This window comes from Capsicum annuum, chromosome 4 (genome assembly GCF_002878395.1).
Source record: "Capsicum annuum cultivar UCD-10X-F1 chromosome 4, UCD10Xv1.1, whole genome shotgun sequence".
Classification (NCBI taxonomy): Eukaryota; Viridiplantae; Streptophyta; class Magnoliopsida; order Solanales; family Solanaceae; genus Capsicum; species Capsicum annuum.
In genome coordinates, this window is record NC_061114.1 from 57481433 (window position 1) to 57613579 (window position 132147).

The 132147-nt window shown below is 35.6% G+C and overlaps 1 pseudogene; it reads right to left on the reverse strand.

Annotated features, from left to right (window-relative positions):
- Window positions 1-40564: 40564 nt before the first annotated feature.
- LOC107869061 lies at window positions 40565-121302 on the reverse strand (annotated as a pseudogene).
- Window positions 121303-132147: the final 10845 nt, after the last annotated feature.

The following is a 132147-nucleotide window of genomic DNA, read 5'->3' on the forward strand; positions in this document are numbered from 1 at the left end:
AGCAATCACAATTACAAGAAACTGGAGAATCTATAATGGTATAAAATATAGATAAAATGTAAAATTAACCAAGAAGAATCATTAGAATATATGGTAGTATTTTTATAGTACATAGATCATTAGATATTTGTTAATTCTTAGTCAAGTTAGTGGTCTCCTCAAGTGGATCTTCAATTGAATACTTAACTCGGTTGACCTTGAGACAATATAGTGCAATCTCAAGACTATGCAGTCCATAAAATAATGTTTTAACAAATATCCTCGATCGAATTCAGAGTAAGTCCATCAAATTTCATCCAAGTAAATAAAACACTAAGCAGCATTACGACGTCAAAGTAAAAGAGGTAAAAGACTAAATAGGGGCCCACTTGAACCAAGACTGTAACAGTCTGTAAAGTAGCACAACAACAGAAAAAATGATTAGAATTCGTTGGTCATGTTTCAATATTAGTGAGGCATACTTCAGGATACCAACTCACAAAACTAGTGTAGTATTATAGTTCTTCAAGGTATTATATTTTCTAACCACCATCGATGGTATGTAACTTAATTACAAAATACATTACGGAGATGATTGGCCTATTGGAGCACTGAGTACGTGATAGAAGCAACAACCTGGCAGTTACTTTCACCAAAAGTCTTACAAGATCGAGAAAAATAACCAGAAGACTTGAAATAAAAGCTGACCAAAAGAGGAAGTAGAGGGAAGAACAAAACTCACCCCATAGAGAGCAACCAAAATAAAGAGTCGAGGAAGAGGAGCAAATGAACAGTCTAACAAAGTCTGAAAAGAAAGCAAAGTAGATAAATTATGTATGTGGATCTACTTATTGTGGACACGTACATTATAAGCTGGAAAGATCAAATTTACTCGATTTCATGAACTAAGCTTATTCATAGTGTGCCTACATTGTATTGGTGCAAAGGTTAATAGGGTAGTATTTTTGTTGCTCGAATTTTTCAAAAATTCATTCGATGTGTGTCGAATTCTGTAAAAGTAGTGCTTTTAGATAATATTTCGAACGTTTTTCCTTTTATGTAAACGTAGTATTGGAAATACTTATAGGAACATGAGAATTTTTGACAGTTCTCTTAGGATCAGTGGTAGAAAAAGACAGTGCACAGAAGGACAAAAGTGCCAACAATCTCAGCACTTAATCCAATGGCAGCATTGTAGCCATCAGCAAGTTCATTAGCACTACAGCCATACTTAACGTAATAAAGAGGTGTTTGGATTGCCTTTTAATAAGTAACTTATATATCAAAAGTTAAAAATAATAAGTTGGTACTATTCTACTTTTGACTTTTGGTTTATTTTAACACTTTTTAACTTAAAAATAAGTACTTAAAAACACTTTATAACTTTTCCAAACACCACCAAAATTGAAAAAGTACTTAAAAACCAAAAACAACTAAAAGTAAGTTAATTCAAACACCTAAGTCCTTTGAATGACCTAACTAAGCCACAACCATAAATTGCTCCTAAGCATTGTGCTACTATGTACATAACTGCTCTGACTAATGACTCTTTTTTAGCTAATAATTAATATAACATAGTAGAGGCATCATGGAAAAATAATATTCCTTTATTAACCAATTCAAAGCTCACAGACAAAAAGAATTCCATTTCATAGCTTCTCTGAAACACCCTTCAAAGAATTTATTCTGGATTTTGCAATTATTAAAATTTTCTAATTAATATCAATTTTTATTTTCTACTTTACTTTTCATATAATGAGTCAGCTAGTCAACTGAATGAAGAAATTTCAACTAGGTTCCACACTGCCATTCCTTGATTCATCCACTTAAAATTCAAAAGGTTACAAAGCGATGCACATAATAACTCAAATGATCAAATGAATTGAATTATAAGTCTCTTTAGAAACTTAATTTCATGGATCATTAGTCTTGTTATCTCATACTTGTGACTGATTAGAATTACATGTTGTGGACTATTTTGCATTTTCATCACGTTATGTTATTTTGGTGTATCTTTCCACATCAATTTAGTAATCTATATATAATAATAAAAGAAGAATCAAGAGAAGATGATGTGACACCTTTCTTTGGCCAAGAATCCTATTTATCTATTTTCTCTCTTTTTGGAGTTTTTGTTTTATTTTTTCAATTATTTTATTTTTAAAATCGTTTTCATAACTCACATCTCTTTATGTTCATAAAAAATTACATTTTTAATTAATATTAATAAAATTCATAACTCTAAAACCTTTTATATTCATAACCTCCAATTATTTAATTTTGCATTAAAATGTCCAATGACAATTCTTCTTGTTATAAATAAATGGGGAAAGGGTTAATTTCAATACTATTCGATATGAGACAACTTTGTCCTCCTTTTTGTTTTTGGCCTAAAGTGCCCTCGCCATTAGTCACAGAGCTAAAGAATGCCTTTCTCCTATCGGTTGCTTTATCTCGGATGTAAAAGGATCTTTTTTGCCTCTAGCTAGAATGCAAAATTTTAGTATATTCCTTTTGAATAAAAAAGAGAAGATGAGGTTAATGTTTACTTTTATGCTGCCACCTTCTGTTACTATGAAATAATAACTTTAATTGTTAATATGAACACTGTGCAATTTTAATTTCTTGTATTGCTATGCCTTTGAAGAATTTGGTTTAATTTGGTAAATACTTTTCTCTATATTTTTCACTCCTGAAGTGGTATTTTTAAGTGTATTTTGGACATTTCGTCATTATATCATGTAAGATCTTTTTTCAAGGATGCTTGACTTGATAGTCTCTACCCTCTTTTCGCTTTGTAGGTATTATAAACTAGGACCCGATGATCCTCCTTATTCTATCAAGTTTTATAATTGTTGTGGAGCAGAGAAGATCCTATAATATGTGTATTTCGAAAGTCACTCTTCTAAGTTGGGGCTTTGAGCTGTAGGTGACAAAAAATTTGAAAATAAGGTGTAAGTGACACAAGTCTTAAAAATTGAGTGTAGGTGACAATTACTTGATTATGGATTAAGAAAGTTGGATAAGTTTGAGAATAACCTACAAGTTTTTAAATTTACACTTTGATCCAAATGTTTACCTAATATAATGAGAAACAGAGGAAAAAAAGACGTTTTTCTCTCTTTTCTCATCCATTGTTGTTTTCTCTCTCTTAGCGATTTTTGTTGTTTATTGTTGCTGCTGCTTTATTCATCATCTTCGGCTTCATTATCATCATCTTCTACTTCATTATCATCTTCATCTTCTTCTTGTTGACCATTGTCGTTGTTGTTTTTACCTATAATACCCCGAAGATTTCTAGCCAATTTCATCCCAAGAATGCCTAGTATTAGCTTCTAAAGTAAATGATATTTATTCCATGAGGAATTTTCAAGATTTTCACCTTTTGTCATGTGGAAATTTAAATAAGCTTTCCATTGATATATGATTCGCTTAAATCCAATAATTGGGTAATAAGTTATGACTATTTCAAGTTCCCATCATAAGATAGCGCCATATTAGTCAGTGGAGCGCCGCGCCACAAGAGGAAATAGAATTTGGCAATTCCCAGTAGGTGTCCACGATTATGGCACATCGCGCCAGCACTCAAATTTGGAATTATCCTTTTTCCAGTGTCTCAATGCGATTTGCTCTACGTTGCACAAAGTTCCAGGTCACGAAGGAAGGGGCAAGCGATGGCTCCGCATGGCTCTATCCCTTATTTTCCCTATTGTCAAATTCCAGTAACACGGTGCGATAGCATCGCGTCGCGCCAGGGGTTCAATTCGGGAATTTTTTACTGAAATTACAAGACACGTCTAGGGTTAAAAGGGTCAATTTTCCACCCCTATTTAAACCTTTTAACATGTGATTCAGCTACTTTTCACCCAAAATACACTCTCTTCTCTCAAGTTTCTCTCAAGAACAAGCTAGGGTTTTCATAGAAGATCCAATTTCAAGAAGGTTTCACCATCAATCTTCACAAAATCATGAACTAATATATGCATAGTGTTCATTCATGGACTCCTTTCATCCATGAAGCCCAAGAATCTTTTTTCTAAATTTAAGTTATGGATTTTTTTATGAATTTCATGATTGGGCTGCTTTTGTTCATGTTGATAATGAGTAATTGAATTGTATTCCATGAATGAGTGTTAAATTCTATATGGGTTGATTTGTATTGGTATAGATTCATGAAACCCTAGGACTAAACCTTTGAATGATTAAATTGGAATTGAATCACGACAGTTAATTGTTGTATGATGTTGTTTACACATTCTATGCCTACTATGTGTTTGGTTGAATGCCTAGATGAAGGAAAAGTATCTAATATGCATGATATCATGAAATCCCCATGTATGTAAAAGCTTATGCCTATCACATGTTTGATAAAATGCTTCAGTAAATGTATTATGATGATTATTATGTATTCAAGTACGCCATACTTTGTCAGTTTCCTTCCATCGAGTCCTGGGGGTACTTGTACCTGAAATATTAGCTGTGTACCTAGAGCCATGTCATGTTTTCACGATACTCTCAGTCAAGCCATGATCCTTAGAGTTTAGATAGTCTTATGACTCAGGAAATCTCCATGATCTCATGAACTCAGTCAGTTGTCAGATACTAGTAATATTCTGTCAGTCAACAGATTTTAGTAACTTAGTCCATGTTCAGTTCAGTAAATCATGTTCAGTGTCCATTCAGATGGGAGTAGAAATTGGCACCAATGAACCCAAGGATGGGGACACATACTATCAGATGAGGGTGTGATCCTTAGCAGTCATCCTTACATTCCAGAACTATATAGCCAGCATAGGTTGAGACATCAACACTGTCGATGAGGGTTGATAAGGTGGATAATAACTGTCAGGTAAGGGCTCCACCGTTCTCATACAAGGGACACTATCAGATGAGGGTCGCCTACAGCTTGTCCTTACCAGTAACGCGGTATTGACACCCTTCCAATTGGGGTTACAAATTGGACCCCATCTCAGCTATAATGGCGTATTAGGGGCATGTCGGTTAAATACTACCTCTCATAGTTTCAGTACCAATCTCAGTAAAGGAACTCAGATATTTCTTCAGATTCAAGACTATCAGATATAGTCAACTCAGATACAGTAAGGAACTCAGATAGTTTCATCAGATTTAGGACTGTCAGATACAGTTACCCATGTTATCAGTTACATTCAGATACAACTATTTATGAAATCAGATATATCAGTTTTTAGTATGTCATGTCATTAGTATTCAGATTCAGTAATCACAATATCACAGTGTCAGTTACAGTTACGTATTTATATATGCATTCTCGCATTCATGTTATACAATCAGCTAGCATTATTCATGCATGTTAACCCTTGTATTTGCCTACCTTACATGTATACTCAGTACATTCTATTGTACTGACGCATTTGCGCTATGGTGCTTTCTTTTTATTTACACCATAGGTTCAGAGACACGAGTTCCAGATTAGCAGTAGATTCCAGTCTCAGCAGTCAGAATAGAAGTGAGTCCTCATCCTTCGAGGATATGATTATTTCTCTACTATTTCATTAATTAGTTATTAGTTAGAGTTAGTTGGGGATATTTTCCATCAACTCCTTATTCAGAGTATTCAGACAGTAGAGATTTTCAGACTAGATGCAGACTATTATGTTTCAGACTTCAGTGTTTACAGTTTTGTTTTGGGTATTGTATTACCCCACAGATGTTATCTCATCAATTTTATGTTTAGTATTAAACCTTATGGCCTTTTAGTGCATGTTTCCATATTATTCAGTGTACAAGTACAGATATCAGTCATGGGTTAGCTTGTGGTCCTTCGGGTCATGAGCATCGTGTAGCATTCCATTTTAGCAAATCGAGGAGTTACAAACTTGGTATTAAAGCCTAAGGTTCAATAGAGTCCTAGGAAGTCTGAAAGCTGCATCTAGTAGAATCTTATGCATGGGTGTATTGTGCGCCACATTTATGTGCAAGAAGCTATGAGATATTTAGGAACAGTTTCCCTTCTTTCAGTATTCATGTCGTTCCAATGAGCATAATGACAAGTCAATCTTTCAGTCTAATCCGCTTCTTCTCTTTATTTAAGAATATGCCTCCTAAGAGAAGAAATCAGTCAGCCCCTCAGCCCGAAGAACCTTTGGGCAACCATGTTTCTCATGCGGAGTTTAGGACCATATTTACCACTCTTGCTCAGTCAGTAGATACCCATAATGAGTGAACAACTATTATTCCGATCAACCCAGTGGCCAACTCAGCCACATCTAGGATTTAGGTTTTCACCCAAATGAATCCTCCATCCTTCCACGGGTCAAAAGTAGATGAGGACCCTCAGGAATTCATCGATCAAGTTTAGAAGGTGACAGACATCATGGGGGTGAATACTATTGAGAGTGCTGAGTTAACCGCATACCAGTGAAATCAGTCAGCCCTTCAGCCCAAAGAACCTTTGGGCAACCATGTTTCTCATGCAGAGTTTAGGACCATATTTACCACTCTTGCTCAGTCAGTAGTTACCCATAATGAGTGAACAACTATCATTCCGATCAACCCAATGGCCAACTCAGCCGCATCTAGGATTCAGGTTTTCACCCGAATGAATCCTCCGTCCTTCCACGGTTCTAAAGTAGATGAGGACCCTCAGGAATTCATTGATCAAGTTTAGAAGGTGACAGACATCATGGGGGTGACTACTATTGAGAGTGCTGAGTTAGCCGTATACCAGTTACAAAATGTGGCTCATACTTGCTTCAAACAGTAGAAATAAAAAAGGTCAGATGATGCAGGTCCTATAGAGTGGGAGGAGTTTGTCACTGCATTCTTAGATAGATTTTTTCTCCAAGATCTTAGAGAGGCTAAGGTACTAGAATTCATCAACCTCAGCAAGGCAATATGACGGCTCAATTAGCCAGATATGGCCCTCATATGGTTGCAGACGGTAGAGCTAAGATAAGTAAGTTCGCTTCAGGGGTAAATGATAGCGTGGTTAATGAGTACAGATCTGCCATGCTAAATAGTGACATGACTTTAGCCATACTTATGACCCATGATTAGCAGATAGAGGAGAAGAAGATTAAATAGAGGGAAAAGCAGAATAAGAAAGCTAGGACAGGTAGCTTCAATTTTAGTCAGCCTAAATCAGAAGGAGGAAACCGTTCTCAGTTTCGTCCTAAGTCATCAGTTCCAGCTCCTTCTTCAGCCAGTGCTCTAGTTCCTAAGTTCAGTGATAAAGTGTCATGCTCTAAGTTTTAGGGCAGTGTCAGCAATGCCCGAACTAATACCCTTGTCAGACTTGTGGTAAGAACCACAAGGGTGCTTGCAGAGATGGCAGTGATGTCTATTTTGATTGTGGTAAGCCAAGCCACAGAGTCAGAGAATGCCCTCAGTCAGGTTATCAGAGTCATCTCCGCTCCTCAGCTCAGTCTGGTCGCCCGAATTAGCAGGGTGCCACCACCAGTGCTACTAGCGAGCAACGCCCAAATAGACTATATAATCTTCAGACCCGACAAGATTAGAAAAATTTTCCTGATGTAGTTACTGGTACGTTACAGATCTTTCATGTGCATATTCACGCTTTGCTAGACCCAGGAGCTTCTTTGTCCCTTTTTACTCCCTATATAGCAGTTGATTTTGAAATCAGTCCTAAAATTCTAGCAGAGCCCTTCTCAGTCTCTACCCCAGTGGGCAAAACCATCATAGCCCAGTGGGTATACAGGAACTGCCTAGTTATGATATTTCAGAAAGTCACTTAAGCAGACTTAGTTGAATTAGAGATGACTAATTTTGATGTCATTCTCGGCATGGATTGACTTTATTCCTTCTATGCCACAGTCGACTGTAGAAATAGAATAGTCCAGTTTTAGTTTTCTAATGAACCCGTCTTTGAGTGAAAGGGTAGTGTATCCGCTTTCAGGGGTCAGCTTGTTTCCTACCTTTGGGCAAGGAAAATGATATCTAAAGGATGTGTTTATTATTTTGTTCGAGTTAAGGACACTAATTCTGAAACTCCCAACCTTGAATTAGTCCTAGTAGTCAATGAATATTTAGATATCTTTCCCAAAGATCTTCTAGGAATTCCTCTTAAAAGGGAAATAGACTTCGGCATTGATCTTCTTCCAGATACTCAACCTATCTTTATTCCGCCATAAAGAATGGCACCAACAGAACTCAGAGAATTAAAAGAATAGTTGAAGGATCTCTTATATAAGGGATTCATCAGACGCAGCGTTTCCCCGTGGGGCACACCAATCTTATTCGTGCATTGATTACCGTCAACTTAATAAGGTCACAGTCAAGAACAAGTATCCTCTTCCCAAAATCGATGACTTGTTTGACCAACTTTAGGGTTCCAGCTATTTCTCTAAGATAGACCTCAGATCCGGCTATCATCAGCTCAGAGTTACAGAAAGTGACATTCTAAAAATAGCTTTCCATACTCAGTATGGTCACTTTGAATTCTTAGTCATGTCATTTGGTCTTACTAATACCCCAGCAGCTTTCATGGACTTGATGAACCGTGTGTTCAAGCAGTACTTGGACATGTTCGTCATAGTTTTCATAGATGATATTCTGGTCTATTCTCGTACTGAGCACGATCATGCAAACCATCTCAAAATAGTACTTCAGACTCTCAGAGATCATCAGCTATTCTCCAAATTCAATAAGTGCAAATTTTAGCTAAGGTCAGTAGCATTTCTTGGTCACATCATTTTCGGTGATAGAATTAGAGTTGATCTTCAAAAGACTGAAGCAGTAAAAAACTGGCCAAGACCTATCTCTCTATCAGATATCAGGAGTTTCTTGGGTTTGACTGGTTATTACAGATGATTTATTGAAGGATTTTCATCTATTGCATCCCCTATGTCCAGATTGACTCAGAAGAAAGTCAAGTTTTAGTGATCAGACCCTTGCGAGAAGAGTTTTCCGAAGTTGAAGACTCGACTTACCTCAGCCCCAGTCTTAGCTTTTCCAGATGGTTCAGATGGGTTCGTCGTGTATTGTGATGCATCCATAGTAGGTTTGGGTTGTGTCCTCATACAACATGATAAGGTCATAGCCTACGCCTCCAGACAACTTAAACCCCATGAGAGGAATTATCCTACTTATGATCTTAAATTAGCAGCCTTAGTCTTTGCATTGAAGATTTAGAGGCATTATGGATTTCATGTAGATATCTTCACAGATCATAAGAGTCTTCAGTATGTCTTTTCTCAAAAAGATCTCAATTTTTGTCAGAGAAGGTGGTTAGAGCTCTTGAAAGACTATGACATGAGTATCCTCTATCATCTGGGCAAGGCGAACGTAGTGACCGACGCTCTCGGTAGGATATCCATGGGTAGTGTTTCTCATGTGAAGGATAGTAAGAAGAAGTTAGCTTAAGAAGTTCATCAGCTTGCCATACTAGGCGTTCGCTTAGTCGATTCTTCAGAGGGTGGTGTATATGTTTAGAGTAGTTCAAAATCATCTCTAGTCTCCGAGGTGAAAGAAAAGCAAGATAGAGATCCCATCCTTGTCAAGTTGAAAGAGTCAGTTCAGGATCAGAAAGTAGAGGTTTTCTCCCAAGGGGGAGATGATGTTTTTCATTGTTAGGGTCGTCTCTGTGATCCAGGTATAGACGACTTAAGGCAGTGAATTCTTGCAGAAGCGTATGGTGCCCGCTGCTCTATTCATCCAAGGGCAATAAAGATGTACCGCGACTTGCGAGAAATCTATTGGTGAAGTGAGATGAAGAGAGATATTATAGAGTTTGTGGCTAAGTTCTCTATATGTTAGTAAGTTAATATAGAGCATCAGAAGCCTAGTGGATCCATGCAGGATTTTAGTATTCCTACTTGGAAGTGGGAGTTGTGAACATGGACTTCGTGATGGGTTTGCCTCGAACTCATCATTAGTATGATTCAGTATGTGTCACTGTAGACAGAATGACCAAATCAGCTCATTTTCTTCCAGCCTATTATTCAGCCGACGATTACGCCAAACTCTATATCAGGGAGTTGGTCAGATTACAGGGTGTTCCATTATCTATCATCTCAGACAGAGGTACCCAGTTCACCTCTTACTTCTAGAAAGTATTCCAAAAGGGTCTTGGTACCCAAGTTCATCTCAGTACATCCTTCCATCCTCAGATAGATGGTCAAGCAGAAAGGACCATTCAGACTTTAGAAGATATGCTAATGGCGTGTGCAATTAATTTCAACGGAAGTTGGGATGACCACTTTCCTTTGATTGAGTTTGCATACAATAACAGCTATTATTACAGTATTTAGATGGCTCCATTCGAAGCTCTCAATGGTAGGAGATATAGATCTCCAATTGGTTGATTCGAAGTTAGTGAGGCCTCAGTCATAGGTCTTGACTTAGTATTCTATGCCTTAGAAAAAGTCCAGTTAATCAGAGAATGACTTCAGGCTACTCAGAGCCGATAGAAGTCTTATGCAGATGTTCATATAAAAGACCTCGAGTTTGAGGTTGGTGATCATATCTATGTAAAGATCTCTCCCATGAAGGGAGTGAAAAGATTCAGCAAGAAGGGAAAACTCAATCCCCGATATGTCGGTCCCTTTAAGATTCTCAGTCGTTTCAGCAAGGTAGCTTATGAGCTCGAATTGCCTTCAAATCTAGCCTCAGTTCATCTTGTCTTCCATGTCTCCTTGCTCAAGAAGTGTATAGGTGATCCACCATTCATAGTCTCTATTCAAATTATTGATGGTCAGAACAGTCTCTCTTATGAAGAGATTCCAGTCGAAATCTTAGACTATCAGACTCATAGATTGAGGAACAAAGAAGTCCCTCTAGTTTAAGTTCTTTGGTGAAATCAGTCCATCGAGGGAGCTACTTGGGAAGTAGAAGAAGACATGCGTACCAAGTATCCTCACCTCTTCTCCGCCAGCTCAGATTAAGCTCAAGGTAACAGTTCTCCTTAAGCTTACTCAGTTTTGTGATCAGTGTTCATCACGAACTTGGTATTCAGTTTTATGTCCATGTTCCCAGTATAAACATGGTATCAAGTACCATTGCATATTCAGTCATGCATTCATGTATCAGCTTAGCTATATAATTATGCATTCTTATTATGAGAAACTTAGTTTCTCGAAACATTCAGTCATGCATTCATGAATCAGTTACACATGCATCATATATGCATGTTCAGTATATTATGTTCAGCTTGTCAGTCATGAGATTATGTTCCAGTTATTCATGTTCAGTTCATGTTCAACTTATTGTTTTCTCTCTTAGTCAGTCTCATTCGAGGATGAATGTTCTCAAGGGGGAGATATTATAATACCCAAAGATTTCTAGCCAATTTCATCCCAAGAGTGCCTAGTATTAGATTCTAAAGTGAATGATAATTATGCCATAAGGAATTTTCAAGATTTTTACTTTTTATCATGTGTAAACTTCAATAATCTTTCCATCGATATATGATTTGCTTAATCCGATAACCGGGTAAGAAATTATGACTATTTTAAGTTCCCATCGTAAAACAACGCCATATTAGTCAGTGGTGCGCCGTGCCACAAGAGGAAGTAGCATTTGGCAATTTTCAGTAGGTGTTCGCGATTATGGAGCATAACGCCAGCACTCAAATTCAGAATTGTCCCTTTTCTAGTGTCTCAGCGTGATTTTCCCTGCATTGTGCCAAAGTTCCAGGTCATGAAGGAAGGGGCAATGCGATGGATCCGCATCGTGCCATCCCTCAGTTTCCTAATTGTCAAATTCCAGTGACACGGTGCGATAGCATCGCGTCGCGCTAAGGGTTTAATTCGAGAAATTTTTACTGAAATTACAAGACCGTCCAGGGTTAAAAGGGTCAATTTCCTGCCCCTATTTAAGCCCTTTAACACGTGATTCAGCCACTTTTCACCCAAAATACACTCTCTTCTCTTAATTTTCTTTTAAGAACAAGCTAGGGTTTTTATAGAAGATCCAATTTCAAGAAGGTTTCACCATCAATCTTCACAAAATCTCGAACTATGGTATGCATAGTGTTCATTCGTGGACTTCTTTCATCCATGAAGCCCAAGAATCCTTTTTCTATATTCAAGTTATGGATTTTCTTATGAATTTCATGATTGAGCTATTTTTGTTCATGTTGATAAAGATTAATTGAATTGTATTCCATGAATGAGTGTTAAATTCCATATGGGTTGATTTGTATTGGTATAGATTCATGAAACCCTAAGACTAAACCCTTGAATGATTAAATTCAAATTGAATCATGATAGTTAATCGTTGTATGATGTTGTTTACACATTGTATGCCTACTATATGTTTGGTTGAATGCCTAGATGAAGGAAAAGTGTCTAATTAGCATGATATCATGAAATCCCCATGTACGTACAAGCTTATGCCTATCACATGTTTGATGAAATGCTTCAGTAACTGTATTATGATGATTATTATGTATTAAAGTAAGTCATGCTTTGTCAGTTTCCTTCTATCGATTCATGGGGGTACTTGTACCCGAAACATTAGCTGTGTACCTAGAGCATGTCATGTTTCCATGATACTCTCAGTCAAGCCATGATCCTTAAACTTTAGACAGTCTTATGACTCAGGAAATCTCCATAATCTCATGAACTCAGTTATTTTTTAGATACCAGTAATATTCTGTCGATTAACGGAATTCAGTAACTCAGTCCATGTTCAGTTTAGTAAATCATGTTCAGTGTCCATTCAGATGGAAGTAAAAATTAGAACTGAGTGAACCCAAGGATGGGGACACATACTATCAGATGAGGGTGTGATCCTTAGAAGTCATTCTTACGTTCCAGAACTATATAGCCTGCATAGGTTGAGACATAAACACTGTCGATGAGGTCCCCACCATTCTCATACAGGGGACACTATTAGATGAGGTTCACCCACAGCCTTACCAGTGGAGCAATATTGATACCCTTCCAATTGGGGTTACAGATTAGACCCCATCTCAGCCATAATGGCGTATTAGGGGCATGTCGGTTAAATACTAACTCCCACAATTTCAGTACCAGTCTCAGTAAAAGAACTCAGATAGTTCTTCAGATTCAAGACTATTAGATACAGTCGACTTAGATACAGTAAGGAACTCAAATAGTTCCATCAGATTTAGGACTGTCAGATACAGTCACCCATGTTATCAGTTACATTCAGATACAACTATTTATATTATCAGATATATCAGTTTTTAGTATGTCATGTCATTAGTATTCAGATTCAGTAATCATGATATCATAGTGTCAGTTATAGTTACGTATTTATATATGCATTCTTACATTCATGTTAGACAGTCAGCTAGTATTATTCATGCATGTTAACCCTTGCATTAGGTTACTTCACAAATATACTTAGTACATTCCATTGTACTGATGCATTTATGCTATGTTGCTTTCTTTTTATGTTACACCATAGGTTCAGAGACATGAGTTCCAGATCAACAGTAGATTCCAGTCTCAGCTGTCAGAATAGAAGTGAGGTATCATCTTTCGAGGACATGCTTATTTCTCCACTATTTCATTGATTAGTTATTAGTTGGAGTTAGTTGGGGACATATACCATCAACTCTTTATTCAGATTATTTAGACAGTAGAGGCTTTCAGACTAGATGCAGACTATTATGTTTTAGACTTTAGTGTTTACAATTTTGTTTTGGGTATTGTATTACCTCACAAATGTTATCTCATCCATGTTATGTTTAGTATTGAACCTTATGTCCTTTCAGTGCATGTTTCCATATTATTCAGTATTTTATTCAGTGTACAAGTACAGATATCAGTCATGGATTAGCTTGTGGTCCTTTGGGGTCATGAGCACCGTGTAGTATTCCATTTCAGCAAATCGGGGCGTTATATTACCGCTACTGTTGCTACTTGACCAATTTCTTAGGTTGTTTCGTACATCACTTTCCACTTTGGAATTACTTCATAGGAGACTTTGGTAAGTCAAATTATGATATTTAGTTGAATTTGTCATCTGGGTAACTGCTATTGTGCTGTTTTATCACCAATTAATAACACACGAACATGAATACAACATAAGAGCCATCTGTTCAAACAGATCAATCATTTATTGCGACAGATGAGACATCTATTTCAATGGAAGACTCATATGTTGGATTCATGTTTATGGTTCTATAGTGTCTTAACATGAATCGAACAGATGGGTCATCTCACTACAACATTTTAGGCTTTTGGTCACACTAATTCTAGACCATACTTATAAAGTGTGGCCTATATCATTAAAGACCACACTTTTAAAGCGCAACCTTAGTTTTTAGATTTTGGCCACATTAATTTTGGCAACACTTTAAAAGCGTGGTCATTAATGGTATAGGCCACACTTTACAAGCGTTGACAAATCATGATTTAATTGGCAACGCTTATTCACAAATATGACTACACTTTTAAATGTGGTATTATTATAATTTAAAAGTCAACACTTTTAAAATATGGCCTAAGATTTTTATTGAAATATTTCACTATCCCTCCAAATATTTCACTCTTTTACCCAAATATTTCACTCTCCCTTCAAATATTTCTAAAGTTGTAAGAAAATACAAATTACAGGAAAAATTATTTTTAGGCAAAAATATGGGTTGCAAGAAAACATAGATTACGGGTAAAATTATTGATTCCTCAACTCAAAGTCTCAATTATTGCATCTAAGAGAGAGGAAGAAGATTAAAGACTGCCGTCGGCGAGGAAGAGACATCCTTACTACCGTAAGGAGAAAGGGTCGGTGCTTACCGTCCACCAGAAGGGTATGTTAATTCCTTTATTCATTTCCAAATTTAGTTCATAATCTTACTGTATTTTGCTATTCTTGTAACCATTTCTTTTGTGGGGTTATTGATTTAGTTCATTGTCTTACTCTATTTTTGCTTCGTGTTTGCTATTTTTGTATCCATTTCTGTTGTAGGGTTCTTGATTTAGCTCATATATTATAATAATTTTGCTTCTTGTTTGTTGTTTTTGTAGTCATTTCTGTTGTGGGGTTCTTGATTTAGTTCATATGTTACACAATTGAAATAGACTTTATAGCTATTGGTACTAGAGGTGATGATTTTGTGACAAATAATTTTTTTTAAAATTATGATTTGGGCATGTGATGAGAAGGGGCACGGATGCTCCAGTTCGTAGCTGTGAGAGGTTGGCCTTGGATGGTTTCAAGCGGGGTAGGGGTAGATCGAAGAAACACTGGAGAGAAGTAATTATACATGACATGGAGAAATTATGGTTCACTGAGGACATGACCCACCATAGGAAGGTTTGGAGAAAGAGTATTAGGGTAGAGGGCTAATGGGTGTGGTCAAGTCATAGGCGGGAGTTAGGTGAGCCTCATGTTGCTTGGTTGGTAGTGCTAGGGTTGGGGGAAGATGGTGCCTTTCGTTAGTTAATGTACTTTTTGTGGTTGTGGTACCATTGTTATTTTATCATGTTGTATACTTGCGATGTTTGACTAAGGTCTTGGTCCTTTTTCTTGAGCTGGGTGTCTATCGAAAATAGCCTCTCTACTTTTTTGGATGTAGTGGTGTGGACTGCGTACATTCTACCTTCCCTAGACCCCACTATGTGGGAATATACTGGGTTTGTTGTTGTTGTTGTTGTAATTTTTTTTAAAATTTTATGCTGAATTTTCCCATCTTGGATATGTTTTATTTTGTGATCTAATCTTTGTTGCATTTGCTGTTGTTTTAGTGCTGATTTTCCCATTTGGGGTTGTTTTATTTTCTGTTGAATTTCAATTCTTGATATCCTAGCTGGTAGTTTGAGTATATTAGATATGTGTTTTATTTGCCAAGGGTAAAATTCTGTATGATGAACAAATAAGAGAGGTTATGGGGTTGTTCTTTATACTGAGTTGTTCTATGCTGCTCAGTTTTATAATTGCTAGCCTATCTAGTAGCCTGTTTTGTCATATCCTAGGGCTAGGTCGTCATCTGATTTGGAGCCTTCAACGATAGCTTGTGTCATCTACAGATCTTCACTCCACTTTATATTCTCAGGCCCCTCTCTTATATCTCCATTATCTATTACTTGGTTGCTCACATTAGGATTGTAGTTGAAAACAACATTTCATATCAAGAGAATACCTCTTCAATTTTTGCATGAGATGATCTAAACTCACTAAAATTTACAAACAATACAACATAGTTTCACAATCTTGTTTCTCTCAGTAAGTAATATGCTCAGAACTTGCTAGGAAGATTCATACTCGGGTGATTAAATAGCAAAAGACAAAGCTTCACTTCACGTCTACTTTCTCACACTCCATCACAACTTGAAAGAAGGGAACTTACCACGTCCAAGTTAGTGGATCTAGTCATGTTTTTACAAAAGCGCCTATTTACTTCTTGAAAAACAACTTCTACTTCAAGCCTTTACCTTTAAATAACCAACACTGTTGTTTATCCTGGAAAAAAATATTTGGACGTCAATGCAAGAAACTACCTGCATCTAGAAATTTAAAATATCTGTTGATGTACGCATTGACTTGGATTATAAGTTGGCATCAAATCCTGTTTTTCATGTGCAGTGTCGTAGCAGCAAAAAATATGAAATGTCATGCCTTGTCCTCTTACTCTATCTCAGTATCAGAATTGAAATTCCCTTCATATATCAGCTGTGATAAAAATATACATAAAACATAAAGAAGTTTTAAATTTTGTAGCCGAGTCTGTTTCAAAATAATTGTTAATATAACAATTATTGTTGCCTTATTGTGTTTCAATTTCATTCTCCGATATTGTTCTTGTGTTTTCTTTGATCGAAACATGGATTGAACTCGCACAACAGATCTTTTGATACACTCTTCAGCTTGTTTCCTACTGGCTTGGAAGAAATCCTCCTCTATATCATCTGGTTTGTGATTAACTACTTGGCTAGACTGGAGTTGAAGCTCACGAAAGCCCTTTTTCTTCAAACACTAACGAAATATTTCTTTTTCAAGCACCCTGACCAAATTATCTCTAGGTAATGCCTTCGGACATGGAAACCACGGAACACAGCCTACATGACCAGAGGCAGGTTCCATTAATAATGGATCATGTTATTCTGTTAGTTTTATGGAAAAGTCACAAAGTAATTAGGAAAACTTGCTAAGTTATCATTCTTGTAAGAACTTCTCAATCATATTAACTCATGTTTGTTGTAGGTGTATATCATCAATTCGTTTAGTTCCATGTCAATTTCATTTACAGAGCAGTTAACTCAAATAATTTCACCGGTGAGATCCCACCAATTCTTGGCAATATGTCAAAACTCTACTGGCGTGATCTTGCAGATAATCAGTTAACCGGATCGATTCCCATTTCAACCTCCTCAATTTTTGGATTGGACCTTCTGAAGAAAGTAGAACACTTGTGAGTAAACTTTATCTATTCGTATTACATGCTGTCCTTTTCAACTGATAGGAAATTAAATGAATGTTGTTTGCCAATTATAATATAGCTTCTTGATGGAAATTGTACATTAGTTGGTGTTATGCAGATAACTTTTGTTCATATTGCTCCAATGTGGTTAACTGGTATCGTCACTATTGCAGATATACTAAAATTGTATTTTTCATCTGTGTTTTTATTGCTTTGAGCTTTAAAAATATTCTGTAGTACTTTTCTTTTGGTGTAGCTATGTAGTTTCTGTTTGTATAGACTATGGAGGATTGGGTGTCTTTTTGAGTGAAGCTCAGAAACACCCTCTATAGCTCCATGGATCGATACTCTTCGGTCCCAAGTTGTAGCTGCTAACGTTAAATTGATTGCATTGTATAGTGTAATCCCTCTACTTCTCAATTGACATCAACATATAAAATCTCCTCATTTTTTAAGCTCGTAAAGTAACAAGAGTAAGTTAAATAATTTATGCAAGGATATCAACACACAGTCACACTTTGTTCACATTCTATATACACTTATTTAAACATCAAATTAAGCTGCTTTGGCTTCTTTTTTCTTCCCAGCCTGTGCAACAAATATTATAACTTTTCTTTAAAGAAAAAATCAAAGGAATGGAAGCTAGCATTTTATAATTAACATTAGTATATTAGCGTTTCAGAATAGTGAAATAACATGTAGTAATAGACTTTGTACCAGTTTGACAGATGAGCACTTTGGTACGTTAATCAATTTCCAAAGTCAAATATTTGTTAATGAACTTATTATTTAGCATCTCACAATGTGCTGTACTTTATCAAAAACACTATTACAATTGTGAAATAAGTTCCAAATTTGCAGCAAATGAAATCCCTTTATGCTTTTTGACATGTTTAAAAAATCCAATTAGTAATAGAACTCCTAGAAATATTTTGCTACAGTAAGTTAAGTTTCTCTTCACCACTTACTGTCTTGCAAGTTCAAGTGCAATATATTCATGCACTTCCTCTTTTTTGCAAAGACACACCTAAGCATCTTTAAAAAATTGTTGACATACTTGTATAACTCCTGATTGCTGGTATAAAAATCTCTTAGTCTTTCCATCAAGAAATGTTGATTATGAGAAAGGATAAGTGATCTTGACTTCTCTTTCTGCTCTTACAGAGGAAAATGTGGAATGTAATGCATTAAATAAAGCCCTTTTGTCCTTGTTAAGGCAAGACGTAAAAGGTATGTTGATTTTTTCCTAATGACATTGAGACCATGTACATAGCAAATACATTTATCTTAAATTGAGTTAAGAAATTAAATTGCTGAACTGATCAAACTGCTCTTTCTTTCCTCTGCTGGATGCTATTTCACATTTCCTGGTATCACTCTTTAAGAAAAAAGGTAGAACGATAAATACATTAAAACCTAGTCAAGACAAGTAGCTCATCCCTCGTGGGTCACCTAACATGTTTTATTAGCTACATTGGATAAATTAGAAAATTTATTGATGTAGTGCACATTTTATCTTGCATTTGATGCACCATTATGCATTAGTAAACATGCTCTTTCGTTCAATACCTGGCGGCTGTATACTAGGGTTTTGCAGCAATTGATATACCATATTAAAATACATCTTCTTATTACACTTATCTGAAGTAGGAATTATACTGATCAAATCCTTTTAGGACAATATGCTCTTTTCCCAATTTATAATCAACTTAAACAAGAGCTTAAGTGTAGCTATGTGGATATATCGAGTACAGAAAAATATTTATACTTTAGTATGACACTACTGAAGGACGTGGTGCACATTTGTGCTTTCAAAAGAAGTAAAAGAAGATGTCCCATAAGAAGTAGACATATAGTTATATGGGTACTTTCGATAGAAATAAATAAGAGAGAATTTGAAGGACTAAAAAATGATTTTTTAATTTAACATTCTAAAAAGAAAAGGGGCTACCCAGAGAAATAGAAAATCAATTAGAACAAAAACTAAGCATAAAAGAAAATTAGAGACACAATAACTCACCAGATTACGGAGCGAAGAGAGGAAGAATATGAGAGATAAATGAAAAGTACTTGCAAAAAACATAAAAGTGAAGCACCTTATATATGGCATTCAGCTGTGCATGTATCTTTTCTTGGATTGGAACTAGTGGTGATATTGATCCATTACTGTGATATGTTCATTCTTTTTCTGTTGTTTCACTTATGTCTCCATGCTACTTGCTGGATTCATTACTGTGATATTGATCTATTACTGTGATATGTTCATTCTTTTCCTATTGTTTCACTTGTGTCTCCATGTTACCTACTGGATTCTCCTTGTCAACTACTTCTTTGATGGAATATCTTAATTTGGTGTACACAGAGATAGAAGAACGTCCAGCCTCTGAATATACAGTTTAAGCAAGTAGCGATCAATATATAGCTTAAAATTTTGATGTGTATTGAAACCATTCTTCAGATTTGAGTAATTGTGGATGATAAACTAAGAGGATGGCTTATTTTATTGCATCAGTAGAATACTACTTAGTCTAATTGGAAAAATTAACCTTGTTTCGTTACATTAGTAGAAAACTACTTAGTAAAGTTGACCAGTCCTTTCAACCGAACTGAATATGCATATAGATAGAAGAAAAGGTATTGATTGTATGCTACAACACCACTTAACTGGAGTTGTTCCATTGGATTCGTTGATGCAGTTGTATCGACGCATAGTGAATTCCTGAATCTGTCATGTTAACGGCCATTTATGTATTGGCAATGTGATATTTAAAGCTTTGTTCAGTGGTATTTATGTTCTTTTCTGGGGACGTATGCTCCTATTTGGTAGAAAAGGACATGCTAGGGATGCAAATATTTTTCAGGGTTGTTCCATATATATTATTGGTCAGAGAGAACCTTAATAGAGCAATAGGATAATACTATTGCTCTCTCTGTTTTAGAATGGATTCCTGAGACTTGAGGAATTAAAATAGTTTGCTTTGGCTTTATGAGACTGATTCATTCTTAGGAGTATTATTGGTAAGAAAGTACATTATTTCTGCCCTAGGACTAAGGGGCTTTCCTTTTAAATATGTCTTATATATACTGTATTATTTCTTCTCATGACAGCTATTGTTTTAATTTTTTGACAGTCAGAACTAGAGAATCATCAAAATGCTGGGAAAACACCAGATGATGCATTCACGACAGTGTTTGGAAAGGAGCAGCCTGGTTGAGTTAGAGGTTATGGTAGATCAGTGACAACAACTTCTCTGAAAAAAGATGAGGAAATGAACGGGCTTAAACAAAAGCATGCTAATGAAGTCACTTCTATGAAGGAAGAAATTATAAGTGAAATGAGAGAAGAAATGTGACAAGTTTTTAAGTCAATTGGTGCAAAACAATCATGGATTGAATTTTCAAGATATACTAGGGAGTGACGGATGTAACATTCCTTCACCTGATGCGAGTAATGCACAAGCTGTAAGAGGAAAAATTCTTTCAAATTCTTTCGGCTCAACTCATGCTTCGGTTCATGAAAATGTACTTTATCTTAGAAATTCACAAGAAATTTAAATCCTGAACTTTTAACTTTATTGAATGAATTAAAGAAACTTTGGATTCACATACTTCCTCATATCAAGATTAAAAAAATATTTGTATATTTGTGAGCATAATTTTACTTCGTTTGTTTCAGTTTGAATATAGGATCAATGCGGGGGATCAAATTTGAATGGTGGGCGCCACAACTCAGCTTGATCGAGATTGAAGTGAATGATGAAGAATTTTTGAAATATTTTGATATACGTTTATATACATTTGATTTTATGTGGAACTTGATATAATTTTTTATTATGTTGTTATCTTATTAGTATGTAAAAGACATGTTTTTTGAAATCAAATCTATGCACTTCAATTATTTATTAGGTTATTAGTGCATGCGTGAGATTATATGCGTGAGGTGCTATAAAAGGCTACGCTTGTGAAACATGCCCAATAGTAAAACAAAGGCAACGTTTTTTAAGTGTTATTATAGAGGTTCTACAAAAGGCTACGCTTGTGAAGTGTGCCCAATAGCAAAACGAAGGCAACACTTGTAAGTGTAGATTTATCAAATAAAAGTGTTGCCAATGACAAACTACAAAGCATGGCCTTTCTACCTTAATGGCCACGCTTTTTAAATATAGCTGATATGGCAACACTTGAAAAGTGTGGCCTTTGATCAAATGTTACGCTTCTTTAGGCCACCCCCCAAAAGTGTTGCCTAAAGTTCGAAAGTGTGGCCTTTGAAAGTGTAGCCTTTGATCAAAGGCCACACTTTCTGCTATTTTAGGTCACGTTTTACAAGTTTGGCCTTAGGCCAAAAATGTTGTAGTGTCTGTTGCAATATATGACCCATTTGTTGCAATAAATTAGTTATCTGATGCAACATAATAAATATTTGTTGCAACAAATTAGTAACCTGTTGAAATAAAACCTAAACTCAATTCCAACAAACGTGTCATCTGTTGTAACAGGGTAAATATCTGTTGCAGCAAATTAGTAACCTGTTGCAACAGAACCTAAACTCGATTCTAAAAGATGGTAAATATCTGTTGCAATATATTAGTAACCTATTGGGATAGAACCTGACCTTGATTCCAACAGACGCATCGTCTGTTGCAACAGGTAAATAATCTTTTGCAACAGGTTAATTATCTGTTGCAATATGTCACTCATATGTTGGAATTAGCTTCAAAGGTTCCTTAGTACTGTAACATCTATCCTAATAGGCGCTTCATCTATTGCAACAGATATATAGTCTGTTGCAACATATGAAGCGCCTGTTACAACCGGTGACTCATCTGTTGAAATCAGCTTCAGGAGCATAACATGAATACCAATAGGTAAGTAATCTATTGCGAATGATCACTTAGCTATTTCAATAAATTACACATCTGTTGGTATTTATGTACGGCACTATGAAATCATTATTAACTTTTTTTAACAAATGACTTTATTTAGGTACCACTAATGGAGGGATCAATAACACTAGGGGCGGATTGTCATGGTCAATGGATCGAGAAAACCAATCGATATGTATGGCATTGAAAGGAGGGTGAGATGCTAGAGACATAGCTATGACAGTCCAAAGTGATATTTCGTATGATGATTTTGTGAACTTAATCATCAGCTATTGTGGACTGAATTATCAATCGGAAGAACTTGTCATCAGTTACATGCACAACTCCTTTGAAAATCAGAGGGTACTACCTTTCAGGATAACCGATCAGGTTCGGTTGTGTGCTTATCTTAGTGATTCATCTAGGCCGCTGTTAAGGGTGTACGTGGTTAAAAAGATGAGAGAGAATAAGAACCAGAATGTAGAAGAAGAGAAACAAAAACAAGATGTCTTTGATGATAGGTTGGATGATCTAGAAATGAATATTCTAGATGAAGATCAAACACCTACGCCTGTTGATGCGACCGATATGGTGTGTTGTTCTTCTCGATTGACACAGTCTGGAAATCTTCAAGATGATGAGACCAGCTTTTTCAATGGAATGTCATTCAAGGAAAAGAAAGAACTATCTACCACTTTGTTTATTTCTTGCTTGAAAAAAGATTTCAGAATAAAGAAGATGATTAATTCGAGCAGTGTCTTTTCCTACAAATGTGCTAATCCGAACTACAAGTGGTGGTTGATAGTGGTGAAGTACATAAGTTCTGACAGATTCGTCATTCATAAACATGAAAAGTATCACACATGTGGTTTGAAGCACATCTCAGGCCAAAATCCTTACGCCATGGCAAAGGTCCTCAGTGAATATTTCAAGAATAGCTTCCCCGATAGCAAAGGCCCTTCTACAAGGGTTATGGCCAATCAACTCCTTATGGAATTGGGTGTACTGGTCAGTTACTGGAAGATATATATGGCCATGGGATTCCCAAGGACTTGGTTAGAGGGACACACGAGCATGGGTATGTAGTCCTAGATGCCTACCGTTTGCATAATGTAGTCCACAGATCCCGAAAGTAAGACGACATTGCATGTTGATAAAATGGAAGGTTCAAGTACTTTTTTGTATCCTATGGTGCTTGGATGCAAGGTTTTTGACATTTGAGAAAAGGCATAGCCGTTGACGATACCTTCTTGAGGAGCAGGTATAATGGAGTTCTTCTAGCGGCGGCGGCGCAGGATGTGGAGAATCACATCTTTCCTATCACTTTTTGTGTAGCGGACAAGGAATATGATGCCTCTTATGGATTCTTTTTTGAACAATCGCGAAGCTGCATTGAAGATACCGAAGAGTTGTGTTTTATTTCAGATAGGTATCCAAGTATTCCAAAAATGAGTTCAATTTTCTTCACTTCAACTTACTTTGGTTGTTGTATCAGACATCTTGGAGAGAACACTCGGACCAACTATCATAATGAAAGGGTCGTGACCCTTTTTATAGAGCAGCTAAATCATATAGTAGAGAGGAATTTTTAGTCCATTTTAATCAAATAGCAGATATGCATCCCAAGGCAATAGAACATTTTGTACGTGTCGATTTTGAGAGATAGAGCCGGGCATTCTATCTGGCAGATAGGTACATTCTTATGAATTTAATATCTTGTTTGAATTACAAGTTTAGTATGATATCGTACTTAGTGATTCTTTTGTATAGGTATAATATTATGACATCAAACATAGCTGAATCGGAGAATTCATTGTTTGGTGATGAATAAGAATTTTCCATCAAAGCTCTGTTTGAAATAATAAACAAGAAGTATGGCTAATTTTTTTAACAAAAGGTGTATGCAGTTCGATGGCCCAAGAAGAACCCCATTTGTTCTAGAAATAAAAAAAATAATATCAATGAACATTAGTTTGGGGAATTGGTTATTATCTCATCAAATAACAGATTGCAAATTTAGTATCACCAGTCATAGTGATGCTGCCACGGCTGATCTTCAAACAAGATCTTGTACGTTCAAAGTTTTTGACTTGAAAAAAATACCCTGTCCATATGCTATGACAACGCTTCGTGCCCAATATGGTGAAAAATATGGACCTAAAATTTATGAGAACTCCTCTCTATATTATTCGATAGAAAAATATAAAATGGCAATAGTGGACATATCACTCTGGTGCCTCTCGAAGAATCTTGGGTTGTTCTTGCAGAGCTTTTGGGGAGATTAATACATCCTCCATATATTGACCTAAGCACTATCAAAGCCATAAAAGAGGAGGCGTGGAATCAGAGAATTATTTTCATCAAGAAGAAATAAGTGCTCCATATGTAAGCACGCTGGCGACAAAAGAACTACATGCTCGGATCGTAATCCACCATGATCGTTGTAATTGCAAAAACTTGTGCTGTTGTTTGTTGTGGACTTTTATATATTTAACTCATTATTTTGAACATAATGTTATCGTTTATTATATATAAAATATCTTTTTTAATAACTCGTGCATCAATAAAAAGAGGCAAAACATGAACTAAATAATACAGCAGACCATAATTATTTTCAATAGATTACCCATCTGTGGCAATAGATGGACATTAGCTGAAAGAACACAATACAGTTCCATCAAACTGGAATATTTTCCTCCAACAGATGGATAATCTGCTGACTGAAACCCAACCAATATTTTCCAACAGATGGTCCATCTGTTGAAAGAACTCAAATGCCTAAATTGCTATTGCCACTGAATTCAAAATTGCTCCTTACCTCCAATAGTTGACATTGTTAACATATTTAGAAGAAGGAATAAATAGAATAAAAATTAAAAAGCCAAAGTTGACCAACAATAAATTTTTCATTAAACAAAAAACAAAATACATTAGGTATAGATCCAATATAGAATTAAAAAAACACATTCTAATTATTATTATTAATATTATCAGCAATGATATTATTATTGTCAGCCGGCCAATCTTCAACCGGTAGAAGCAAGACCCTCCTAAGCTTGCGAATCCGCATGATTATCCGGGCTCTCATGGCGGATAACTCCCACCACAGATCATGAACCTGTGACTCAAGTTCTCGGACAGTGTCTTGTAGAATTGCAACGTCCCAATTTGTATCAGCCATATCTAGAACATGGATGAATTGACAAAAAAAGTAATCACAAAAGTAAAGAAAATAGTCCGACTGTAATACAATGTATACTATGAACTGGTAGATTTACACAAAAAAAAAACTTACCTCAACGAGAAAGGAATATGCTCTTTGAAGAAAAATGGTTGAAGATGTAATCTGAAAAAACAAAATGCAAGAAATAAATAAAAGTAGAGGGATCTATTTATAGAGGATTGAATCTGAATGTGTTAGGAAAAAAGGTACGACTGTTCAGGTCCATTGTATTAATTACATTCAAATTGCTGGCATTTTATTTTCTAATAAAAGACAGCTTTTTCTTTACATCCAAACTTCTCACCTTTTCAAAACGGTTTGAGACTTGATAACAGCTGTTATTATTGAGCTGTTACAACAGATCATCCATCTGTCACAACATATTTACCATCTGTTGCAATAGATGGTCTGTTAAAATAGATTTACCATCTGTTGCAACATATGGTTTGTATGTGCAACAAATGAGACATCTGTTGCAGCATATGTATTATCTGTTGCGACAGATGGACCATCTGTTGGAGGAGATATTTTGATTTCTTCTAACAGCTGATTCATTAATTGCAACAAATGAAGAATTCGATTCATCAGCTATTTTAAATATGTTAGATAAAAAGTCACGACTCTTCACCTCATTTTTAGTATCATCACATGGGTGCAGATAAATAAATATTGTCTGATCTATCGCAATAGATTTACCATCTGTTGCAACATATGTATTGTTTGTTATGGCAGATGGACCATTCTCTTCTTCTAACAGCTGATTCATCAGTTGTATCAAATGAAGAATTTGATTCATCAACTGTTTTGAATGTGTTAGATAAAAAGTCACGACTCTTTACCTCTTTTTTAAAAGTCATCACAAGCGTGCAGATGAATAAACACTGTCTTACATATCTTGATGGGGTAGGAAGAATAACGTGCGTGCAGATGAGTGGATCCACTTTCATGCATGGGAGTTATGTATTATTGATCAAGCTATATGACAGACACACATAAAGTACAATGATTTTGTGAATGTATTTTTTTATCGATTAGACATTTATCCTTCAAACAAGATCCTGCATTGTATAGTTTAGTTTGATAGGTGCAAACTGATAAGGTTGAAGGGTTCCAAAATGGTGGTGTCGATACCCTGTTAAAATTTAATAACAGTTTATGCTTATGTTTTTGTGTCAAGTTTGGGGAAGCGTTAAAGTTTTTTATGGCAGTGTAAATATCCAATAGTGATTGGACCGATTTTAATGGTGCAATGGACTTCTTGAAAGGCCTGCGAAGCCTTGCACTGCAACAAACAACGACGAAACCAATAGAAATTCCCTTAGTCCATATTTATATGAATGGGTTACTCGAGGAGACTATTAACAACAGAAGGTGCTTGGGAGAATATCTATGCGGGAAGGGAGAGGTGGAGAAGACCATACATTATCTCAGACCCTGTTTAAGAGGGAACACAGGGAACCAAGTAAGGAACTTCTAGCGAACCTGGCCAATGAAATTGACATGAGAAATGAAAAAACTAAATGAGCTTCAAATGTGGAAGTGTATCCAAATATAAAAATCCGTCAGTTGTTCTTGAAAAAAAAATGGTCAAGAGGATTGGAGCTGGTCACTTTGCTAGAGACTGTAACTAGCGAGCATGGGTCAATGAAGACTCACAAAGTGCAGGACCCAAACTCTAAGAAAGCAGCTTTGCGAGCACAAAATATTGGTAATATTTTTAGTCAAGAATAAAACATGAACCAACAACTCTAGAAGTAAAAATAAGGGAAGCCAAGGCGTCAATTTCTGAAGTCTAACTTGCATCCCATGCCTTCTATTTGTGGCTATGATCAGTTCAGTCGTGAAAAGATATTGATCGATTGAGATCCAAAATACAAATCAACCCATACAAATCATCCACTTGCGAGAAAAACATTTCATCATTTCAAATCTTGAGTTCTCGCTTTTTTTTCTCTCTCTCTCAATAATACAATAATACAGACAATAACTACTCAACAAATTCTTAAACTTTCATAACGAATCGATTTTCTTCTAATTTTCGACCACATACGTGTTCTTTTTAACTTCATTCTTGCTTGTATCAGTCATTTTCTCTGTCTTCATAGGTAACAGAGTTTGAGAAGAGTTTATATTTGTTATTTTTTCTAAAAAATAAGGGCTTTTAAGTTAATAATGAAAAAAAGACTTTTAGTTGTATTATTTTTGAGAATGGATTTACAATTTTGAGTTTTGATGGTCAAATCATAGGAAAAACTTGAGAAAATCCTAATTTTTGTTGTAGTGTTCCGTTGACTATCATGGTATTATTGGATGGTATTTTTGGAGTTAGTGGTCATGGTAGTGGTGTTCGTGATCGTCGTGGTGGCACTAATGGTTTTGTGGTAGCTGTTGGTGGCATTGATTGGTGGTATTTGTGGTGGCTGTTGGTGGTATCGGTATTCATGGTGTTTGTGGTGGTGGCTGTTGGTGTCTCGAGATTGGTGGTGTTTGTAATATATTTTTAAAAAATTATGCATAAATCAATTGTAATGTAATTTTTATTTTTCTGTTGTTTGTAGGTAAAACATGTCTCCCAAAAGAAAAGAAAGTGAAAGTAGATAAACTTCTAACCACTCAACAATAAAAGCTACAGTACAGAGGGATTCGGAGGAGCTTCCTGAACAATTTCAGTTAGAAAAAAGTAAAGCTGAGGAGAGATATGAAAATAACATTGAGAGAGGTGGACAAGGGTCTGAAAATAGTGATAAAGAAAATGAAAGTGAGAAAGAGGGGAATTAGAGACTGAGAAAGAGAATGATCATTAACATGATGGTAATGGATTACCAATGGGTGTGAATTAATATCGACATCCCAGCATGATCCTATCAAAACTATTAGTATTGGCAGGTTTCAAGTTGCGTTACTGATTGATGACCCTGCAGAACTAACTGGTGAACTTGTACTTAAATGTCAGCTGGGGAAAAAATTTAATTATTTTAGGAATATTATGAAGAACGAAAACGTAGACGGACTTTTTAAGAGGAGCTGCTTTGGACGCTTTCTTGAGTTGCATAAGGACCACCTTGCTCGTTTCCAAATGAGGATGATATATGGTCTTCCCAAGTGCAGGATCAAGTATGTGGGGGATGATACAGATTCGGAGGAGGGGGTAAAAAGATAGATGAAATCTGGATCAACTACTGTGGCATGCCAATTTGTTTTGGCTTGCAAGAGTTTGCCATGGTGACGGACTTGAGATGCGATCGTTCAGAAGAACCTATCGCCAATACAAGTAGGACAGCCAAACCACCCAGCAAAACCAACAAACGCAAGGAAAAAATAGATGGGTTGTTGGACATTGTTGGACGTGAATACAAAGCATTAGATTTGATGACAGATCTCAAGGATAAAATTATACCAAAGCAGTACAACGAGCAATTGTGCTTAGTTTGGTTTGCCTATTCCATTATATTGGTAAGAGACGCCAACAAGGTCATAAAAGATGATTTGTTGGCGCGTACTGAGGATTTTAATAAATTCAACAATTATCCCTAGGATATGACAACTTATACTTAACTGTCAAATATTTACTGACAAAGCTATGCCTTGGGACGATAATATTATACGACTTCCCTTGGGATTTCATGGTAAAACTAATCACTATTTTTACTCATCCATTAATTTATATTGAATATAGTTAATATGACTTTTTTTTTCTTGCTTCCTGTTTATATTTTTTAGGCTTGGGCATTTGAAGCCATTCCTCCCCTCCAAAAGTAGTTAATGGATTATCCGGATGAGGTTTCTCATCCAAGGATGTTTAGGTGGTTGGCTGCAAAGAACAACATAAGAATTAAGAAGGCTGATATCTTTAACCTTTCAAATAATGCAATACGTCTTCTTTCAAGTAAAATAATCTGACTCAATGAAAGATATTGAACATATGTTATATCTGGTGCAACATATGTTATATTTGATACACCAGATGGGATATCTGTTGTGACAAATTACCCATCTTGGGCCAACTAGTGCAACAGATAATCTGTTGCGACAGATGATTGATATTTTGCATCAGATTAATCATCTGTTGCTTTGGTTCTTTGAAATCGACTCTTAAGAGATTAACCATCTACTGCAAATTATGCAATAGATGGGTAATCTGATGTAACATATTGTTAATCTATTATGACATATAAATCATCTGTTGCATAAGTTATCTGTGTTAACATGTAACCCAACTATGAAAATTATTATATTATATGATTTAAATGTATTTGTCTTTTATTTATAGGTTGTGCATCCATAGATCGTGCGTACTAAGCAGGAGTTGGGGATGACTTCTCTTATTACTCTAGGTCATGTTGATACTATAACAGACCCAATGGTGGAGTTAATAAAAAGGAATTGGCTAGAGCAACAACCATAAGAAGAGCAGTTAGGCAAGGTCAGCCTAGTGTTGAGGCTCTTCATGACCAAAGTACTACAACAGATCCGGGTGCTTTTTCTAGGGGTGTTGCTGGTGGATTTGATACTAGTAGCTGGCATACTGATGCTGGTCCCATTCGTGATGTTGAGCATATTGATGCTCGAGAAAAAATAAATATGTTTGAAAAAACACCTCTCACAGGTCCCTCTCACCCTTACACAGGTCTCTCTCACCCCTCTTCAACCTCGTCTTCTTGTTGCAAATGCAAAGAGTACAAGGACAGCCAGGATAAACTCTTTGAAAAAGTAGAGGCTATTGCTAAAGCTGTTGAGAAATTAAGATCCAAGAGGGGTGTCATACCATCCAAGAAGGTGAGGGAGCCATACACTCCTACAACGGCGATTAGGAGGAAGAAAAAAACAATTAGCCAAGTACTCACCAATCGAAAATCCAAAAAAATTACAGCTCCTCCCTTTCCAAAAGTTGTTAAAATTAAGGGGCCATTCAAGAAGGTGAACATATGCACTGAACTTGGTGCCACAGAGAAGAGGGATCTGTGACTGGCCAAAAAAGGCACAAATGATTACCCCATCCATACCTTTTCCGCCGAAGACTTCATAAGTATAACCAATATACGTACGCAGTACGTGGATATGATAAGTTTACTTTTTCTAACCTAGCCTTCTAATCTACTTGTCATCTGTTCCAATATATGTGTATTTTGGTGCAACTTGTGGTGGTTCTGTTGCAACATATTACCCATATCTTGCATAAGTTGTGTTAGATGGGTAATCTGTGAATAGATTCAGAGAACCTTCTGCAATAGATCGACCATTCGTTTTATCTTTCACTAGGTTTTCCTTCTTTACAATTACTAACCTATTTAAAAATTGACTTCTTATATCACAGTATGTTTAAGAAATTCTGTGTCTCATGAGGGGCAGACAATTAGCCCACCCGAAGCTTATTATGTTGTCGATAGGATAATGGACCTCGACTTCAACAGGAATCTCAAGGACAAGTACGATTATCTCAGTAACATAGCATCTACTCCCGATGGTGAGGGATTTTATTCGTTACTTTCTAGGTTCCAATGAGATGAAGAAATGATAAAATATGTTAGAGGGGAGAGACCAAATCCATATGGCAAGAGCTGGATCAAGGCAAAGAGGATTCTTGGAGTCATGAACGTGGATGACGTACATTATCGGGCTATTAAGATACTTCTCGAGGAGGAAAAGATCAATATTTATGACTGCAACTTACCTACATTGTACGAGGTCAATTTCTTTACCTACATGCAGCCACTATTGGAGTTGTTCCCCATCTTGTTGAGGCAGAGTAAACTGATGGATCGTTTGCTAACGAAAGTGTTGATGAACCAGTCATGGGATTTTGAAGGTCGAAACAAGGACATGGACCTTCCAAAAAATGAAACCGCTGCCGCGTGTAGGTCGCACGCTCTTTCACAAATTGAATGTTTACTGATCGGCACAGAAATGGCCGAGCCAACGACCTTTCTGTGAGACAACGCTATGGAAACATGCAAGAAGTTTGGGTTTATGGGGTACTAACTGGACGCTTGACGCCTATGTATAAAGAAAAGCCTGTGAAATAATAAATTTTTTGTTTCAAGTCACTTTACTTTACATACTTTACATTACATTACATATATACATACATACATGTAGGGGCAATTATTTTTCTGATGATTTTTGAATTTTTCACAATGTAAAAGATTGTACATCTGTTATAAAATATATTCTCAGATAGTTTATCTGTTCTGACAGATAGTTTATCTGTTGTAATAGGTTAGTCCTCTATTACATTATGCTGATATAGTCTTATCTGTTGCAACAGTGGGTAGACCTTTTTAATAATTTCCAACAGATGACCTACATGTTGCAACATATGTCTAAATTTGTTTATTATTTTTCAACAATTACGCTTGAATATCCATGTGTTCAGCGACACCAAACCAGTAGCAAATATAAATACACCACCATAAAAATTTCAGCAATTAGGCTTAAATATCCATGTGCCCAATACCACCAAACTAGTAGCAATAACGCCAACAATGTAGTATTTTTTTTACTCGATTTTGTTTCTCTTCAAAAGGCTTGACTTTCTTCAACAAACCCTAGATTACACGGTTTGCTTGTAAAGGGTGCCGTTCTTCATACCAATCAAAGTAATCATATCCACCCAACTTCTACAAAATCAAGACTACAATTACAAAATAATTACAAGTCAATAAGTAATCAACTAATTAAACAAAAGAAATATTACCTTAAACTTACAAGTAAAAATCTACGACTTGAATTTTGTTGAGTCCAAGAAGTCTTCAATAGAGCTTCATGACCACACTTACAATATCAAAAATCTTTGTCACAAAAAATAGTGGAAGATGAGCTCGACATTGTCAAACTCAGTTAGAAAAAATGAAAAAAATACACAAAAAAATATAAATAATCGAGATGAATTTGAATAGAGAATAAAGATGAAAAAGAAAAACAAGATGATTATATAAGACAATGGGAGAAAAATAACCGTTGGGGGCCAAATCAGCAAAAATGAGGGTTCAACGAGCCTTGGCTGTGTGAATTACACGCGACAGCCAACAGGGCAAAAAGTGACAAACTGACACATTTGATGCCTATTTTATTTTACGTTTTTAAAATGAACACTGTCTATTTGATGCCTATTTTATTTTAGGTGTTTAAACTGAACACTGTCGGTGGGTTCCACCTTTTTAATTTCAAGTCACTTTCACTTTTTTACATGGAGTGGAATTTTTTTATGTTGAATGAAAGTTGAATTTTTATAATGCAAAAGATTGTCCATCGGTTGTAACAGATATTCTACCTATTCTGACATATAGTTTATCTGTTGCTAGGTTGATCATCTGTTGCATTATGACGATGTCTCTATCTAAGTCTATCTGTTACAATAGTGGGAAGACCTGTTTGATAATTTCCAACAGATTACCTACCTGTTGCAACATATATCTAAATCTATTTGATATTTTTCAATAGATGTGTCGTCTGTTGCAACAGATACATTATCTGTTGCAATATTTAAATTTAGTATTCCATTTCAATTAATAAGTTCAAATCTAAGAAAAAAATAAAATTGATAGACAAAATAAAATAAATTGAGGCCTTCAGAAATTAGCTGAAATAAATCAACAAATAAATGAAATGTAAAAAAATTATTATGGGTATAGATCTCAACAAATACATAACAATTTAAGTATTGATGCCAAGAATTCCTAAGAAGGGGTGAGGTTATTACTTTGATAGACTCAGGCTATAAAGATCTACTTAATATGGACAAGTTATTTTTCATCCGGTGCTATGGGATTCGACTTTAGTCGTCGTGGATATTTATTGTCGCTTACGTATAGTTTATATGCTTTCTGTTCTTCGTATTTCCATAAAAGGAATAGTATATTATCAATGTTATTCAGCAATAGCTTCTACATCCACCTGGAAAGCCAAAATTGATCAATACTAATCACGGAAATACAACAAAATGAAAAAGGGTAACTCATATGTTCTAGCAAATCAAACAGGTCTTCCTTCTATTTTAAATTGTCCCAAATAGATTATATTTCTATTGCAAGAGATGAATCAACTGTTGGGACAAATTTCTACATGAGGAAGACCTGTATGATAATTTCCAATGGATGAACCATCTGTTCCAACATATGACTTATCTGTTGCAGCAGATAGGTCATCTGTTGGTACAAATAAAAGAGGTACGAAGAGCTGTTTGATTTAATAAAATAGGCTATTTGATTTCCTAAAACAGACAAGACATATGTTGCAACAAATGCTTTATCTGATACAACAAGTTAGTTAACTGTTGAGACAGATGTATATATCTGTTTGATAATTTTCAGTAGATGTGTCATTTGTTGAAACAGATATGTGTCTATTTGTTAGTTGGAAAGACATATATATTCACCTTCTTCAGCTCGTGCTGCTCTCTGTTGGCCATTGTACATGCCTCAGTGCAACACACGGACAGAGGAATTGCAATTTTGCTTTTTTTAGATGCTTGATAATGCCTTGAAAATTACCTTTCTTGTCCTATTAGCCTTAATCTCTAATGGAGTGGATGGATGTAAAATTCTCTCTGATGGAATGACACCTTTCTTAGATGTTAATTCCATTACTGAAGCAGATAATGCATTAATAACATTAATCACTACATCATGTTTTGCCTTGCAGTCTTGACATTTGCATGCAGAACATTCGCTAGGAGAGGAAAAATTGTATACCCAGTATGATCATAGTCATAATAGTTTATTTTAAATACTATAAGAGGAGCATCATTAGCACCAATAGAAGCACCACCACCACGACCAACAGCTCCATCACCACTAAGAATATCAACAATAAGCCGACTCTCCAAAATTATTTTTCTTGTAATGGCTGTTGCTTCAAACAATTCTATTTTTATTCTGTCAATGACCTTAGGGTTTGATAAAGTTTGCACAGACTGTAAAGTAAGAAAAAATGGCATCTTCAAATCTCGATTGATCGGAACTAGCGACAGATGCATAATCTAACATAATCATTACATATATTAAAATGATGATTAGAGCATTCAAAAAATCATTAATTAAAATAAAAACTTAATTATAATTATACTTATTGTATCCTTCGGAGGGTTGAAGAGATTAAGAAATTTAGCATTTTTATCAGTTTTGGCCGACAACCATATCAAGATTCTTGGACAGGAAACTTCTTCCTGGTAGTTCACTTGTTGTCTCAAATAAGGAATGACTTCAAACACCCAAGCCTATAAAATAATGCCAATAAATCAAAACCATTATTGAGTATAAAAAATAAAAGATATCATAATAGAAGAAAGAAACATATACCATGAAAAGCCATATAAGTTGACTGTCTTTGACGCTAACCAACGAATATTTGACAGTCATTTTGAAGCTTTCATAACCCCAAAGATAATTGTTAAACACCTCAAGATCCTCAGAGAGCTTTATTAAACCAATGCTTATGTTGTTAACATCTCTCGCCTAAAGAATATTATGTACAAACCAAACCAAACACAATGACTGTTTGTCCTTCTTTGAAATCTTTTACCTTTTAACGCTTCTATCAAATTTTTATTTTTGAAGCTTGGACCAACAATGAACACTTGATCATCACGATCACACGAGTTGCCTTTGCATTTTTTGGGTGTGCGGAGTGCTTTTTTGGGGGTTAGAATAGGTATAACATGAGAAGGAGAAGGAGGATAACATTTTAGTTTAGTAACTATGACAAACTCCTTCAAACCAAAACAAACAGACATGCCACAATAATTATTCACACCTCATCCATCTTATTTTTGTTTTCATACATAAACCTACGCTTGAGAAGTTCATATACCATTTTCATTTGGAAACAAGCATTGTTGTCCTCCGGCAAATCAAGATATTTCCCAAAGAAGCTGTCCCTGAAATAAGCATCCAATTTTTATTCTTGAAGTATTTTTTTGAAGGCGTCGAAAGATTTTCCCATAGTTGAATTAACCACGAAATCACCCATTAAATCTGTGGCACCATCGCACTGCATTCTCACAGGATAATAATCCATGCTGAAGGTTTTGACCAACTCTTCAGTGGAAGGGCTATTAGCATTTGGATCATCTCTTTTGAAATATTTTTCCTCCCTATGTTTATCATATTCTTCTCTTGATTGAGATAATGCTTGTAAAACAAGCTCAGAGAGTGGTGGATGTAGCCTAGCTGCTTAACTTGTTCCTTTACTTGGACTTGATTCAGTTTCTGTTCTTTTCGGAGCCACATTGTCTAAAATTAACAGGAACATAAAAAAATATATTATAGTTGATTAATGCATCGTTAAAAAAGGATAACAGTCAATCTAACATGCAAAACAATAAAATAACAGTTGTAACAAATCACACACCTGCTGCACTAGATAGGTTATTGGTTGCACTAAATAACTAACCTGTTGCAACGAATGAGTAATCTGTTGCAGTAATACAAAATATATCACTTATTTTTTAAGACAGATGAATGGTTTGTGCAATCGATCACACATCTGTTGCAACATATGAGTGATCTGTTGGAACAATTAAAAAGCCTATTGCAACAGATGAGTAATCTATTACAACAATACAAAATATATCACTCATCCGTTGAGAAAGATGAATAGTCTGTGTGACAGATCACACATTTGTTACAACGTATAAGTGATCTATTAGAACAGTTAAATAACCTATAGCAACGACTGAGTAATCTGTTGCGATAATACAAAATATATCACTCATCTATTGATAAAGATAAATGGTTTGTGTAATAGATCACACATCTGTTACAACGTATGAGTGATTTGTTGGAACAGTTAACTAACCTATAGCGATGACTGAGTAATCTGTTGTGACAATACAAAATATATCACTCATCTGTTGAGAAAGATGAATGGTTTGTGCAACAGATCACACATTTGTTGCAATATATGAGTGATCTGTTAGTACAATTATCAACTGTCAATATTGTTTAGATTTCTTCCAATAGAAGGGTCGTCTATCGCGATAGATGAATGGTCAGTTAGAAAAATCAAGTCTTGGACATGTCTTGTTGGAAGAGTTGATAGGATTTTATCCAACAAGAGGTTCATCTGTTGCATCAGATCTTTAATCCGATAGTTCTTCTATTGCATCAAATGATTAATCTGCTGCATCAGATTTTTACTTCGATGGTTCCTCTGTTGCATCCGATTGTAAATTTATTGCATCAGATGGTTAATCTATTGCAACATATGGTTAATCTGTTGCATCAGATGATTAAACTATTGCATCATATGCTAAATCAGTTACATTAAATTTTTTATCCAATGGTTCCTCTGTTGCATCAGATGATTAATCTGTTGCATTAGATGGTTAATCTGTTGCATTATAATTTTAATCTGATGGTTCCTCAGTTGCATCAGATGGTTGATGTGTTGCATCATATGCTAAATCAGTTGCATCAGATGATTAATATGTTGCACCAGATGAATAATCTGTTAGAGAAAAAATACAGTAGCATGATTTTGTTCAATAGAGCAACAAAAATATCACCATTTTTACCAAGAACAAGAACAAATCAACCCAACAACGGTCACAACACGAAAAACACCAAAATCGTTGTTTTGTTTGTATAAACACAAACAACAAAAATCAAACTTTAAAAAAATGCAGCAAACAACCAAAAATCATAATTCACTTCGAAAAGAGAAGAAATACCAAAAATTAGGATTTTATTAACACTGCATTTCAAATTAAAGCAACATATATTGAAATTATTAATCAATACTATAAGATAAGTTGACTCAAGTTCCTCGTTTTCTTCAAAACTAAAAAGGCCATAATTTTTTACTTGTGAAACAAAAAGGAACGATGAAGAATTCGAAGCTGTTGTGACTGGAGAGCAAGGCTGTCACGTCGACTGACGGTTGATGTCGAAAAGAAACTTGAAGCCCAACTATTTGTCATCGAAGGTTGAAGTGGACGGGGATTGAAAAGAGAAATTTGTAGAACTATTGGTTGACAGAAACTTACGAGAGAGAGGAGAAAGATGGTTGATGATTTGGATTGAAGAGGGGTGTGAGTTGGAGTTATTTATATTTTTAAAAAAATTAGAAAGTTTTGAAAATATTAATCAAGTCCACAATTAACTTAATCAAGTTTTCTAATTATGTTTGACCCTTTAAGTTGGTCAATGTCTCTAATCCTTCATTCAAGACTTAAAAGTACCTTTCCTTCAATTTTCTCTTCTAAGTTCTATTCATTTTCTTAGAGTAGATTTCTTTTATGCTTCGTATAATTTATCAATAATTTTTTTTATGATTTTATATCCTTCCAAGAACTATGTACTATTTTGTTAGAGCAACTTTCTTTTATATTATGTATAGTCCATTAATTAATTGGATTTCTCTTTATCCTAATTTCATTAAAACTTTTATTGTAGATAAAAAGAAGATTACTACTATGGTAGTTTTTCTTGCCCTCATCTCACTATGGGTATGAGACATATCAAATAGCAATAGAAAAAATCTTACCGGCCAACATATAGTTTCAATTGCATTATTTTTTATATTTTTAATTTATTAAATTTCATCTTCAACTACTCTATAACACTTTTTGCTAACAATTTGATTGTTCTACTTTTTCATTTCATGTAACAATTAATTTTTTTTTTGCTCTCTTAAGGCTCGATTGACAGAAAAATGAAGTAGAATATTGATATGACAAGAATCTAACTATTGTTCTTTAAAATTCTTTCAAGATAAATTATTTGTATGCATAAGAAGAATTGTCATTAAAGATTTTAATGCAAAATTAAATAATTGAGGGTTATGAATATAAAAAGTTTTAAAGTTATGAATTTTATTAACATTAATTAAGAGTGTAATGTATTATGAACATAAAGAAATGTAAGTTATGAAAACAATTTTAGAAATAAATAATAAAAAATGAAAGAAAAAATCCAAAAAAAAATGAGAAAAAAGGTAAATAGGACCTTGGCCAAAGAGAGGTGTCACATCACATTGTCTTGATCTTCTTTAGTATTATTATATATAGATATAGATTTATAATATAACATTCTTAAAAGTTTATATTTATTTATATAACTATTTTTCTATTTTTTTCATTGGTGAGGTCCACTTTTCTGTGCGTGTCTAGACCAGAGTATTTATTTTCTAAAATAGAAGCAAGAAAAGGAGGCAAATGTATACATGTGCTACTAAAGAAAGTATCTATGTATCATTCTGCAATTATGCAGGTCAACTTTAGTAAATCTTTTGACAAAATATGAGAATGTAACACTTAGTTTATAATTTTCAAATGACATTTTAATTCATAAAAAATTTGTTTATTGTATGTAAAATTCTAGTTCTTGATTTTTCACATTTTATAATTTTTTTGTTAAACATTTTTAAAGATTATTACTACGTTCTATTGTCTATTAGTTTGAACCGTTCAAGCTTACAACTTCAGAAAAACAAAAGTGTTGCTAAGATAACAATGATTTCATGAAGTCGGTTGTCTCTTTTTATTTCATTTTCTTGCCCAAGATAGAAATCTTGATTCTTCTCTCAACCTTAAATAATCACTTATCAAAAAATAAATTTTCGAAGATGGTACTAAATTTTATCCCCCCCCCCCCCTTTATTTTAGACACAGACAAAGTTATGTTGCACCTCTTTATGACAAAAAATGCTAATTATATTTTCTTACTAATATTTTTCTATTTTTCTTCACTTATGATGAGCTATGTATTAAAAGAAAGTTATTTCTTAAAATAATTACTTTATATTAACTACCATTTATTACGTTTTCCTGTATTTAATAACCTTTAAGAGTTTTAGCTGGTTAAAAACTCATTTAAAACAGACTAATAATTAATATATTAAAATGAAAAGGACATTCCACAAAATGAAAGATGAAACTCTAATTTGCTAAACCTTTCGTTTTCTAAATTTGCATATATGTAGGGAAGTAAAGAAAGGAAAACACACGCGCGCACACACACAAAAAAAAGTATTAACGATAAATAAAAGAGAAATAAAAAGAGTAAAATAAGATAAAAGAGAATACAAAATTCATATAATTAGTGTTATATATTCAAATAATAAACAAGTTTGAAACTTACTAAAAATATGCATGAAAATAAATTCAATATTGTTTCACTTAGAATATATTATATAAAAATTAAATATTTTAGAAGACTGAAAATACGTGAGTGATGAAAATTACTAGAGAAATGCATGTATATACTTAAGAGTGTGCATAATTAGTTAGAATTTGAAATAACTGAAAACTATAAAGATCTCTTAAGAAATTTCAGCACTCAAAAATCTAATTAATATGTGTGAAGCGCAGATAAATTCACTAGTACACACGCATAACATAAGAACAAAAAAGTGCTTGAATTCCCTCTTAGAGTCAATGCAAGAGCGGTCCTTTTTCCCCATCCTTGAGTAGCTGCCACTTTCAAAAACCCGTGAAATCATAGTTTTGGACAATAATATTCCAACTAAATGAATACAACTTATTCACAATACTGTCTTAGAAAAATTTAAAAGATTCACAAAATACAATAGAAGAGAAGATATAAACAGATCGACCCATGTAGTAGTAGCAACAATTAGAAATCAATTACAACATGCATCTTTTGAAGATAGAGATATAGAAAGAGCTAAGCAGTATAAATTTCTTCTAATAAACATCCAACAAAACTGAAACAAATAAGTAACCCCATTTTACATTTACACCTTTCTAAATGCAGAGTTCACAAGAAATAAAAATGAATCTCCATCAAACATTTAGAACCAAAACAGGTTTTCATCAGTTTGAAATATTATAAACCCAGATAAAAGAAATCATCACTGCCAATACATACACAACTTCAAAAAAATAACAAAATTCACCGGAAATATACATAGAAAATAAAAGAGAGACAAGACTTTACCAGGTGCTTGAAAGATTAACAACACAAACTTTTTAAACAGTAGAAGCAAAATTCATATAACCTTTATATACAGGAACTAACTATAATTATATATAGAGGAATTTTAGTAGGTATTTCTGAATATTGATATTTTTGAAGATTTTTCCTGCTTACTGCTTAGGCAAGGTAAACATGTATGCTAACTGTGGGTTTACTTGGTAGCTATGAAGATGTGGAATAAGAAATAAAAGGAAAGAAATGAACGGAAAAAGTAAAAACCAAAGGGGGGAAATATTGTGAAGTCTAAATTGAGTTAAAAGAAGGATGAAAACCCATCATAAATGTAGAAACAGTTGAAGAAACAATAGTAAGATAATCCACCAAAACTTGTTAGAACAACCTAAAATGATAGTTTTAGGGAAAAAGAAAAATTGTTAAATGACAATCAATGCATCATCAGAAACCAAACCATGCCATTGCAATTCATCCTTAAAAGAAATCAAGTGAAACAAAGCAGGCAACACAAACCCCAAAACAATGCACACACTTCTCCCCACAAGTGACAAGAAATCAGCAAAATTGGGCACAACCAATGCAATAAAAGTCACTATTAAAACCACAAGCCATCTCAGCCACACACAGTACCTTTCTTCACAGAATCTCCTTACTATCAATTCATAGATAGGGTTCATCATAAGTGGGAAAGTGAAAAATAGGTTTTTGCAAAGGCTAAATTGAATAAAGGTGCTAAGCAATCCCTGCTCAAGATTTGTAGTGATTATATCCTTAATGTTTTTCCCAAATGCAAAGTACCTCAATACTCCAAAACCATCAGACAACAAAGATATGAATGCTATTTCCATCCTTATCCTTGTCTATTGTGTCTGATTCCATAGGCAAAACCATACTAATCCCTTCAAAAGCATACACAACCACACCAATACTACAAAAAACACATTGAACCCACCAAATATTTCAAGAACAAGCCTATTTTGGAGGTAAATCATAACATCCTCAACCATCACAACACCCATATCTCCTAATCCAAACCTTAGGAAAAATGCTCAAAGGGGATAAAAGGGTCAGTGTAGGAACTGAATTCAACCTCAACAAGAATGGGAAACAACCCCATATATACAGTGCTTTGGGTGAAAATCCCAAGATTTTGGGATCCAGTTTTACGATTGAATAATGAAACAAATATGCTAAAGTATTAGCCACAAAAATCAAGTAACTAACACAAAAACCAGCTTGGGATAGATGATTATAACATCAACAGACAATCTACCAACAGGTCTACACACAACAAACCCCAAATCACCAAAATATAAAACCTTTATAGCTTTGATACAAGATTTAACCTTTCTCCTAGAATAGACCAGATACATCATACAATAATAAGTCAGAAAGACAATTGAGAAAAACATGATAGAACCCATAACCCCATCCATTTCTCTTGAAAGAATAATAAAGACTAGAACTCCAGGTCCAACTATAGCTATAAAAACATTAGCAAAAATCTGGAAAAGAGAAGAAAAGTGTTGATTCTTGCCTAAAAGTGGTGTATCTTCTCTTGAGATACTCAAACCTATAATTTGGGGGTTTTAGTGTAGTTTGACAATTTTTTATTTCCATCTATTAAAGTAAAATTGAATCGTGGTTAGTCTTTGTCCATAAGACATGCAACCACAAAAACTAAAACAAAAATCAATATAAAAACATAATCTCAATCAAGAACTTAAAATTGGAAAAAATAATCAACAATACATGCAAAATCCACAAATCAGTAAAACTGAAAGTTAACCCAACTACTAACTGGTCAGAAGGAAAAATTATGGCAGAATGAAGAATCAAGAACTCAAAATTTGAGAAAATAAACAACAATACATACAAAATCAAAAAATCAACAAAAATGGAAGTTAACCCAGGTGGTAATTGGTCTGAAGAAAAATTATCGAAGAAAATAAAATACTCTTTGTTGATAACATATGCAACCATACAAACTAAAACACACATACATATTACTCAAAATTAGGGAAAATTATACCCAACTTAAAATCCAGATACATACATAATCACAGTAGCGAACAGAAATACACACGACTTCAAAAAAATAATAAAATTCACCAAAAACATAGAAAATAAAAGAGAAAGAAGACTATACCAGGTGCTTGAAAGATTAACAACATAAATCTTTTTTTTTTTGAAATAGCTGAAGGAAAATCCAAATAACTTTATATATATACACGAACTTTACTACAATTATATATAGAAGAGTTTTAGTAGAGCTTTTTGAAGGTTAATTGGTGAAGAGATTTTTTTTACAAGATTTTTTTGTGTTTTGCTAGTTACTAGTTATGCTGTGAAGAAAGGGAAAGAAATTAATGGAGAAAGTCAAAAGGAAAAGAGAAAAATGTTGTAAGGTGAAGAAGACACGTGCATTTAACATCAATACACATTTTTCATCACTATTAATGTCATTTACGGAACTACCCTTGGTAGTATAATCAAACCTTCACTTATATATGTGTAAATCATGATTTTTCTTGCTTCTTAAAATCATGATATTCTTGTTTGTGTATTCTATGTAATATATTTTTTAATATAAAAAACTATATATTTTTCTGAGAAAAAAGTGTGAATCGATATGTATATACACTGTATTGATGACGTTACATATATATAATAAAATAAATAAGCAAATAGTTTTTCTTTTTATTAACTATCAAAACTCTAATATTGTTATGTTATAGATTTATATCATTTTGTAGTGAATGTCTATCAAGAATATAAATAGTATATATAGAATGTATATCTTTTGGAGAGAAACTAGGTGGAATTTTTTTTGTATAAATAAAGGGATTTTCTGCATCGTAAATCATCCTCAAGAGAAATTAGAATTAATCTGTCTTCTCTCTCCATTCTTCTTGTTCTTATTTTAATATTTCGTAACAAGTTATCAACACGAGACTCTACCGTGCAAATTTCGAAGGCTAAGGTATTATTTTCTTCCTTTTCATATGGCTAATAATCTTACAAAATGCGAGTTTGTTGTCCTTCAAAGTTTAGGAAAGAACTATATTTCATGGATGTTAGATGATGAAATCCACTTAGATGTTATGGTTCTTGGAGACAACATAAAACTAGAAAATACAATATCTAATCAAAATCCTACAAAGGCTATGATTTTCTTGTGTCATCATCTTGATGAAATTCTGAAAATCAAACATCTCACTACTAAGGATCCACTTACATTGTGGAATAGCCTAAAAGAAAGTTTTAACTACTTGAGGACGGTCATCCTTCCAAAAGCACAATATGAATGGATGCATCTGATGTTTCAAGACTATAAGTCTATTCATAAGTAAATTCTGCCATGTTTAGAGTTTCTTCTCAGTTGAAACTATGTGGAGACATTGTCAGTAATGATGATATGATGAAAAAAATACTCTCCATCTTTAATGCCTCGAATGTGCTCTTACAGTAGTAATATCGAGAGAAAGGTTTCAAGAAGTATATTGAACCGAGTTCCTATGTTCTCGTGGATGAACAAAATAATGATCTTTTCATGAAAAATCATGAGAATTGACCTACTAGATCTGCACCATTCCCTGAAGTAAATGATGTGATGCTCACCATGATAGGGATAAAAAAGGTTGTCGCCCTGGACGGGGTTGTGTAGGTGTTCGTGGTCATAGTAATGATGATCAATACAAAAATCATGTTCCTGGAGTTAATTATTCATCAAACAAATAGTACCATCAAAAGAAAAAAGAAAAAGATGAAAAACGTGAAGCAATTACTTGCTTCCGATGTGGTGAAAAATGACACTGTGCACGTGACTGTCGTACTCTCAAACACTTGGTTAACATTTATAAAGCATCACTAAAGAAGAAAGAGAAATCTTTAGGCTAATTTTCTCTCTAAAAATCATGTTGACGTCACATGTTTGGATTTAGCAAATATCTCTAAGCACGCTGAAGGAAAGATCGATCACTTGATTGGTGATGGTTCTGTCACTATGAAAGAATGATGAATTTTTAATTCTTTTTAATAATAATATTTAGTGAATAAAAAATCATGTAAAAATAGTTGTTTGCATGAGTACTAGTTTTTTTTTAGTATTTATTGATTTAGTCATATTGTGGTAGTTCATCATGAAATTGAGTTCAACTTAATTTGTTTTGATTAAATAATATTTTAATATTTTCATCTGCTTACGAAAAAATTTATGATGACCATTTAATTCCTCATGAGGTTAATTTATCATTTTTTATGTGGTAATATCCAAGTATTTGTTTTATGAGTAAGACGAGATCACAGTCATGTTACAAAAGGTGAAATTAATGCCACTATATTAAAAGACTAAACAAAAAGGAAGTGTTTTGTGACTTTTGTCTTAAATAGGACTTGGGATTGTTTTCTATTGCTACTTGACCAACGATTATTGTCATTTTGTCTTAGTAGGAGTTGCCATTTGTTTTCTCCCTATTTTGATCAAGATAATGGTTATACTAATAAAAGTAGTGTACCGTAAAGTTAGTATGTTGATTACTATATAACTAATGTGCAATATTTAATGTGTCTTTCACTTGCAAAAACATCAAGTGACATGACTTAAATGTGGAAGAACAACGATCAAATTGAAATACTATGTGCATGTGTCTATTACTTTACTAATGACTTAATAAGAGATAATTAATAATTTATTTTATGCAAAGATATATTGTTTTCAATTTGTGAGTATTTCTATGTGAATATATAGATAATTCTAAAAGCAAGTTGTCCAATTATGAACATATTTTTTTGATTGATTCTGGCACAACACATATGATATCCAAAGATGAGAAATATTTTTCTCATCAAAACATGGGCAATATAAATGTTACTATAATTTTTTATTGTGCAAATTTTATTGAAGGATTCGAAAGAGCCACTATAATCTTGCCTAAGGGATCTAAACTCATCATAAACAATGTTATGTTTTCTCTTAATTCTCGGAGAAACTTATTAATTTTTAAAGATATCTGTGAAAATGGTAATCATATCAAGACAACTAATGAGATAATATTGAATATCTTGGTATCACCACGATTGTGTCTGGGTAGACATGTGTTATAAAAAAGTTTCCTGCTTAATTTTTTGACTTGTATTAGACAAAAATTAGTGCAATTAAGGTACATTTTATAGTACACCAAAAGTTTACTAATCTTAATACTTTCGTACTTTGGCATGATCATCTGAGATATCTTGGATCTATAGTGATGAGAAGAATTATAAAATATTCAAAAAAGCATCCATTAAAGAACTTAAAGGTTCTTTTAAATTGTGAATTTCCATGTAATACTTGTTATCAAGGCAAATTAATTGTGAGGCCATCACCAACACAAGTTGGGAGTCCTCCACATTCTTGTAATACATACATGGAGATATTTGTGGACCTATTCACCCATCTAGTAAATAATTTAAATACTTTACGGTCCTAATAAATGCTTTTTCTAGATGGTCTCATGTGTGCTTATTTTCACCTCGCAACTTGATTTGTAAAACCGTTGGCATAAATAATGTGATTGCGAACACAGTTTTCTAATAATCAGATTAAGTTTATTTTCCTTGACAATGCTGCAGAATTTTATTCCAAATATTTAATAATTATTGCTTATCGATTGAGACAAGAGTCGAACATCTTGTAGCTCATGTTCACACTCAAAATGATCTTGCTGAGTCACTAATTAAACATTTGCAGTTGATAGCAAGACCATTGCTTATGAAAATTAAGTTGCCCACTTCAGTTTACGGTCATGTAATTTTGCATGCTGAAACACTTGTTCATCGCAGACCGATAAATTATCATAAATTTTCTCTATTGTAATTGGTTTTGGGACCAAAGCCTAATATATCTCATCTGAAAATTTTTGGGTGCATTGTACATGTGCTTATAACACCACCAAGTCGCACCAAGATGGACCCCCAAAGAAGGTTAGGAATTTATGTTGGGTTTGAATCTCCCTCCATTGTTTGTTATCTTTAACCATTACTAGGAGATATATTCACTGCTCAATTTGCATATTATTGGTTTGATATGATAGTTTTCCAAAAATTAGGGAGAGAAGATAATGATATCAAAAGAGAAATTTTGTGGAAAAATTCATCACTATCTCATCTTGATCCACACATTTCTATTTATGAGCAAGAAGTACAAAAGATTATTCATCTGTAGAAAATTGCAAATCAAATACCAAACGCATTTACAAATTTTAAAAAAATCACCAATGTAATACCTCGCGATTTTTCCTAGCTTAAATTCGTCCCTAGAGTGTTAAGGGATAACTTTGAAAACAAACACTATTTATTTGGTGTGGAATTTCTTAGATTTGGACTTTCCATTGCGTAGGAAATTGAATTAGCTTTCTAGCGATATAAGATTTGCCTAAATTCGATAACCGGGTAAGAAGTTATGGCTATTTTAAGTTTCTGTCGCAAAACATCGTCATTTGAACCCTTAGCGCATCGCGGAGCAGTGTGTATTTCCAATTGTCCCATTCCAGTGGCCCTCTGTGATATTGGTGCATTGCGGAGAGGGCCAATTTCCCATTTGTCAATTTCCAGAGGTCCAGCGCAATAATGGCGCGTCGCGCCATGTGCCAAAATGGCATTCCAAAGAACACCGTGATGCCTCCGTGTCACAGAGGTTGCCCAATTTCAATTCGTTGATTTCCAGTGAGCCATAGCGATAGTGTCGCATCGCGGTAGCCACCTAAATCAGGAAAATGTACGTTTTCCAATTCCGTTAAAAAGTTTAAAGGGGGTATTTTGGTAAATCACCAACCCCCAATCCAACCAAAAACAAAAGGTTAATCATATTTGAAAGCACTTTATGCGTTATTCATCATTCTCTTCAAAATAAAACCCTAGATTACCAAACTTCCTCCCCAAGAAATTCAAAATTTCTCCATTAATTCTCCAAGACTCTTCAAGATTGAGAATTCCTAATTCAAGAACTCTAAGAAGTCATCTCCAAAACATCAATAAAGATCCAAAATTCAAGTTCTAGCATCTAGATCATCAAATTAAAGTATGTGGGGGGGGGGGGGGGGGTATGAACAAGGATAATCCTTTCATCCTTGTGCCCAAAACCTATTTTAAATTCAACTTTTACTGAAGTTTATGTGATTTTCCATGAAATTCAAATTAGGGTTTACACCTATTATTGTTATTTACAAGTTTATGATATTCCCAATGATTTAGAGGTTGAATTTCATGATTTTGTTCATATTTTCATGCATATTGCTGAAATTTCCAGATTTTATAATGAATTATAAATGCTTATATTATCAAGAATGAATTTTAAGATGTTTTAACATGAGATTGATGCATGGGTCATTATATCCTAATTAAGATTGCTATTTTAAGATTATTTTTGCTATAAGCACCATCAGATAAGATTATTCTCAGATTATTGATAAAGATTTGACCTTTTGGTCCTAAGCTAAGATAAAGAATCCACTTTGTTCACATTACTCGAAATTTAAAGAAAGAAAAGCATAATTGGTTATCTTGTAAACCCTTGTGCTAGTTTTGAAGTGGATTTCTTAAGATTTTGAACATAAGAATGAGAGTAGCATTTAACACAAAGATGGGTAAGTTACTACGGTTTCAGACCCCAGAACTACGTGCCAACGTAGGATTTAGATTTATTCCCACTTCTACGTGGATGACTCAGATTGTGATCACTAAGATAGAAGTTCTATTCCGATGGCAAGGGTAGAACAACCCTACTTAATGGGGGCAGACGTGGGACTCCATGGATGCTCACATGGTGTATGTCGGTTAGAAGAACCTCCCAAAAGATGTCCCCCACTCTTCAACATTTTATTGATTTAAAACTTTAAGATAAACGCATATGTTTTAGAAGTTAAGGTTTAAAGATTCTTAATCCTTAAGATAAAGTAGTTTACAGATTTCAGAACTAAGTGTAATGGCTCACAAGATTTACGTTATATATTTTATCATTTATGATTTATGATCTTCAGATTACAGATTACTCAAGCCTGCGTGAGTCATTTACATTTAGCATGCATGATTTTATAAACTATGATGATATTGTTTACTTATATCATGCACCCCCATATACTAAGTACATCCTTAAAGTATTGATCCACATATATGTTTATGTGCTACATTGTATCATAATGTAGGTTCAGGTGCTCAGTCTAAGTAGCGTGAGTGATTCCCGAGCATCTTATCTACATCTTTGCAGTTGGTAAGTCCTCATAGTTTGGGGACTTAGTTATTCATACTTTTAGTTTATTATTAGATATCTCTTTATTCATTTCAGACAGTTTGAGTCAGCTGGGGGCTTGGCCTAGTGACTCCCTAGATTCAGATAGAATAGGCTTGTCGAACTACTAGATTCAGTTTTAGACATTTAATTTAGAATTCAGATTTTTCAGTATTGTTTTACCTAGACTTCTAGTATGTTCAGATAATATTTTTCGCATTATTATGATTTCAAATTCATAATTCCCCTATGTTGAGATCCGGACTTAGTAGAAAGCAGCCAGGGTTAGCTCTGGACTACGTGTAGTTTGGAGCACCATGTGGCATCCCAGGAACTAAATTTTGGGGCGTTACAAACTTGGTATCATAGCCTAAGGTTTTAGAGAGTCCTAGGGAGTCAGACAAGCCACGTTACATAGAGTCTTGATCATCGATGTGAACTGCGCCACATCTATGAGAAAGAGGCTATGGAGCATTTTAGGAAGTCATCTCTTCTTTTATAATCTATCGTGCATTCAGTGTCACTATCTGCTTCTAACTCGTGCTTTCACATTAAAAAAATGCCTCCCCATCGAGCTAACGCCTGCAGAAATGATAACCAGCTACCTCAGCCCGCAGATCCTTTAAATGAGAATTTGTTACATGCAGAGTTTCAGGCTGCCTTTCAGGCGCTAGCCTAAGCTGTGACAGCTAATATTCAGGGCAACCGTCAGGCTGCAGTCCCACCTTAGCAGGATAGGGACTTAGCCGCAGCCAGAATCCAAGATTTTATGAGAATGGACCCGCCGGAATTCTTTGGGTCTAAAGCAGATGAGGACCCACAACTTTATCTAGATGAGCTGAAGAAGATCACCTGAATCATGCATATTTCCGAAGAGGAAAGTGTAGAACTAGCATCCTATAGGTTGAAGGATGTTGCATATGATTGGGTAATGATGTGGAAGAAAAGTAGAGGGTAGAATGCAGCTCCCATGACTTGGAAGATTTTTCAGGATGTGTTCTTAGACAAGTTCTTCCCACGTGAGATGAGGAAAGCTAAGATAGAAGAGTTTATGAACCTAAGGCAAGGCTCAATGACAGTGAAGGAGTTTTTCCTCAATTTTAACTAGTAGTCTAAGTATGTCCCTGATTAGATAGCTGACCCTAGGTCAAGTATGAGTAAGTTTGTGACCGGTGTGTCTGGGTTGGTAGTCAAGGAGAATAGGACTGCTATGCTTATTAGAGATATGGATCTTCCTAGATTGATGATGCACACTCAACAGATTGAGTCAGAGAAGGTGAAGGAAAGGGAGAGAGTGAATAAGAGGGCTAGAATAAGACAGTTTGATTATGGAAAGAATAGGTCTGGAGGAGAAAATCGTTCACAGTTCAAAATCGTTCATCTATGCCCGCACCTTCTTCAGCTAGTGCTCCTGTACCCAAAAATAATCAAGAACAGTGGGGTAAGTCTTTTATGTCCAGGTCTTAAAATAGTGTAAGTAATAGACCTAATCATCCCCCATGTGCTAAGTGTGGTAAGAATCATGGAGGTGAATATTTGTGGAGTCAGAAGGGTTGTTATGGTTGTGGCCAGCCGGATCATAGAATCAAAGAGTGCCCACATGCTGGAAGGGGGAATAGAGATGTTCGTCCTCATACTCAGGCTAATAGTGCACCCGCTCCTCTAGGTCGCCCAATTCTTTCTTAGGACGCATCATCTAGTACCGTAAGTGGTCAGTGCCAGAATTGATTTTATGCTTTACTATCCCATCAGGAGCAGAAAGATTTGGCAGATGTTGTTACTGGTATACTTTGTGTCTTTCATCTTGATGTTTATGTGTTGTTAGACCCTGGGTCAAGTTTCTCTTATGTGATCCCGTTAGTTGCTGTAAATTTTGAGATAAGTTTTGAAAAGATCCTTGAACCCTTCTTGGTGTCTACTTCAGTAGGTTGCCAAACAGATTTATAAAAAGTGTCCTATCACTGTCCTTTATAAAGTTATGTTAGCAGACCTTATAGAGTCAGACATGGTTGATTTTGATCTTATCCTTGGTATGGATTGGCTCCATTCTTGTTATGCACCTATAGATTGTCGCACCCGTGTGGTGAGGTTTTAGTTCCCAGATGAGCCAGTCTTTGAGTGGTCAGGCAATTCAGTGTCTCCCAAGAGTCATTTCATATCTAATCTTAAGGCCAGAAAGTTGATATACAAAGTTTGCATTTACCATCTAGTTCGACTTAAAGACCCTACGTTTGAGACTCTGACAATTCAGTCCATCAGAGTGGTCAATGAGTTTCCTGATGTTTTTCCAGAAGATTTCTCAAGGGTACCTTCCGATAGAGAGATAAAATTTGGTATTGACCTTCTCCCAGATACTCAGCCTATTTCTATCCCTCCTTATCGTATGGCTCCCACAGAGCTTAAGAAGTTGAAGGAGCAACTCAGAGATCTTTTAGATAAAGGTTTCATAAGGCCTAGTGTTTCTCCATTGGGCGCTCTTGTCCTATTCGTGCGAAAGAAAGATGGTTCTTTGTGAATGTACATTGACTATCGTCAGCTGAATAAAGTCACAATCAAGAACAAATATCCTCTTCCTAGGATTGATGACTTGTTTGACCAACTCCAAGGTGCAAGTTATTTCTCAAATATAGACCTTAGATCCGGCTATCATGAGCTTAAAGTAAGGGAATGTGATATTCCAAAGAAGGCCTTTAGAACCCATTATGGTTATTTTAAGTTTCTAGTCATGTCTTTTGGGTTAACCAATGCTCTAGCAGCTTTCATGGACCTCATGAATCGAGTGTTCAAGCAGTATTTAGACATATTTGTTATAGTATTCATAGATGATATCCTTGTGTACTCCCGTAGTGGGGATGACCATATAGATCATCTTAGAACTATCTTGCAAACTCTTAGAGATCATCAATTGTTTTCCAAATTCAGCAAGTGTGAATTTTGGCTAAGGTCAGTAGCCTTTCTCGGTCATATTATTTCCGCCGATGGCATTAGAGTCGATCTCCAAAAGACAAAAGCCGTACGAAATTGGCCTATACCTATCTCTCCATAAGGCATTAGGAGTTTCTTGGGCCTAGCTGGTTATTACAAACACTTTATTGAGGGTTTCTCACCTATTGCATCCCCTATGTCTAGATTGACCCAAAAGAAATTTAAGTTCCTGTGGTCAGATTTCCGCGAGAAGAGTTTTCAAGAGTTGAACACTCAACTCACTTCATCCCCAGTTCTAGCATTACCTGATGGTACAGATGACTTTGTTGTTTATTGTGATGCCTCTAAAGTTGGTTTGGGTTGTGTGTTAATGCAGAGAGGTAAAGTCATAGCCTATGCTTCTAGACAATTGAAGCCTCATGAGAAGAATTACCCAACCCATGATCTGGAATTAGCTGCTGTGGTGTTTGCTTTGAAAATTTAGAGACACTATCTATATGGTGTTCATGTTGATGTATTCATGAACCACAAAAGCTTGCAGTATGTGTTTACCCAGAGGGAGTTGAAACTCCGCCAGAGGATTTGGTTGGAGTTGTTGAAGGATTATGATATGAGTACGTTGTATCATCCGGGCAAGGCTAATGTAGTGGCAGACACCCTTAGTAGATTGTCTATAGGCAGTGTTGCTCATGTGGAGAGTGATAAAAAAAAGTTAGCTCAAGAAGTTCATCATTTGGCTAGATTGGGTGTTAGGTTGGTTGATTCAGCTGAAGGAAATATTTGGGTTCAGAGCAATTCTGAATCTTCTCTAGTTACGAAAGTAAAGAAGAAGCAAGATAAGGATTCTAGTTTGGTCAAACTGAAAAGTCGGTTAAATACCAAAAAGTAGAGGTTTTCTCCCAAGGGAGAGATGGCATGTTAAGATACCAGAATAAATTATGTGTGCCTTGTGTGGATGAGTTGAGGCAGAGAATTATGGTCGAAGCACATGGTGCACGTTATTCTATTCATCCAGGTGTTACCAAGATGTACCGCGACTTACGGAAAATCTATTGGTGGAGTGGAATGAAGAGAGATGTAGTAGAGTTTGTAGCCAAGTGTGCAACTTGTCAATAGGTTAAGGTAGAACACCAAAGACCTGGTGGTATGTTGCAAGAGTTTGGTATCCCCACTTAGAAGTGGGAAGAGGTGAATATGGATTTTGTGACTGGTTTACCCCATTTGCGTCATCATCATGATTTGATTTGGGTTATTGTAGATAGATTGACTAAGTCAGTACATTTCTTGCCAGTTCACACGCCTTATACAACTGAGGATTATGCTAGGTTGTACATTCGAGAGTTAGTCAGATTGCATAGGGTTCCCTTGTCTATCATCTCAGATAGGGGTATTCAGTTTACTTTTCAATTTTAGAGAGCCTTTTAGAAGGGTATTGGTACGCAAGTCCACCTTAGTTCAGCTTTTCACCCTCAGACAGATGGTCAGGCAGAGAGGACCATCCAAACTTTAGAAGATATGTTAAGGGCATGTGTTCTTGATTTCAAAGGTAGTTGGGATGAGCACTTGCCATTGATTGAGTTCGCTTATAATAACAGTTATCATTCTAGCATTCAGATGGCTCTATTTTAGGCTCTTTATGGGAGGAGATGTAGATCACCCATAGGTTGGTTTAAAGTTGGTGAGACCGCTCTGCTTGGGCCTAATGTAGTGTATAAAGCTATGGAGAAAGTTAAGTTGACCAGAGAAAGATTAAAAACAATCCAGAGTCATCAGAAATCCTATGCGGATGTGAGAAGAAGGGACCTCAAGTTTGAAGTTGGTGATTTAGTGCATCTGAAGGTTTCACCCATGAAAGGGGTGAAGAGATTTGGCAAAAAAGGGAAGCTTAGACCTCGGTATGTTGGCCCTTGTAGAATTCTGAGTCTTGTTGGGAGAGTAGCTTATGAGCTTGATTTGCCTACAGACTTGTCAGTCGTTCATCCTGTATTCCATGTCTCTATACTTAAGAAGAGTATCGGTGACTCCACTATTGTAGTTCCTTTAGAAAGCTCAGACATTCAAGATAGTCTTTCATACGAAGAAATTCCAGTTGAGATTTTAGATCATTAGATCCGTAGTCTAAGGAACAAATAAGTTCACTTGGTCAAAGTTCTTTGGCGGAATCAGTCTGTTGAGGGTGCCACTTGGGAAGCAGAAGCAGATATGCGAGCCAAGTACCCTCACCTTTTTTCCGCAAACTCAGATGTAGCCTAAGGTAATACTCTTCCTTGATACAGTTCTTTTCTACTCTTATATTCAGCTATATAGTTGTCCTCATGTAAGTTCATCCACTCACAACATTACTTTGAAGCTCAGAATAATTTAGATTCAGATTTGCAGTTTATTTCAATTGTGCATCCAATCTTATATTCTCGGATTCCTTAAAGATTTCAGCTTAACTAGCCATATTCGAGGACAAATGTTTCCAAGGGAGAGATACTGTAATACCCCATGATTTTTCCTAGATTAAATTCGTCTCTAGAGTGTTAAGGAATAGCTTTCAAAACAAACACTATTTATTTGGTGTAGAATTCCTTAGATTTGGACCTTTCATTGCGTAGGAAATTGAATTAGCTTTCCAGCAATATAAGATTCACCTAAATCCGATAACCGGGTAAGAAGTTATGGCTATTTTAAGTTCCTATCGCAAAACACCGTCACTTGGACCCTTAGCGCGTCGCGAAGCAGTGTAAATTTCCAATTATCCCATTCCAGTGGCCCTCCTCGATATTGGTGCATCGTGGAGAGGGTCAGTTTCTCGTTTGTCAATTTTCAGAGGTCCAGTGCGATAATGGCGCATCGCGCCATGTGCCAAATTGACATTCCAAAGGGGCACCATGATGCCTCCGCGTCGTGGAGTTTGCCCAGTTTCTATTCGTCGATTTCCAGTAAGCCACCGCAATAGTGGCACATTGCGGTGGCCACCCAGATCGGGAAAATATACGTTTTTCAGTTCCGTTAAAAAGTTTAAAGGGGGTATTTTGGTAAATCTCCAACCCCTAATCCGTCTAAAAACAACAGATTAATCAAATTTGAAAGCACTTTATGTTTTATTCATTATTCTCTTCAAAACAAAACCCTAGATTACCAAACTTCCTCCCCAAGAAATCCAAAATTTTTCCATTAATTCTCCAAGATTGAGAATTCCTAATTCAAGAACTCTAAGAAGTCATCTCCAAAACATCAATAAAGACCCAAGATTCAAGTTCTAGCATCTAGATCATCAAATTAAGGTATGCGGGGTATGAACAAGGATAATCCTTTCATCCTTGTGCCCAAAACTTGTTTTAAATTCAACTTTTACTGAAGTTTATGTGATTTTCCATGAAATTAAAATTAAGGTTTACACCCATTATTGTTATTTACAAGTTTATGATATTCCCAATGATTTAGAGGTTGAATTCCATGTTTTTGTTCATATTTTCATGCATATTGCTGAAATTTCCAAATTTTATGATGAATTAAAAATGCTTATATTATCAAGCATGAATTTTAAGATGTTTTAACATGAGATTGAGCATGGGTTATTATGCCCTAATTAAGATTGCTATTTCAAGATTATTTGTGCTATAATCACCCTCAGATAAGATTATTCTCAGATTATTGATAAAGATTTGACCTTTTGATCCTAAATGAAGATAAAGAATCCATTTTGTTCATATGACTCGAGATTTAAAGAAAGAAAAGCATAATTGGTTTTCTTGTAAACCCTTGTGCTAGTTTTGAAGTGGATTTCTTAAGATTTTGAGCATAAGAATGGGAGTAGTATTTAGCACTGAGATGGGTAAGTTACTACGATTTCAGACCCCAGAACTACGTGCCAATGTAGGATTTAGATTTATTCCCACTTCTACATGGATGACTCAGATTGTAATCACTAAGATAGAAGTTCTATTCCGATGGCAAGGGTAGAACAACCCTACGTAACGGGGGCCAGACTTGGGACTCCATGGATGCTCATATTGTGTATGTCGGTTATAAGAACCTTCCAAAAGATGCCCCATTCTTCAACAGTCTATTGATTTAAAGCTTTAAGATAAAAACATATGTTTTAGAAGTTAAGGTTTTAAGATTCTTAAGCCTTAAGATAAAGTATTTTACTGATTTCAAAACTAAGTGTAATGGCGCACAAGATTTACGTTATATGTTTTATCATTTATGATTTATGATCTTTAGATACAGATTACTCAAGCCTGCGTGAGTCATTTACATTTAGCATGCATGATTTTATAAACTGTGATGATATTATTTACTTATTGCATGCACCCCCATATACTCATTACATCCTCAAAGTACTGATCCACATATGTCTATATGCTACATTGTGTCATAATGTAGGTTCAGGTGCTCAGTCTCCGCAGCGTGAGTGATTATCGAGCATCTCATCTACATCCCTGCAGTTGGTAAGTCCTCATAGTTCGGGGACTTAGTTATTCATACTTTCAGTTTATTAGTAGATGTTCCTTTATTCATTTCAGACAGTTTGAATCAGCTGAGGGCCTGTCCCAATAACTTCCTAGATTCAGATAGTAGAGTTTGTCAGACTACTAGATTCAGTTTTAGACATTTGGTTCAGAATTCAGATTTTTTAGTATTGTTTTACTAAGACTTCCAGTATGTTCAGATAAGATTTTCTGCATTATTATGATTTCATATTCATAATTCCCCTATGTTGAGATCTGGACTTAATAGAAAGTAGCCAGGGTTAGCTCTGGACTACTTGTAGTTCGGATCACTATGTGGCATCCCGGGAACTAGATTTCGCGGCGTTACAACCAAATAACATTTTCCTGAATAGAATGTCCCAATTCGAATTGATGTTCCAAAAGGACCATCTACTAGTGTCATATCTAATGACTCCAAATCACGCTTGAAGTGTGGTAGATCATTGGGTTCTAAGTATCGAAGTCCTAAAAAAACAAATGGTCAAGATGACACCATGAAATATCCTCATATGAATATTCAAGATTTAAGCAATTTTGATATCCCTGAAGGAATCAATGAGCCCGAGACTCAAGAAAATGAGGAATTATTCATAAATTCGAGTGATATTAGAACTAATCAAAATCAATCTAAAATAGTAGTGGATTATGTCTTTCCATATAATATTGAAACAAAAACCATGCAAGATAGTGAGGATTTTGAACCTCAATCTGTCACAGAATGTAGACAAAGAAATGATTGGCCAAAATAGCAAGAAGCAATTCAATCCGAGTTGAATTCACTTATCAAACATGGAGTTTTTAGATCTATAGCTCAAGCACTTAATGGTATTAAATCTGTTGGCTATAAATGAGTATTTGTGCGAAAAAATAAGAATAATAAAATACAAAGGTAGAATGCTCGCCTTGTTGCACAAGAATTTTCACAACAACTTGGTATCAATTATGAAGAGACATATTCACCAGTTATGGATGCAATAACATTGCATAATCTTATTAGTTCACTATCCATGAGAGACTTGAAATGTATCTAATGAATAAGATTACAACCTGTCTGTATGGATCACTTGATAATGAGATATACATGTAAGTTCCAGAGGATTTAAGATGCCTAAAGTATATAGTTCAAAGCTTCGGAAAATATATTCCATTAAATTACAAAGATTATTGTATGGTTTGAAGTAATCTGAATGCATGTGGTATAATCGTCTTAGTAAGTATTTGTCTAAGAAAGGTTATACAAATGATGAAATTTTCTGATGTGTTTTTATAAGGAAAGCAACATTGGAGTTTGTTGTACTTATTGTCTATGTCAATGATATAAGCCTTATTGGAACTCTAATAGAGCTTCTAAAGTCAATTGATTATTTAAAGATAGAAGTTGAGATGAAGTATCTTGGAAGGAAAAAATTATGCCTTGATTTGCAAATTAAGTATTATTTGACAAATGATATCTTTGTCCATCAATCTGTCTACACAAAAAAGGTGTGGAAACAATTTTATATATATGGAACACATCCGTTAAGTACTCTGGTGGTTGTTCCATCACTGATATGAATAAGGATCCATTTTGACCTCAAGAAAAAAATGAGAAACCCTTTGGTCCTGAAGTGTCATATCTTAGTGTAATTGGTGCACTAATGTATTTTACAAAAACTCCAAGGCTTGAAAAAGCCTTTTAAATTAATTTGTTAGTAATGTATAGTTCTACTTTTATTCGAGGACATTGGAATGAGATCAAACATGGTACCTAAAAGGGACTATCAATATTAAATTATTTAATTCTAAAGATTGTACTCCCGATCTTGTTAGTTATGTTGATACTGGGTATTTATCTGACCCACATAAAGCTCGGTCTCAAATAGGATATATATTCATATGTGGGTGTACTACCATATCTTGGAGATCTACATAGAAATCTATCGTAGCCACTTTATCAAACCATGATGCGATAATAACTATTCATGAAGTACGCCAATAATTTATGTGGTTGAGGTCCATAATATATCTCATTTGAGAAAAATATAGTTTGTACGATAAAAAATTACCTATGATTTTATATGAATATAATGCAGTATACATAGCACAACTTAAGGGAGGATTCTCAAAAGGAATAGAACAAAACTCATTTTCCCAAATCTTTTCAATACACATGAGCTACAAAAGAATAGAGATATTAACGTGCAACAGATTCATTCAAATGACAATGTGACTGATTTATTCACTAAGTCTCTTCCAACCGCAACTTTCAAGAAGATGATGCATAAGATTGGGATGAAAAAGTTCAAAGATGTTCTTATTCGGGGGAGTTCATATGCGTTGTACTCTTATTTTCGTATGAGGTTTTGTCCCATCGTATTTTTCTTGTAAGATTTTTAATAAGGCATCCTATATGTATATTATTAGATATGTATACTCTTTTTCCTTCACCAGAGTTTTTTTATTTTGAGTTTTTTTCCTAGCAAGATTTTAATGAGGCACATTATCTCTTAGACATTTAAGGGGGAGTTTCATGGTATTGATGTATATCATTTTGTAGTATGACTATAAAAAATATAGATAATATCTATCAAGATTTAGCAAGTATCTATCAAGATATGAAATTTCTAGGTGGAATTTTCCTTATAAATTGAAACATCCTGGGTTTCTGGCCCTTGGAAAATTTCCTGGATTTCTGGTCTCTGGATAAGATACGACTAGGGGAAACAAATCGTACACTAGGAAAAAAGTGGTATGATTTAGTCATATGCTGACCAGTGTTGGTTGGTGGTTTGGATTTGGTTTCTGGAATGGGTATTATATGATTCTCATTGACTTATTATATTATTTATGGACTCTTGGATGTAGTTTCTATTCTGTTTATATGTTTTGTATATCTGCTTTATCTTTGAAGCTTATTTGGAAGTTTCCTACTGAGTACCATTCATTTGGTACTCATACTACACTTCCGCAGCCTGCAGATCATAGTACAGGTTATCGCCATTGATATGTGCATCATGTGGAGCAGCCATAGTTCAGATACTTAAGAGTGAGCTCGTGACATTTGGAGTATTACTTATCTCTCTCTTATGTATTAGACTAGTCTCTAAGTTGTATTCAGAGACAAGTTGTATCATTGTATAATTCTTGATATATCACTTTTGTACTTTTATGATATTAGAAGCTCTTGTACTGATACCACCGGATTTTGAGATTCTTCTACGTATTGATCTTTAATCCATATCTTCCGTATTCTTTTCCTTATATTATTGAGTATTCCGTTACTAGCCGTTCCGGACAATGGGTTGGCTTGCCTACTGGTTGGTTATGGTAGGCGCCATTATGATTTAAGGAATCGGGTCGTGACAAAAAGGAACTCCAATTAAAAATTTAAAACAAATAGCAACTAAATCAATATAGTTCATAAGAACATTATTTGCAAAACACAACAAATCTAGAAGGGATTTCAACTAAGTTAAATAATAAATTAGTATTTAGAAATAATTTACAATGATAAAAATAATAGACAAATAAGGGATAGGGAGAAGGTGCATTTAGACATTTAGGCCCAAACCCCGATAAGTGTCCAAAATGGATTACCAAATTTAAGTGGGTTAAGCCCTTTTCATTCTTGCGCCCGTACTAATTAGTTCTGGCCTTGCCCACCTGTCCTAAGTTAATGGGTAACTTACACAATTCTTGAAATTTTAATGGGTTCTAACACTTTTTTTCATAACTTTGTTTAATTACATGATATCCCGAATTTTGATATTTGTGATACTTATCTTTAGTCTTGATACATATGCATTGTGATACATTCGTAATTGAGTGATTAGTTAAATAAGGAAGTAACTAATTTTCAATTATTATAGGGAGTAAAATTAGGCACAAATCGTGGTATAAATACATCTGGTTCCAGATGTATCATAATGATACATCTGGTAAAATTACTCAATACCAATTAAAAATTCAATCTCACACAAAAATAAATAGTTTACATATGTCAAACATATGTTACATGTATCAAACATTTATAAATAAATTAAAAATATGAATCACTATCACAAAGTATCTGTCATATGTATCACCAGTATTCCAACAACAAATATATCATATTGGTAATGTATATATTTTTTAGAACTGATTTACAACACAAATATATATTTTTTATACTATTATACCAGTGTTACACATGTCGTCTCTCAAGGATAAAATGTATCAATGGTGAGCGTATAAAATGTATCACAAAATTAAATAAAATACCATATGTCTCAATTGAAAAACATCCAAACTGAATGAGGGTGGTGAAACAATCAATGAGCAAAAAATATATGCATCATCCTTAAAATTATGAAAAGGATTCACAAGTTTTTGATATGTATCTATATATGTATTAAATACATTTATTTGATACATATGATTGATACATATGTTATGTGTATGTCTTTATTCTTATGATTTATACATATAATCTACTACCACCACCCCCTCCGTCGTTCGTCTGCACCATCACTGCCATCTTGGCTATCCCACCCCTTCCATCGTTTGTCCTCACCACCACCGCCACTTTGAACATTCTCGTCGAAAATCTATCAACTAATTGTTTATTTTCTCCTCTTTCCCTTAATGGGCATTGACTTAAAGTTGAAAAAATTCAAAATTGATTAAAAAAATATTGATGAAACGATAAAAAAAGATAATGAAATTAGTGAAGAAATTGCAGTAATAGAGATGAAAGTTGTCTCAATTGATAATAATTTGGAAGAGATTTTAAGGAATGAATTTTTTTTTTTTAAAAAATGGATTGCATGCATTAATTGTCGAGTAAAAGTAGGATGAGAATTTTTTGTATCTGTATCAAGAGTATATATTAAATATGGGATTTTAAGTAATTATTTAAAAGGTAAGGGATTTTGGGTAATAAGGTCTATTGGGTTTGTGATTTTGTGTAATTTTCCGTAAGTAAATTTGGACTTTTAGAGCCTTTCTACTAGAGATAAATTATCCACTATACAATTATTAGATTGGAAATTACAAGTTATAGCAACACTTTTAGATAATTGCATTAATAAATTTTTAATTGCAAGTTATAGAAACTTCTTAAAATATAAATTTATTTTATTTTATTTTACAAAATTTGGTTTTATATTTTATATAATAAAATTAATTCCCTTTTTATAGGATATTATTCAATTTCTTGTTAAATAGTGTGTTGATAGCTATGGGAAAGCATATATTATGGTATAAATAAATATCTTTATTTATTATGCCTAGGTTTATCTATTCCAAAGGGTTTCACACCTTTCAGAAACCACTTTTATTAAAAGCATATTTTTCTTAAACACATTACTTCTACTTTCATTCTCAAAGTACATTTCTTCTCCATTTACATATTCAAATTATTTCTTGGAAAAAAATTGGGGTTGACCTCTGTTAACATATTTCTTTACTCATTTTTTCATTCTTGTCTAATATGAGTTTTGTTGATACAATACTTCGAAAAGTTTTTCTTTCTTTTCAAATTTCGTGTGAATTCTAAGTAAAGCCGCAACTGTAGTTATTTATTCTTCTATTTTTGGTTGTGATAAGTGTAAAAAGAAATTGTTGAAAGTGGGTCTAACATTAAGAATAAAAAAAGAGAGCATTTCCGATAAAATTAAACTGTACGAGAAGCTAAATTTGAACATGCATATCGGAAGAAATATCAACAAAAAGGTTGATATTTTAACCAACAAGTTCAAGGCTTCCAACCATTGGTTGAGATATGGTGCGTTACTTTGGAATTATGCTCGAAAAAAGAAAGATGATGGTGCTATAAGTGAAAGTGAGGTGACTGGCAATGTTACGAGTAGACTTGGTGGTCCAAAGATTTTGAGAGGCATTGTTAGTTCAACTGTCACTAAAAAAATAAGGCATACATAGACATGGATATTGTATTTTAATATTTTTTGGTGCTCATTACTGTTGTCTTTATATGATTGTTGGTGTGAACAAAGTTTAATTTAGGTATTTAAGCAGTATTTTATTCAATGTTATGCTAATTTAACAATTGTTTCGTATTTCACATCGTTAAATGAATTTGATATCAATTAAGTTTGTACCAGTCAGATTTACTCCAAATTTTTTTTATAAATCTTGATTCTTTTTTTAGTATGAAAGATGACAATGTTCATCAAATCTTAATTTAATACAAAGGTAGATGTGATAGAATCTTGATTCAAAGGGACAAGTTCATAGTGTATGGAATGAGTATATAATTGGTATCACCTAAATTGAATATCAGAATCCATAAATATCAGTTTATAGATCTATTTCATACACATTTCATACTAAATGTGACATGTAAGAAATCACTTTATAAACTAAATTGAATATCACAATCCATAAATATCAGTTTATATATCTACTTCATACACATTTCATACAAATGTGACATGTAATAAATCACTTTATAAACCGATTCCATTCAATTTATAATCTTATGTATATCTTCTTCATTGAATATCACAATCATATTATACTCATTCCATATAAATATAACATGTAAGAACCTATTTTATAAACTTTGAATGTAATATTGATATTATACAGGTTTCATACACGAAATAATTCAAAAAATACAAGTTTGTATATTTATTTCATACACTAAAATAAATAATAACGTATAATATTTGGTGAAAGTCAATTTTCTATACCAACTTTGCAATCATTATACTCATTCCATGTAAATATAACATGTAATAAATTATTTTATAAATCGGAATATTGACATTTCATACTAATATTTTTTACAAATTTTATACGCAAAATAGTCTAATAAATATATACAAGATAATTTTTACTATATTATTCTTATGAAAGATTCCAATCTACATTCAAATCCTAATTTATGTTGTTACCAACACAAATAATGGATTGTTCAATATTTTCTCTAATATCCACTGACATATCTTTAATTATTATATACAATGGATATTTAACAAAGAAATAAACAATACTCCTTATATCATATTTTTTTAAAGAACAAAAGGAAAATTAGAAGAAAAAGAATTTCTAATGAACGAGAAGAAATCATTCGTTGAATAATGATTCTTTTAATGAAGTATGTGTTAAACCATTTTTAGAGATATTTAAGGGGATGATTGATATCCTGACAATATCTGTCATCCCCTATTTTGGGTATAAAAATCTATTTTTCTTTATATAAAATTTACATTTTCTTATTTATATTATTAGAAAAATGTTTTCTTTTTCTTTTTTTATAACCTGATTTGCTACAACTTGCAAAGATGAAAGTTATGCTATAAGTTGCAATTAACTATCTAAGGAGGGTTATTTGGATTTTTTCCCTTTTATTTGTTCATGCCACTTTATTTGGGCTTTAGCCCATTTCTTCCTTGTCTTTGACCTATCCATTAGTCCTTTTAGGACTTGGGTGGCTGATTTGATGAGGGAAGTGCGAGGATGCATCTATGATAGACTCGAATATGTCGGTTTTACATGTTTCAAACAAAGAAGGGAAATTAATATACATTCTTTGGGTGATGGAACAATACACTTAACAAAAATAAGTAAAGTAAATTAAACAACTTCATTCCAAACTAAAGCAAGTGAACATTTTAAGGATAGACTTGTCCTGACTCTAAATTCAAACAACTCAAATTTTCATGTTTCAAGAAGAGATATCATTCATGGATTTCACCCAAAACACTTGATGAACCCAAATCGGGAAGTTGAAATTCAGATTTGATTAAACACCTATGCATACTACCACTAGACAGTGACAATGTGCTCATGCTAATGCAAAAAATTTGAATCGACAATCTACAAACACAGGGAAACAAGCTTTTAAAAGAATATGGGTTCAAATTCTGGGCCACTAAAGAGATTATCACGGTGTTGCAGCTAGAATCTTAACTGGTGGGACTATTCAAGTTCAAATCCGGAGTCACGTCAATCAGAATTCTTACTAAGTTCAAGAGTTTGAAACCAACTGGTAACAACCATAGACAACTTCAGTAAAACCTCAAAATCAACATACATTATATGCTGAAAATCTCATGTTGCAAGTAGGTGGATGCAAGTAACTATAGCCAACTGATTTTACACTACACACAAAGCTTAGTCAAAGCAAACACAAAACAGACCCCAAAACAGTGACCATATAGGGGAGATGGGAAAGGGATACACATGCTTATAGCCAGATTAAATCTATCTAACATAGATATCCAAACAAGAACACCAAGTGGCAGCACAATAGACCTAAACTTGTAGCTTACATGATTCAGAAAAGAAACAAATATCATTAGAGAACTCATGCCAATATTTCTAAGTAATTTTAAAGGCCTTGACTCACATTTTGGTTCAAAATTAAATCTGACCAAAACGTGGACAAAATAAGACTCAATCGCCTATTTTAATTAATCACGATAAGGCATTTTTAACAAACAATAAGCTTTTGAAACATGAGATAAGCATTTTCGTACTTAGCACATTAGAGATGATGATTCTGCATTTCTACCCGTGGTCATATGTCCTCATGATTCAGGAGAAAGAGAAGGGGAGGGATCTGGGTATCAACAAAAAAACTAGATAAAATGAAATAAAATAAAAGACGAGAAAGAAAATCGCTCACTGGTTTTATGACCTAACACAAACTATTTAGATCTTTATTCATTTTCAAACACAAATAGCTAGGGAAAAAACCTAAATCAAAGCAAAACTATAGAGAAATAGACAACTACCCTAGATTACCCTCATCCTCATTATGGCTGGTGATCTTAGACCACAAGACAGAAGTTCATCGAGGATTCATTAATAATTTTACCAATGAACTTTTCTGTTTTTCAGCAACACATTGAATCCAGGGAAATTCATGGGCTATTTACTTCTAAGGAAAGTGACCCATTATAATTTTTTTAGTCAAGACAACAACTTAGACTAAACAAACAACAAACTAAGGTTGCAACTAAGGCTTCAAACTAAAACAATGAGCTAAAAAAGGAAAGCTAAAGCAAGCACATTTGATTAACATAAAGAATCAAACTGTAGCAAGTAACACTCAAACAAAAAGAAAACTATGTATTTAAAGCTAGAAAGATAAAAAGATAGGCTTAAGGAGCTAAAACAAGAACACTGAAATCAAAAGCAATAAGAACACTAACTCGAAACGCTAACCATAATCTTCAGTACAAAACTTATGGCTTTCAAAGCCTTCTACAACACATAATCTCAGCATTCTCTCTTAGTGAGATTCCAACAACAACAGTACATTAACTACATCAAAAAATGGATAAAAATAAATATTTAATATAATCTAAAAAGAAAATAGGAGAGAGTGAGGTATTTACCATTTTCAAAGCAAAAAACGAGGACTTCGAGCCTTCATCGAAATTCTTGCTATATCCAGAATAAAGTCAGCTTCTTAGCCTAGAATGTTTTTTATTAGAATCTGACTTTTGATAAATAATTGTTTAAGTAACAAAAATTATATGCTCTCACATACACGTATATGAGAATGTATAATCACCACTTAAAATTGACAAAATTGAATCAGGTACATATTTTAAAAATCTTTTAATCAAATAAATAAATGTTTTAATTTTGTTTAAAACTAAAGCAACTCAAGATTAAGCCTAGTAGTGGAGCGCAAAAATTAGGTGTCAATTACTGCCCTCTCTCTTTGGGTAAAGTGAATGCAAGTAACCTTGGACAAAAGGAGTTTGACATTTCTCATTTTGTCCGACCTTAAATTTGTTTCTCGAAAGAAGTTTGTTTTCGCACGAGTTTCTTGGATAAGGTCAGACCCCAGTATTGAGTTTCCTACATATGGAAGGTTACATGAAAATTCATTCCACTTGTAGTTCATAATGCTTAATTTCAAGCACAATTTTCAAAGAATTCTCAAGCTATCTCGACTTCAATTTTAATGAAACTGGTAATCTAGGGAATAAGAGGTTTGAGGGGTTGTAATGCAGTCAATTTTTAACAAAGAGCCCAACTTATATATCCTTAAGATTCAAGAATCAGACTACTTGTAGTTCAACTCAGTTAGTAAGAAAGATAATCTTTTATATTAGACGATCTTTGGCTTAGGATGTGTGACAAGTCAATTGAGTTATGGAAAAGAGGCTTGTAGCCTCTTAACCATGAATATGGAGCTCTTAAACTCTATAGGTAAGAATTTACTTGGAAATAATATCCAAAACTCTAGCTGTGTTGCCATTCGGATTTGAAAAAAAAAAGGTTGCCTTCGGTATGAGCTTATAAATATCCCAAAAGTAAAACTGAAACTAAAATATCCCAAAATATCCACATGCCTTCTGATGGGGTTGTGGTTTTATGGTGGATGAAATCATCCATTAGCTCACATATAAAGAGTTTCATGTCTCTCTCTGGACTACGTTCCAATTTGCTGCTAAGAAAAAATTTCATGTTGTGTTGCGTCTTTTTTTGGAGTCATCCGCACCTATGGATTTGGTTTGAGATTTTCATAATCTTGAATTCTCTCAATGATATCTCAAAGAAAAATTGTTAGTAATGAACATAACTCATGAATGGGTATATAGTCTTTTACCATATCTTTATGTGAGTTGGTATCTGCAAAGTGAAGTCGTCCTATCAATTTTTGAAGGGCAACAAGTTTTGCAATAACTTACACAACAATCCTCTTAGTTGTTAGATATAATAACTTATTTGTCAATAGAAAATTTCTTCAAAGTAAGGTTCGTGGCCCAAATCAGGGCCTGACCGAGAAAGGTATCTCAAGTCCCGCATGGACCGGAGATCACCCCTTACACCTAACCAAATCAAACATAGCATACCCCAATGTTTGATGAATTTCGAACATATAACAAGATTACTCTTAAGAAAATACAAAACAAGTCCATAACCACCGACCGAAGATGGTCCAAACAATCGACCGACACCACCCAATAACCATAGTAGTCCAAACAAAGCCTTTAAACAGAGTACCAAAATGGAATATCACTAAAGTGTCGAGATATGCCCTCGATTATAGTGAAAAATAAGTCTAAATAGTCTGTGACATAAATGAACAAAACATGAAATGTAGACTTCCGATGTATGGAAGCTCACCACTTCAATATCAACTCACGAGCTAATCCCGAATCCTAATCATTGAGTAGGAGGAGAACAAGTATAGCCAATTCCTGTATTGCATAGGGATATAACATCCGAAGATGGTTAGCGGGGTGAACACTGGTATGTAACTCAAGGATAAGGATAACATAATGACATGATCAATAGTTTAAAATCATTCAAACCAATGCACATAATCAAATGCACACACACATATATATATATATATATATATATATATATATACTTCACATGCCAGGATAGGGAACAATGTTTAATATGCACTTATATTATTAGCTTGTATTGTGTAGCTCAACCATTATAAGAAGTACCCACAGGCTATATGGTCGTCAACTCTCACCATTGGTCGGGCCCCAGTGCCTATAGCCACACGAACCAAAGAATAATCTCATATATATGCACGGAGGACTCAGACATCCCAATCATATACTAAGGTGAATTAAGCACCCGATTATATAATGATTTACGGGGGACTCGAACCTCCCTAACCATGAAATAACAATGAGGGGGACTCGAACCTCCTGGTCACTTTGACCCTTGCATCGGCAAACGTGGTTTCTAGTATCGGTCACTCGGACCTCCACTTTTACAACTCGACTACAAAACACTTATTAGAGCCCAATTAAAATAAGTATCACGCATCCCTATTCATTAAACCATATTCCATATTAAGGCATGCATTATTGGTATCGTCATACCAACTACACTTGCAAGGTAATAACAACATGCCAAAATAATTTCCATTAACTTGGGGAAAACAACTCCATTTGTTCATTAATACAATGTAGGACAACACCAACACCTTTTGTTCATTAAATTAAGACATTGTGTTTCAAATACCTCTTTATATCATGCAATAGTTCAAGACTAGTTCAATTTTACAAATTTCCACATTTCTCATCATTAAAAACCAATTTCACATTATGGGGTTGGGGTCATAACCACTTCAAAAGTCATTGGTTTGAAAAATTTACAATTCCCTAGTTCATTCACCATGCCCATGCACGCACGAGTTCAAAACCATAACTAAAGCATGAATAATCATATGTAAACCATTGGAAAACATTTTCCAACAATAAGCATTCAAAAACCCTAACCCTTGTTTCAAAACCATCATAGACATCTCATGAACAATACTTTAAAACACATGATTTTAATAAATTAACAGTAAGGGAAGAGTAACATGCCTTAAACACCTAAAGATTTGGAAAGAAATCAACCCTTGAGCCCTTGATGATCAACTTGATGAAACCCTAGATTGACTTGTTCGAGGGAATTTAGAGAGCCTTTTCGAGTGTTTGAGAAATTACTTAGATTTTTTTTGAGTGCTAATGACACCTTAAAGGGGTTATAAGACATGGTTTTTAATTTGGGTAAGAGGAAGAATGTCAAGAATTCCCTTAACTTAAAAGTTGAAAAAGTGTCGTCATTGACTACGGGTCAACTAGTGACTCGTAGCCACTCCTTATGACTCATTACCATGAGTTGTGACCAAGGCAGTCTATAGGAGCACCCATACACTATTGACCCTACGACTCACTGGTACCACTTATAATGGGACCCTATAACTCGTAGGGTCCAATCGTAGTCAATACAAAACATAATTGGATAAACACTAGACATCCTACGATTTGCACTCCACAACTCGTAACAAGTCCTTACGACTCGTAGTGAGCCAATCTTACTCAGAGCAGAACTTAGCCACTAAATTTTGATTTGGTTACAATTCTATGTCAATGACTCGTTATGAGTCTTTACGACTCATACTTTCAAGTCATACCCAAAATAGAAACTTAAACATTATTCACTGGACACCTTACAACTAAGGTCATTGGAACCGTTAAGACACCCTATGACTTGTTAGGTGAGTCGTTGATAAGGCAGAAAGCTCAGAACTCAGAAAACTTTCAAGGACCAAAGACCTGGTGCATTACAGAGGTCCGTCTTGGACACTGATGACACTTCGTATAGAACAATCTTTACATCTCCGTAATCTTATGCTAATGTGGTAACCTTCTTGGTCACCTATAATGCCTTTTATTTATGAAATGATAACCTCTTCAACAATCAACAATTATATGTTGTATGCGATCATAGAGTACGTCTTCTGCTCTTCCATATCAGTATGACTCATCTATATCCCTTGAATTTTTTAATCTTTGGATAATCTTGCATATTACTCGATGTTGTATATAAGATGACTTACAAACATCATTTGAGTTGATGGTTTTCTGGGTAATCCAGCGTATTGTCCGATCTTAGATAAGATATGTCTTATAGATATCCCTTGAACAACTAGCTTTTTAGGTAATCCGATACATTATTCGACCTTGGATGCAATGCAACTTATGGATATCTCTCAAATTATCAATCTTTGGGTAATCTTGGACATAATCAATCTTAGATGTCTCATGACTTATAGAGGACCCTCGAACTGTCAGTTTTTGGGATCTTGTACATCAACTAGTAAGGATTTAGTTGTGGGTCATAGATAACCTTCGAGCTATCAATTTTTGGATAATCTCACATACTATTAGGTTAGGATATTGTTGCAACTTATGGATGACCCATAGACTATCAACTTATAGGTAATCTTACACAATATCCTACCTCAAATATTGTGGCTTATAGATGATCCTCGAATTGCTAATTTCTAGGAAATTTGTTATGTCATCCACCTTTAGATATAGGCTTATAGACGTCCTTTTGGATTATGTGTTTTTTTAACTTCATATGCTAATGCTTTCAATTGCTGATATATAAAATGTAATATTAAATATTGAGATATCCTCAATGGCAGATTATGTTATCATTGCATGGTTGGTGGATATAGGTGCTCCAAAGCATCTTCTGAATCTAGACCTTATCTTCTTGCATGGTAAGCGGTTATAAGGACTTATATGAATATTATGATTCCTAACTCGACAATGGTATGAAATGGCTCTCTTGGCATGACCCTCTTGATAATGGAATATAATGGCCCTCTCGGCATTAAATGAAATGGCTCTCACGTCATGGCCCTCTTGGCAATGGAATGGAATGCCCCACTTGGAAGGGGAATAAAATAGGTCTTTCAGTATGGAATTCATCACGACCCAATTTCTCAGGCCATAATGGCTCCTACCATAACCCACCAGTAGGCAAGCCAACCCGTAGTTCGGAACGGCTAATAATGGACTACTCAATATTATAAGGAATAGAATGCGGAATAAATGAAATAAAGATTAATACATAATAAAATCCCAAAACCTGGTGGTTTATTACAAGAGCTTCTAATATAATAAGAGTACAAAAGAGAAATAAAAGAAGAAATACACTGATATGACTTATCTCCAAATACAACATAGAGACTAGTCTAATACATAAAAGAGATATAAATAATACTCAAAATGCCAGGAGCTTACTCTAAGTCTCCAAACCATGGCTTCTCAGCACGATGCACATATCAATGGCGATAACCCATACTATGATCTGCAGGCTGCAGAAATGTAGTATCAGTACCAAACAAATAGTACTCAGTAGGAAACTGCCAACTGAGCTCCAAAGATAAAGCACATATACAACATATAAATAGAATCTAAACTACACCCAAGAGTCCCAAAATCATATAACAACCAATGAGATAATAAGGAACAACTATCCTATTCATGTCCAATAGACCCACATAATAAGGTTAAGTATGTAATAAGGGTGCACTATCTTATTCCAGCCATACTTAGGAATCTAAAAACTATACCGTATATCCCTGGCCAATACACAAATAAACAGCAAAAAAAGAATATATAATAACATAAAAGGCCAAGGAATGAATATACTATATGGACATATAAAGGAAGGGACATATGGTAGTAACATAGCTACATATAGGTATATATATGTGCGAGTTTGTATATATATATATATATATATATATATATATATATATATATTACAAGAGCAACCAATTTCAAAAGAATAAGAGTACTAATAGTATCAAATATACATGTAGGATCAATAGCTAAAGACCGTCCAAAGGAAATGGAAAGAGGCAGAATCAACTTCAGCTATAAATGCTCACTATGTTTCCAAACCCTAAGAATAAGCGGGATAGAATGTTAGTGGTGGTAGCTAGTACTCAGATCTGCATAAGATAAAGATGCATGTATAGTATGAGCAACAAAATAACGGGTACTCAGTATGAATTATCGGACGACTGAGCTAAATTATAATAAAAGCATAATAATAATGAAAAGTGAAGTCAGGGATAAAGAGGCAAATCTAAAATAATACTTTGACTGATAGGTAATAAATAATAAGGTAAACAATATAGAAAGAATACAAGCTAACTACAGTCTAACTGGGCCTCCATAAGTGCAAAAGACACAAACAAGAGAAAATAACCCAGTCGAGCACCCACAAGCTCGATGTATATAATCAAGAGGGAAGCGATAATAATAATAATAATAATAATAATAATAATAATAATTACAATAATAATAATTATAAAGTAACCAACAATTGAAATCATATCTATGAATCTCTTTCGTACCATAATTGTTGGAGTTGAATCGTACCCTCAACATCATAAGTGAATCATAAATGACAAACTCAAAAGGGACTCTAATATCATATATGTTGGACTCAAACTAGAAATTTTGCATCATAAGTGATTAGTAAGTGCTGGAATCAAATCAGTCTTTAAAGTATATACAAGGTATAAGTCTAGTAAAGAGTTGGAAAGATGTCTAAATAATCCTAAAGATCAAGAACGTATGTAAGGTAACAAAAGAATGTCTCCTAAGTCTACAAGACCTATTTGGAATATTAATCTAAAAGAGGGCTAGTGAGGCCTGCTACTAACACCAAAAGTCTATACTAATGTAATTTCTATCCACAACTAGGATAAGGCCAAATAAGTTCTAAGGAAACAATTTAACTCAAGAAGAAAGGAGAATGGGTCAATTTTACAAAAATACGACATTCTAACCCACTAAATATTCCAAATTTCACTAAACATAAACCAAGCCATAAATTTTGTCCCAAATCTACCATAATAATATACTAATACCACAATAAAGTTTAATCTATGAGAAAAGTAAGCCTAGCCTACTTTGATGCCACTGAAGCCTGGGAAAGTCTCCTAAATCAGAGCTTTTCCCATCCCAGAAGCCTCCTCACGATGACATGCTATCAAAATAATGATCTACTCATTAATATGAGAATAACAATACCCATATTCCATATAAATGCTTTGGGTCCAAAATAAAGGTAAAATCCCACGTGGGGCTTGCTTGAAGAATCACTACTTTGAAATAGTCAAAATGTCCCTATAACCTCAAAGATCATTTATCCTAAAAAATAGATGAAATCCGAGCACAAATACTCCCTCAAATCTTCCCACGAAATCTCTATGGATTTAGGTTTAAACTGTAGTATTAATTAAGAAATCAATGGGAACTTACGGAAATTTAAACAAGAAAATGCCCCTAATGCACTCTCCAATTCACCCCAAACACCCAATTACCAATATCGAATATTCTCTAAGCCTCCCAGGGTTTTATGAACTTGGAACTTCAAGTAAATTAGTAAAAAATTGAGAAGGGAGAGAATTAAACGCACTTGTGATGACTGCTTTAGTAACTAATTGACCGCTTAAGCAGTCGTTCACAATAGCAACAATCTATCTCTTAAGTGGCCAAGCCCAATGGCCAGTCTCTACCACATCATTTAATCAACCTTTACTAAAACATCGAGGACTTTCCTAAAGTGGATAGGCATGGACCAAGGCTAGTCACCAAAGTGGTGCCTTGGCTGCTACAACAACCTCCTTTAAGAAACAAAGGTCCTCTTAAGCGGTTGTGCTAGCTGTGTCTAGGCACCAACAACTTAGCAAATTTGTTAAGTGTTCGATCTTTAAAAAATTCATTCAGAATCTAGTGAAAGCAAATGAACTATGCTACCTTACCAAATTTGACATTTTGGACTTAATGAAGCCATCAAAATTTCCATCTAGGGTTGTTTCAATGAAATGTAGGTTCCACGCCGAAATGACCTTTTTAACCATAATCCATCCAATTTCCGAAAATGAGTCTAAAAGCCTTGTGACCCAAACCAAAGGTCCGCTAGCCTAAAATTAATGTTTTGGATCTAATGGAACTACCAGAATTGGAATACGAGGTTGTTAACCTAAAATTTAAACTCGATACCTTATTATAGACAATAAAACTTCAAAATAGAGAATTTTCTTTAAAACCAAAATGAATTGTCCTGTAATAAAACTGTCAGCTCCAACAAATCATAAATGTCTTAGGGCAGCTATGGGAAAACTCTAAATAATAAAATAGTGAGGACATGTAGAAAAAGACCTGGAGGGTCATTACAATATCTGCCACTAAAAGGGCTTTCGTCCATAAATGTAGAGGATAAAGGTGTACTTAATGACTAAAACACGTAGAGATACTAGGTCAGCATATCACTCTTGATCTCCCAGGTAGCTCCTTGACTGAGTCGTGTCTCCATTGAACCTTTACAACTAGATTCTCACTAGAGTGCAGCCACCTACCATTCATGCCGAATATAAAAACTAGCTCCTCTATGAAGGACAACCTCTTATCAAACTATAATGCCTAGAAACTACCCCTTGGACGTCACATGGTGCTTAGAACCACAAGTAATCCTAAGCTAACCCATTATACTGGCATGATTTATGAGCAACTAAATAAATTACATAATATTGCAAATAATAAGTGGACAAGATGTCATTAGGTGAAAATAATGTTTATACAAAAAGAAAACAAAAATTGAATACATCAACTCTAAGTAACTGTATGTGAGGCCTTCACTACTACTACTACTATAGGTAGCCGAGACATGAACCTAGCTATCCATAATTAATACAAATGAATAAAAATAAAATACTGAATATACAAACTGATGGAGTCCTCAAATTAAAAGAACTCCTCCCCTGCTAGCTAGAAGTTGTGAACTGCTTGATCATGGGTGAAACGCCCTAAACTTCGGGCCATGTCGTATGGGCACCTCAAGCACACATGTGCTGGAGGTCGCCCCGTAACCCAACGTAAAAACCTCATCAGCATATAGGAGTCGAAGGAACTCCAACTTCACAAGTCAAGGTAGCAGATACAACAATGACAAAAGTCAAAGCTTAGAACTGTCTAAACATTTCATTAGGTTCATCAAATTAAAAAAATAAACCCAAGTCCACAGCCATTCACAATGCCTATATACAAAATCAATGTCCATAAAAGTATTCGTCGGGATAAGACCCAGATAATAGCCAAACTAAGTCTAAAAGAGACTATGTCTAAAGATAAAAACCAAGAGATGAATGTCTTCTGGACAGAGGACGCTCACCACTTTAAGTCAATGTATGATTTGCTTCGATCACCCAATCACTGTACGGTAAGAGAAAAAGATGGTTCAGGCCCTACGTCGTGTGGGGACGTAGTATCCAGGGATGGTTAACGGTTGGAACATTAGCATCTAACTCAAGGATAAGGAGAAAATAGTACATTTTCTTAAATCAATGTGAGTTCATCATAGGCGATCACATTTACATAAGAATATACATATTGAAGACATATATACGTATAGTGGCACAACAAGTCAAATCATGAAACAAGTTGTAACATGCATTTATGATACATTCATTGATAAGACATGGAGTGAAGGACTACCAACCCTCAACCCTTATATCTTAAACACATAGGATCCTTTACGCTATAATAGGCAAGGGGAGATGACCTTCAAGCCGGCACATATTATATGGTAAGTGGATTTAGACAACAATCCCATACACCTTGCATGGTCAGCAGACTTGGACCACAAACCAACATGCTGTATGTGGTAAGCATACTTGGACCACAAACCAACATGCCTTAAATGGTAAGTAGACTTGGACGACAAACCAACATGCCTTATATAGTATCGGACTTACACAATAAACCAACTCATCTTATATGGTAAGCTGACTTGAACCACAAACTAAAATGCCTTATATGGTAAGCAGACTTGGACCATAAACCAAAACATCTCTACACATATACTAGAACCCATTCAATACATCACATAGGAGCTTAACCTATCTCGAGGAATTCAAGCCAGCGAGGCTACATATCGACACCATGGACCATCACATGATTCCACCAACTCATTTGGCCATTGCTCACATGACTAGGACCAAGGCCTTGGTTCATAACGCAATACAAGTTTCATGGTCATCAAGACTCCTACCAACAATCATTCACACTTATTAATCTTATACACACCTTTTAGTCAAACACAGTTCGAGTTCATACTTTAGGGACAATGACCATCTAATCAACCAATCATCAAGGATAAGCATTTAGTCATCATGTGTCTAACAATGTATTTACCAACCATTTACCAAGAATTCACATGCATTCAATTCCACACATAAGGGATATAACACCTTTAACCAAATTCAACACTTTACATGACTATATGGCTCTCATGGGGGCCTTCATTGCTCAACCATTTCAATAGGCAATGCCTTAACTTATTTCATCACATAATCAAGTTATGGTCATTATGACCCACACAAACTATTCACCTTTAATTAGCAATGTTAAATTGTATTTTCACCCTACTTGGTTCAATACACAACTTAATCTCATTATCTTGCCTACGGTTTTACACTCCCATTAACCATTAACTAACCAGGTTGCTAATTTCCCAATACTAGGATTAAATTACCTTATACAACATCATTTATCAATAACTCATACTCATTTAGGCCATTTCCCAAACTTAATGTACCATCAATATGTAACTAGTCATTTCACTAAGACATTTTCACAAGCACCTTGTGAGCATACCCTTAACAAGGTCATTTTCACGGTAGAAATCATCAAGATTAGGGTTAATCAAGACTTTCATGTTAAACAACACACAAAAATCACCCACATATACAATCTACTATTAATATCATATATCCACACAAGTATATACAAGAATCATCATTATTCATTGTTAGATGGTGAACCCCCTTTTTATTTGATTCAAAACCACCATGTACACTTACTAATTCAAGTGTAAAATACATAGATTTAGGGTTATTTAAAAAGGGAAAGAGATACATGCCTTAATCAACTTTATTCACCAACAAACTTGACCTCTTCCTTTATACTAGATGAACACCTCCAAACCCTAGCCTCAAATCTCTCTTCAAGAGCCTTTAGAGTGTTTAGGATATTTAAGTCTTGAAAAATGAAGACTTAGGAGGATATTATGCCTTATATAGTGAGAGGGTTTAGGGTTTTAGGCATGGAAAATAACCAAAAGTTCCTTGGTTAAAATATGGAAAGCCCACACATACATGGGTATGAATCCACCTTACAGATCACTTGGCAATCGTGACCTAGGGTTCGAGTGGTACCCTAACTCGTATAGACCACCCGTAACTAAAACAATTCACTAGGTTTAAGGCATCTCTCTTCATGGTTAGTTGCATAGGACTCGTATGCATTAGTTACGACTAAGGGATGGTCAAATCAAATATAAACCATTATACTACCTTATTATTATGTCTAGGATACTAGAGGGGAGAGGGAGAAGGCTACGAGTCATGGCCTAGGGTACGACTCGAGCGATTCAATCGTGACCACTCTACAGACATCCAAAGTTGTTGTTTTCTCAATGGTCCAAGGTCTAGGTGTTTCAAACCTCTCCCACTTTGATAGGTACATATAAATACAATTTAATACATCATCATACACCAAGGAAATCTTCACACAAGTTAGAAATAACACACAAAAAGGATACAACATAACACATATCATGATCATTACCAATCAACCAAAAATTTTTACAAGGCCACATTCTTGCATGTTCCATTCTCCCTACTTAGGATAATTCATCCTTGAATGATGGGTAATGCAAGCATGAAAACAAGTTAACACATCAACATGACTTAACCCAACCTTTACACAAGTTAGAAATAAGCACACAACAAGAATACAATACAATATATTCTATGATCATCGTCAATCAGCCACTTCATTTCATTGGTGTTGGGACTCCAACTCATTACTAACAAGGCATAACTCAATGTAAGGAGATTAACGCAGACCCCTATCATTAGTTTTAAGAATTGAAAACAAATACGGATACTTGGACTTTATGTCTTCTTCCACTTCCCACGTAGCTTCCTTGGACTTTATGTTCTTCCATAGGACCTTTACCGAAGCCACTTCCATTATTTGAAAGCAATAAACTTACTTCCATTATTTGAAAGCAATAAACTTTCCGATCCAAGATCCCCACCAAGATCTCCTTACATATGAAAGAACCCAAAATACTAATGTCCTCTAAGGGAACTACCAACAAAGGATCACCTACGCTCTCAATACGAGGACATGGAACACCAGATGAACGGGCCTCATACTAGAGGGCAAGTCTAATTCAACTTGGACCCTTATAGGGAGAACCATCCCTTTACCCTCTCAAGGGACCTTTTTCCCATACAATGACAAAGTCATTAGGGAAGGCACGGCCTTAGGGGCCTAACAATCTAAGGAAGCATAGCACGAAGGCAACCGATTCACCTCAATTGACATCAAACACAATTAGGTCCACCTTTATTAATCAACAAGACTTTATTTATTACAAATAATTATGATACACCATCTATAGACTCCTTATAACCACAGAGTCTCTTATCAGTATTGAAATGTAAAAGGGAGCTCAAATGACTCAGAACCAAATTAAAATACATAATAACAGATGAGGTCTAACATACCAACTAAAGCATAAGCATACGTAACACAAAAAAAGAGTTTTTAACATACCAGTAACAATATTCGGAGACACCTCAAACTCGTGGTGAGTAAAAAGTGCATACAAGCGACTCCAGCCAATGCCGTACCAGAAATAGAAAAAGAGATAGCACCCTTCGATGCAGGAGTAAATAAAGTAGCAATAGGGGCTCTGTCACCCAGGGCAGCTACTCGAGAAGGGCACTATCGCTGTATGTGCCCAAATTAGCCATAATAGAAATGTATGTTATTCACCTTCTCACACTCACCATAGTGATGTTGTAACACCCTGAATTTGGTACCCAGAATGCTACATGATGCTCATGACCCCAAAGGAACACAAGCTAACCCATGTCTGATATCGTAACTGAGAACTGCATAACATACTGCATAAATGCAAAATAAAAGGCTGAAAGGCCATAAGATTCAAATATCTAATAAAACATAACATCTAGAAATACAGTATATCAATACCAAAATAAAACTGAAATACTGTCTAAACATGCTATAGTCTGTAAGCCTCTAAAACTAACTGAATAAGGAGTAGATGAGACATGTCCCCAACTAGCTCCAACTACTAAAATAAACTAAGTACTGAAAGAATGAAATAATCTAATAATAACATCTTCGAATGATGAGGACTCAATACTAGTCTGACTGCTGAAACTGGAATGCTACTGTTACTTTGGGCTCGTGTTTTGAACCTATGGTATAAAACACTATAGCATAAATACGTCAATACAATTGAATGTACTGGTATACAAGTGAGGTAGGTGAATGCAAGGGTTCATATGAATAAACAATACTAACTGACTGAGTAACAAGAACGTGAGAATACATGTATGAATACGTGAACTGTAACTGAGATCATGACATCACTGATTACTGAGTCTGAATACTAATAACATAGATTTCTGATAACTGATAAAACTAATATTGAGCGACTGTGTCTGACAGTCTAGGTTCTGATGGAACTAGCTGAGTCCCGTACTGAGCTGAGTGATTGTATCTGACAGTCTTGAATTTTGTAGAACTATCTGAGTTCTATTACTAAGACCTGAGACTGAGACTGTGAGAAGTAGTCATTTAACCAACATACCCCTAATAAGCTATTATAGCTGGGTTGGGGTCCAATTTGTAACCCCAATTGGAAGGGTGTCCATACTGTGCCACTGGTAAGGACAAATTATGAGTAATCCCTCATCTAACAGGTATTCTAAGGAGAACGGTGGGACCCTTAACTGGACTGATTTCACTGAGTTTCGTTGAGTAACGAAATATTACTGAGATCTGATAACTGCTGAGATTACTGAGTTTTCCTGAGTCATGAGATTGACTAAATTCTACTGATCATGGCTTGGCTGAGAGTATCTTTAAAACTGGCATTGGCTCTAGGCACAAAGCTAAATTGTCGGGTACAAGTATCCCCAGGACATAATAGCATGAAATTGACAAGAAATGACACTTCTTGACACATAACCATAGTCAATAATTCACAGCACAATCATTGCAGATTTTTATGAAGTATTTGGATGCTATAAGCTTACACATGAATAGGAATGCATGTAAACATATCATAATTTCATAAGCCTAATCTCATGAGCGTTTTTTCAATCCATTACAAAGAATAACAATAATGTGGGAGTCATATCAAACATAAGGGAGAAACATGGATTCATTAATTTTGGTCACAAATAAATCATAAGGCATAATTCCTATTCTCTTAGGCATTTTATCAAACACCTTGCAAGCATATCTTTAGGCTTAGGCATGAATATTGAAATAATACTTCATGGAAATATTTTTACACTTCCAATGCAAGAATTGCAACCACATACTAACATATTTTCATGATATTCATTAAAGACTTCAACTTGGAAATCAAACAACAACATAAATGTGGATATAATTCAATTCATACCATGGAATCCAAAGTTTATATTTCAAATAGGGTTTCTTGAGATTTATGAGCAAAAGGAACACATAAATCAACACTTGACATACCTAGGTGGATGATTTCTTGAAGATTGGTGGAGGAAAGCTTGAATTCTTAACTTGGGATTAGACACCTAGGGTTTATTATTCTTAGGGATTGATCTTTAAGGAAAACCCTAATTTGGTGTTGTGGATGAATAATGAAGTTATGAGATCTGGTCTGGTATAATTAGGGGTCAAAACAGGTGGAAAAAGACCCAAATACCCTTTTAAAAATGGCTTAAAATCGCTGATCGAAAGTGGTGATGGTTTGGGCAATGGTCTATCGCTGGCTCAATGGTCCGTCAGTCCTGACCATCGTACTTGGCCAGAACTTGAACTTTCTGCCTCATCTGCGATAGTTTAGGCGATGGTCTGTCGCTAGCTCGATGGTTCATTGGTCCTGACCATCGTACTTGGCCAGAAGATGGTTTCACTACCTTAGTCGTGATGGCTTGTGCGATGGTCCGTTGCTAGCTCGACGGTCCATCATCCTGACCATCACTTCTGGGCAGTTCTGACAGTTCTCTGTAAAATGTCCATAACTTCTTACTCCAATACTGGATTTGGATGAAATTGGTATCGTTGGAAAGCTAATTCAATTTACCACATGATAAAATGTCAAAATTAGAGAAATTCTATCTGATTTAAACATTAATCGTTTAGGAAGTCATCACTAGCTCTTCTAGAGACTAGATTTGACTTAAAGAAAATTTAGAGTAGTACAGATGTTGACCACAGAATCTACAAAGAGGGTAGGTCGGCTCTGACTGGCCCTCACTGGCTACAGAATCACTACTCATCCAGTTTTTTCTCCTATAAAATCTACCACTAGACTGTTGGCCCTCACATAGCTCAGACAATCGAGACCTCTTACCTTGACTCTCACTAATCTCACCTTGTTTCTTTTTCTCTTCTTCCATTTGTTGTATATACACAACTAACCTAGAGATGTTCATGTCATTAATCAACATGGCCGCCTTACTCTCTAGGACTAAGTTGGGAGATAATATCGAAACAAATTTACGTTTCCTAGCCCTTATCTAGACACCATCTCAGGGGCATACCTTGACAACTGATGGAATCTCAAAGCATACTCCTTTATAGATATCCCATCTTGCCTTAAATTCACAAACTCTTTCACTTTTGCTTTCATCAACTCTTGAGGAAAAAAATGGTCAAGAAAGGTACTAAGGAAATCTTCCCACTCAGTCGAACTAGCACCCACACCTTTAGACATCTCCCACACTTTGTACCTTTGGTGCACTACATACTTCAATTGGTAGGAAGAAAAATCAACACCCTCTACCTCAGAAGCCTTCATAATTCAAAAGATCTTCTCCATTTCATCAATGAAACTTTGGGAATCCTCCTTAACTTTTACACTCGAAAACATAGGAGGGTGTAACTTCAAGAATTGGCCAATCCTTGTGGCCTCAACAGATGGAGCAAAAGAGGCACCGCAGACAAATTGAGAAGCTACCAATTGAGTCAAAAGGTTGATAGAGTATGAAACTTTGCATTAGTAGCAACCCTTTAAGGTGACTGAGAAAGAATGATACTCTCATAAATAGGGTTGGTTGGTGGAACCCCATGAGGATTGCCAGATGCCACAGCCCTATCCCGAGTATGAACTCTAAAAGTTGGACAAGCTTCATCCATAGGACCCTTAGTCGGGGCTGAAGTGTTTACCTGAGTCTCAGATATCCTTTGAGACATGATCTAAAAGCTAGCAAATGGAATTAGAGGAATTCAAGACCTTAGACTTTATAGCTTGAGATTGAAACACAAGAAAGCAAAAAATTCCTAAGATATCTCATAACCCCTCTTTTATAAGTGTGTCGCGCTTCATACCCATAAAAGAGACTTTACTTGACACGGCATTATGAGCACCTAATTGACCATAAACCTAGGCTCTAATACCAACTTGACATGTCCCAAACTTAGGGCCATGTCGTATGGGCACCTCAAGAACACATGTGCCAGAGGTTGCCCCGTAACCCAACCTAAACACCTCAACAACATATAAGAGTCGAAAGAACTCCAACTTCACAAGTCAAGGTAGCGAAAACAACAACGACAAAAGACATAGCTTAGATATGTTTATACTTTTTATTAGGTTTGTCAAACTAAACAATATACTCAAGTCTACAACCATTCACAATGCCATTATACCAAATCAATGTCAATAAAAGTATATACATGGACAAGCCCCCGATAATAGCCAAACCAAGTACAAAAGATACTAAGCCTAAAGATAAGAGACCAAGGCATGAATGTCTTTTGGAGAAAGGAAGCTCACCAATTCAAGTCAATGCACGATCCACTTCGATCACGCAATCATTGCATGAAAAAAGAAAAATAAGATTTGGACCCTATGTCACATGGGGACGTAGCGTCCGGGGATGGTTAGTAGTTGGAATGCGAGCATGTAACTCAAGGATAAGGAGAAAATAGTACATTTATTCAAATACATGTCAATCCATCATAGGCTATCACATTTACATATGAATAGGCATATTGAAGACTTATATATGTATAGTGGCCTAACAAGTTAAATAGTGAAACAAGTCGTAATGCTCATTTATGATACATTCATTCATGAGACATGGGGTGAAGGACTACCAACTCTCCACCCTTATACCTTAGACACATAAGATCCTTTATGCTGCAATAAAAAAGGTGACATGAGTCTCGAGCTGGCACATATTATATGGTATGCGGACTTGGGCCACAAACCCATACGCCTTACATGGTAAGCAGACTTATACAACAAACCAACATACTGTATATGGTAAGCATACATGGACCATAAACCAATGCGCTTTATATGGTAAGAGGATTTGGGAAACAAACCAACACGCCTTATATAGTAAGTGGACTTGGACCACAAACCAACACGTCTTATATAGTAAGAGGACTTAGACCACAAACCAGCATGCCTTATATGGTAAACGTACTTGGACCACAAACCGATATATCTCTACATACATACTAGCACCCATTCAATAGATCACATAGAAACTCAACCCATCTTAAGGCATTTAAGCCATCGAGGCTATACATCGACACCATGGACCATCATATGATTCCTACCAAATTATTTGTCCATTGATCACATGACTAGGCCCAAGGCCTTAGTTCATAACATAATGCAAGTTTATTCATGGTCATCATGAACCCTACCAACAATCATTCATACTTATTAATCTTATACGTACCTTTTATTCAAACACAATTTGAGTTCATACTTTATGGACTATGACTATTTAGTCAACCAATTATTAAGGATAAGAATTTAGTCATCATGTGGCAAAAAAGGCCTTTACCAAAAATTCACGTGATTTTAATTCCACACATAAGGGCTTTAATACCTTTAACCAAATTCAACACTTTACATAATCATATGGCTCTCATGGGGGCCTTCATTGCTCAACCATTTCAATAGGAAATGCCTTAACTCATTTCATCACATAATTCAAGTTATGGTCATCATGACCCACACAAACTATTCACCTTTAATTAGCAATGTTAAATTGCATTTTCACCCTACTTGGTTCAATACACAACTTAATCTCATTATCTTGCCTAGGGTTTCACCCTCCCATTAACCATTAACTAACCAGGTTGTCAATTTCCCAATACTAGGATTACATTACCTTATACAACATCATTTATTAATAACTCATACTCATTTGGGCCATTTCCCAAACTTAATGCACCATCAACATGTAACTAGTCATTTCACTAAGATATTTTCACAAGCACCTTGTGAGCATACCCTTAACAAGGTCATTTTCATGGTAGAAATCATCAAGATTAGGGTTAATCAAGACTTTCATATTAAAAAACACACAAAAACCACATATACAATCTACTATTAATATCATATATCCACACAAGTATATGCAAGAATCATCATTATTCATTGTTAGATGGTGAAACTCTTTTTTATTTTATTCAGAACCACCATTTATACTTACTAATTCAAGTGTGAAATACACGGGTTTAGAGTTATTCAAAGAGGGAAAGAGATATATGCCTTAATCAACTTGAATCATTAACAAACTTGACCTCTTCCCTTATACTAGATGACCACCTCCAAACCCTAGCCTAAAATCTTGCTTCAAAAGACTTTAGAGTGTTTAAGATATTTAAGTCTTGAAAAATGAAGACTTAGGAGGATACTATGCCTTATATAGTGAGAGGATTTAGGGTTTTAGGCATGGGAAATATCCAAAAGGTCCTTGGTTAAAAGATGGAAAGTCCACACGTGCTGGGGTACGACTCCACCTTATGGATCACTTGGCAATCATGACCTAGGGTATGGGTGGAACCCTAACTCATACCCTAGGATTTCCCTAGGTCTACCACACTGGTTAGGGTACGACTAGGCACCCTTGAGTCATATAAAAAGGGTATGACTTGTGACCTAACTCGAATAAACAATCTACAACCAAAACAATCCACTAGGTTTGAGGCCTCTCTCTTCACGGTTGAGTTGCATACGAATCGTATGCATTGGTTATGACCAAGGGATGGTCAAATATTATATAAACCAGTATACTACCTTAGCATTTTTTCTAGGATATAAGAGGGGATAGGAAGAAGTCTACGAGTTGTGACCAAGGGTACGACTCAAGACATTTAATCGTGACCACTCCAAAGACATCTAAAGTTATTGTTTTATCAATGGTCAAAGGTCTAGGTGTTTTAATCCTCTCCCACTTTGATAGGTACATACAGATACAAGTTAACACCTCATCATGCACCAAGGAAATCGTCACAAAAGTTAGAAAAAACACACAACAAGGATACAACACAACACATATCGTGATCATTACCAATCAACCAAAAATTTTAGCAAGCCCACATTCTTGGGTGTTTCAATGGGCTACAATAGATACATATATTATGAAACTATGTATCCATACTATAACGCCTCGAATCTAGTACTTGGAGTACTATACAGTGCTCATAACCTCGAAGGACCACAAGCTAATCCATGACTGATATATGTACCTGAACACTACATAATATATTGTATAAATGCAGAAATAAAGGCTGAAAGGCCACAAGGTTTTAAACTAATAAAACATAACATCTGAACGTATGGTATATCAATACCAAAACAAACTAAAACAAAACTATCTGAACATATTGTATTCTGAAAAGTCTCTAAAATTGATTGTTTGAAAAAGAAGTTGATGGGACATGTCCCCAACTAACTCCAACTACTGACATAAACTAGGTAATGAAAAAATAAAGTAATGATCATGTCCTCGAAGGATAAGGATTTACTACTAACTCTGACTGCTAAAATTGGAATGCTACTAATGCTCTGGAGCTCGTGCTTCTGAACCTATGGTATAGAATAAAACACCATAGCGTAAATGCGTCAGTATATTTGAATACACTGGTATGCAAGTGAGGTAGGCTGAATGCAAAGGGTTCAAATGCATGAACAATGCTAACTGACTGTATAACATAAATGTGAAAATACATGCATGAATAAGTGACTATAATTGAATTCGTAATGGTATTGACTACTAAGTCTGATTACTGATAACATGAGTTACTAATAAGTGATATAACAAATACTGAGCGACTGTATCTGACAGTCTAGGTTCAAATGGAATTAGGTGAGTTCTGTACTATGCTGAGTTGACTGTATCTGACAGTTCTAAAATCTGAAGGACTATCTGAGTTCTTTAACTAAGACTGAGACTGTGGGAAGTAATCATCTAACCGACATGACCCAAATAATGCATTATAGCTGAGTTGGGGTCCAATCTATAACCCCAATTTGAAAGGTGTCAATATCGTACCACTGGTAAAGATAAGCTGTGGGTGACCCTCATCTGGCAGTGTCCCCAAAAGAGAATGGTGGGACCCTCATCTGACAGTGTTTATCCACTTCATCAACCCTCATCTGTCAGTGTTGATGTCTCAACCTATGCTGGCTACATAGTTTTGGAATGCAAGGATTGCTTCTAAGGATCACACCCTCAACTTCCAGTATGTTTCCTCATCTTTGGGTTCACTCGGTGCTAAATCCTACTCCCATCTGAATAAACACTAAACATGATTAACTATACTAATATAGACTGAGTTCATTGAGTTTTGTTGACTGATGGAATACTACTGAGATTACTTAATTTCTAAGCTTTCTGAGATTACTGGGATTACTGAGTTTTCTTGAGTCTCATGACTGACTGAATTCTACTGAACATGGCTTGACTGAGGATATCGTGAAAACTTTATACTTTCTCTTTGCAAATAGCTAAATTTTCGGGTACAAGTACCCCCATGACTGGATAGAAGGAAATTGACAAGGCATGACATTCTTGAATACATGACCAACATCAACAATCCATAATACAGTAAGTTAGGGATTTCATGAAGTACATGGTTATCATAATCTTGTACATGGTAGGAATGCATATACTCAATGTCATAATTTTATATTCTAACATCATGAGCATTCCAATAAACATCTACATTGCATATCAATAGAATGGGAGTCATTTAAATGTAAGGGTAAAACATGCACTTATCATATGGATTACAATTGTGCTATTATACACAATTTCTATCCTCTTAGACATTTTAACAAACACCTTACATGCACAACTTAGGGCATAGGTATAATCATTCAATTACACATCATAAATAACTCAATTCATGGATTTCAACTTGCATGCTAACATAGTTTCATGAAAAACACATAAAGACCCCAACTTGGGAATCATACAACAAGATAAACGTGGTTACAAACAATCCACAACATAAATATCATGATTTATAATTTGAAATAGGGTTCTTGAAATTTATGGATGAAAGAAATCCATAAATCAACACTATGCATACTTTAGTTCTTGATTCCATGAAGATTTATGGTAGAATTTTCTTGAATTTGAATTCCTAATTAAGAATCATAACTTGTTCTTGAGAGAATTTGGATAGAAGTGACTATATTTTTATTGAATTAGGGATAAATCCCATGTTATAGGCTTATATAGGGGTGGGAAATACCCATTATGCCCTTAAAATAACTGAAAAATGGGGTGTTTACATCACTTGGTCCATAAGGTATGCGACACCCAACTTATCGCGTAAGCTAGGTTGTGCATCGCACAACTTATGGAATAAGTTACGTTGTGCATCACACAACTTTTGGCATAAGTTAGGTTGTGCGTCGCACAACTTATGGCATAACAATTCCAGTAGCCTTAGGTGATCTCCACTTTGTAAAGTCATAACTTCTTGCTCGGGTGTCGAATTTTGATAAAATTGGTATCATTGGAAAGATAATACAATCCTCTACAATTTGGTGGGTCTAAATATTCCAAAATACCACATATGCATCAAGTTATTCTTGTTCAATTATTACTCTTACAAAATCAAATACTAAATCTTGATGGATTCAAAAGATCTTAGCTTGCCTTACTCTAAGTGACTCTTATGAACATGCTTAACACATCATAAGCTCTCGTCTCATGAGGATACTCATTGTAAGTCATGTACTCAAATATGAATCACAGGATAAGATGTTTCATATGTAGAAATAATGGTTCATTTTCTAGCTTAGAAATATATGAGGTATTACAATATCTCCCCCTTAGGAACATTTATCCTCGAATGGGACTGACTAAGAGGGGATGAATGATAATTGAAGTATACACTGAACATGAATAAATGAAACATGATTAGATGGCTGACATAACTGATAAGATGATTGTATTATACTGAGCATGCATATCTGAAGCATGTTTTCATGACTAAACTGATTCATGAATGCATGACTGGTATTTCTGATAAACTGAGTTTCTCACAAAGAGAATGCATATCTTATGCATAAATACATCACTAATCTGATGTATGAACACGTGACTGAATATGCAATGGTATTTCATACAAAGTTTATGATGGGAATCTGAGCATGAAACTGGTTTGTAACTGAAATTTGAATATGAAATTGAATAATCTTAAGGAAAACTTTTACCTTGAGCTGAGTCTGAGTTAGCGGAGAAGAGGTGAGTATACTTGGTTTAGATATCTTCTTCTGCTTCCCAAGTAGCTCCCTCAATGGATTGATTCCGCCAAAGAACTTTGACTAGAGGGACTTCTTTGTTCCTCAATCTGCGAGTCAGGTAGTCAAGAATTTCGACTGGAATCTCTTCAAAAGAGATTTTTTCCAAATGTCTATGCCCTTAACAGGGACTACGACTACTGGGTCACCTATGAATTTCTTAAGCAAGGAGACATGAAAGACCGGATGCACTGAAGCTAGATCTGAAAGAGACTTAAGATCATAAGCTACTTTGTCGAAACGACTGAGAATTTTGAAGAGATCGACATATCGGGGACTGAGCTTTGGCTTCTTGTCAGACCTCTTCACTCCCATCATGGGAGAGATTTTCAAACATATAAAATTTTTTGACCTTATCGCGAGATCCTTTCTGAACACGCATGAACGAGAACATGAGAACATAGTTGAGTCTGTAATATGTGACATGGACTGGGTATCATAAACTGAATTGAGCCATTGAGTACATGGCTTATGTATGATATTGGAGTTAGAAGGTCAACCTATGGGTACCCACAACTCTAAACTGGATTTGTTACGCGAAGAGAAATTAGAGGTTTAGGGTATGATAGCTCGGGGGGTATAGAGCATCTCTCCCTTAGGACATTATATCCTTAGAAGAATACTCACTTGACTGAGATACTGAGGAAAACTGGGATGATGCATAGGGCGCCTACAAACTGAATCATGACTGAATATCTGGGATCTGAAACTGAGACATAATACATGAACTAAGCTAATCTTGTAACTACTGGGTCTTTCTATCTTTAGAATAGTTACATTCCTGAGATATTTGATAGTAGGACTAGGTGGAAAGATGGGAAACCACACCATATGAACTTGTTAACTGATTGCAAAACTAAATTATTAGATGATCGATCTAACTCATACTAAAACTTATACTTAACTGAAGTACTTCTTCTTCACCTAAAACTATAAAAATATTCACATGAGTGTTGAGGACGAATGCCTAAACATACTAACTTATTTGATTAACTAAATGACTGATAGTTGAATACTGGGTTTGCAAGACGAAACTGTACTTAGTCTTGAATAACTGGACTACAACTACAGAGCATTATGCATAGGAGATAAGGACTAACTGAGTGAAATGAGATAACTGAGCATAAATTGAAGGTAACTGTATTATTTGAGAATAAAATACCAGGAGTACAATATGATTCTAGAATAGTCTTGTAACCAGAGGTACTGGAAGGCTAACAGCTGAGTAACTGATAACTGTATGCTATGGTTGAGTAAACCCGAAATAGAATTAAGTTACCGACCTAATTACTGGGCTAGGATTGGGACTGAAATTGTAGCTAAGATGGTAATTAGGACTGTAACTATAACTAAGACTGAAGCTGGGACTAAATACTAGTTTTTGATAACTAAGGTTTAGACTGGTACTGAAGTACTGAATTCTGATGGTTAAGTAACTGATAGCTGAAAGCCGTGGTTTTGTAGGACTAACTGAGTCCTTTACTGAATATTGATTACTGAAATGACTCCGTAACTGAGACTCAAGGGATAGAACATTATCCCAACAGATTTACCAAGGGATCTAAACTAAGGGTATACGTGATATAGTCTAAGTTTAGCTGATCATTAGGAGTGAAGCATGAGTCATATAAGCTGGGAATAATGTAAAGCATGACATGAGTGTATGATTCATGAGCTGTATGACCTGAGTCTGAAATTTTTGTACTCATGGAACATGATTCGTAACACTGAGTGAATTAGAACTCCTTATAATAGGAATTGTAAGCGTACATGATTTTCACTAACATTCACGAATATGAGTGATGATCATAGAGCTGAATTATGGGGTATGAATAGATATAATGATAATTGATGGGGTTTGAGGGTCTGTAATACTATTCTGCAATGGTTGCAGGATCACGCTCATTTTGAGAATAGACAAGGATGTCATCTATGAAGACTATAATGAACATGTCCAAGTACTGGTTGAGCACTTGGTTCATCAAGTCTATGAAAGCTGCTGGGGTATTGGTAAGACCAAATGACATGATTAAGAATTTAAAGTGACCATACCAAGTTCGAAAAGCCATTTTTGGAATGTCACCTTCTTTGACCCTGAGCTGATGATAGCCTGATCTAAGGTCTATCTTAGAGAAATTAATTGACACTCTGAAGTTGGTCAAATAAGTCATTGATTATGGGAAGTGGATACTTGTTCTTTGCCGTGATTTTATTGAGCTGATGGTAATCTATGCATATTCTGAGAGAACTATCTTTCTTTTGCACGAATAAGACTAGGAACCCCACGGGGAAACACTGGGTTTGATGAATCCCTCATCTACAAGATCCTTTAACTGTTCTTTCAGTTTCCAAAGTTCTGCTGGGTCCATTCTGCATGGAGGAATAGATATGGGCTGAGTATCTGGAAGAAGATCAATGCCAAAGTCTATTTCCTTTTGGGAGGAATTCCTGAAAGATCTTCAGGAAAGACATCTGAAAATTCATTCACGATTGGGACTGATTCAAGACTAGGAATCTCGGAGCTAGAGTCCTTAACATGAACAAGATGATGAACACATCCTTTAGATATCATTTTCCTTGCTCGAAGGTAGGAAATATGATGAGCTCTAAAAGCTAAAGTACTACCCCTCCATTCTAGGACATGTTCATTCAAAAACTGGAATTGGACTATTTTGTTTCTGCAGTTGACTCTGGCATAGTAGGAATGAAGCCAAATCTATGCCGAGAATAACATTTGAAATCAGTAATCTCTAATTCGACTAAGTCTGCTAAAGTGACTTTCTGAGATACCATGACCGGACAGTTCCTATATACCCGCCGGGCTATGATGGTTTTATCCATTGGGGTAGAGACTGAGAAGGGCTCTGCTAGAATTTTGAGACAAACTCCAATATCAACTGCTATATAAGGAGTAACAAAAGATAAGAAATCTCCTGGATCTAGCAAAGCGTAAACATGCAAGTGAAAGAACTATAACGTACTAGTGACTACATTAGGAGTATTTTCCTGATCCTGTCGGGACTGAAGAGCATAAAGTCTTCTTGGGCATTGCCCATTGGTGGCACTGGATGTGCACCCTGCTAATTTAGGCGATCGGACTGAACTGAATGATGGTTATGCTAACTTCGTAGACCAGCCTTAGGACAGTATTGAACTTTGTAACCTGAATCACCACATTCGAAGAAAACATCACTGCCAGCTTTGTAGATACCTTTGTAATGCTTGCCATAAGTTTGACAGAGGGGATTGGTCCGGGCACTGCTACTACTGCCCTGTGGTTTTGGACCTGGCACCCTATCTCTAAATTTAAGAACTGGAGCACTAGCTGAGGAAGGAACTGGAACGAATACCTTTGGATGAAATTGATAACGGTTACCACCCCCTAACTTAGGCTGAGGGAAATTGAAATTACTTGTTCTGGCTCTCTTATTTTCTCTCTTTCTACGCTTTCCCACCTCAATTTACTGGGCAAGAATCATATGCCTGGTTGGGATAATAGCCTACTGATTACTTTGAGCTACTATTAAGTAAGATAAGGTAAGGGAATCGGTTCTAAATTTTCCATGAAAGACATGCTCGTCCAGGAAATCTGCCTGAACGAGCGGAGGAGCTGACTAATTCTCAATTCTCCTTTTGTTAGTCCTTTTAGAAGGCATGTTCTGTAATGAAAGGGAGAAATAGATTAAACTAAAATTTAAATTTGATCTCATGCTCACTGGCACGACATGAATACTGAAAGAAGGGAAACTATTCCTAAAACATCTCATAGCCTCCTATACATAAGTGTGATGCACAACATACCCATGCACAAGACTATTCTAGATGCGGCTTTTCGGATTTCCTAGGACACTATTGAACCTTAGGATCTAATACCAAGTTTGTAATGCCCCGAATCTGGTACCTGGAGTGCTACACAATGCTCATTACTTTGAAGGACCACAAACTAACCCATGACTGATATCTATACCTGAACACCATATAATATATTGTATAAATACGGAAATAAAGGCTAAAAGGCCATAAGGATCAAAAATAATAAACATAACATCTAAAAGTATGGTATATCAATACCAAAACAAACTGCAACAAAACTATCTGAACATATAGCAGTCTGAAAAGCCTCTAAAACTGATTGTTTGAATATTGAGTTGATGGGACATATCCCCAACTAACTCTAACTACTAAAATAAACTAAGTAATAAAGAAATAAAGTAATGATCATGCCCTCAAATAATAAGGACTCACTGCTAACACTTACTGAAACTAGAATGCTACTGATGCTCTGGAGCTCGTGCTTCTAAACCTATAGTATAGAATAAAACACCATAGCGCAAATGCGTCAGTAAGTTTGAATATACTGGTATGCATGTGAAGTAGGCTGAATGCAAAGGGTTAAAATGCATGAACAATGCCAACTAACTGTATAACATAAATGTGAGAATACAAGCATGAATAAGTGAGTGTAACTGAATTCGTGATGGTACTGACTACTAAGTCTGATTACTGATAACATGAGTTACTGATAACTGATATAACTGATACTGAGCAACTGTATCTAACAGTCTAGGTTCTGATAAAACTAGCTGAGTTCTGTACTGTGTTGAGTTGACTGTATCTCACAGTCCTAAAATTTAAAGGACTATCTGAGTTCTTTAACTGAGACTGATACTGTGGGAAGTAGTCATCTAACCTACATGCCCTAAATAATGCATTATAGCTGAGTTGAGGTCCAATCTGTAACCCTAATTCAAAGGGTGTCAATACCATACCACTGGTAAAGATAAGCTATGGGTGACCCTTATCTGATAGTGTCCCCAAAAGAGAACGATGGGACCCTCATCTGACAGTGTTTATCCACCTCATCAACCCTCATCTGTCAGTGTTGATGTCTCAACCTATGCTGGCAACATAGTTCTGAAACACAAGGATTGCTTCTAAGGATCACACCCTCAACTGTCAGTGTGTGTCCTCATCCTTGGGTTCACTCGATGCTAAATCATACTACCATCTGAATAGATACTGAACATGATTAACTAAAATGAACTGAACTGAGTTCAATGAGTTCTATTGACTGATGGAATAATACTGAGATTACTGAATTTCTGAGCTTTCTGAGATTACTAGGATTATTGAGTTTTCCTGAGTCTCATGACTGATTGAATTCTACTGAACATGGCTTGAATGAGGATATCGTGAAAACACGACACTGGCTCTAGGCACATAGCTAAATTGTTGGGTACAAATACCCTCAGGACTCGATAGAAGAATACTAACAAGGCATGACATTCTTGAATACATGACCAACATCAACAATTCATAATACAATAAGTTGGAGATTTCATGAAGTACATGGTTATCATAATCTTGCACATGGTAGAAATGCATATACTCAATGTCATAATTTCATATTCTAACATCATGAGCATTCCAATAAACATCTACAATGCACATCAATATCATGGGAGTCATTTAAATATAAGGATAAAACATGCACTTATCATATGGATCACAATTGAGCTATAATACACAATTTCTATCCTCTTAGGCATTTTATCAAACACCTTGCATGCTAACGTAGTTTCATGAAAAACACATAAAGACCCCAACTTTGGAATCATACAACAAGATAAACATGGTTACAAATAATCCACAACATAAACATCATGATTTATAATTTGAAATAGGGTTCTTGAGCTTTATGGATGAAAGAAATCCATAAATCAACACTATGCATACCTTAGTTCTTGATTCAGCAAAGATTTACGGTGGAATTTTCTTGAATTTGAATCCCCAATTGAGAACCCTAACTTGTTCTTGAGAGAATTTTAAGAGAAGTGACTATATTTTTGTTGAATTAGGCTAAATCCCGTGTTATAGGTTAATATAGAGGTGGGAAATACCCATTCTGTCCTTAAAATAACTCAAAAATAGGGTGTTTACATTAATTGGGTCATAAGGTATGCGGCGCACAACTTATAGCGTAGGCTAGGTTGTGCCTCACATAACTTATGGCATAATTTAGGTTGTGCGTTGCACAACTTATGGCATAACCATTCCAGTAACCTTAGGCGATTTGTTAGGCGATGCTCTCCACTTTGCAAAGCTATAACTTCTTACTCGGGTGTCGGATTTTGGTAAAATTGGTATCATTGGAAAGCTAATTCGATCCTCTACAATTTAGTGGGTCTAAATCTGACAAAATATCGCATATGCATCAAGTTAAGCTCATTCAAATATGACTCTTGCAAAATCAAACACTAAAAATTAATGGATTCAAAAGCTCTTAGCTTGCCTTACTCTAAGTGACTCTTATGAACACGCTTAACACATCATAAGCTCTCTTCTCACTAGTATACTCATTGTAAGTCATGTAATCAAATATGAATCACAGCATAGGAGGTCTCATATGTAGGAACAATGATTCATTTTCTAGCTCAAAAATATACGAGGTATTACACATACAAACATATATGTGGTTAGTACTTCTGGAATATACTGAGTATGTGGGGGTGAATGCAACCAGTAAAAACTAAGTTATATCTTAAACTTAAAAACATGCATGTTAAGTGTAAATAGACTCACCTTGATTTTGAATAAAAATTAAAGCTAAAATAACAAAAGCATAAATGATAAAATAACATCGGAAAGAATATTATAAGTCATTACACTTAGTTTCTAAAATATTTATTTCTTGTGGGAGATTCTCATAACCAACATAAACCATGTGAGCAAGTATGAGGTCCAACGTCTGATTCACATTGAGGAGGGTTGATCTATCCATGCCATCGATATAAAACCTGAACTAAACTAGAGTGATCACTAATCTAAGCCTCTTGGGGCAAGGATACACCCTCTGGCGAGGCCCCTTAAACATACAGTGGCCCGTAGTTTTTTGGAAATTAGGATGAGCTAGACACACATTCCCCTCTTAATGCTTAATAAAAAAAAGGCAGCCCGGTGCACTAAAGCTACAGCTATGCACGGTGTCCGGGGAAGGGCCCTACGACAAGGGTGTATCATATGTATTCTTACCTTGCATTTCTGCCAGAGGCTATTTCCAAGGCTTGAACCCATGACCTCTTTGTCATATGGCAACAACTTTACCAGTTACTCCAAGGCTCCCCTTCCCCTTGATGTTAAATACTACTCCAAAAATATACTGGTGCATATAATATATGGAATTCACCTTAAATTAATCATATGGATTTATAAATCTAAAAATAAATCATGCTTCTATTCAAAAATTAAACTCATGAGTAACTATGTGAATTTCATTTCGTGTTTGAGATCATAAGATCAAAACTGAAATCTAAATCATACTATAAGAATCTGAAACCTAAATTAGTAAGTTCGAACTGCTTGTAGACTCAGAGAATCATTCTCAAATCACATACTCTTTTTTGTACTGACTGAATCATTTTGAAAAATCATATATATTTATCAATTCATGAAACTCAAGTGAAAATAATGAAATTCATCTCATAATAGTAATTATGTAACTAAACACATGAGTAAAGGTAAATTCTTGTGCTCACTTAACTTTAAATCACATGATAATGTCATAATTTTGAAAACATAAAAAATATGTATGAACCCTAGCCATTAAATCCTTAAAATTAATGTAAAAACTCAACTTTTAGGCATAAGAATGAAAAGATATCCGAGTTCAAACCTTCATATCTGAACTTGATGAATTTACTTTGAAGAAAGCTTGAATTTGAGCCTTCACGCATACTCTAAGTCACCTTAAAACTCCATTTCTAATTTCCACCATGAAATCTACACCATACTCACTACCCTTTTGTTAACACCCAAAACATAACACCTCAATTCTAACCTAATAGCATACTTAGATACGTCAATATACTCTTAAAGAATCGCTATCCTCACCTTTCTTGTAACTACATATCTAAATATATACTTTCAAATATAAGGTTGTTCTAATACTTATGGATCATAACACCCTAAGTTATAGTATTCTGAAATTAAAACTCTATTCAGTAATCTAGGTACATACTCTCCCCACTCGTGCGTGTTATCTATAATGAAGGGTTAAAGAGAAATCTGAATATATCTTATATTCTTATTAACCGCATGATTCATATGGATAAGGACAAAAGCTTTTAAATTGAATGACTTAAAAACACATTAACGAGCTCCTCTAAAGCCCTTTATACGAATTCTGAAGTTACTGATACTAAATTTGAGAGCATCATATTGCCAGGAATTAGAATTTACTACTTATGTTATCTCAAAGATGAGCCTAATTAGAGGATTTTGGAGTGTACACAAATCAATGTTAGTTTCAAAGAAAGCAACTTTACTATACGATCTAGAGTATGAAAGTAGGGAAATATTTCTTAAAGGCTCGATAACCTCTTGAAGAAAAGTACAGACTTCTCCATATCATTCTGCAGACTATACTAGACACGACTTCATAGATACCCTAGGACACTTGAACTCTGTGCTCGGATACCAAGTTTGTAACTCCCTGAGACTACCCCTAGATATCATGCGATGCTTCGAACCACAAGTGATCCCACGATAACCCATTATACTAGCATAATTCAAGAGCAATTAAATAAATTACATAAAACTAGAAATAATAAATGGAAGAGATGTCATTAATTGATTTTATATAATACAATACTGTTTATACAAAAAGAAAACTAAAATTGAATACATAAATTCTAACTACTTATGAAGCCTCCGCTAATACTGATTGTAGGTAGAAGGGACATGACCTGCAACTATCCCTAATTAATACAAATGAAAAAAAAATAAAATAATCAATCTACAAAATGAATGGAGTCCACAAATAAAGAGAACTCATCACCTGTTAACTGGAACTTGTGAACTACTTTATCATGATGTTGTAGGCTATAACTGTTACCTACATTATGAAATAATGTACCCACATAGACGTATATATGGTCAGTACTTCTTAAATGTATTGGGTACATGGGGGTGAATGCAACAAGTTAAAAGTTATATATATCATAAACTTTAAAACATGCATTCTAAGTGTAAATCGACTCACCTTGATCATGAATAAAACTAAAAGCTAAAATAACATAAGCATAAATTGTAATGCAATATTTGAATAAAGGTTTTGATTCATTACACTTAGTTTCTAAAATCTTTATTTTTGTTAGAGATTTTCATAACCTACATAAATCATGTGAGCTAGCACAGAGTCCAATGTTTGACCCACATTGAGGAGGGTTGTTCTATCCTTGCCATCGGTATATAACTTGGACTAAATTGGAGTGATCACTAAATTGAGCCCCATGGGACAAGGAGACACTCTATGGCGAGGTCCCTTAAACCTATAGTGGCACGTAGTTTCTAGAAATAGGATGCAATTAATCAATATTCCCCCCTCAGTGCTAAATACTACTCCCAAAATATATTATGCCCAAAGTATATGAGATTCAGCTTAAATCAAGAAAATGGGTTTCTAAATCTAAAAAATTGATAATGACTTTATTAATAAATAAAACTCATGAATAACTATGTGAATTTCATATCATGTCTGGGATTATAAGATCAAAACTAAAATCTAAAAACTGAATTAGTAAGTCTGAATTACTTGTAGACTGAGAGAAAAATGCTTAAATCACATACTCTTATTTGTAAACTGACTAAATCATCCTGAAAAATCAAGTTTATTTATCAACTTATGAAAACTCATATCAAAATAATGAAATTCATCACATAATAGCAATCATTTTTACTAAAAACATGAGTAGAGGTAAATTCTTATGTTCACTGAACTCTAGATCACATGATAATGTTACAATTTAATAAAGCATGTAAAATAGGTATGAAACCTAGCCATTAAATCCTTAACATTCATGTAAAAATTCATCTTTTAGCTACACAGATGAAAGGTTATCCTTGTTCAAACCCAACATACCTGAACTTAATGAATTCTCTTTGAATGAAGTTTGAATTTGGGCCTTGGAATCTTGAATATATGAGAAGAACCCTTATTTGAATGCTCTTGATAGTATAGGAGAAGAGGAATCATGTGTTTGGGTTATGGGATTAGGGAAAACATGTTAGTATTAGTTGTAGGATCATTTTGGACGTAAATGACTTGTTTGCTCTTGAAAAACTGAAGAAAAATGTGAACTTTTGCGTCTACAAGGCCATGGGCATGACACTCCATTATCGGAGCATACAAGGCATGTCACGCTCTTATCGCAGAGCACATAGGGCATGCCATGCACTTATCACGGACCCTCACTGGTTCACTCACAAAAATGCTCATAGCATTTTGCTCGTGTATTATATTAAGGTAAAATCAAATTTATTAGAGATAGGATTCAATTACCTTTTATTTGGTGGGTCTTGATCTCGAAAAATCAGTATATTCTAGAATTTATACTCGTTTAAAGTTTTCCCTTTGAGGATCGAATACAAAAACTCGTTTGATAACAATAGTTCTCAATTCAACTTTGCTCTAAATGTTTCCTATGAACATTCTTCACATCAAAAGAACTCTACACACCAGGTAAATGGTCATGACACTTATATATTATTAAGAATAATCACTTTTAGGACTTTAAACATACGATGAACGGTTAGAAACTAAGCTAGAAATTTACGGTATTACACTAACTAGTCCTATCATAGCACGTGAAAATCATCTAAGATATAATGCCGCAACATAGAGACATGAAAAACTAGATGAACAACTACAAAATTTGGGGGGAAGGCCAACTCATAAGCTACCTCTCCAACTATCTAAAGTATCTCAAAAGGACCAATATATATAGGGTTGAGCTTGCCCCTCACCCCAAACCTCATCACGCCCCTTATGGACGATACTTAAAGAAAAACCTGGTCACTAACTCCAAACTTAAAGGCACAAAGTCTACAATCCACGTAGCTCTTTTGCCTACTTTGAGCTGCCCTTTGTCTATCCTGATTCACCAAAGCCTTATCCAACGACTAATAAAGTAAGTCAATTCCACAGGTCCTAATATCGAGGGACTCAAACCAACCTATCATAAATTGACAATGCCTACCATATAATGCCTTAAATAGTGCCATCTCAATACTCGAATGTTATCTATTATTATAGGCAAACTCAGTATGGCTAAGTGTTGCCCCCACTAACCTCAAAATTCCATAACATATGCACAGAGCATATCCTCAAGAACCTAAATAGTCCAAACTAGCCGCTCATTGATGATAGGGTAAAAAGTGGTGTTGAGGTCAACCTGAGTACCTAACTTCTCCTAAAATATCCTCTAAAAGCTAGAAGTAAACATTTAGCGTCTTTCTAAAACAATATATATGGGTACTCCATGGAGGTGAACTATCTTACGAACATAGATACAAGTGAACTTCTCAGCACTAAAAGACATCCGAATATGAATAAAATAGGTCAATTTGGTGAATCAATCCATAATGACCCAAATAACGTCCGAACCACGAGAAAAGTGATCCAAACAATTAACGAAGTCCGTAATGATCCACTCTTAATTCCATTAGGGAATAGGTAATCTCTGAATTAAGACAATAGGTTTATGTTACTTGGTCTTTACCTATTGACAACATAATCAAAAGGATACAAAATCTCCTATATCTCTTTTTATTCCACTCCGCCAGTAATGTGTAAGACCCCTTAAAATTTTAATCATTTTATTTTTGATCCTCTTACATGGGTAATATTAATTTTTGAGTAGAATTATGTTTTGGAATGTTAAAAGGATGTTTTGAGAAAGTTTTAGATTTTTCAAAAGGGGTTTGGGATCATTTTCGGACACTAAGGTAGTAAGGGTGCACAATATTGGTGTTGCATGGAGGTTAGCCTTAGCGTTATTGGCGTGGCATGGAGGCTACCCTCAATGATAACGGCATGTCACGTTGGTAGGTTAATTTTTTCTTGTTTTGTTTTTTTCAAATAGGGCAAGGGGATTTTGGTCTTTTAACCCTATCCATGACTTATAAACATAAAAATGACCCTTTTTCTATAGTTTTCAAAGATCAAATCTACTTTACACATCTTTAAATCTCCACCCAAAAAAGATCAAGGCTTTTTTCAAGAAATCACTACATAGGGCTCTAAACTTCAAATTGACTTCAATTTCTGGTATGTTTCAGGCATGTTTCTCTTCTCTAAACTTTAGTTCTACATTATGACATGAATTTAATGGATTATTTTATGATTTAAATTATGGATTCTGAAATTGGGTTGGGGGGTTTTGATTGTTACTAATTAAATTACTTGTCCCATGTTTTGAATTGATTATTCATGCTTTAAATTGATATTTTTGGGACTGAATTGGTACATTGGTTAATTGGATGAAATAGGGGATATTAGTTTCCCCAAATTAGATAAATTTTAGGTTGGAATTGGCATTAACCTTAACCCATTTTATAATCTTGGTTTAAATATGGATAATTGAATGGTTTAACTCTTTTTTTTTGAACCCAATGCATTGCATTAATGGACTAATGGATATAAAAATGGATTTGGATGACCTTGTTGGCCATGTTTTAAATTTTAAATGGAACTTGGGAGTCAACGTGGTTATGTGGATTAGTTTGGCATCTTTAATTTATCTTACATGCATATTTATATGATGATATCAAATAGTAAATGCCTTAAGAAATAACTCCTGGGTTAATGGTTGGAACTATGTGCAAAGTGTTTTAATTTGGGCTTGAAGGGGGTCCTGTAGCCTACCATGAAGGTGTAAGTCTTGGGGGGACGCATACTAGAAACCATGTTTGTCGGTATTGAGGGTCTTTATAGTTGTCTTCTTGATACACACTAGACATATATATGTTTGGGATAGCTATTTCCCATGGTGGCTTTAGTTTTCCCTCAATTTTTCCTTGATTCGTGTGGCTAACATACACTAGGGACCTTTCAATAGAGAGAGTTGAACCCATATTACCCATAGGTGCCTTTAGGACCGATCTAGCTACACAGTCCAGGTTAATATCTTTAAACTCTCATGTTCATGACCCTTAGACTATCCCGACATCCTATTGTAACACCCTAATTTTGGTCCTTGGAAAATTCTTGAGCTTTGAGCTCACTTCCTAACCTACGACTCACCTTACTAGTCATAAGGTGTCATTATGGGTCATGGGACCCAAGTCATAGGGTGACCAATGAAGGCTGCCCTTGTTTCTGCTTTGGATATAACTTGACCTAACGAAATGTAAAGACTCATAACGTGTCGTAGTGTTCCAACCATAGGGTGACCAGTGTGTTGCCTAATCTCTCTAATTAGAGCACGACTAGGACATAACAAGTTGTATGGACTCTTTACATATCGTATGGTCCCTTTGGTAGCCAAACTAGTGTGCTAGCCCTTTGTTTCTATTGTGACCATGACATCTCTACACAAGTCGTAATGTGTCTATACGATTCATATGAATCTAATCATAGTCAGACCAGTGTGGCTTCCCCATCCTTCTGCTTAAGACTATGACTCATGGTGATGAGTCGTAGGGTGACCCATAGTCACGGGCACAATAACTTTTAAGCTTTTAAATTGGGGAACTTTGGACATTTCCCTTTTTTCCCTAATAATAACCTACAACTTAAAACTCTATTGAAGACCCAATTATCATCAATAACATAATCAGAACAACTCTAAAAAACTCTCTTAAATTCTATCAAGAAAAAACACTTAGGCCTACTCAAGGTTTGCAATTAGAACATCCTAGGGTTGAATTCTCTCCATAATTGTGACACTTTTAGGCATGCGAATCTACCCTTACACTTATTATCCTTATCACATGTGTATTAAATTATTATTGATGTGAAATTGTATGTGGGTTTTGACATGTGTTAAGTGTTTTGGCATGATTGGTTCTTAAATTGTTTTCCCATGATTTTATTAGGCATTGGTAGTGTTTTATCAATGGTTTTTGAACTAATTGGGTGCATGGATGTGGGAATTGGAATAGGGGTCTAGGAATTCCCCTAACTTGATGATTTTGGTATTGAAATTGGTTTGGAAATTGTGTTATCTCAACCTACATGCATCCTTGGTTTTGAAATATTTTTTCTCACATGATTTGTCATTACTTTCCCATACTATTACACTGCATAGATAGATAAAAGGGGTTAAACATGGATGTTAAGGGCCTTGTTAGCCGTGTTTTGAATGAAATTTAAACAATGGGGGCATTCCCCATATTGAGTTGATTTGATAAACAAAAAGAGGGTTGTGGCATTCCCCATATTGATAATGAACAAAGGTGGTCGAGGCATTCCCTCAATTTGATGGAATTGTTAGGGCACGATTATAAGCTTGCATGCGTAAAGGTATGACGATACCTATGGTGTGCCTTGAAGTGTAATTCCATGGTTTAATAAGAGGGTTATGTGAAACTTCTTTTAATTGGGCTTAATGGGAGTTATGTAGCTAAACCGTGAAGGTGTGAAACTTGAAGGATTTGTCATGACCCAAACCAGGGCCTTGCCGTGACGGGTATCTCAAGTTCCACGTGGACCGGAGATCATCCCCCAAAACTAACAAAACCAACACACTACATTCAAAGTAGACTGAATTTCAAACAAATAACAAGATAAGAGAATATTGCCTTAAAGAAGTAAAAATAAGTCTACAACCAAAACCAACCGATATCACCATCAATGACAATACCAATACTATTGACACCAATACCGACATCGCACATACCAATAGTATTCTGACAAAGCCTATAATCAAAACCAAAAAATATCCAGATGGGACATGCTACCGATAATAGCCGAAATCCAAACCTCAGGAAAAATCAAAATATAAATGAACCATAAACATGAAATGGGGTCTTCTGAAGTATGGAAGCTCAACACTTTAATCTTACTCGCTAGCGGATCTCAAATCCAAGTCACTGAGTAGGAGGATTAGAAGTATGAACAGTACCTGCATCACATGGGGATACAACACTCGAATACGGTTAGTGGTTGGAGCACTTAGCTTGTAACTCATCGATAAGGATAACATAATAACGTGATCAACGGTTTAAAATTCAATAAAAGACATTGCACATATTCAATGTATAATCATATACACATATATATAACATGTCGGGAGAGGGGGAAAGGCTTATTATGCTTTCAAAATTTTAGCTTGGATTTTATAGCTCAACTATCATATTATAGTAGCCACGGGCTATATGGGCCTCAACTATTATTCTCTGGTCAGGCCCAGTGCATGTAACTTTACAAATCAGAGAATAATCTCAGATATATGATCATGGGGGACTCAAACCTGCCTAATCATGAAATAATAATAAGGGGGACTTGAACCTCCCTGGTCGCTTTGAACCCCGCATCGGCAAATGCGGTTTCTAGTATTAGTCACTTAAACCTCCACTTTCACGACTCAGCTACACAACCCATATTAAAGCATAATTAAATCAATTATCTCACATACCAATTCATTTAAACACAATCCATATTAAGGTATACAATGTTAGTATCATCATACCAACTACCCCTGCAAGATAACACATTATGCCAAAACAATTTCCAATAACTTGGGTAGAAACACTCTATTTTTGTCCATTAATACATATTGGGTAACACTGGCTCCCTTTGTTCATTAAATCATTACCATAGTTAGGACAAAGCATTAATTCAAAAGCATAATTCAACTTGTGACAATATCATTCTCATTGATAATTTCACAAATGGGTTGAGAGCATACCATTATCAAAGCCAAAATTATCAAATTTGGGGTTTAACCACGACCCCTCAATTAAATCACCATTCCCATGAACCCATATGTGCAAAACCATAATGAAAACATGCATAGTCCCAATGTAAACCATAGAAACAATATTCAATGATATGCATTCAAAACCCCCCAACCTTGGTTTCAAAACCACCATTAATGGTTCATAAACAATGCTTTAAACATATGCTTTTAGTAAACTAACAATGAGGGAAAAATAATATGCCTGAATTACGAAGAATCACAGAGCAAAATTGAATCTTGGACCTTTAGATAACCAAATGGCTTAAAACCTAGCATGCCTTGCTTGAGAAGATTTAGAGAGGACAAAGAAGATGTTTAATCTTGTAAAGTGTGCAATGAATGACAAAAAAGTGTTATATGAACGTGGGGTCTTAAGGATTTTAATTGGGAAATGTTCAAAGTGCCCCCAGCTTAAAGCTATAAGAAGATACACGTGGTTATGAGTCGACCCCTTGACTCAAGGCCACAACATACGACTCGTACCCTTGAGTCGTGAACAAGACAGTGAGTTAGACACCATACACTGCCACTTTACAACTCCATAATCCCACTCATGAATTGATCATACAAGTCGTATGGTTTAGTCATATCCAAGACAGAACCCAAAAGGTTAGACATTGGACAACATAAGACTGAAACCTACCATTCATATCATAGTCTCACGACTCGTAGTAAGCCACTCTACTAAGAGCAGAACCTAGAAAAATTTACACTTGTCTTGTTTCGACTTGGGTCCCTAGACCCATAACCACACCATATAATTTGCATGATGAGTCGTCAATACGGCAGTAAGCACGAGGCTCAAGGAATATTCAAGGGCCAAAAATCTAGGGTTGTTCAATTCTCCCTCACTTTGATCATTCGTCCTTGAATGATGGGCCAAGGTAATTGTAAGCACGATTTGACATATATTCCCCCATTCTTACCTTTAACAACTTGTAAAATAAATATTCCATGGAAATCAATCTTTCCTTTAACAAAGTCAGAAAGTAAGAGATTAAGAATAACACATACCTTAGCCACGATAATCCGTAGTCGAAAACAAGAATGTATACTTGGAATTCATGTCCTATTCAGCTTCCCAAGTAGCCTCTTTAACCTTGTGGTTCCTTCATAGAACCTTTACCAAAGCTATGTTCTTCGTCTGCAACCGACAAAATTATTGATTCAAAACCTCAACCAGGACCTATTCATATGATAGGGAATCCAACCTTGATAGGCACAATTAATGATGGACCACCCAAACACTTTCTCAACATGGACACATGGAACACTGGATGAATGAAGCTCAAACTCGGAGGTAACTCCACTTCATACACAACATTACCAAACATCTTTAAAATCAAGTACGGCCCAATATATTAGGGACTGATCTTTCCCTTCTTCCCAAGCCGCATCACTCCCTTCATAGGATACATATTCAAGAACACCCAATCACTTACCTCAAACTCTAACTCCCTATGCCTCACATCCACATAAGATTTTTGGCGACTTTAGGAAGCTCTAAGTCTATCCTAAATTTCCTTCACCTTCTCTATCTCTTGGTGAATTCAATCTGGGCCAAACATCTCTGCGTCACCAACCTCGAATCACCCAATAGGATAGCTTCATCTCCTACCATACAATACCTCAAACAGAGCCATCCTAATACTAGAGTGGTTACTATTATTATATGCAAACTCTATAAGAGGAAAATGATCAACCCAACTATCACCATAGTCAATCACACAAGCATGAAGCATATCTTCCAATGTCTGGATAGTCCTTTCCATTTTCCATCCAAATAATAGTGGAAAGCAGTAATAAGCATTATCTTAGTTCCCAAACCTCTCTGAAAAAAATACAAAAAAATACGATGGGAACTGAGTACCGCGATTCAAAATAATAGAAACAAGCGCCCCATGCAATTTCACAATATCTTGGAGGAACAACTTCTCATAATCCTCTCTCGAATAATTCATCCTCACTTGCAAGAAGTCAGTAGACTTATTTATCCTATCCATGATGACCAAAATCAAATTAAACTTATTCTGAGACTAAGGAAGATCGGTAACTAAATCCATATTGATTAATTTCCACTTTCACGTAGGTAACTCAATTTCTTGAGTTAACCCACCGGGCCTCAAGTGCTCCACCTTAAAGTGTTGACACACCATGCATTTAGTTACAAAATTAGAAACATATCACTTTATATGGTTCCACTAATAGATCTCCTTAAGGTCATGATATTCATCAAACTGGGATGAATGACATAACGTGACGCATGAGCCTCAGCCAAAATCTTTTCTTTCAACCCATATACATTGGGAACACATAATCTGCCTTGGTACCTCAAGATACCATCTCCACCAATCTCAAAATCCACAACCTTTTGCTATCCCACATCCCTCTTAATTTACATTGAGATATGATCCAAGTACGTGCTTGTCCTTTATTTCAGCAACAAGGGATGACTTCGCCACCTTTTGCACAAACAGACCTCCATCATTAGAGTCTAAGATACAAACTCAAAGGTTACACAAACGGTGAATATCTTTCACCAACTCTCTTTTATACTCATCCATATGAGCTAGAATCCCCATAGATAACCTGGTAAGAGCATCAACAACCACATTAACTTTACATGGGTGATAGTGGAGACCCTGTCATAGTCTTTTAGTAACTCAGGCCACCTTCTCTACCTAAGATTCAACTCCTTCTAAGTGAATACATATTACAGAATCTTATGATCATAAAAGATATCCATATGGACTCCATTCAAATAATGACACCAGATTCAATACGATCACCACAGCCAAAAACTCCAAGTCATGAGTCGGATAATTCTTCTTATAAACTTTGAGCTGCCTAGAAGCTTAGTCCACTACCCTACCATGCTGCATCAACACACAACCAAGTCCTACAAGGGACTCATTACAATAAAAAACAAAACCATTAGTACCTTCAGGAAGACTCAAAACCAGAGCTGATGTCAACTTTTTTTTCAACTTCTCAAAACTAACCTCACAAGTGTCAAACCACAAAAACTTCACCTTCTTCTAAGTCAATTTAGTCAGTGAGGCAGCTATAGTCGAGAAAATCTCTACAAATCTCCTATAGTAATCGCTAAACCCAAAAAGCTCTAAATATTGATTGGAGTCATGGGACTAGGCAACCTCTTAACCACTACAACTTTATGTGGATCCACCATGATACCTTCACTAGAAATAACATGAACCAAAAAGGTAATGGCCTTCAACCAGAATTTGCACTTCAAAATTTAGCATACAAATGCTGGTTCAACATGATACAAAGGTGATAAACATGATCTGCTTCACTTTTGGAATACACCAGAATATCATCTATAAACTTAATGATGAACAAATCTAGAAACTAAGAAAAAACCCTATTCATCAAGTTCATGAATATTGCTGGGGCATTGATAAAACCAAAAGACATGACTAGGAACTCATAATGACCAAACCGGGTTTGAAAGAAAGTCTTAGGGATATCCACCTCCTTAATCTTTAACTGATAATACCCGAATCAAAGATATATCTTAGAAAAAAATATAGCACTCTGAAGCTGGTCAAATAAATCATTAATTTAAGGAAGAGGATATTTGTTCTTTACTATAACCCTATTCAACAGATGATAATCAATACTCACCCAAAAGGAACCATTCTTTTTACGTATGAACAAAATAGGAGCACCCCATAGAGACATACTAGGGTGGATAAAAACCTTGTCTAATTGATCTTTTAAATATTCCTTGAGTTCTTTATACTAGGTTAGATCCATCCTATCTAGGGGAATAGAGATAGGACGAGTGTTTGAAATAAGGTCAATACCAAAATCAATCTCCCGATCAAGAGGGAAACAGGATCATCATCAAGAAAAGCCTCGAGAAATTCACTAACCATGGGAACGGATTTGAATAAAGGACCCTCCAACTTGGAATCTTTAACCCATATTAAACGATATAGAAATCCCTTGGAAATCAACTTCCAATCTCTGAGATATGACATAAACTTTCCCTTAGGCATAAGAGAACCCCCTTCCCGCTCAATGATCGACTCATTAGGGAATTTAAACATAACTTTATGGGTCCGACAATATAAGAAGGAATAGCATGAGCGCAACCAATCCATCCCTAATATGACATCAAAATTAACCATTTCTAACTATATCATATCTACCAGAGTTTCTTTACCACCGACAGATACCACATAACCCCTATTGACTCTTATAGTAACCACAGAGTCACCCACCGAGGTTGAAATAGAAAAGGGATCAGGAATACACTTGGGACCAAAACCAAAATGCATAGCCATAAATGGGGTCACATAAGAAAGAGTAGACCCCAGATCAATCAATTAATACACATCACGAGAAAAGAGTCATAATATACCAGTAATGACATCGAGAGATGCCTCAGAGTCTGGGCGGGTAGCAAGAGAATACAAATGATTTTGGCCAGTATTAGTATGAGAAGTAAAATCTATACCCTTTGGTGCAGGACTAACAAAATGGTAACAAAAATCTTATATTCCCTAGAAGCAACCTTAAAAAGACAATCCCTCTGCAAGTGACCACTTTGACTTTATTTGAAACACCTATTCCTTTCTTCTTCACAAAACCCATGGTGCATTTGTCTACAAAATGCACAAAGAAGATATGATAGAGTGGACTAAGCCCCACCAACCTAAAATTGGGTGCCCTTCACGCTATATCTATTGTCATGCTAAGAACGACTTTTACCCTATGGCTTTGGATAAGGAGCACTAGCAATAGAATAAGAACCAGAACTCCCCTACTTTTCTTAGACCACTTTCCCTCATCTCTACTACCTTGCTGATGACCTCTACCCTAAATGGAAAATCTAAACCTCTTATTATACCTCTCCCTAAAGTTAGCCTACTTTTTCTTCTCTTTCTTGACTTGCAAAATATACACGACCAATTTGGATATGTCTATATCCTTGATCAATTAGGAAACCTTACTTTCTAGAATCAAATCAAGGGACAATCTAGAAGCAAACTTTCTTATTTTTGCCCTCATGCTAGACACTAACAAAGGAGCATATAAGGACAACTGATAGAATTTAAGTGCATACTCTTTGACTGTCATCCTACCTTGCTTCAGATTAATAAACTCTTCTGCCTTTTCCTTTCTCACCTCCTTAGGATAGAAGTTGTCCAAAAAAGCACTAGAGAAATCATTCCATAGGATTGACTTAGCATCGTCACCCCTAGACTATTCCTATTCCTCATACCATTAGTGCTACATCTTTCAGTTGATAGGTAGCAAATTTGACACCCTCCAAATTTATAGCATGCATAACATGGAGGAACTTCTCCATTTCATCAATAAAATGTTAAGGATCCTCCTCAACCTTAACACTAATAAACACTGGAGGGCTCAACCTCATAAATTGGCCAATCCTTGTGGCCTCAGAAGATGGTGTAGTGAAAGCTATATGCTCTGACTGCGAAGCTACTAATTGAGCCAGAATAGAAATAGACTAACAAAATTCCACATTCATCACATCATCCTGAGAAGCTTGGGGTGGACTAGAGGGGATCGACAGAACTCCAGGAGGGTAATCAGGTACTGGACCCGTAGATTGGGTTTATACCCCATAAGTAGGGTATGTCTCATCAGTATTGTCCCCAAGTGGGACAGAGGAGTTTCCATGAGCTTTATATCATGGGGGAGGCATGATTTGTCACGAAAACAAATAGGAATTAGAGGGACTTAAGACATTATACTCTTATGTCTTGAATAAAACCATAAGAAAGAGAAATATTTCTAAATATCTAGTAGCCTGCCCCTTATAAGTTTTGCTTGATACACACCCATAAAAGAGACTCTACTCGACACAACTTTATTAGACAGCTATTGATATAAAATCTAGGCTCTGATACTAACTTTGTCACGACCCGAACCAGGGCCTGGCCATAATGGGATCTCAAGTCCCACTTCGATAGTAGATCACCCCTAAACCTAACAAAACCAACACACTACATCCGAAGTAGATAAATTTTGAACATATAACAAGATAAGAGACTATTGACTTAAATACATTAAAATAAGTCTACAACCAAAAATAACCGATGTGGGCATCAATGCCAATAGTAATACCAATACTGACACTAATACCAAAATCACCCATATCAACAGTAGTCTGACAAAGCCTCTAATTAAAACCAAAGAATATCCACATTCCCCCAACTATAGCCAAAAAATAAACCCAAGGGAAAATCAAAATGTGAAGGAACCATAAGCATAAAACAGGGTCTTCTAAAGTATGGAAGATCACTACTTCAATCTGACTCGTAGCTCATCTCGAATCCAAGTCACTAAGCACGAGGAGTAGAAGTATGACCAATCCCTGCATCACGTGAGGATACAGTGTTCAAAGATGGTTAATGGTTGGAGTGATAGCATATAAATCAGGGATAATGATAACATAATAACATGGTCAATAGTTTAAAATTCATACAAAGCCAGTGCACATAATCAATGCATAAATATATACATATATATATAATATCGAGATAGGGAATAAGGCTTATTATGCCTTCAAAACTTTAAATTGGCTTGTGTAGCTCAAGCATCATATTATAGTATATATTGGCCCCATCTCTCACCCCTAGTCGGTCCCTAGTGCATGTAGCCAAATGAATCGGAGAATAATATCATATATATGCATATGGTAGACTCGAACCCTCTAACATATACTGTGACTTAATCACCTAATCATATAATGATTTACAAGGGACTCGAACCTCCCTAATAATAAAATAATAATAAGAGAGACTCAAACCTCCCTGGTCACTTTGACCCCCATATCGGCAAACGCGATTTCTAATATTGGCTGCTCGGACATCCACTTTCATGACTCATCTACACAACTCTTATAAAAGGCCAATTAAAATAATTTTTACACATTCCCATAAATTAAAACACATTCCACATTAAGGAAAACAATGTTAGTATCATCATACTAACTATCTTTACAAGATAACACATTATGCCAAAATAATTTCCATTTACTTTGGGAGAAAACTCCCATTTTGTTAATTAATACACATTGAGGAACACCGACTCCCTTTTTTCGTTAAATCATTACATGGTTATACCAAAGCCTTAGTTCAAAAATATAATTCAGCTTGTGACTATATCATTCTCATTGACAATATCACAAATAGGTTGAGGGCATGCCGTTATCGGAGCCAAAATCATTAAATTTAGGGTTCAACCATGACCCTAAAATTAAATCACCATTTCTATGCACCCATATGTGCAAAACCATTATTAAAACATGCATAATCCAAGTTTAAACCATAGAAATAATATTTAATGATATGCATTAAAAATACCTCAAACTTGGTTTTAAACCACCATTAATGGTTAATGAACAATGCTTTAAACATATGCTTTTAGTAAACTAACAATGAGGAAAAAGTAACATGCCTAAATTATGAAGATTCACAAAGAGAAATTGACTCACGGACCCTCAGGTAACCAAATAGGTGAAACCCTAGCTTGCCTTGCTTGAGAAGATTTAGAGAGGATAAATAGGATTTTTAATCTTGTAAAGTATGGAATTAATAACCAAAAAGTGTTATATGGACGTGGGGTCTTAAAGAGTTTTAGTGGGAAATGTCCAAAGTGCCCCCAGTTTAAAAATGTAAAAAACCGCATGTGGCTACGAGTTGACCCGTAGACTCATGGCCATAATATACGACTCATACCCTTGATTCATCACCAATAAAATGAGTTGGAAACCCATACACAATCCATATTATGACTCCATAATCCCACTCATGACCTGATCATATGACTCGTATGGTCTAGTCATATCCAAGATAGAACCCAAAAGAATTAGTTACTGGATAATATATGATTCAACCCTATCACTCATAACATGGTATAATGACTCATAGTGAGCCACTCTTACTCAGGACAGAACCTAGATAATTCCATACTGATTTGGTTTCGACTTGATTCCCTAAACCCATAACCATACCATACAACTCGCATGGTGTGTCATTAATAGGGCAGTGATTTCAAGGCTCAAGGAATTTTCAAGGGCCAAAAATCATAGGTGTTTAGGAATTATACTAGAAAATCATGTTTTCCAATATGAGGGATGGTCTTGATGACCCTGTGCATGACTCACATTGTTGATATATTTATAACTAGGATTGACGTGTGGTCGGGGTGTTCCCTAGTCTTCCTTAATACCTCAATTCGTGCAGCTAACACACACAGAGGACCTTTCACCAGGGGGAACTGAACCAATATACCCCTTATTTTCCTTTTATGATGGTTGAGCTACATAGTCCAGGCTAAGGTTTTACTTGCATGCTAAGCCCTATTCCCTACCCCAACATAATTATATATATCTATGTACACTGTGTACCTATTTATTTTGCTGTGGTTTTGACTTGGTATTAATTTATCCTTTATCCCAGAGTTAAATGTTAGCACTCAACCAACTAATCATTTCTAAACACTGTATCCCCATATAATTCAGGCACCAAAAATTCTTTTACTTTTCTTGCACAGGGATAAGTGATTGTTGGATAGGCTCGTGAGTCATCTTAAAGTTATGAGATTTTATAATTTGTAAGACTTTATTTAATGTTTTGGTTTCTCATTGTCATAGACTACTTTTTTATTTTGGTTTCATCTATAGTCGGAGGCTTGTCCCTAAATAGAATATTGTTGGTTATTAGAAAGATTTTTTTGGATAATATGGACTGGTTATTGGTCATTGATATATCTTAGATTTCTTGAGCTTACATTTATTTTATCTTGTTATTTGTTCAAAATTCATCAACTGTTAGTGTATATTATTTTGTTTAACTAAGCAAAGGGGGTGGTCCCTGATCTATAGCTGAATTAAGATACTAGTCATGGACAGGCCCTGGTGTGAGTTGTGACAAAGTTTGTATTAGAGCCTAGGTTCATGATCAATTGGATGTCCTCAGACACCTATCATTTAGAGTTTATTTTATGCGTGTGTAGTGTGCCCACTTATAATAAAGAGGCTATGAAGAATTTAGGAATGCTTTCCTTTCTTATTATCTAATTTTTTAGGCTATAGAGTTGAAGGACTTGAAAACTCTCTAACCTCCAGCTAATCGCATTGCAGATCATGAATGCTCAAAGATTTGATGCTTATAGAGGCTCATCTATTCATCTTAAGTGCAATATGGATGGAACCCATCCTATTTTTAGGGTACAAGTCTGGTCAAGGGTCCCTTCTTTGAATTTTCTTTTTGAAGTTTCATCGATCCCCATTAATCCTTAATCAGATGGTTACACTCATGCTCAGTCACCTTAAAGTGATAATTCTAGTGTCGAGTTCTGCCATTCTATTTATTTGTTAACACATATAGTGGCCTCTCAGTCATATCAGTCTGGTCTCATTAGTGGGAGGAGAAATTAGGAAAAAGTGAGAGATAGATAGAGTGAGAGAATTAGATATTCAGAGTAGGAGAGGTGTCAAAAATATAGTAATTGAGATGGTAGGTAGGGGATCAAGTATAGGAATTAGGGGAGTTCCAGTAATTGTTTGTGCTCCTTATCTTAGGTATTCTGGTGATCGTCTCTCTTGGGTCAACAATGGGTTTGAGGAATAGGGAGGGGCAAATTTTTCGCTAGTAGAGCTCAGTAAGCCCCACCCTATCTTCCTTGTTAGTTTCATGGTCTGTTGTATTATGGATAGTCTCACAATAAGAGGAATTGGTGTTATAAATTTGGTTATCTTGGTCACATGCAGTGGGAGTGTCTTTCTACGGTTTCTACTAGATCTAATAAGGTTTCAATTTCTACTTCTTTATCCCCGACACTAAAGGGTGCTACTTCTAGTATCAACATTGGTCAGAACTATCTCTACACTTTTGCCACCCATTAGGATTATGAGGTATCTCCTAATGTTCTCACTGGTACATTATAAATTTTCTCTCATAATAGTATTGTCTGCTTAATTTGGGGTCTACTCTTTCTTATGTGACCCTATACGTGGTTGTATAGTTTGGTTTCAATCCCAAGTGCATTTTTGATCCCTTTTATAAGTCTACCTCGATAGGTGATTCTGTTATGGCTAAAAAGATATATACGGGTTATGTGGTATCTATCCATGGTTGGGAGACATTGTTGGATCAGATAGAGTTTTGATATATTAGACTTTGATTTCATTTTGGGGATAGATTGGCTTCACTAGTGCTATGGTTTTCTTGATTGACGGACCAACGGGGTCAGTTTCTAGTTCCCAAATAATCCCATGATTGAGTAGAAGGGTAGTTCCCTAGTATCTAAGTAAAGGTTCATTTCATATCTTAGAGCCTTGAAATTGATTTCTAATAGGCGTCTTTATAATTAATTTTGGGGTAAGGATTCTAATTGTGAGGGTGCCACTTTGCAATCTATTCTTATGGTTAGTAAGTTCCCTGAAGTGTTCCTTAATGACCTCTTGGTATTCCTTCAGATAGGGAAATATACTTTGGGATTGATCTTATTCCAGATACCCATTCTATCTCTATCCTTCCCTATAAGATGTCTCCTATTAATTTGAATGAACATAAGGAGAAGTTGAAAGATCTTTTTAATAAGGGTTTTATCCATCCCAATTTATCTCCATGAGATTCTTCTATAATTTCATTAGTGAGAAAGTTGGGTTCCTTTGGATATGTATGGATTATCGATAGTTTAATAGGGTTATTATGAAGAAGAACATGTTGGTGAATCATAGTTAAGTCAAATAATTAATTTAGGGTGACCTCACTATTTGATGGACTAGCATATTATGTAGAATTCTTTGTTAGTAGTGCACGATTATTACCAGAAACTAAGTTTAAGTTCTAGAAGTCGATTGTGGTAATGAAAGTGTAACTCAAGAAGAGTGATGCGCGAGTCATAAGAGTAAATTATCAGGTTTAATTTGATGTGTAGAAGAGATTAGGTTGATTAATAACTTGTGAATTAGGTTAATTGATAACTTATGAACTAGAGAGTGGGTAATTGTGAGATATACTGGAGGTCTATTGTTGAGAAATTTTGTTAAGACATTGAATTAGGGCTAAGTCATTTAGTGGAGAAGAGTATTAAGTTTATACAAATATGCTAAACCCCTGGTGGCATCTTGTTAGATAAGATTTTTAGTGTGTAGATGCCAGGTGCGCCTAGTTCATGTTATTGAGTGTCATAATATGGAAAAGTCTAGGGAGTTTAATATGGTTCCTTTACGAGTTAAAGTAAGGAGAACATAGATAGACAATGTGAGCCCTTGGTGTAGTTTTTAGAATTGTATTAAGTTGTGAGGTTATGCAAATAGAGGTTTGATGCTAGTATACTAAGGAGTGAAAAAGTGTGGAAGTGCATACTTCTGAGTGGGTGCCTCACAGGGTAATATATTTTGCTACAGAGGCTTGCAGAAATTAAGATTTGTATCCCTGAAGGCTAGTGTCTTCATACATAGATGTCCGGATGGTGAACTAATTTTGATCTTAAATTTTCTCATGGTGGTGAGTTTCATGGAAGAGTTATGATAAATCTACTGTCTTCTAGCAAATTCCTTCTACTTTGGTCTAAGTGTACATTTTACCAATGTCATACATATTAAGATTGTGCCTATGCCTAAGGTATGAGATTCTCTATGAAACCTATGCCCATGCTACAACCCGTGAACTAGAAGCGAGAACAATTCTCGGAAATCCAAGCTTCCAAGTATTCAAACTCTAGGGTATGACACTCATGATCCATAAAGTCATGTCTCACTTTTTACGTAGTTCTAAGGGACTATGCCTTCTATTTGCTACTGATTAATTTTATGTCATATCCTAGCTCAAAGTGATGCTATTTATGCAGACTCGTGACTATTCACAATCCTAAAAAATGAGAGGGAATAGTTCAAGCGGCAATTCCTATATTATTTCTTAAATATATAAGTCTCAGCTTCATGTTATATGACCTATGATTTTTGCACTCGTGTTTCTCACTATGCCCAATCCAAGGAACTCATTCTATGTTATATTTAGGTGGAGATGACCCTTTATCCATGATATAGGTGGTTTCTATGAATTATTCTATGCCTAGTATATCGTGTATTATTTTATAGGTCTCACCTTGATAGTATGATTGATAGATATCATAATTTAGAAGTTACTCGGCCATTCTTGATGTTTGTGCTCTAGTTCTGTAGTGACCCTTCTTTTGGTAGTATGGTAGTGCCTATGGAAGTATAGTAATGCTTTAGATAAAGGAGCGGATGTAAAACTATAGATAAGGATGGAAGAGTAAGATGGACTTTTTTAATGTGAATTAATTAAGAAGGGGATATGGGGTGAAACCTTTTTGATAGTTATCAAAGTTGTGAAATCCATGAAGTTCATGTAGTAAAGATGGGTGCAAATAGTGTGACTGATAGATACAAACTGTGGTGATATGTGGCTAGTACTCCTCGATTTAAGACTTAAGGTTGTTCTGCTATAAAGATAAAATAGAGTTGTATTACTAGAGGGGTATGATGTAGGGTCCCATGTCTTATGTTAGCTCCTTTAGATCTGAGTTAGGCCTTGGCATATAAGAAATATGCAAATATACTCAAGACATTGTAGTTATGTGTTTTGCAGGGAAATTAGGAGATTGAAATATTTGACTGTTGTGTTCATAGCTAAGAGAATAGTGGAAATGCATAGTTATAGTTAGGAGTTATTAGATTCCTTACCTGGGGTGGAAGAAGTCACTTGAGAAGCGAGAGAGGACATAAAGTCCAAACATCCATTTTTGTTCCCCACTTTTGGTAATCGTGCTTAAGGTATGTGTTTTCCTTAACATCTTTGTTTTCTGAATTTGTTAATAGAAAGTGTGGTTGTGTTACTATGTTAAATCATGCTAATTGATTCCTTGACTCATTATTTGGGGAAGAATGATCCTAGGAGGTAGAGAATGTAACACCTTGGAATTTGGTCCTTGGAAAATTCCCGATCTTTGAGCTTACTGCCCAACCTACGACTAACCTTACTTGTCATATGGTGTCATTAAATGTCATGGGAAAAATGTTGTAGGTGACCAGTGAAGGTGGCCTTTATTTTTGCCCTGGAAATAACTTGACCTAAAAAAACGTAAAGACTCATGATGATTCATAGTGTTCTAATCACAAGGAGACTAGTGTGTTTCCTAAACTCTCTGACCAGAGTATGGCTAGGATATAATGAACCGTATAGACTCTTTACAAGTTGTATGGCCCCTTTTGTAGCCAAACTAGTATGGTAGTCCGTTGATTTTGTTGTGACTAACACTTCTCTATATGAGTCGTAATATGTCATTAAGAGTTCTATGACTCTAATCGTAGTCAGACTAGTGGAGGGTGTCACATCTTTCTATTCAAGACTATGACTCCTAGTGACAAGACATAATGTATCCTCTTGAGTCATAGGGTGACCCTTAGTCAAGAGCAACAACTTTTTAGCTTTCAACTAGGGGGACTTTGTACCTTTCCCCTTTTTTGTAATAATAAACCATAACTTAAAACCTTATTCAAGGCCCCATTATCATCCATAATACAATCAAAACAACTCTCAAAACTTTCTCAAATTCTATTAATCAATATCACTTAAGGATCCTCAAGGTTGGCAATTAGCTTCCAAGGGTTGAATTCTCTCCATAATTGTGATACTGTAAGCCATGTGACTCTACCTTTAAAATTATTATCCTTCAAGCATATGTATTAAATTATTATTGATGTGAAATTTAATGTGGGTTTTAACATGGGTTGAGGGCTTTGGCATGTTTGGTTCTTAAATTATTTTACCGTGATTTATTATACATTGGTTGTGTTTTATCAACGGGTTTTAAACTAATTGAGTGCGTGGATGTGCAATTGGAATAGGGGTCAAGGAATTCCCCTAACTTGATGATTTTGGTATTAAAATTTGTTTGAAAACTTTGTTCCCTCAAACTACTTTTGGCCTTGGTTTAAAATATGGTTTTTCACATGATTTGACATTACTTACCCATACTATTGTACTGTATAAATTGTTAAAAGGGTTAAACATGGATTTTGAAGGCCTTGTTGGCCGTGTTTTGACTGAAATTGAAACCTCGGTGGTCAAGGTAATCCCCCGAGTTGATTTGATAAATAAAAAGAGGGTCATGGCATTGTCCCTATTGATTTAATGAACAAATAAGGTTGAGACTTTCCCCTAATTTAATGGAATTGTAATGGAATCATTATGAGTTTGCAGGCAAATACCTGTAGTGTGATATTATGTATAATTTCATGGTTTTATAAGAGGGTTATTTGAAACTTGTTTTAATTTGGTTTAAGAGGTTACTTAGCTAAGACGTGAAGGTGTGAGTCTTGAAGGACAAATATAGAGAACTCATGTTAGTCTACGTGAGGGTTACTCTTGATGACCATGGGCATAGTTCACACTATTGATATATTTGTATTTAGGTTTTACATGGGGTCAGGGCATTTCCAGGTCTTTATTAACAGCTCTGTTTCATGTGGCTAAAATGTACTGGGTCCCTTTCAGAAGGGGGAGTTGAACCCATATAGCCCATGGGTGCATTTTATGACGGTTGAGTTACATAGTCCAGGCTAAGGTTTCACTTGCATTCTAAGCCTTGTTCCCTACACAAGCATTATATATATATATATGTACACTGTCTATATGTGGATTTTAATTTGGTTTTGACTTAGCTTTAATTTATCCTTTATCCCATAGTTACATGCTAGATTTCAACCCACTAACTGTCTTGGGATATTGTATCCCCACACGATATAGGCACCGAATATACTTTTACTTTTCCTGCGGGGATATGTGATCATTGGATTGGTTTGTATGTCAGGTTTAATTTGTGAGCTTCCATATTTCAGAAGATTTCATTACATGTTTTAGTTTCTCATTATCATAGACTACTTCTTTGATTATGGTTTGAGCTATAGCTGGGGGATTTTCCTGACGTAGATGACCTTCAATTATTAGAAGGATTTTATGGATACTATGGACTAGGTATTGGTTATTGATATATCTTAGATTCCTTGAGCTTACGTTTATTATATCTTTTTATTTGTTCGGAATTCATCCGTTACTAGTGTATATTTCTTTGTTTAATTATGCAAAGGGGGTGGTCTCCAATCCACGACAAATATGAGATACCCATCACGGTCAGGCCCTGGTTCGGGTTGTGAAACCTATATATATGTATGAATGTGTGCATGCGGTTTTGACTAATTTTGGATGTGGCATTATGTTATCACCTTCCCTGAGTTACATGACAGTGCTTATCCCACTGACCATCCTAGAATGATACATTTTTTTATGATATAGGTTCCAATGACTTTTCTATTTCTCCTGTGAAGTGCTAGGTGGTTGAGCATGTCTATTTAGTTGTTGTGAAGTATCAAGCCTCCATCCTTCAGAAGCCCTTATCATTTTATTATTCTTTCTTTATTGAATCAGTACTTTTAGATTCTTTTTATTCATAGTCGGGGGCATGCCCCAACATAGTTGTTATTTGGGTTTTAGAGGATATTGCGGACAAGTGTGGGTTGGATGTTGTTTGGGATCTTAGTCTTCATTATGTTATCTATTCATCTTCTTATTACTATTTGATTGGCTTCCATTTTATCTTGATTGTTATTATTGTGCTCTTGAGGTTAGGTTAAGGGGGTGGTCTCCAGTACATGGTGGGCTTGAGATACCCGTCACTGCCGAGCCCTAGTTCAAGTTGTGAAAAGATCTATATTAGAGCATAATTTAGATTTGCTGGGTGTCCACAGAGTCATGTTGAGTAGAGTCATTTTTATTGGTTTACGACATGCCACAATTATAAGGAAAAGGCTAAAAGGAATTTAGGAATGTTTCTATTTCTTGTGTTCTATTTTAAGCTATAAAGTTTAGTGCTATGAAACTTCTCTAACTCTTAGCTTCCTCTCATTTCAGATCATGCCTCCCCGAAGATCTGAGGTTCATAGAAACTCTACTGGGAACTCTATTCCACCATAGGATAATATGGAGGGAACTTGCACTATTTATGGAGTGCAGACCCGATCTAGGGTTCTTGCTCTTGATTGTGCTGCTCACATAGATTTCTACCTGTCCCTACTAATCCTCCTCGAGCTTTCTGTACTGGTGACACTTATTCTTAGTTGCCTCAGGGAGATATCTCTAATGCGAAGTTTATCAATCTATTCATATTCTTACTCACTTAATGGCATCATAGTCTCATCAGTCTAATCGTGTTGTTTCTATTTGATACGGGAAAACAACGGAAACACGAAACAACTCCAAAACAGTCCACTAATCTTAAGGATTTGAGGACTAAGATAGAGACCACTCTCGGATTCACTACAACAACAACAATACGAGATAACAACAGTGTATTTGAAACCAAAAACAACAGCAACACAATGATAACAAGATGAACATAATGAGAACAAATTTCAAATTTAAGGACACAAAACAGTCAACTATTAATCTACAAAGTGCAATAAGATAAAGATAGATAGATAGACCAAATGAGGGAATAATATTAATAACCCAAGAATTGTTACACCCTTGGACCTTTAACACTACACACAACACTAACCTATCTCCTACGTAGGCACAAGAGGGATCTCGATTTCTCAAGGACCAACGTTTCCAAGCTTGAATCCAACATGAGCAATTCCACACTCAAGTTGATTTACCTAGTTACAATTTCAGATTTGTGCCTCAAGGAGAGAGGCCTTGTCTTTCAATGTTATACAACATTCATCATCATCAAGATCCAATGAATGAATCCTTAGAAGGTTGTATTTATAGTGTATTACAAGAATAGTGTGAAATGTCTAAAATGACCCCTTAGTCAAAGTCTACAAGTGGGCTCCCTTGGAGTGCATTGTATGGACTGATTTTGGAGCCTAGTTAGGCCTTCCTTTGCACTTCACATGTAGGCTCCAAGTCTTGGGTTCATTTACTCTCGCACTCACCCACCTCCGTGGTCGTACCCGTATCATCCTTCCCTTCTTGAAAAGGATTTGACCTCGAATCCGTACCTTGCAAAATCAAGAGAAGACAAATAAGCACACATCTTCATGACATGAGGGGTTAGGATTAGCAAAAATAACACACCACATACCATGCAAAGGTGGGACAAACTTGGAGTATACCCACGGGCCCTTTGTGTTGAACATGAAAACCTTAGTATAAATGGCACAAAGGAAGAGGTCATCATCAATAAAAAGAGAAAAGGAAGAACCTTGCCTTCCTTTATTAGCATCCACAATTAAACATTGCTTGTCATCTTGACCAAGCATCAAGTAGGAAGTGTAGAAATTCCCACATTCCCGAAGGGTGCCGGGGTCAAATGGGCGAAGTAGCCAAGGGTCTAAGTGGAGGTTAGCCCTTCCTTCCCCTAGAATGTCACTCCCACATCCATGTATGACATTTACCTTTAAGAGAAGACTAACATTCAAGAATAGAGAGACACAGCCTAGAAGTCCTACCTTAAAAAGACATATGCCATCATTTACAACGTTTCCATACACATGATCTCTATGAACAAAACTACTAGCAAGGATTTTACCACAGAAGATGTTCAAAGAGCCACGTGCACCAGCAAGATCAACTCTATAAAAACCATCACTAACTTGAGATTTTTTAAGCACGCCACGCATATGCTCAAGTAGTGCAATAAATTCATGAGTAAGTTGATCTTCATTCACATCCTCACTAGTTGTTAGAAACTCACATACCAAAGTAGACTCACCTTGGTTCGTACAAGGGTCAACTAGTGTGTGAGTACTCTTGTCAATTGGTAATAGAACCTTGTTCAAGTTATAAGGCCTAGCTCTATATGGACATAAATCATTTTTACAAGAAGAATCAATTTCATCATCTAAAGGATCTACTAGTGCTTGCATACTTACAACAAGAATTTGGTCCTCACATAACCTAACATCACCAAGAGTATCACCATAGGGAGACTCAAATACCTCTACTCTAGGTAAATCTGTAACTACATCTAATTGGCCACTACTAGCCACAACACAACATTGTAAGTTCATAGGAGTGTAGGTAATAGTGTTTTTACCTCGTGGATCATATAAGCTACGGTCTTCCTCTTGACGTGTTTCTGGGAATCCTACTTGCTCCCTTTGACCTATCATACAATCAAACCCTTTCATTTGCCATAACTAGGTTTCAGGACATAGTGTCAAGGTAGGCTAAAATGACATTGGCGGCATTGTTGTCCATGGGTTAAGAGGTGAAAGCCGTGGATTTCCTTGTAATTGTACCTAAAAGAAAAAGAAAAGAACACCTACAAAACAAAACACAAGTTAGTTTGAAACAACCTCACCACACTCTTGCACACTTGATCGTCTCACACTTGTTTCACAAGTGTTAAAAGCTGACTTGTACTTCATGAGTGATTGAGGGTCGAGTCTACTCTTGCCTGGAATAGATTTTCATTTGAGTTGACTTAAGCAAAATTTGTTATGGACTTGAAACAACAAGATACAACAATTTCACAAAAGAGAAAAGAACATAAAAAATGCGTAACACTAATGAACGAACACAAAAACTAACTAACAATCTAGTAGATAAGTACTAGTTTGCCGATTAGTATTGGAACCAACAAAATTAAAAATAAGAAACAACAAACGGAAACAAAGAAATCTAAAATTTGGGTTTAAATATGTTGCATGAACAGTAAAACATTATGATGTGGCAGCCACGTATTGGTCTTGGTTGCACACAACTTTTGTTGTCCAATTTCAAGTCTTGGTCAATTTTTTATTTGACTTTGGTGGTACTTGTTCAATAGAGGGAAACACAAAGTAGTCTTTAGAGATTATTTTTCAATTAAAATTTCAAGACTCAAAGTCTTGGACTAGGCTTGTACTCCTCCTTAAAACATGGATCCTTGTTTTATGGGAAAGTGGTTGAGATGTGATTGACTTGTTGGTGAGTGATGGTAAGTCTTTCAAGACTAACAAAGTTCTCACACTTTTTCCTTCACCTTTTTGGATCTAACTTTCACTTTATTTTAAAAAGGTATGAATTTTTGGAAGAACATCAAGAACACTTCAACAATCACCAAGAAAATCAATAACAATCTCCCAAGAACAACAACAAGGTTAACTACAAACTTCCAACAAACGACCAAGTCCTTTAGTGTGGTGTTTTGGTCTTAAAAAGGGGTGAAGATTGTGATGAATAATAAGAATACAAAAAATTTTCAAGAATGATAAAAATACCAACAACGTCCATCCCAAGTCCACAAGAAAGGTCACCACAGGTCAAGAACAACAACATCAATACATGGCCATTAACTTGTCACAACAACAATCTCAACAATTCAAACTCAACTCAAGATATAGACTCAATGTGTTAGTGATGAAAAAAAACTAACACTTCGAGACAACAAAGACAAGTAAAAATCTCGGTCAAGACACAACAAAAACATAATTTTCGGCCATCAACACAACATGGCCAGATTGCTCTCTTTTCTGGAATTTTTAGTTTTCAACTTTTTTTTTGTAGTTTTCAAGTCTCAAGCCCAACAGTGATCTTGTTAGAATAAAATCAATGATGGCTTTGATACCAAATGATATGGGAAAAACAACGGAAACACGAAACAACTCTAAAACAGTCCACTAATCTTAAGGATTTGAGGACTAAGATGGAGACCACTCTCAGATTCACTACAACAACAACAATATGAGATAACAACGGTGCATTTGACACCAAAAACAAAAGCAACACAATGATAACAAGATGAGCACAATGATAACAAATTTTGGATTCAAGAAAGACACAAAATAGTCCACTATGAATCTACAAAGTGAAATAAGATAAAGATAGATAGATAGACCAAATGAGGGAATAATATTAATAACCCAAGAATTGTTACACCCTTGGACCTTTAATGCTACACACAACACTAACCTATCTCCTACATAGGCACAAGAGGGATCTCGATCTCCTAAGGACCAATGTTTCTAAGCTTGAATCCAACACGAGTGATTCCACACTCAAGTTGATTTCCCTGGTTGTAATTTTAGATTTGTGCCTCAAAGAGAGAGGCCTTTTATTTCAATGTTATACAACATTTATCATCATCAAAATCAAATGAATGAATCCCTAGAAGGTTGTATTTATAGTGTATTACAAGAATAGTGTGAAATGTCCAAAATGACCCCTTAGTCAAAGTCTTCAAGTGGGCTCCCTTGGAGTGTATTGTATGGACTGATTTTGGAGCCTAGTTAGGCCTTCCTTTTCACTTCACGTGTATACTCCAAGTCTCGAGTTCATTCACTCTCGCACTCACCCACCTCTGTGGTCTTACCTGTATCACTATAGCTCATTCATCTAAGGTCACTCAGGTTGGCCAGTTTATGAGGTTGAATCCCCCAACCTCTATAGGCTCTAATTTTGAGGAGGATCCTTAGAGGTTCATGCATAGGATGGAGAAAAGGTGTAGGTTAATGCATGCTAATAATTCTGACAGTGTAAAGATTGTTGCTTATTAGTTGAAAGTTGTAACGTATCAGTGCTATAAGGAGTGGTAACCTATGACAGGTAATGATATTGACCAAGCTTTTTGGGATAACTTTTTGGGTGCTTTTCTTGATCACTTTTTTCCATAGAATTTGAGGGGAACTAAGGCTAAGGAGTTAGTTAATCTAAAGCAAAGTAAGATGAGTGTGAAAGAGTATGCTCTGAAATTTTTGTAGTTTGCTCATTATGCTCCAGAATTGATATCTAATATGAGGTCCCAAATAAGAAATTTTTCTTCAAGTTTGTCCTGTGATTTGGTGTTGGAGTTTAAGACTTTGATGTTGAAAAATGATATATATATCTCTAAACTTTTGATTTATATGTAGTAGGTGTAGGATGAAAAAATTAAACCAGTAGAGATAGGAGAGAGACATAATAAAAAGGTTAAGTATTCAGAGTAGGGTGGGGGGCCATTAGAATAGTGGAGAGATAGTATATAGCGGACTAAGAAGAAGAACTGTGGCAATTTTTATTCGTCTACTAGTTCTCCCTATCCTAAGACTTTAGGTGATCGTCGTTTTTAGGACAACAGTGGTCCTAAGGAATAGGGTGCCTAGTCTCAGGCTAGCGGATCTCAATCAATCACACCTTATCCTCCTTTTCATTTTTGTAGGCAGTTTAACCATGATTATTGTGTAGAGGGAAGGAATCATTGTTATATTTTGTGGTTAGCTGGGTCACATGCATCGAGGTTTTCCTTTGGCTAAGGTTTCCACTAGATCTAATAAAGTTCTGACTGCAACATCTTTAGCTCCTAAGCCTAACGACGCTACCTCTTCTACCGACTTTGGACGAAATCATCTCTATGCACTTGATACTCTCCACGAATTTGAGGTATCCCTAAAAATTATTACTGGTATATTACATCCCTTCTATCGTGATGTTTATTATTTTCTTGATCCAAGTTATACACTTTTTTATGTGACCCCTTTTTTTGCTGTTCATTTTGGTTTTGGTCCTGAAAATATATCTAACCCCTTTTTTATGTCTACTCCAGTGGTATTGAGTTGATATGCTAGATTTTACTGGTACCTTTGGGATGTATTACCTTCATTCGTGCTATTCTTCTCTAGGTTATAGGACTCACAAGATCAGTTCCCACTTTACTAATGAGTCAGCATTAGAACGGAAGAGGAGTTCCTTAGTACCCAAAGGAAGGTTTATTTCCTATCTCAGAGCTAATAAATAAATTTCAAAAGGGTGTTTATAGTATCTAGTTTGGGTTAAAGATTCTAACTCTGTAAGTGGTTTTTTGAAATTTGTTTCTTTGGTTAATAAATTTCTTGAAGTATTTCCTGATGATCTTCTCAAAATTCCTCCTGATAGGGAAACAAATTTTGGAATTTATCTTCTACCAGATACCCATCTCATTTCTATTTTGCCTTATAGAATGTCTCCGATTGAACTAAAAGAGATAAAGGATCAATTGAAACATCTTCTAGATAAGAATATTATTTATCCTAGTGTTTCTCCATGTGGTGTTTGAAACACCCTGGTCCTTAGTAATTTTTCCTGGATTTTTTCTTCTGGACATCATACAAGTTGGGGTACTAGTCGTATAATAAGGTATGGTAGTATTGTAACACCCTAATTCGCTGAACCTGAATGCTACACGGTGCTCATGACCCCGAGGGACCACAAGCTAACCCATGACTAATATCTATACCTGTATACGGCAGATCATGATATAATAATGTGGAATACATAGAACTATAATGCGATAAGGTTCAACTGAATACAATCATGTGGGTGAAAATACCCAAAACAACTCAATCTGAATGTAAATCTGAACATAAATCTGAAAGCCTCTAAACTATCTGAATAAGTATTTAAAGGAACATGTCTCCAACTAACTCCGTAAAACTAAAATAAAGAAATAAATAAATGAATCAAATCATATTGTCCTTGAATCACTGAGGACTCACTGTGTCTCTGAATAGGGACAACAACTGCTAGGTCACCTATGCACTTCTTTAGCAAAGAGACATGGAAGACTGGATGGACTGAGGCTAGATCTGAAGTCAACTCAAGCTCATAAGCTACCTTGCCAAAGCGACAATGAATTCTGAAGGGACCGACATACCGGGGATTGAGTTTCCCTTTCTTACCGAACCTCTTCACTCCCTTCATGGGAGAGATCTTAAGATAGACATAGTCATTGACCTCGAACTCGAGATTATTTCTACGAACATCTTCATAGGACTTCTGTCGGCTCTGAGCAGCCCGGAGTCTCTCTCTGATCAACTAAACTTTCTCTAAGGCGTCGAATACTAAGTCAGTACCTATGAATGAGGCCTCACTAACTTCAAACCAACCAATTGAAGATCTACATCTCCTACCATAGAGAGCTTTGAATGGAGCCATCTGAATACTAGAATGATAGCTATTGTTGTATGCAAACTCAATCAAAGGAAAGTGGTCATCTCAACTTCCCTTGAAGTCAATTGCACACTCCCTTAGCATATCTTCAAGAGTCTGAATGGTCCTCTTTGCTTGACCATCTGTCTGAGGATAAAACACTGTGCTGAGAGGGACTTGGGTACCGAGACCCTTTTGGAATGCTTTCCAAAAGTGAGAAGTGAACTGGGTACCTCTGTCTAAGATGATAGATAGTGGAACACCGTGTAACCTGACTAACTCCCTGATATAGAGTTTGGCATAATCCTTGGTGGAATAAGAAGTACGAACAGGAAGGAAATGAGCTGACTTGGTCATTCTATCTATAATGACCCAGACTGAATCATGCTGATGATGAGTTCTAGGAAAACCCGTCACAAAGTCCATGTTAACTTCTTCCCACTTCCAAGTAAGAATGGTAAACTCTTGCATAGAACCACTTGGTTTCTAATACTCTATGTTAACCTGCTGACATGTAGAGCACTTAGCCACAAACTTTGCAATATCTTTCTTCATCTCACTCTACCGATAGATCTCCCACATGTCGCGGTACATCTTAGTGGCCCCTGGATGAATAGAGTTTTGCACACCACGCGCTTCTGCAAGAATTTGCTGCCTCAATTCATCTACACCTGGAACATATAGATTACCCTAACAACGAAGAACACCATCTCCCCCTTGGGAGAAAATCTCAACTTTTTGATTCTGAACTGACTCTTTGAGCTAGACAAGGCTAGGATCCCAGTCTTGTTTCTCTTTCACCTCGGAAACTAGAGATGACTCTGAACTACTATGAACACATACACCACCTTCTGAAGAATCGACTAAGAAAATGCCTAGTCTAGAAAGATGATGGATCTCCTGATCCATCTTCTTCTTAGTATTCTCAATGTGAGAAATACTACCCATGGAGAGTCGACTGAGAGCGTCGGCCATAACATTGGCCTTGCTCGAATGATAAAGAACACTCGTGTCGTAATCCTTCAAAAGCTCTAACTACCTTCTCTGGCGAAGATTAAGATCTTTCTAGGAAAATACATACTAGAGGCTTTTATGGTCTGTGAAGACATCTACATGAACTCCATAGAGATAGTGCCTCCAAATCTTCAAGGCAAAAACTACCGCTGCTAATTCAAGATCATGAATAGGATAATTCTTCTCATATGGCTTTAACTATCTAGAGGCGTAGGCTATGACCTTACCATCCTTCATAAGGACACAACCTAAACCCACTCTGGATGCATCACAATAGACTACAAAATCGTCTGAACCATCTGGAATAGCTAGAACTGGAGAAGAGGTGAGTCAAGTTTTCAACTCTTGAAATCTCTTCTCGCATGAATCTGACCACTGAAAGTTAATCTTTTTCTGAGTCAATCTGGACATGGGAGATGAAATAGAAAAAAATCCCTCGAAAAACCATCTGTAATAGCTAGCCAAACCCAAGAAACTCCTAATATCTGATGGAGACACAGGTCTAGGCCAGTTTCTTACTCCCTCAGTTTTCTAAGGATCTACTCTAATTCCATCACCGGAAACAATATGGCCAAGGAATGCTACTGATCTTTGCAAAAATTCATACTTACTGAACTTCGCAAATAATTGGTGATCCCTAAGAGTCTGAAGAATATTTCTGAGATGGTCTGCATGATCACGCTCTGTGCGAGACCAGAATACCATCTATGAAGACTATGATAAACATGTCTAAGTACTGCTTGAACACACAGTTCATCAAATCCATAAAATCTGCATGGGCATTGGTAAGACCAAATGACATGACCAAAAATTCAAAGTAACCATACTGAGTACGAAAAGCTGTCTTCAAAATGTCACATTCTCTAACTCTGAGCTGATGATAGCTCGATCTGAGGTCTATCTTGGAGAAGTAACTGGCAACCTAATGTTGGTCGAATAGATCATCAATCCTGGGAAGAGGATATGTGTTCTTGATTGTGACCTTATTGAGTTGACGGTAATCTATACATATCCTGAGAGAACTGTCTTTCTTGTGCACGAATAATACTGGCGCACCCCATAGGGAAACACTGGGTCTGATGAATCCCTTATCTACGAGATCCTTCAACAGATCTTTCAGTTCCTTGAGTTCTGTTGGTACCATTCTGTATGGTGGAATAGAAATAGGTTGAGTATCCGGAAGAAGGTCTATGCCAAAGTCTATTTCCCTTTTGGGAGAAATGCTTGGAAGATCTTCAGGAAAGACATCTGAGTATATATTAACAATAGGGACTATTTCGAGGTTGGGATATTTAGAACTAGAATTTTTAACATGTACGAGATGATACACACACCCCTTAGAAATCATTTTCCTTGCCTGAAGGTAGGAAATAAATTGACCCCTAAACGCTGAAATGCTACTCTTCCACTCTAGGAAGGGCTCATTCGGGAATTAAAACTGAACTATCCTATTTCTGCAGTTGACTTTGGCATAGCAGGAATGAAGCCAATCCATGCTGAGAATGACATCAAAATCAGTCATCTCTAACTCCACTAAATCTGCTGAGGTGGATTTCTGAGACATCATAACCGGGCAGTTCTTGTATACCCGCCGTGCTATGATGGTTTTACCCACTGGGGTAGAGACTGAGAAAGGCTCTGCTAGGACTTTGGGACTAATTTCGAAATCGCCTTCTATATATGGAGTAACAAATGACAAAGATTCACCTGGGTCTAGCAAAGCATAAACATGAACATGGAAAATCTGTAACGTACTAGTAACGACATTAGGAGAATTTTCCTGATCCTGCCGAGACTGAAGAGCATAGAGTTTGTTTGGACATTGCCCACTGGTAGCACTGGAAATGGCACCCTGCTGGTTCGAGCGACTGGACTGAGCTATAGAATGATTTTGTTGACCCTGAAGACTTGACTGTAAACACTCCCTAATCTTGTGGCCTGGCTTTCCACAATCAAAACAAATATCACTACCGGCTCTGCAAATGCCCTTGTGGTTCTTACCATAAGTCTGAGAAAGGGGATTCATTTGGGCACTGCTAACACTGCCGTGAGATTTAGAGCCTGGCGCTTTATTTCTATTGCCATCTCTGAACTTCGGTACTGGAGTGCTGGAAGAGTTAGGAGCTAGAACGGCTGACTTAGAGTGAACCTATGAAGGATTTCCTCCATCTGACTTAGGGTGAGCAAAGTTGAAATTACCTGACCTTGCTCTCTTGTTCTGCCTCTCACTAGTCTTAAACTTCTACTCTTCTACTTACTGGGCATGGGTTATGAGTTTGGCTAAGGTCATATCACCGATCAACATCGCAGAACTACACTCATTTACCATGCTATCATTGACCCCTGACATGAACTTGCTTATCTTAGCTCTATTGTCTGCAACTACATGAGGAGCATACCTGGCTAGCTGAGTAAATGTGAGAGAATACTCCCTAACCATCATATTCCCCTGCCTAAGGTTGATGAACTCAAGAACTTTGGCTTCCCTCAGTTCTTGGGGAAAGAATCTATCTAAGAAGGCTGTGACAAATTCCTCCCACTCGATAGGGCCTGTATCATCTAACCTCTTAAGATTTTACTGTTTGTACCAATCATGAGCAACACCCTATAACTAGTAGGCAGCTAACTCAACACTCTCAATAGAAGTAACACCCATGATGTCGATGACCTTCTGGACTTGGTCAATGAACTCCTGAGGGTCCTCATCAGACTTAGACCCATGGAAAGATGGAGGATTATCTGAGTGAAGTCCCGAGCCCTAGCTTCTTTGGGAGTGGCCACTGGATTGGCCGAAATGATTGGTGGCCATTCATTCTGTACAGCCATAGTCTGAGCAAATGTGGTAATGCGGCTTTAAACTCTGCATGGGAAACATGTTTGCCCAAAGGATCTTCGGGCTGAGGATTTCACTGGTTTCTTCTCTTTGGGGCCATGGTCTGGAATAAGAGAAGAATGGATTAGAATGAGAGATTAACTTGTGATTATGCTCACTAGCATGACATGAATAATGAAGAAAGGGGACTGTTCCTAAAACATCTTATAGCCTCCCGCACATAAATGTGGTGTGCAACACACCCATGTACAAGACTCTACTAGATGTAGCTTTTAGACTTCCTAGGACTCTATTGAACCTTAGGCTCTGATACCAAGTTTGTAACACCCCAATTCACTGAAACGAAATGCTACACGATGCTCATGACCCAGAGGGACCACAAGCTAACTCATGACTGATATCTGTACCTGTATACTACAGATCATGATATAATAATACAGAATACATAGAACTTTAAGGCCATAAGGTTCAACTGAATACAATCATGTGGGTGAAAATACCCAAAACAACTCAATCTGAACATAAATCTAAACATAAATCTGAAAGCCTCTGAACTATCTGAATAAGGAGTTAAGGAACATGTCTCCAACTAACTCTATAAAACTGAACTAAAGAAATAAATAAATAATTCAAATCATACTGTCCTCTAATCAATGAGGACTCACTATGTCTCTGTGATCGGAATGCTACCACTATTGTTGGGTTGGAGCTCGTGTCTTAGAACCTATGGAGTAACATGAAAAGAAAGCACCATAGTGCAAATGCATCAGTACAACTAGAGTACTGAGTATACAAGGAAGGTAGGCTGAACATAAAGGGTTTTATGCATGAACAACACTGACTGGCTAATATGAATGTGGGAGTCCAAACACACGTACATAGAAACTGAGACCGTGAATACGTGATAGCATAACCTGCATGACTGATACTGAAACTAATAACATAGACGACTATATCTGACAGTCCTACATATACTGAAATCTGAAGAACGCCCTGAGTTCTTTTACTGAGACTGATACTGAAACTGTGGGAAGTAGTGTTTAACTGACATGCCCCATGTATGCCTGTTATGGCTAAGTTGGGATCCAATCTCTACCCTAACTAGAGAGGTGTCGATACCGTGCCACGGGTAAGGATAGCCTGTGACTGACCCTTATCTGGCGGTACTCAATGAGAACGGTGGGAACCCTAAACTGACGGGTTGAGCCACCTCATCAACCATAATCTGATGGGTTAAGATATCTCAACCTACGCTAGCTACGTAGTTCTGAAACACAAGGATGACTACTAAGAATCACACCCTGAACTGGCGGGTGAGTTCTCATCCTTGGGTTCATTCGGTGCTAACCTCTACTCCCATCTAGAGGGACTGGACATGAATAACTGACTGTGCATGACTTAATCTTATTGAATTCCATGACTGGTGGAATATTATTGATATTTGACAACTGACTAAGATAATAAGGTTTTCCTGTGTCACATGACTGACTGAAGTCTATGGAATCATAGCTTGAGTTTGGATATTGTGAAACATGACATAGATCTAGGCACACAGCTATAGTTTTTGGGTACAAGTACCCCTAGGACTCAATGGAAGGAAATTGACACACATGACTGACTTGATCATAAGAGTAGAGTCCATAATTTATAATATCATAAGTAGGGATCTCATACTAAGCATGGTTATCAACAATGTATTGCATGGAAAGGATTTTATATCACATGGAAGTACTTGCACAATCTTAATATCATG